This window comes from Cimex lectularius, unplaced genomic scaffold, assembly GCF_000648675.2.
Source record: "Cimex lectularius strain Harlan isolate CLEC.00 unplaced genomic scaffold, Clec_2.1 scaffold86, whole genome shotgun sequence".
NCBI classification, from domain to species: Eukaryota; Metazoa; Arthropoda; class Insecta; order Hemiptera; family Cimicidae; genus Cimex; species Cimex lectularius.
In genome coordinates this window covers 118,102-239,997 of record NW_019392763.1, presented here as the reverse complement: position 1 = coordinate 239,997, position 121,896 = coordinate 118,102, and the positions used below count along the sequence as shown (strand labels likewise).

Below are 121,896 nucleotides of genomic sequence, written 5' to 3'. Positions count from 1 at the left end.
ATTTTATCATTATTGGTATATTTAAAATAAACAATATTAAAATAAAAATTTAGTTACAAAGATTCGATACAATTTATTTTTTGTACAGTTTTACTCTCTCACGTAAATATTATTTATACAACTCAAGTTTTATTTTATATATGTGTACACATAGATTTGTATGTGAAAACTTTTAGATGTAGTATGCCTGATTTTTAAGTAAAGTCCGGTATTGTAATTATAAATTAATTATCGAAAATTATTTGAATTATTTGAAACAAGTATGTAACAATTTATGTTTTTTTTCAATATTTTTGTAAGTTGATAAATGTAAGCTTTTTTTACTTATTCACAAAATAATGGTTGCAAATTAGTGAGGGCTATGCAACGCATACTCCGAGTAAAATTATTCGCTTCGAGTAATGCGTCCATGGAAATATGTGAATTTACAGCCAATTATTTACTTTAATCACATATAAATCAGTCGGGAATTAGCGTTGAGGGCCGTTTGACTTAATGACTAAATTCGTATACAATGGTAGCACAGTTCACAGTACCATTAATGTTCAGGGTTACGTCGACCTAGGGATGAAATGCTGGTTGGCTAGGAGCGGACGGTTGAGCATCCAGTGTAGGGCGGGTTCCGGCGGTGGCAGTCTTCCGTTTTGATGGATGAGGGCCATTCTGTGTGCTAGATCGACCCCGGGTTTACCGGCCCCGGCTCCGCTCAAATCCAACGCTTCCTCCTCCTTTTTCACGGCGAGCTTCGCCTTTTTGGCCGGCCCTTTATCATCTTCGACGTTTTTCCTCTTGGAGACGTCGATTTCCTGGATGGCTTTCAAAGCCGGTACGGGTCTTTTCACCGTGGTCTTTTCTTTCGTTTTCACCGCGACTTCTACTTTTTTCATATCCGACGCTCTCATAAACTCGATCGAGACGTCGGGCGTCACGTCCCTTCTCTTTTTGGCGATTTCGGGACCCGGATTCTCCTGAGTGATCTCACAAGCGTTTTGGGCATTTCTCAGCTCGTCCAGTTTCCGTTTCAGCATGCACATCTCCTTGCTGAGTTTGGCCACGTCGGATTCTTTCACTTCTTTTTTCTCTTCGGATTTCGGACTTTTCGGCGTGATCGCGTTCTTCGGGGCCGGTTGGTCGTTGGGCGTCGGCGGTTTCTGTTGCGGTGGGAATCTGTTGTTCAACCAATTCGCCAATCTGGATTCTTGAGGTTTCCCCGCCGGTTGAGCTTGACTGACGACCGGCGAGTTGGGAACGGATGGTTGTCGGTTGTTTTGATTTTTATACAACTGTTGAATCCTCTGGTCCAACGTCGGGCCCGTTTTGCTTATAACGCCTCCCGGCATGAAAGTACTCTTTCTCACAGGCGGCTTAGGGAAAGTAGGTAACCTGTGTGTCGTATTTACGCTATTCTGGGATGGCACGGTGTTTTCCTTGGGCTTGATTTCCGGGACTATTGTCAAACCTCCGCCTCCGTTCACCCGCCTTATGTTGGGCGGGGTTGCCGTTGATTTCCTGTGAGGGTCCGGTTGTTGAGGCGATCGGGATCCGTTCTGAGCGACGGGAGGTTGTGTCGTTATGGTCAGACTCCCGTTTGTCGTTTTGACGGTCACCTCGGGCCTTTCCGGATTGACGGAGTAACCGTTCTGGGACGAAGACGGCGAGTTATTCCCCGACGGGGCTACTTTAGGCTTCGGCAGGGCAGTGGGAAGAGAAGAGGGATCCACTCTCGGATTTCCCTTCGAAAGGCTTATTTTGAGAGGTGGGACAGTCGGTTCTGGGGTTTTCTGAGCTAAGGGTTTGTATTGAGTAGAATGTTGTAATGGACTAGAATTACTCGATCTCACCGCGTCGTTGACTGGGAACGCGAAAGGATCCGATTTCTCCGAAGGCTTCGGTTTTATATATTGCTCATTCCTATGGTTCTTTTTCAACAGTTCCGGTCGTTGCCAAGGTAGAATTTTCTTCCCAGAGTTCAAACGGTTGTTCTTAGCCAATTCAGACGCTATGTTGTTAACGGAAAACTTTGGATTAAGTTTTCCGTTGAGAATTTTCTTGTTGTAGTGTTCCGTTCCGGGGCGAGGCGTATTCGGAGCTTTTGCATAGCAAAACGGCTTCGGAAATGTGAATTCCGGTTCGGGTTCTTTTTGCTCTTCAGGCGGTTTCGGTTTATCGAGGCTAGGCTGCTTCTCGTCAACACGGCAATTTCCAAGAGACAAAAGAACGCTGACCGAGAGTTCGTCTTGCTTCGACAACGGCCTCGTTGTGACCAACCCGTTCGGAAGTGTATTTTCTAAACAATTTTTCTTCTCTTCGGGCTTGGCCGGTGTTGACTCTTTAGAAACGACTTCCGTCTCATCTCGCTTTGGTTCTCCGTTGACTTTCAAAGGAGGCAGTTCATCATTAGTCGGTTGCACTTTCGGCTCGGGCTTTACCTCGGGAATAGGTTTGTCCTGGAATTTTTCTCCCGGCGGTTCTTTCTCTTCAGCCACGGTCGGAGTGGTACCGTTTTCTTTCGATTTGGGTGTTTCAACGTCAGAAACTGTCGATTCCTCTGCAGCCACCGGTGTCGTGACTTTTTCGTCTTTTGCCTTCTCGTCTAACGGTGGTAAAATTTGTTTATGAACGAAATCAGGCATTCGGTAATAAAAACGCATAGGGCCATTCTAAAAAAAAAGAAGAAATATATTTGAAAAACTAGAACAAATGGTCATATTATTATTTATTATTATTTTTTTAACTTACCCTTTTCCATGTGTATATGTAAGCTATATCCATCAAAGAGTAAGTGTCAGGCAATGACTCTCTTCTGTACATAATTTCCACCTGTATGAAAATAAATCTATTTAGAATACAATTACGTAAAAGTAAACTTTACAGGTTGTACATCCAGCCTTGGCTTACATTTTAAGCTTTTCGGGAGGGAATGAGGCGGTGTTGCCGATCCAACCCGTCCTCTTTAAGAACATTGCATGGATTAGTGACAAACTAGTTGCCGGCAGTTGCCCCCTGCCAAACGGGAAGGTCACACTTTCACAACCTCGAATATTCGATCCCTTTTCTAACAATAAGGGACCATTTTTTAAACAACGATACTAACACGTTCTAATTGGCACTCCGGCCGGTGTGAACAAGTATAAATTACAGGTACTAATTTATTCAGCCATCCTCCCTTTCATAAATCAGCCGGGTGACAGGCCGGAGGAGCAGTTTTAAAAAAATAGAAACTCAGGTGACTTAACCTTGAAATAAAGTCATGATCTTTTGTTTAAACGGAGGTCGCTGACCATTTATGTTAATAGCGACAGGTCGTTATAATACCTTGTTTATTCAACGGCATTGCATTTGAATAAATGAAATTGGCCGACGCGTTTTATGTAGAGGGGAAAAGGTTTGGCCGACTCAAAAGGGGATTTTCGGATGCCATAACGGTACCAGGTCTTAAGATTTTAAAAAGGACCCTTTGTCAGGAAGCCGTCATAAAAGGAGTGGCACAAGACGGGAAAAGTACCTTAATAACCTCACTACTGAATTGCAAAACGTTACAAAACATTCCAGCCGATTTTTCGACCCAAGTTTCACTCTTGTCGGGATTACAAGCGTTCATCAAGCAACTAATACACTTTAATTACGAGGAGATTCAATAAAAACTGAACTCCGCCTTCGTCGGAAAGGGAGTTATTAGGCCTTACAAGTAGCCCGAGGCGGTTTGGCACCCTAAGTTAAAGGGGTGGAGCGGTTGAAGGGTAAGCGAATGGTTAAGCCATTCTCCAAGAGTGACTCACAAAATTCAATTGGAACATTTCTGCCTAGCTCTGAACTATTTGAGCCTATGAGGTTACCAGCATAATCGTGAAATATACTTCCATATTTATTTAAGTCCTCCCAACATTTTTATTTTACTTGTATAAATAATGTTAACCAACGTTGCCTCAGGATATAAAAAATTTAGAAAATTTGCAAAAGCTTAGCATGAGTTTGGGATTGGTGAAGGGTTTTTCCTTTCAACGTTTCATCCCGTGTGTTGGCAACGTTTTTTTGGCGCCAATCTAGAATCTCCATCTTGGAATCTTCTTTCTCCAACATGGCTCTTCACCCCACCACTGCATCTTTTATCGATTATTATATTTGGCAAACATTTTTTTTTAAATTTATTTGTTACCTATACAGGACTCCTATACAAATATGTACACATGATTGATATATCATACAGCACAACACTAGCACTAATGCCAGCACTGCACCGGTAGAACACATGCTTTGGGTAGGTGTTAAGAAGGTCCCGAGCTCACCGTCAGTTGAGGTGAAGTGGCGGGTTGTGGCATAAAATTCACAACTGGTACCGGACTATCAAAACATTCAATATCAAGTAGGCATAAATTTGACTTTTCGAATGTTGAAATAATTGACAAAGCGTCTCAATTACCCAAAGAAAAAAAGAGGTTATATTTGCCAAACATCAAATTTTTCAATCTAGTTTATAATTTTAACCCTTACTTGAAAAAGGTTGCTTTAGAGGTTTGCCATCTTAAGAAATTTGGTTTAAGGTTAGCAGGAAATCTCGTGAGTTTAGGGCCGGCGCAGTGTTGTCCTGCTCTGATTCTGCCCGGGTATTGGCAACACCGACTAATTTGGCGCCAACCTAACAGGATTTCCCGCTATCCTTTTAACCAAATTGCTAATGTTCGTCTTGCTCAAAGACAACATTGGGCCTTAAAGGGTTAAATAATTAGTCCTAAATTGAATATTAAATTTCTAAACTATGGGATTAAATACTTAAAAATTACAATTTAACAAGGGAAAAGCACAGTGGATGTACAAAAGTGAGATACAGACGAGAAATACTTACGTTACAATTCGGCGGAAGTCCGTACTTCTGTCGGATGAATTTCTTCAGGTGGGCCATTTTGAATCCTGCAGGGCACTGAAGGTAGCGTTTCGTCCCACGGGCAACCTCCTGGAAAGGACAGAACGTCACAATTTCCCATGGAATGTTAAAAAAAAAAAATAAGAAAAATGTGAAATTTCCTAGGTACCTTTTCAGGATTGGGCTTTGGACTGTTGTTGTTATTGTTTGACCACTCTTCTCGCTCTAGCTCTCTAAAACAATAGAAAAAAATTAAATAAAAATTTAAATTCTAAGCGAATTATAATTTTTACTTAAACAGAATTTCTCAGAGACAATGGATTAACTTGAAACAAGCGAACTTCAGCCAACATACTGATCTGAAGATAAGCCTTACCCGGGTACTTTTACCGGGTACTGACGTGCTTGTTTAAATAAAACAACAGGTTAAAAAGACAGAATATATTTAACAAAAATATTCAGGAACTGGCAGGCTCTTTACTCAACATCGCAGACGTTCAAGTATGAAACCACAGGCTTAATTCATGAAATATTAAGATTTATAATGAAGATGATGATATGGTGACCAGTGAATCGTCTGGTTTAATTTTAACTATTGTTTAAACGATTCGAATTGATTTGAATTTCAATGAGACAACCTTTAAAGTTGGGGAGACAAAATCTCGATTCTGTCGTTGTTCGCCTGCAGTTTAATAAAAGTCATAACTGCTGAGAAGCAAAGTCATAAATTGAACTTTCACATTGGCTTTACGCCTGCGGAGAATTTTCCACAGTATCCGGGAAAATGGTGACGATATAAAATAAAAATATGAATCTAGCCTCATTTTAACTAATCGAATTCGTTTTGAATTGAAAATTTAAAAAGGACAAAAACATCTAGAAATTTTTTAAAGGATAATGTGATCTTTTACATAAAGTGCAAACGAGAAATAAGATCATGAATGTAGAAATATTTCAAGATCGATATAGATTTTCGATGCATGTACTTACAATAAATTATGTATCATGTTTAAATATACAAAAATAATATTATATATTAGGTAAATGTGCTATAGTTTGGAGTTTTCTCACTGAACTACTCAAGGAAAAGTAGCTCCAAACTTGAACTGAGGCTACCGACCTGGGGGTTTTCCATGGTTCACCTTAAACCAACAAACCACCGAATTTCTATAATTTCATCGATTTACTGCGAATCTTGGTAAAATCAGACATCAAAAAGTCTCCATTCTCGAATACCCTAGTAATATAATCCTCGACTATCATTTTGGTTTTAGACGTCAACATTCCACAGATTAAAGTCGAATCTTAATATGATTCTTAACACTGCAGACTGAATGGGCATCAGAAGATGATTGGTATAAAACAACCATTTGCAGATTCTTCAAATAAGCATCCAACTAACTAAACATCCCTAACCATCAGAAGATGATTGGTATAAAACAACCATGTCCAGATTCTTCAAAGAAGCATCCAACTAACTAACCATCCCTAACCATCAGAAGATGATTGGTATAAAACAACCATGTCCAGATTCTTCAAAGAAGCATCCAACTAACTAACCATCCCTAACCATTAGAAGACGATTGGTATAAAACAACCATTTGCAGATTCTTCAAAGAAGCATCCAACTAACTAACCATCCCTAACCATCAGAAAATGACTGGTATAAAACAACCATGTGCAGATTCTTCAAAGAAGCAGAAGAGAACAACCCACCTACTAACAATCTATGTCGGCACATTTGCTCGAGGATGTACAACCATAGAAGAAATTCGACCACTGAAACCGAACGTACTAATCAAGTTCCTTAATGAACAAGGACTCACTGCTATAAATGCAAAACTGGGGATACAATAGTGAGTGCACTAGATTACACACCCAGACGTTATATCTGTATCTTCCACTGTTCAACAGAGCTATGGGCATCATCGTATCTTACGTTCAGAAGGAATGCTTCTCGAGTCTTCCTCCGTGTCGAACAGGTGAGTCTGTTCTGGGAACTCAAAGGCATCTCACCCTCTACACACTTCAGACCTGAAATCACAATTTCTTAGATCCATCGTCCCGTTCTGTTTCCAACCGCACGATCCATTATGCTCTCTTTATTAAAAGAAGTTGCATGATCCAGCTTCAAAAAATTTCACACTTACGTCCAATAATCTGATTATCCCCACTTCCCAATAATCCTTCTCGATGTGTAAAAAGACCTATATAAAAAAATCATACACCCCTGAAATGGTCAACCCTAGGACTGGTAAGCACTACTTTTCTTATTTGCCCGACACTATCCGTCATTAGTGATATTTTAGACAAGGACGAAGAATTTCTTCTTAATTCCCGAGAGAAGGCGAAAATAAATAGACCAAAACGATCTAGTACGACCAGACTACATCACCCTGCACAATCCTTGATTTCCTCTTGAAATCTAAGGTTATGATTAAGGTTAAAATGAGTCGGCATCTTTACGACACCGTGCAACCGCGACCAGTACTATTCTATTGTACCATTATTGTTTCGGACTTTTCGTTAAGTTTTTGTTTTAAATCAGATCCCAAAGCTTTGTTAGTGTTCATATGTGTATCCTTCAGGCTGATGCTTTCGGAACCTTCCAGTCAGCAGTACTACTACGGAAGTGCACTTCGGTCTTTCAAGCAGAAATGCATGCCAAGAACGCTTGTGCCCTAGAAAATCTTAAAAGAGGTTACACTGGCAAAATAAAAAAATCCGAAGGTATGATAGCCAAATAGGTATTGAAGCATTAGCATGTAAAAAAGTCTCATTAAAATTAGTCAAAGTTGAATGTATCCAACACGTCCAAAACCTGGTAAAAACAACAATTTGATGATATCTTGGGTGCCAGGCACAAAGGTAACGAAAAAGCAGACACTGGCCAGAGGAGGATCTGCAAGACCATACATAGGCCCCGAACCAATACTTGGGATAACAACAAGATATCTAGAATCCTCCTTCGCAGAATGGATCCAAATAAAACAAAAGGAGACGTGGATAAACTCTAGCGGCCCTAGACACAGCAAAGTTATGATGAAACAACCCTCACCAAGACTGGCAAACTCACTGCTGCAATTCGAGAGGGCTAGACTCAGACGAGTGGATAGGACTTTAACTCAGTCACTGGCATCTGAGAAAACATCAACACAACATGGGCATATAGAACGATGATCTCATTTGCAGATTGCAACGAGGAGGAGGAAACAACCACCCATATCATCTTCGAATGCAATGGCTCAATGGAGATTTAACCTAACACTGAGAAAAAACCTAGGGGTTGAAATTGTAGCAGCGACAGTCAATGACCTAATACTTCTGAATTAGGGAACTAGGAAGTATAATAAGCCAGAAGGTTGCAGTGCCTGGGGAGCACAAATCCTTCCTAGTATTCTCATCACCCACTACGAGTCTAGTCCTTATAAGCCCTAGGTCAACTATTCTTTTAGTTTCATGGACTTTTTGGCATGCCTCTGTTCTGGAAAACAAGCTCCCTTTGAAGAGAGGACTTATTTTAAATCCTTTGTTTGGATGGATCTACGTTTTCGGCATGAGAAAATCTATCAAAAACAACGTTAGGTAGTAAACCAGGCAAACATCTGAGCGAGTTGCATAACCACTAGTGATACCTTCATATATCCACCTCCATCATCTTTACAATTATATTTTTTTCTTGGAAGCCAGACGATGTCCTTCTTTGTCGTACTTAAGTACATGAAAATGGACATTGTAAGCATTTTAGGCTTTCAAATTTAGCAGGTACTTCATAGGATGGTTGTGCTTGTTTCGTAATATTATCAATATTCCTGTAGAAGATTGTAGAAAGTATTATCCTGGAATTTGAATATATAAAAGCCTTATTATATATCGAGGGGGTATGATTCAAAGGCAAGTGCATCGGGTGTTACATCCCCTTGGACGGAACCCAGGCGAATAGTAACTCAATTGTGCCCTCGTGTTATTGGGCCTAGGGGCCATTAGACGGTCGAGTGTTTATGGAAGGGTCCCGTAGCTCATTATATTCGGTTAGTGGGTGGGGTGAGAGGGTGAGCCCAGATGTTCCTTCGGTTTTTACCATTCACCCATTTAACATCACAATACAATTACATTAGGCTCCCATCTTCCTCGCCGATACTCATCAGTCATCGCCGAGCTTATAATTTTTGCCTTGAAGTCCCGGCTCACCTGCACAAGCCCGCGGTAGAACGTCGAAGAGAGGGTGAACGTGGGGGAAAACAATAAAGTCGGCCGAAAGACAAGTTGAATAAATAATATGTTGGGAACGGAGCAGCTGATACGTGGAACAGCTGGGAGAGGGGGCAACAATGCCAACGAAACTTCCCTCTTCGAACTTCTTTCATTCCTTTCTTAAGAAGTTAGATTTCAATATAGACTGCTTTCCGTTTCATTCAATTAACACAGCCTGTGAAAATTATCCGAGAAGCGCAGCTGTAGCCGTCACAACTCGACTATTTCTATAAATAATTAACCGTTACAAGATATATATATAGGTATATCATTGGAAGGTTCGCAGTTATAACACCTTTTTAGAGGAATACATGCGTAGAATAATTGTAATTTGGTCTGACTAGTCTCGCTGTTTTGACCTGTAAGAACAAACGTCGCAAAACGACAAAACCACCATCACCTCGCAGTTCCATATTAAAGACATGGGAATTCCTCCAGTTAGCATTTCCTGGAAGATTTTCGTTTCTTTTATGAAGTACAGAATTCAGGGGTATGGAATCAAGGCCTACACTGCTCAAGAATGACTTTTCTAGGTACCACCTTTTCAGGCCAATATGGTATTGGGTAGGGATGTGAAGTTCTAGTTGAAACCTTATTCCAATGAACTTTGCTTGAAAAAAGAACTGTGCTGAGCTGTCTTCTTTTCAGTCCCTCGCACTAGGGTTCACTCCAATCATGCGCGAGCGCGAATCAAAACCTTGGGCTTTAGGTACAATACCCCACCCCTCTCGACGGAGCGGGGACCTGCATGATGCATTACATTTTTGCACATGACAAACAGTTCGCAGTTTGTCTTTTAGTCCATTTGTTGTACTTAGTACGTTAGTTTAGAACAGCAGTTTACTTCCTTTTCGGACTTGGGGAAATGGTACTTAATCGAAAGACCTGGCCTATAGAATAACCTGCCTATAACCGGTTATATAGAAGAATAACCTGCCGCAGCACCACAGTTCACGAGTTCAATAAAAAGAACTGTCCCAAAGGAACGACTTTGCTCGTCTCTAGTCTTGGGAGTGATAAGTTTGACCTCCACTTCCCCGTTCTGACTCCTGGTAATCGAGAAGGATTCCTCATTCCACAGGAAATTATGTTCTTGGGTTAGAGCACGAATGCTGTTTCCTTTTTCCTTCCCCTAGCATGGGACATTCAACCTTCACATCTCTTATGTCTACCATATCCTCGATTCTAGTACAAATAACCTTTCGCCTAAGTCGAGGTGCAGCATGATTCTAAATGGCTACATGATCTTTGGATATCAGGAGACCTCCGGCAAAGTAATGAGAAGAAGTTCCAGGGTTACGGGCACTATCCGGATGACTGAATAATACCAGAATTTCTCGTGGGACTTTTCCCCAACTTTTAATAACAAACAAAAATGTAAAAAGTAGAACTCCTTTCAAGCCCTCCTAACTCTTCCCTTACAAAGCCCTCAGCTTAAACCCCATCTTAAGCTGAAGTAACGCAAAGATAACTAAAGTAACAAACTTTGCTTCAGTCCAGTTAGAGAAGGAATAAAACACCTTAAAATTACTCAGGGACAAACTCAACTATATGAAAAAAAATACATTTGGGATCTAAAAGCAGGTCTCAGAGAGAAAAAGCCAGATTAAAGACCAGGGTAAGCAAAAAAGAGAAAAATCCCTGAAAACTACACACAGACAAATACATAAAATAAACCTTAATATATTGTAAAGTAATTGTAATTCTGCTCTGCCATCTCTGCTGATAAACTGATGAGGGATGGTATACAAATCTCGCAGAGCTGCCCGTCTTATGGCCTTAACGTGAAATCTCGCAAAATATATGAACGTAATTCGACCTGCACGGTCTCGCTATATACTTTTATTTGAAATATACAAATCAAGATGGAAGGTTTAGTTAAAAACCATCTCTGTTCAGAACCATCCATATGTGAATAGCTTGACCTTTCGTTCGTCTTTTTGGTAGCTTCTGGCGTATGGCAAATGATCGGGGACGTTCAAGCAACATTTAACACGAGAATACAACTCGAGCTACGATCAGAGGCCATCAGTATCTTCAAAAAGGACGAACCTGGAGGAAGGTTGCCCCAATGGCTACTGTTGGTTTTTAGCTTGAAATGCCCAGATAAACCGAAAAATAACAAAGCTCGGAAGAAAATATCAACGTGGAACAAAATCTTTGATCTGCGAACGTATGAAGACTACCTTCGGTCTGTCAGGTGCATTTCGCCTTCTGCATTGGGTCTGTGTGATTTCTGTGAAGTCAAGTCTCTTAATAAGGTTGTGTGAAATGGGTGTGTCGAAGGTAACATTTTTTGTGTTTGGTGGATTAAAACGTCTTGATTTTTAGCCTTTTTTTTGTTTTGAATTTGTTTAATGTGTCTAGAGTCTATTATTTTTTTGGTCTGTCGCTTCACCAAGTCCGAGAACTGCCTCGATAAACATAAACAACGCCCGGAATAAAATATCAACGTAGAACAAAAACTGATAAGAAGGGTGAGAAGAATGGATGTCGGACCGGACCCATAGGTGCGTGTTTGTTGTGGCAGGTAGATCCTATTAGAGGCATTGTCAAGGTTAGACAATGAAGCTGCATTAGTGACCAACAATGCCATTCCGACCACTTGTGTACCCAACAAGGATGAACCACGGACTTCTGCCTGCATCCTTCTTTATAACTGTTTTTACCCTCGCCTATTTTGTTCCTCCAACCGGTAAAACGAATTAGAGAATTTTATAGGGTCTGATTGGTTATTCCAAGCCAGTCCGGGGCACAATAAAATCCCGGCACGTGAGAAACGAAATAAAACAAGGAAGGTTTTAAATTTATTGGATTAACATAACACAAAAGCGATTCCACCACTAGATCCCAACAAATAAGCTAAAATAGATTTTTAGAACACGTCCATGATGGTAGAACTTAGTTGAAATGGTACTATAACGTGAAGGTGGTGAAACGCCATGTGGCTCGACTAAACAAAGACAGATGGGCGAGTACCTCTCTCGGGAATCCTTCAAATGAGAAAGGAGGGCGCCAAAAAATGATATGCCAACTAAGGAGGGATTTCGTACTTAGCAAAGCAGAGATTATCGCTTCCATTATCGCATGGGTTTTTTCACACTTCATTCGACTCGAAGGGAAAATAACATTTAATGACTTTTTGAACATGTCCCGATATTAATATAGACATGTGGTCTGATTTGTTTCATCGATGAAATCGCTCGTCCGTAGGCTGAGTTATGCAAATGCAAATCAGCCGGGAAAATCCTATGATGTTCGTTTTCTAATTAAAACTTTTATTTTCAGCATGAAACGATAATACTGTGAGATATGGATTTTGAAAATTTTCTCCTGGAAATCTGCGGTGTGATGTACCCGCTATCAGGTCCGCCTATCCTCGCTGTTTTGACACGTCAGTCGCATCACGATATTAAATCCATTCTGTATATCTTGACTTCGACCTTTTAGTAGCTTCTGGCGCGTATGGAATGAGGGTCAAAGACTACAGTTCTATCAGGACATGGCGAAATATCGAAACCCCGAGAAGTCAAAACTAGCGGGACTTGACGCACCAGGATGATCGGATAAGACAGGAAAATAACTGATTTGTATTTCAGTAATAATAAACTTAATCACTGCTTAAAAAAATAATATTTTCGCGAAAATATAAAATGTTAAATCATCATATTTAAACTGCACTTAGTAGTCCAAAGTCCTCGACGAGCTTGTACTTCACCTAGTATACAATGAAATATATACAGTAACAACATTAAATCTATTGTTCGCCCTTTTATCAGCTTATGTCGTATGGAATGAAGGCCAAAGAATATGGCGAAATGTCGAAACCCTGAGAGGTCAAAACTAGCGAGACTTAGCGCACCAGGATAATTGGCTAAGGTAGAAAAATTACTGATTTGTATTATTGAATTAATAAACTTAATAATTGCTTTAAAAATGTTTTCGTGAAAATATCAAATATTAAGTCATCATAAACTTGACTTAGCAATCCACAGTCCTCAAAGCTTGCATTTTCCTCTGGCATACAATTAAATACATACAGTATTCAAAAGGGCAATGAAACATACACGTGATTATACGTAAACGGTTAAAATGATAAGGAAATGCGGAAATATAAAGCGAGTAGTTGAAGGAAGCGAGGGGCACAGGTTAGCAGGCCCGCATGAAATTGGAGTGAGAGGGAAAGAGAGATAAGTGCTCCGGGAGAAGGGGCTTCGCTCTTGTCCGGCCACGTACAACGTGAACCATAAAACCATACGCAATTTGTACAATTAACACTTAAAAACAACAGACAAACTTAAGAAAAAACAAAACGATGGGCTTTTATTGATAAAAGAATTTAGCTGCGTATGTGGGGCATAGATACAATACCATTGTATGTTTTGAAGACAACCCGAATCTTTATCAATATCGTAGTGAAAGCTGGTTGATCGCATAAAAAACCAACATTTCCGAGATTTTAGTCCTGTATATGTGATACGTATGACCTCATTTTGACGGAATTTTCCAGGTGATAAAACCACGTCAAATTCACATCTAGTAACAGACTAGTGTGTGAATCGTCAGCTTTCTACGTTTAGGATGCCATCAAAGATCAAGAAAAAAAAATAAATAAACCGAAGAATAACTAAAGAAGTAAATTTTATGACATTGTGAACAATGAGGAAATGACCTGTAGCTTTATCATGGAATGGAATGCGAAATTATGGCAAACCTAATATTAAACATATATTTATTTAGAAATCGTGAGATGCGGTCTGGTGTGATGTAGGTTTCAGAAAAACATTTTCTTTATCGTGCCAACGTTTCGATCTTTATTGAGATCATCTTCAGGGCCTGGGATTTACAAACCTTGTTTACATATTACAATTACATTTTCGATGTGGAAAAGTGAATTTATACAATGCAAAATATTTTTTTTAATATATTCAATCAAGGTATTTCTACTCACTCAAAGTGTTTGTCTTCTGTGTAATGGTGTCATTCTTGCGTGTCGTGTCGAGAGTGCCAGTGAGATTTTGCTATTTTGTGTTTATATACGTTGGATTTTGAAGGGGTGGGGAAGGATATCGGTATAGACAATCCAAAATGTAATTGTAATATGTAAACAATATTTGTAAATCCCAGGCCCTGAAGATGATCTCAATAAAGATCGAAACGTTGGCACGATAAAGAAAATGTTTTTCTGAAATCTACATCACAACAGACCGCATCTCACGATTTCTAAATAATATCGATTAACGGTCACTAATTACCACACATTAAACATATACACAGGTATAAAAGACACCAGCAACAACTAACTTACAGACCACTTTACATAATAAAACATCACATTCGCTGCAGAAATCGAATAAACTTCTTAAATGTAGTTATTACAATAACCGACATACAAAAGGGCGACATTTACAGTAAACAGCAAACCTCACAAGAGCTCAAACCATTATACAGAATCACACAATGCCACATCAAAAACACGTTGGGCATACAAAATAATACTACCAACCAAAAATGGTTAAAATTTACACGCAATAAATAAACCAATAAAAAATAGAAAAACGAAGAGACATCTGAAAAACAGAGATTATAGACATAGAGAAGAGAGAGTACAAACTGATCAATGTAAGAAATTGAGTATACAAAAGCAAGACAACAAAAATAGTAAAGCATATATAAACATCGGCAAAACCAAGTAAACATATATAACAAAAACAATTACTTGCTAATGAGTAGAAAAAAAGCATTGGAAAGATAAGATAATAAGACAAAAACATAAAAGTCACAGGGACAAAGGAGAAAAATATCCTCAACAATACAGACAAGAAAAAAACAAAAGACAAACAAAACAGAAACAAAATAAGACGAACAGAATATTAATTCCCTACATTCCAATGTATTCATATCTGTAAAACCAGGCTTTCCGAGCAAAATCAACAAGACCCCGGCAATCGGAGCCGTTCAGAAGGTCTATGAGCTCTTCCTTCGTCAGAAAACCCTTACCCACATACAGATACCTCAATTCGTTCAGGACCGAGCATCTAGCGAGAAAATAAAATGCATCCTCACGATCACCTGTGTTGCATAGACAGTACACTGCAGTGGCAGGAGTACTCCCAACCCAAATTCAGGAACAACTCCCCACGAATTTTAAACCACCAGCGGAAAAAAGAGAACGGGACATCGTTTGCTGGAGCAGACAAAACATTGCAAGGAGTTAGGGAATGATTCAACTCCTTGTAGAGTTGGAATCTATTTGAGTCCACGGCACGAGAAATACAACTCTCTCGATGACGAGCCCCCATAATATGAAGAAGATTGGAAAACATTTCAGACCACGCTGCAAAATTATCCAAAGAGAACCGAGCCACATTATACCTCTCCGCAAGAGAATTCAACGATATGCTACCCTTAAGAACTTCAAGTGATGAAATTTTTGCCAGGCGAGAATCAAGAGCTTGAAGCGATTTCAAAATAAACTTAAAATGTAACCTTAAAGAATAAACAAACAACAGTTCTATGCCAGTCTCAATATACAACATATAATTAGGAGTTGATGATGGCAGGGCAAACAACTTACGAACAAAAAAACTGTGAACTTTTTCTATCTCTTCATATTCGTGATAGCCCCAAACTTGACCTGCATAGCAAAGAATTGCTCGACAAACGGCTGTGAAAACTTGATATTTCCTTTTTGTTGATACAAGGTCTTTTGTTTTTTTAATTTTGTTCTGTTAGTCTTAATACATATAATTTCTAGTCTGTGGGCTTCAAAATGCGAATTCTGTTGGCCTGTGGGGGACCCTTTGTAAGTTAGAATCCTTTTGTTCTTTGAAGTGTCATTTTTATTATGTTCAAAGTTTACCGCAATTCAACCTTGTAATTTCAAAATCCTGTAAATAATTGTAATCTCTCAAGTTGATATTTTAAATTCTCCTTTTCTTATAATTATATAATTTTGCATATTCTTGGGATAGTAATGCACTCCGAACTCTGGCTGACGGTTTTAATACCATGCCATAATAATACTGTGTTTTTTATTTTTAACTCTAAATTTTTTTCATTTTGTAAATAAAATAAGTATATCTATCTATCTAATACAGACAAGATTAAAGTTACTTCATGTCTACAAGGATAAAAAATGGATCTTGAAAAGCTAGGACCATAAACGCAACAACACAGACAGTTGGCACATTGTATAATGCTTGGCAATCTATGCCGACAAAACAATTATTATTGATTTATAATTGACTAACAGCAACAATATTGACTACCTGCTTAATAGGACCAAGTTAATTAAAAAAAATAAAAAAATAAATCTTCCGCTAATAAAGCCTTTGGGAAAAAGTTCCCTTCCAGTTTTATGTTAAGTTTAGTTTACAAGTTAGATAGACGGTATCTGTCTCAAACTTTAAATAACCTGAAGGTTTTTAATAACAGTGCGGCTCGCGTAACTACAGGATGGACATGTGTAGGATGACAATCGTCTTACAATTAACCTTTCCAACCTGATTATTTTCACTACAATGGGCGTGTAACGTTAATCGCTGGTTTTAATTTTATCTGTAGTTTATTTAGAAATCGTGAGATGCAGTCTGGTGTGATGTAGGTTTCAGAAAAACATTTTCTTTATCGTGCCAACGTTTCGATCTTTATTGAGATCATCTTCAGGGCCTGGGATTTACAAACATTAACAAATACCAGACCGCATCTCACGGTTTCTGAATAATTATCGACTAACGGTCACTACTCAACACACATTCGCAAGAAATAACACACTGACCAACCACTGAAGATGGAAAAATGCCGAAAGATGTTAAAGACAAGTTACCAGGAAAATAATTTATTATTCCTGTCTCTCGTTCAGTTCAGGCTTTTGTACTATTCCGTCTCTATTCTGTATTTATCAAAAATGTAATAGAGTAAAAAATAGCAAGGAAGGAACATGCTTTACTCATTTCTCTGGATGTGGCAGGAGCTTTTTCACATTTTCTTTTATCGTGCCAACGTTTCGATCTTTATTGAGATCATCTTCAGGGCTCAAAGTGTTTGACTTCTGTGTAATTGTGCCATTCTTGCGTGTCGTGTCGAGAGTGCCCCCTGACTGTAGTAATTTTTTTTTTATACGACACAAACTGATTTTTAACCCCGAGTTAAGTAAAGCTTCTTTTCAGTCATCATTTATTGACGATCGTAGGCGTTTTGATGGAAGTTGATATAATTTATCAAAACTTGCCCATCTCTTTGCAACATTTAGTGTTTATCGACCAAAATATTCTGTATATATAGGCCTTATATAGCAACATCCCTTAAAAAACACACATACATAAAATAATAGATATTTTAATGTACATAATGTCCAAGAAGGCCTAAAATTATATAAAATCCTAATTTTTATTTACAAATGTGGCTTAATTAACTAAAAAAGTCAAGAAGTTAAAATGTAAAAAAAGCCCTTCTGTTTTTGATGCTAAACAAAATGCAACCATAGATTCTTTAAAAAACAAGACATTTTTCTTTTGGTTTCGATAAAACGCGATTATTTTTGACTCGTCGATAAAAAGGACCGTCCAGAGACGTCTCGGACGTCTGAACAGCAGGGGGTCCACCGTGTGACTGAAGACAGAGTGGTGTAAAGTGTGCCCATGGCAACCAACATGACGCTCGGCTAGATCGATACAAACCCTCTGCTCCCTCAGGTGGTGTCCTCCCGTCCTTCTCTCTCCTTCAATTTACGATATTAACTTCGCCCTTGGAGTTTTCCCTATTTCAAATTGTAAATTCGGATTGAAATTGAATCCTCGGCGAAGGGGATGTGGAAGCTTTTGCTTAAGGGGATATGCTTGATTTTGTCTATTTTGGAGCCTGATAGGTAAATCAGGTAAGGTACAGTTCAGATTACTTCCAACTATTTTTGGTTTATTACTTTACACTGTATGGTTATTGATGGTGAAGACATTTTTGCCATGCTCAATAGTTACTATTTTTGCGGGTTTTTTTGTCGTGTCAAAAGAAATGTGAGATTGTAGGTCTGTATTTGGTCTATGGCATAGAGGTTTCAGCTTCTCGCCATTTTCAGTAGTTTGTCAGGAATATAGTGGGACTAGCACAAACCTCAAAAGGTTTCATAGTCTCTAGTACACTTGCCATTATTTAGATAGTCAAATTTTCGCAAGCTCGTCCTAGTAGTCGTTATCGATAGTTTTGGTCGGCTTATATTCGTCGTTTCTGTCTGTCATATGAGCTTCAGCTTCTTGCCACATTCAGTAGTTTGTCAGGGATATAAACAGGGGTACTGCCACAGATCCCAAAAGGTTTCTGCAAATTTTCTGAGCCTTCTGTCAAATTCAAATTTATCGTAGGCCTGACATTTATTTAGTTTGTAATTTTTTCCAGGCTTTCCTTCCAGTTGTCGTTTTTGACAGTTTTATGTAGTCCTATTTTCGAGTTTTTTGCGTGTCGGATGAGTTTCGGCTTCCAGCTACACTCAGTGGTTTGTTGTTTATAAGCTGGGTGAAGTACCGGCACAGACCTCGAAAGATTTCTTGCTTTCTATCAATTTTCATCTAGCCTTAATATCAAATTATGAAGTTTTAGGAACGTATCATTTATTTAAATAGTCAATATTTCATTCCAGGCTTTCCTCTTGTCGTTTTCGATCATTTTGGTAGGCCTGTCTTCGACGTTTTTTTTATCGCTTTGTCAGAGATATGAGCAGAGTGAAATTCCAGCAGAGGCCTCAAAGTTTTCTTATTTTCTACTAATTTTCATCTAGCATTTACCCCAAATTATAATGTTACGGAGGCGTATGATTTGTTTGGATTGTCATTTTTTCCTAAGATTTTTCTTAATTGTTTAATCATTTCCGATCAGCTGGGCATCGATGTTTTTGCGTTTGGATATCTCAGTGGTTGGTCAGGGTTATAAACAGGGTGAGAGCCGACCAAACCACGTATCTTCTTAAATCAAGTATATTTTGGGAACGTATCATTTATTTAATGGTCAATTTTTTCCAAGCTTTCTCTTCTTGTTACTTTGATCGGCTTATCTTCAACATTTGGCCAGTGATACGCTTTCGGTTCATGGTTATCTTGAATTTATTTAGAAATCGTGAGGTGCGGTCTGGTGTGATGTAGGTTTCAGAAAAACATTTTCTTTATCGTGCCAACGTTTCGATCTTTATTGAGATCATCTTCAGGGCATGGGATTTACAAACATCGTTTACATATAACAATTACATTTTGGATGTGGAAAAGTGAATTTATACAATATATTTTGCACTTTTCCAAAATGTAATTGTTATATGTAAACGATTGTAAATCCCAGGCCCTGAAGATGATCTCAATAAAGATCGAAACGTTGGCACGATAAAGAAAATGTTTTTCTGAAACCTACATCACACCAGACCGCATCTCACGATTTCTAAATAAATATCGATTAACGGTCACTAATCACCACTCACACACACACACGTTATCTTGAGTGGATGGTCAGGGCGAGACGCCGACACCGAGCCCCAAAAATTCTCAGTTTTTAACTAGCCTTTAGTTCAAATTATAAATCTTGATTGTAAACTTTTATCAATCTTCCTATGGAGTCTGTTAGTTTCTTATCATTTTGGTCTGTTTCGTTCTTTCCTTTTTGTACTGTTTCATGTTCCCAGGTATGTGCGTATTTGTCCACTTGATGTTATTTGTATATCTAAGTTTAATTACGGTTTTAAATTCAGAAAATGGATCGTTTGTAATGTTGAAAATGGGTAGAGAGGCAGAAAAATCGCCCAGAATCAATCGAACAGCCGAAACGTGTCTGGCATAGCTAGTGACGTATTATTTTTTAGGTTTTATTGGAAAACTATAAAATGCAAAGAGGGAAAAAGTTTTTCCACTTATATATAGAACTTATTCAACTACTTACAATGAAAAGAAAAGCCTTCAAAGCCAGAAAACGTCAACATCAATAATCTATATATTTATTCTAGACAAAAGTCATTGTATAAACATCCCTTGGCCATTAGTCAAATTATTTTAAAGACAGATAAATTCAAAATTTAATAAAAACAATAAAACTGGTGGGGGTCTCGGGGTATCGACGTTTGAGGGGGCGAGGGTGAGTATGATGAGGGTTAGTATGCCATGGGGGTGAGGTCGGGAGTGTTAATACTAGCAATTAGACCAGACGCCACAAGTGGGGAGAAGCATCTAACATTGTATCAACCGCAGACTTTCATCATCAAACCGACCCACGGTCAAACGGCATGTTAAGTTTCGCATGGTTAGGTGAAAAAGGTCGATGAACATTTGCGGTCTTGGACGTGGAGTTTTGTTCTCACCAGAAGGATATTAAAGATTAAATTAAACCAGAAACCTATTGAAGGCAAATTCACAGCGAGGGCAGGCGGACCAAACGTTCTATATATGTAGCGGTTTTATAAGTACGGATAAAAATTTAATACCGGCCAAAACATGATTCTGCTAGTTGTATTGAATTGCGTTACTGTGAGTTTTAAAGCCAAAAAACTAACCGCCAGCCCAAGGGGATTTTAAGAGCAGTGCAATTGTAATTCCATGCTATTTCATAATTCCGCAGCTTTCCAGGGAACAGAGGCACTACAATTCCGAAGCCACCCCTTATCCTCCTCCAATATTTATCAGCCTTTCTCAGCCGCATTTGAATATTCCAGGCTGTAAATATTATTAAGTAGCAGGTGAATCTACGACATTTGAAACAGCTGAGAAACACCATTACCACTGACTCATCATCATCATCTTACGTTATAAAAAATACGAACACTCTGGATCAAGGCTTGATCTTGAAGGAGAAGAAAGCAAATTTCGTTGCTAATACCAAACTTTCGACCTTTAAGGTCATCATCAGGACAAAACAACCTTAAATATGTCTACAGATTGACATATTTACGTTATTTTTTATTTTAATTTTTACAGGCGATCTCAAATTTCCTTGAAGACCGATTCAGAACCGACGTTGCCAAGCACTGTAACGACAAGAGTCCTCGGCAATAACTTAAATATGTCAATATGTAGACATATTTAAGGTTGGTTTGCCTTGATGATGACCTTAAAGGTGATGAATTCATCAATGATGAATAGGTCGAAAGCATGGCATTTGCAACTAAATTTCTGTTCTTCTTCTTAAAGGCTATACCTTGATCCATACTGTAAGTGAAAAAGTGGTCGTTACTCCTAATACGGAAGTTATTTCTGAATTAGTAAAGACATCAAAACCTAAAAATGGGTCATATTGTTCTACCCAATAATTATATCTCTTTTAGATATGTGACAAGTTTTTGTTTTCGATTCTTATTTTTCTCACATACAATGACACAAAATCTAAATCTTATTGACCCACGATGAAAGAAGAGAAATAACATTCGACTGTTAACAAATAAATGAATACGAATCTTCTTCGATTAAAATTATGGAAATTTAATGAAAGGAAATCGAGCAAGATTATCTAGATGTGACCAGATAATTGAGAAAAATAAAACAAAATATATTAATCAATTTTAGGGCGAACATACCGCCCACCAAACTTAGAATAATATTCTGCACCTGGAAAGTGACATCCCGATAAGAAGCGAGAGATCATTTTAGGCCAAACGATGCAAAATATGAAGCAAAACTTTAGGAAACGTGAAGATATTACATGAATCACATGCACAAACTAAAGTAAGCAAAAGGAGAGAAATTATATATATATATATATATAAAACCGACATGAGATTGTTTTGATCAAGGCAGCTATGGATCCTTCGACTGCATAAAGTAGTATATCCGTCTAAGTAAATGTGTCTATTAACATTTATTTGTTGGATTAAGGTCGATGCTTAATTATCATTACAATTCTTTTGATCAAGACAGCACTGGGTCCTTACATTATCAAGACAGCATTGGGTCCTTACATTATCAAGAAAGCATTGGGTCCTTACATTATCAAGACAGCATTGGGTTCTTACATTGTATAACATACCATTCCCTTGTACGTAAATGAATTTATTAGCATGTATGTGGGATTAAAAAGTCGATACTTAATTATGATACATAGGGAGCGAGTAGGCGAGCCAACCGATATAAATCGTATCGATCAGGTTAGCGTTGGGTTCCTACATCTTATATAGTTAGTAAAACGATGATTCCAATGTTAGTAAATGAATTTATTAGCATGATATTACGGAATCATTAGTTTAAGGCTTCCATCCAATGTGTTGAATATGTAGCTCGATCTTCTCCGATCATCTTGATCTACCTGTTCTCGTCGCTTTTATTTTTCAGATATCAAGAAAAAAACTCGAGGAGAATACGCAAGACAAGATGGCATTTATATATAAGGATTTTTGAACAATGTTGGCTATTTAATAAATTCACTATTTTTCGTGATCCGCTCGGCCAATTAATATCTTTCAATTTATTAAGGTTTTTAGTTTTTCTGAAAAATGGCAAAAAGGAGAGAAAATGCAAAAAGGTGGGGTTGAGATGGGAAGTTAGTGCCCGAGAGGATCGAAGACACGATAGCTCAAGTGGTAGAGGAGCGGCGTATCAAGCTTCTGACAACACCCTTGGTTCTGCCAACAGAGATTTTTTCTTTAATTATTCAGGATGTTGAAATTTTATCTGGGTCGGTGTTTTCTGTCAGATCTGTTTCAGCTTTTTGCCATCTTCACTGGAGACTTTATTTATATAAAAAGGGCACAATTGGAAAAAATAACGCACAGAACAACCACCGAAGATTATAATTATATATATATAAATAGTCATTTCGAGATGGTGAGTTGCGGTCTGGTGTGAAGTAGGTTTAGAAAAATAATTTTCTTCATCGTGCCAACGTTTCGATCTTTATTGAGATCATCTTCAGAGCTCGAAGTGACACAAAATATAAAACAATGGATTTTTTAAAAATCCATTCAGTCCCTTTTCAATCAGTTCTTTTTTTTTTAAACCCATAAACCATAAATAATACTATATTACAAATTATTATTCACTAGTTTCGTGGTCCGCTTGACTATGTCATATCTTACGATTAATTAAGGTTTTTAGTTGAGATAAAAAAGTTAATGGCACGAGCGGGTTTCGAACCCATGAAAAATGGCAAAAAGGAGGGAAAATTCAAAAGGTGGGGTTGAGATGGGAAGTTGGTATCCGAGTGGATGGAGGTAACGATAGCTCAAGTGGTAGAGTAGTAGAGAAGCGTATCAAGCCGAAGGTCGTGGGTTCGATTCCCGCTCGTGACACTGACTTTTTTATCTCAACTAAAAGCCTTAATTAATTGAAAGCTATTTAATATTGATGATCAAATATTTTAGTGTACGAAACGATTTGACGGCGAGTTTTGACCTTTTAAATTATAATATTACCTTATAAGTGATCGTGTTGGTCGTCGAAAACTTGTTTGTACTGTTTTTTGAATATATTACGAACTAGATTATTTATTTTTAAGATTAAAAAAAAACTTACTCATCGTAAAATTCCAAAGAAAGGCTGATGAGATCGTCAGGCGAATAGATAAGCCTGTCGAGCCCGACGCCGCGGCTTTCTGGGTCAAGGTGTTCGTCTGAAAAAGCAAACAGTTACGAAACATTTCTCTACCTGGTATACAAATTCATTAATGAAAGTTAACGAGCTTAAAAGGACTTAACGTGCAAGTCCGAAGAGAGGGACTCAAGGGTTTACAGACGATTCAAGCGAAGAAGAACCAGCCCGAAGAAGACGGCTTGATTTACATTTTAAGGCTGTGTAGTCGCCTTGAATTACACAGAGCTTTGACATCAAGATACTATTTCACATGTAAGCATTTCAACGAGGCTTTATTAGCTTCCGTATCTAATTCAGCTTTTATTTCCCCCCTTTTATGTCCCTTGAGTCTCCTCGTATTTCGAAAATTATTTTATATAGTCTGCTTTCACCCAACTTAAAGTTTAAGCCCCGAAACTGTTTTGTAAGGGAAAAAACTGCTTTATTTACCTCTATATGGATGATTTTTGTAGAAATCTCTTCGCCTTTGCATCTCGTTTCTGAACAAACCAGGAACGAGTTTGTACACGATATCCTGCAATGTTTTATCCAATCTGAAAAAAAATTTAGATTTAAAAAAAAATCCAAATCAATCCGTGCATCTTCGTACATTTCATACGAGATTCCAGTTTTTAATTAATGTAAAATCTAATATTCTTCGGTAGCATTGGGTCAAGTAATGGAGAGAGAGAGGCCCTCACGAAAACCGTCGCCTCGTTAGTCCTAACCCTCTTGAGGAGTGGAAAAAATAAATGTAAAATGTCGTTATCACAGCGTGAGCTGAGAGATGAAAACGAAGCATTACTCATAGGACAAGTCCCGAAGCTCAAAGCATCGAAAAACATTTCTTCCCAGCTCATTTCAAACTTGTGGCTTAATTTACTTAAGATTTTTTTTAATAATAACATATTCGCAAATAATGACAAACATAAAACAACTTCAATCTTCACTAAAAAAATTTCTAATGATGACCCTAGATCATTACAGATTCCATCACCAACAATTCGTAGATTGTTTAGATGAGTGAAAGCGTCGGATTGCTGGGAAATGAAATAACCGATGGTCTAGATACATAAACATCTAAAATAACAAATCACCTTCCAAACTGTCCAGTGCCTTCAGAAATGGGACTCAAATTCAGAAATGGGACTCAAATCGGCGGATTGGATAAGGTAGGATTGACCAGACTTTTCTCCATCCTTACATGAAGAATCAAGAACATCTTTAAACTGACAAGATAAAGGATGAATTAATCGTCAAGTTTGTTCCTGTGATGGCCGTTCGTCTCAAGCAGTCCATCATCGGCATGACTATGAACGACTATGTACAGACCGGAAGTCTAAACCCAAAATAATTTTCCTGACCTTTATTTTATAAGCGACAACCATACTGGAAGAAGGAAGAATCGCTCAACTATTTAACATCGACATTTTTGGACGGCAAACCTTTAACTTAACCTAACGACCAAAACAAATTGTATCTAACCAAAAAATTAAAAATCCAAGTTAAAAAAACACACATACGCCTCTCTCACTCATTAACAATGTCCTTTACACTCATTTACTACCACTTTTATTCTATATCTCGGTCTAGCATTATTCTCATTCTTTCTCACACTAAAATATCATAATGCCTTACTTAATACGCATACTTAGCTCATTAACACACTCAATGATTCACTCACTCTAGAAGTAATTTTGCTCTCTCTCTCTCTCTCTCTCTCTCTCTTTCTCCCTTCCTTCCCCTCTCACTCCCTTATCAATCTTCCGATATTATTCAATATTTCTACACCTCCAACAATTGGAGTCATTCATCTCTTCATCGTCAGTCATTCTCTCTTTTCTTATTACTCTCTCTCTATCCTACCTCTCTCTCCCTCTCTTCTCCTCTCTCTCTCTCTATCCTACTTCCATCTCCCTCTCTCTCTCTCTCTCTCTCTCTCTCTCTCTCTTTATATCTATCTTGCGATATGATTCAATATTTCTACCCCTCTAACTATTAGACTCACTCACTCTCTCTCCCCCTATTTTTCTTTCTTTCTCCCCTATTTTATTTTATCTCCCTCTCTGTTTCTTTCTCTCTCTCTCACTTCTTCTTTCCCTCTTTTTCTCTATTCTACCTCTCTCTCTCTTTATATCTATCTTCCGAAATCATTCAATATTTCTACTCCTCTAACTATTCGACTCACTCACTCTCTCTCTCCCTCTTTTCCTTTCACTCTCCCCTATTTTATTTTCTTTCCTCTCATTTTCTTTCTTTCTTTCTCTCTCTCTCTCTCTCTTTTCTTCTCTCTCTCTCTTTCTCTCTCTCTCTCTCTCTCTCTCTCTCTCCCTCTCTCTCTCTTTATATCTATTTTCCGCTATCATTCAATATTTCTACCCCTCTAACCATTAGACTCACTCACTCACCCCCTCTTTTTCTTTCTCTCCCCCCTACTTTTTCTCTCCCTCTCTTTTCCTTTATCTCTCTCTCTTACACTCTCTCTTTTCTTCTATCTCTCTTTCTCTCTATCCTATCTCTCCCTCCCTTCCCTTTTGTTTTTTCTCACTCTCCCCTACTCCATTTTCTCACCCTCTCTTTTTCTTTCTTTCTCTCTCACTCCTCGATCCCTCTCTTTTCTTCTTTCCCACCTTATTCTCTCTCTATCTCTATCTCTATCTTCCTCTCTTCCCCTCTCATTCTCTCTATCTATCCATCTCCCGATATCATTCAATGTTATATGTCAATATGATTATATTATTCCCCTATTAGACTCATTCACTCACTTTCTCTCCCTCTCTTTTTCTTTCTTTCTGTCTTTCTTCCTCTTCCTTTCTCTTTCTCTCTCTCTAAACGCTATTCTAAACCAATAATAATAACTTTTTTAATTTGAATACGACCGCAATAAAATATTTCTTTAAAGTATGTACTTACCTTAAGCTTAAATGTAATTTCGTGTTGTGCACCTGTACTTCACAAATAGGGCAGATGCTTTTCCTTTCCAACTGTCGGAAAATGCAGCTTCGGCAAACTGTAAAAGGGTAAAATAATTTTAAGTCCTCTTAAGTTTATAAAAGTGTATTAATTTTGATTCATTTTATATTGAATACAAATCTATGGGGGTTATGATTAAGTTCCGAATTTTTGAAAAGAACGGATGACTCAAAATTCTTAAAATTCTGCCGAGTTCCTTCGCTTCACTCTTCCCAGTAAAGTTGAAAAGCCCCAAGGTGATGGTTTTTTACTACTTTTAACTATTAAGAGTAAATAAACAGTTATGGGGTTAAATAAAGACAAAATTTCTATTAGCTCAAAACTTTTTTTAATTGAAATTATTTTTTCAAATAAAATTTTCGTTAGTATGTAAATTAATGCTCAATGGAATTAGTTATGATTCCTAGAATCCTAGTTTATTTAGTATATAATTATGAAAATTGGTAAATGGGCCACTTAGGAGATTAGATTATTACATTTCGGTGAAGAGATGAAGTAGAAATGTTGTTTGGGGTTGATATCATTTGTTAGGAGAACAAAGATCTGCCACGGACTTAGCACGAGAGGTGAGATAAGTGGTACATCGGGCTTATCTGACATAACTGGCACGCCATCCCGAATCAAGTCGAAAAGGGGAGGGGGGAAGTCCCTTGAAATACGGCCCGTGCTCGGAGGAAATGCGACTTTAAAGTCTACGGCCGTACATCCCGGAAAGAGACGGACGGGGGAGAAGGTGATTATGCTATGTATCAACTCGACGCGCACTTCCCCATTATGCACCGTCGGCCGTTTAAATTGCGATTCACCCGTCGTAAAAGGCAATTGTCGTAATTGTTAATAATTGTTGGTTTTCAACCGTAGCTGGCGATCAAAGGTTGACTGAATTTAAATTAACCAAAATAACTTGATCGATTGGCATAAATAAACGAAAAACTAATTTACGCATTAAACATAAATTAATTAAGGTAACTACAACTCCCCAATCATTTTTTTAAATTAAATCAATAGAAAATTATTACACCTCTATGAAATTAATTAAAATGATCAATAGTCATCTCTCCGAATTCCAGTGGTTTTATTGATTATATGATCCCCTAAATAAGCTTCAATGTATTGGAATAAACCTGGCTTAAAATGTCAGGGAAGTTTTTGTTTATACGATGAAAGAACATAAGAACATTCGGTTGTTAACGAATAAAAAATATAGGTTCGATTAAAATTATGTACATTTAATGGAAGCCAACAGGACTAGACAGCATAAATAAACAGTAGATGGCAAGAAAGATGATCGGACAGGATGATCAACATGTAATACGTGCAGGAGTACGGACAAAAATATTAAGAAAAATAAAACAAAATTAAGCTAAGCGATTCCGGCGCGAACATACCGCCCACCAAAAATTATAATAATTTTCTGCACCTGGAAAGGGACATCCCGATAAGAAGCGCGAGATTATTTTAGGTCAAAAGATCATTGTAGACATATTTAAGGTGGTTTGTCTTGATGATGACCTTAAAATAGGTTGAAAGCTTGGCACTAGCAACCAAATTCGCTTTCTTCTTCTTCAAGACCATACCTTGATCCAGACTGTTCGTAAGTGAAAAAGTGGTCAGTGTTCTTCATGAAACGCGCAGATATTACAAGAATCACATACACAAACTAAAGTAACAAAAAGGAGCGAGATTAAACAAAACCGAAATGACAATTGTTTTGGTCAAGAGAGCTATGAATCTTGTAGCATCCCCGTCTAAGTAAATGTATCTATTAGCATGAATTTGTTGGATTAAGGTCGATGCTTAATTATCATGACAATTGTTTTGATCAAGACAGCATTGGGTCCTTACATTAGCAAGACACCATTGGGTCCTTACATTATCAAGATAGCATTGGGTCCTTACATGATCAAGACAGCATTGGGTCCTTACATTATCAAGATAGCATTGGGTCCTTAATTTATCAAGACAGCATTGGGTCCTTACATTATCAAGAAAGCATTGGGTCCTTACATTATCAAGACAGCATTGGGTCCTTACATTATATAACATAGCATTCCTGTGTACGTAAATATATTTATTAGCGTGTATGTGGGATTAAAAAGTCGATACTTGATTATGATATATAGGGAGGGAATAGTTGGGCCATCCGTTATAAAAATCGTATCTATCAAGTTAGCGTTGGGTTCCTCCATTCTATAACGTAGGATCTGCCTATGAGTGAATGAATTTATCAGCATGATATGTAGGGAGCTACCCTACGTATATATAGGGAACTACGTAGAAATCTCCTGGGAGTAAATGTATTTATTAGCATGTGAGATTAAAACTCCGAAGCTTAATTATAATATAAAGGGAACGTGTAGGAGAGCAAACCTTTATGAGAATTATTTCGAACAAGACAACTTTGGGCCCTTCCATTGTATAAGGTATGATTCACCCATGAATAAATGTATTTATTAATTATTGCATTAGTTTTGATGCTTAATTACTCCATCAACCTTCACTTAAATTAGTTTATATACTTTGTAAGTTGAAAAAGGATGTATTATTAATTGATATTTTAGATTGTGTGAAGGTCAAAGAAGAACGTGTCAAGTTCGATGTGTCCTATAGTGGATCTATACAGGGAGCTTGTAGGCATACCAACTTATATCATTATGCTTTGCGCAACATTGATAATTTCCTGTTTTTCTAACTTTGAAAAACCTTTATATTTAGTGGTCTATTGACACCGGAGTCAGAGGTTTATTATCGTGTCCCGCAAAATAAAGTTCGATGTGTCCTATAGTGGATAAGTACAGGGAGCGTATAGGCGTCCCAAATGATATGATAATCCTTTAAGCAACATAACGAGTTTCCTGATTTTTCCTTACTTGTTCCAATCCTAGAAATGGATGTATGATTTTAAACGGTCCATGGTTAAGTATGTAGTATAGGGAGCGAGTAGGTGTCAACCACATTACAAGAAATGTTTTGACCAATATGGTTTCTTTTCTCTTTTTGTTCAGAAATAGAAATTTTTTATTGCATACAGTTTAATTTTGTCTTGTTTTAGTGAATATATTCTAAACGTGTTTTTCTCAAATTATACGAATCTGGGTGGTCGCAGATGTCAAAAGATCCTTCCAAACTTGTATAAAACTATTCCCCCTAGTAAAGAGTAAAATCGAAAACTGCGAATTAAAAGTTGTTGTATTTCTAAGCTTAGCTTAGTCTGAGCTTAACGAAGTCAGAAAGGCTTCATGATATTTTCTTCTATCCACAGCCGGAGTAAGTTCAGAAACTTTCGTGCAATACGTTTTAAAGCGTTTAAAAATTGGAATATTTACGAGCATCGAAGATGGTCGTTTCATAATAAATAAAAGGGATATTCACGATCTTTGTGTTAACCCTGTTAACTCTGTTAGGTCGAGAAAAATGTTGACGTAGACTTGCAAGAATCGGCTAGTTAACATTGCTCGATCTAACAGGCCAGGGGGTTAGATGTTAGGTCGAAAATGTAATCACGCTGCTATCCGTTAGGGCGCAAGTAACCAACATGGCAGCCATGAATTTAACAGCTGTTTTTTGTTCACACTATTTTTATTCTTAAATACGCATTAATTAAATCAGAACAATGCATTTCTTTTGTTAATTTCTGACCTGACCTCATACTCTCATTCATAATTGATACATCCACCTAACCTATAAAGTTTTAAGCTGTTAGAGGTTAGGATACAAGTTAGATACGCCGGAAGCGTATCATTTGTTAGTACTTTTTCAGTGCATAGCATTTTGAATGAAAGAGTTGATTAATTTTCCTTTTTTATTAACTTCTGGCATCTTACAATTTAATACAAACACAAAACCATAACAAACAACAAGCCTTCAAGAACTGTTATAGTTTTATTTTTGGTTCTACTAGAGCAGCATTGCGGAAAAATTAACATTTGACATGGTAAGAGAAGGGGTCGTCCACGATCTTACTGGACATTTCTCTATTCGAATTAACACGAGTTAACATCTTACAAACATCGTGAATACCCCTACTAAATGAACCGATATTTAATAAAAATAATTATATTGGATTAGTATAGTCTTAAACTTTGCAGGCTACTTTGTAAAAAAAGATGGAATAAATCCTTTTCTAAATTAATTCCCCTGATCCGGAATTAGAAAGATACTGGCCGTGAGATCCACATTAACCACGGTTAACTCGGGAGCCGCAGGTACCTGTCAAGACCGGTGGCACGTGGGCAACTCCCCTCTCTGCTATCCCAAACTAAAAAGAAACAAAAGGGAGAACTGTGGACCAGTCCGACCTTTCGAGTCATCAGCAGTTCATTTGATTCTGACGTGAAGACCGGAATGGTCAGAAGTGTTTTGTTCAATCTTAGTTCTATAACAATAGCGCTGGTATATTCACTGCCAAATTGAACAGTAAGGGTTAGGTTTTTTGCCGAGATTGACCATACTGCATAAAAACAAGAAAGCATTTATCAGACATGCGACGGCGAGGATTGACAATCTGTGAAAGCGAATTATTGAAATCCGGAACGAAAGCCCGGCTTTTACGATTGGCCATACTCTCTAAAGATTATGGATTAAGATTATATAAATATGTATAAAATATGAATACTGACTCACACGTCACACCCGATCCGACGTTGTTCAGACATGAATCTTTAACGAGGATTTATTTTATATTTTAACAATTTATCTAGTTTGTGCGGGGTAAAAGAGGTTTAAGTCGGGTGAAAAGTAACGCAAGCAGAGAAAGCTCGATGTGCCCTATATTAGATCTAATTGGGAGCGAGTGGGCGTACAGCCGCCCGATATGAAAATCGTTTTGATCATGATTGCGTTGGGGCCTTCTTTTCTATAAGTTATGATTCCATTATGAGTAAATGTACTTATTAGCATAAATACTATTTTAGAGGGTCGATGCTTAATTACATCACCTATAATTAGATGATATTTTGGAAAGGGAGCGACTGATATTAGTAGTTTGATCATCAGGTTAGGGCCTTCCATTGTTTACTATAAGGAATGAGTCTTACGTCAGTAAATATATTTATTAGCGTGAATGTATGGAAACTAGAGAATCAATGTTTAATTACTTCTTCGACCATAATTAATATAATATTAATAATTGATATTTAGATTGTGTGGAAGTCAGAAATCAATGTCGTGTCTCCCACGCAGAAAAAGTTTGTTGTGTCCCACAGTAGATCTTTATAGGGAGCTAATAGGCGTACCAACCTAAATGAGAAAATTTCAACGTTTTCTCCCTGTTATCTTTCTTTCTAAAGATTAGCTTCTCCTATTGGATAGAGTGGCATTTTACTTGAACGGGTTACGCTTTGTGTAGGAACCGAAGAAACATCGCACAATATATAGGATAAAGGTCTGAAAAGTCGTGCTAAACCAAACTGCTGTTCGCAAGCAATTAACATAGGATGGATCTACATAGGCAGCTAGTAGGTGTTCCAACCAATATTAGAAATGTTTTGATCATGAGATTTTGAGTATGAGGTAAATGTACTTATTAACATGAATATGTGGTACTTGAGGGAACTTAATTACTATGTATATCGAACTTTACTAAGTTGTACAATTTGTTGAGCAATGTCATATAGCACTGAGGTTCTTTACCGTGCGCACCTGGCACATAGGCCTTATCACACATTTAGACTCACCTCCGCGCGCGGAAAATCTGCTTTTTCCGAGAGGTTCGGTGTAGAAGCCCACAAATCCACAGACTAATCGGTAGACATGCTGACTTCTCCCGCTTGCCCCTTCCGAGGGGGTGGGTTAACTTTGTGCACTTAACCAGTGCCGCACGTAATGGGAACCGACGAAAGGGGCCGAAATGCATCAGCAAAGTATCCCAACTCCCTAGATAGAGAAGACAATTCTATCTCCCTGGGTGTAGCGGCTCCGCTAGCGACGAAACCTCCGGATCCGCTCAGGCCGCAGTTTCGGTTTAAGTGGAATCTCTAACCACCCCCTAGAGGAGTACCATGCCTACGGTAAAGGCAACCAGAAGGTCAGTCACCGACAAACACCCGCCCCCGTCCACCATTCCTCACGCATTCGAGGGACCCCGGCAGTATAGTCATAGCTCCTCGTTGGCTATACGTTCTCGACAATCCGATCCGTCTGATTTCCACGAGGTCGGGAGGTAATTCGGAGGTCATGCGCAAGTACTACGGCCCACGCCCACAAATGAGACACAGCCTCTTCTAGGTACCCGCCAAGGGACTCACCACTAAGCCACTGCGAGTCCTTACCCATGCAGCTGGGCTTGAACTTGCCCCGCAGTGTAGATGGTTATGAACCCTCCTCCGTCCGTATACATATTCGAAATATAAATTTAGACAGGATCTTGTACCCTAACCCACTCGTGCATCTGTACACCCGCCGTTCGCGGCGAGCTCTCAAGCCAGCAACTCCCAAAACGCATCTCGAGGGACTAGGTAGGCGTAGTCTCAGCGTCCTCGCACGCTATACGCTTTCTTGGTTCTGTCGTCCAAATGCAAGCAGATGCTGCTTAACGCTACCATGCGCGCCAGGAAACACAAATCAGCTTGTGCTTTAGAGGGTTCGTCAGCTCTCAAGGCTACACCATTATTTTGTGCTTGGAAAGCCACCTTTCATCCAAGGGTTGGGAAGGGTCTACTGGAGTCTCCTAGGAGCACCCACTACGTAGTCCCAGGATTTGGATTGAGAAAAAGGTTAATTTTTCGGGATGCGCTTGCTCTCTCACACATCCCACCTGCTAGCTCGACTTTACACATTAAACACTCGACGGAAAAGATTTACCCTTCTTCTGATACATCTCATTGAGATCCTCCAAAAGGATCCCGTCGAGCTAGATTCGAGTCGGTACCCAAAGCATCATATTTTCAGGATACGCCCGTTCAGCTCCAAAGATCGTCTGCCCAGACTCGGTTGACTCTCCGCCCTCTATATTTGGTAGATAGTGGGTGTACTTGTCTTAAGTTATATATTTTATGTGGTGATTAGTGACCGTTAATCGATAATTATTCAGAAATCGTGAGATGCGGTCTGGTGTGATGTAGGTATCAGAAAAACATTTTCTTTATAGTGCCAACGTTTCGATCTTTGTTGAGCCCTGAAGATGATCTCAGTAAAGATTGAAACGTTGGCACGATAAAGAAAATGTTTTTCTGATACCTACATCACACCAGACCGCATCTCACGATTTCTGAATAGTTATATATTTTGTCTAGGTAATGGTAGAATATCACGTGGGATAAAGTGCCATATTAAGAAAGCAAATTCTATGGATGCTACTGGATCTATTCAAGGAGCGAGTAGGCGGGCATGTGACATTGTGTGTAGCGTTAGATTGCCAATCGTGGGTGAGTTAATGTATCCTGGTCATCATGATGTCCATATTCTCGTTAAAGTCTTCCGGGTTTCTCCTTTCGCCTTCTGGATTTTTTAAGTTTTCATAAGGTTTTCACAATAATTTATCTTCTTTCGGTTGTACAACAGGCCGAAAAGTATTTTCGGATCGGAGACCGATTCAAAAGGGGATTTTATTAACCTCAAGGTGGGTTCGGGGCGGAGCCGGGGTGGTCATAAAAAAGGGGATTTTCTCAGAATTGACTTCTGAGCCGAAGTGAAGAGGGTCGCCATTAAGCTGAGAACATGATTAAACCACATTAGAGCCCTTTGAACATTAAAACCATACTGTACAAATTTAAAACGGTGAAATTTAAAAAAAATCTTTTATGTATCATGGTGATCCTTGTTCTAAAAATTACCAACACCTAGAATTTTAAAAATTCATAGAAATTCCATCAAGACATTTTTGAAATTTTTAAGAAGAAATATACAAATGCTAAGTAAAGGATCGTTGGAAGCATACGTATGTAAGAGGTCCTCGTACGACCACTCCAGGAACAATAAAAGGACGATAAAACGTGGATTTTATATCCTGGAAGGGCGATTGTCGTTGAGGGAAGGGGGGCCTCGTAATCCTCGGGGAAATTTGTCACGAAGGAGTCGTTACTGTTACTAGGCCCTTCCGGAGATAATTGACCTTACTAATGAGCTCTTTCGGTTCCCACAGTTCATCCTCGGCGCTTGACTGGACCCGAAGGAAAAATTATTGCAAGGATTTTGTTTTACAGATTATTACGGTATAAGTTCGATTTAATCGTAAAATCAAGGGTTTATTGTTGATAAGTGAGAAAAATTGATGTTTTCAGATCTCAGTTGAAAAGTTGGTCAGATTATGATGTCTTTGTTTCTTAAATCCTCATTAACGAAATAAAGAATATAAGACAAAATCTCTGTGCAGTTCAAAAAAGGACTTAACCAAATTGTAGCTCAGAGAAGCTCGAAAAGGATTTTCCAACCAAACGTGAAATAAAGAATGCAAAAAGAAGTTTTTATAATGCAGATGAAAAATATCCAACAAAAAGAGAAACAAAAAATGCTCTGTGAGGTTGCCAAATTGGCTGAAGAGGAGCACAAAGGAGCCTAAAAAAGCCTTTCCAATTAAATCTGAAATAAAGAGTGTAAGAAAAAACTTTGCAATTGAATAAAGAACGGTTTTAACTTTGCCAAAAACAACCAACAGAAAGAGAAACATAAAAAGCTCTGTTAAGTTCAGTCAACATTTTGTATATTTTCCTGCAAAATTGCCTGAGGAGGGCTTAAAAACGCTTTTTCAAAGAATAGTGAAAATAAAGAAAAAGCTCTGTCAAGTTGAATGAGTGAAAGGTTTTTTATCATTTCCCGCCAAATTAGCTGAGGGGGGCACAGAGGAGCTCGAAAAGGCCTTTCCAAACAAATTTAAAATGAAGGGTGAAAAAAGAAGTTTTTATAATGCAGATGAAAAATATCCAACAAAAAAAAAATCTCCGTGAACTTGCCAAATTGGCTGAAGAGGAGCGCAAAGGAGCCCAAAAAGTCTTTACAATTAAACGTGAAATAAAAAATTTAAAAAAAAATGTTTTTATAAACCAGATTAAAAATATCCAATAAAAAGAGAAACAAAAATAACAGCTCTGGAAGTTCAGGAATGTTTTTTTTTACATTTTCCTAATCCAGATTAAAAATATCCAACAAAAAGAAAAAGAAAAAAAGTTCAGCAAATTTTTTTAACCTTTTCCTGCCAAATGTGACTGATTGAGGAGCTCAGAGGAGCTCCAAAGACCTTTCCAAAGAATAGTGAAAAAAAAGTCTGTCAAGTTTAATAAAGGTTTTGCATCTTTCCTGCCAAATTGCTCCTGGGAGCTCAGAAGAGCTTAAAAAGGCATTTTCAATCAAATGTGAAATAAAGAATGTAAGAAAAAAAACTCTGCGCAGCGCAATAAAGGACAGTTTTAACAATCCCTGCCAAATTGGAGCTCAGAGATGCTCGAAAAGGACTTTCTAATCAAACGTAAAATAAAGAATGCAAGAAGAAGTTCTTACAATCCAGATGAAAAATATCCATCAAAAAGAAAAAAAAAGTTCAGCAAATTTGTACCGTCTGTCAAGTTTAATAAAGGTTTTGCATCTCTCCTGCCAAATTGGCCCCTCATTTTCACAGATCCTACAAAAAGTACTCGGTATCGAAAGAAAATAGTCGATACTTTACTCTTATCGATTGGTATCGCTTTGTTGTCACTAACAGGCCAAAACAGCGCGGATAGGTGGACCGATTTAATTAAGCCCAGAGGACAGAATATAAGCTCACTCGGAATCAACATCAAATAATACAACTTTAATTGGTGGTTGGTAGGAATCGAACCAACGACCGATTAAGACTTTTGTAGACAGTTGAATGTTGACAACGGAGATATAGAACAATTTTAAAACTAGTAAAAAATATAGTTAACCAGTTGAAAGCCACAATAATGAGGGACATTTTTGTTGTATTTTGGTTTTGTCAGATCCCATTTCATTTATGACGTCGTGAGGGGTAGAGAGCATCGGCGTTTTCTTGGTTGACTGGTACTTTCGGTGGGTTAAGATGTAAATTTTTCGTTTAGAAGATGGGAGAACACAATTTAAGTAATTGAGTGTTTTTAACATCGTTGATAAATTCAATTAATTAAGGTTTTTAGTTGAGATGAAAAAGTTAGTGTCACGAGCGGGATTCGAACCCACGACCTTCGGCTTGATACGCCGCTGCTCTACCACTTGAGCTGTCGTGACTTCGATCCACTCGAGCACTTCCCATCTCAACCCCACCTTTTTGAATATTCCCTCCTTTTTGCCATTTTTCAACTTTTTTATCTCAACTAAAAACCTTAATTAATTGAATGATATTAATTGGTCAAGCGGACCACGAAAACTAGAGAATCGTTGATAACGTCAAAAGGAAAAATATAAAATCAGCACCCAAGCAACTGGACGCTTCCACTCGTTAAGACTGAATTCAGCGTAAGTTCCAGATTGTTACTCCTTGAAGGTCGGTTTTTTTCGTCCTTAAGGATAACCATAGAAAAATAGAGAAGCTTTACAGTTTTTTAAAAGGAATTTCAAAGTTTAAATGGAAAATCAGGTAAATCACAGTAAGAAATGTTATTTTTAGAAATTCACTGACGATCCAGGTAAGGAGAAAGTGTTCAGGATTGGAGAGAGGATGATCCAGATGAAATACAAGTAAGAATCCTTTTCATCGCAATTTGCTCCAGTCGGTTTTTTTCCTCATCATCTCAATTACGTAATTCTTCAAAGGCAGAGATAGCGTGTGAAGTGATACGTCGTCCGTTATAGAATCCGTCTCGTAATTGGAAAATGGTCTTTTACGACTCGGAACAATTCCCTCTCCCGTCATCATCCACGAGGGCGGAGGGTTGCGTGATGTGAAACCTATAAATGTACCTAGCCCAATTAACAGGGCGTCGAATGGAATTAACGCCTTTTAATCCGATCGTTTAAGCGTTCGAGGGAGTCGTTTATTGTTGCGGTTTGAACGTTCAGGAGGGTCTTTATCGGTTCAACCCCCCCCCCCGGGCAGACGATTCGACGAATCCTTTTCATAGCGATCATAGCAAATTAGCACGCTCGATATATATACACTGGAAAACGCCAAGCCCCCCCCCCCCCAATTTACACATCAAACATGACTATTACTGACGTTGAAAACTACTTCTTGGAAAGGAAATAAGCACAAAGAAAACATCCTGCGTTGATCCTTGGATTGTTTACAAACACGGATCACACAGACTGTTCCTCTTTTCCTTTTAAAAACACTACGTCGTTCCTTTGCAAATATTAAATTTAAATCCAAAAAAAAAACTTCCTCGGCTTTTCTCTTAATCAAAGAAAACATTTTTGTTTCAGTAAACAGTATTTCATTAACAACCTAACAAGGCGGCCATAATAATAAACTATAATTAACACATTAATTAACTGTAACTGATTCAGGCAAGTTTGCACAATAGTATAAATTATTAATCCTGATAATGAAAATCGGTTTTCAGGAGAAAGAACGAAAAGCATTTCGGATTAATTAACTGATTAGTCAAATATATGTTTACATGATTTATTATTATGGTTTAAATATCTACCAGTACTACCAGAAAATAAGAACTAACGAAGATTTTTGTAAAAAATCTTTGTATTATACTAGAAACATTTGCATTATCGAATGAATGGCCATCGGAACACAAATCAGGAGGGAAAGTGTGAGTTTGTGAAGATGCTAGAGAGACATAAAAAAGTGGCGGTGTGCAAAATGAGGGTGTGAAAGAAACCACTGTGAGTGTGTATGTGTGTGTGAGAGAGAGAGAGAAGAGAGATTAACAAAGAATGGGAAAATGAATGTAATTTAATTTAAAAATCTCTCAAACTTTCGTCACGAACGACCTTTCTTATCATGAACGTNAGAAGCCATGTCTAAATCCAACTAGCAAAAAAGTAGAGGAGAGGAGAGAAGAGAGAGAGAGAGAGAGAGAGAGAGAGAGAGAGAGAGAGAGAGAGAGAGGGCGTGCCATTGATAGGGTGAGATAAGTAGGGAGTGATAGAGTCGATGTAAGTGTATAACAGATCGTGGGTAATTTAGAAAGAGAGTGAGTGTGTGGGAGCTAAAAAAAACATAAAATGTTTGCCTGTGAGATAAATGAGCGTGTAACAGATAGAATAAGGCGAGAATAAACAGGGATATAGGGAGACAAAGAGAACTTGGTAGAAAGAAGGAAGAAACCTTGACCAAATCCAATTACCAAAAAGTAAACTCTTTGTTGGTTTTTAAAACATCTTTTCATCTCTTTGGGTTGCTTCCTTTCACCGTATCTCTTATTGGACTGATATTATGTATATGTATATTTAACGTGTGTGACGTTAAGTGACCGTTAATTGAAGATTATTTGGAGATCGTGAGATGCGGTCTGGCGTGACGTAGGTTTAGAATAGTAAATAAAGAAAATGTTTTTCTAAACCATGTCACACCAAACAGCATTTCAGGATCTCCAAATAATCAAGTATATTTAACGATAGATAAAAGCCCACAAAAAGAGGGAGCGAGGGAGGGAGAGAGAGAGAGAGAGAGAGAGAGAGAAAGAGAGAGAGAGAAAGGTTGGGAGGGACAAAGAGAGGGTGAGAGAGTGAGATGGAAAGAGGGAGAGAGTGTAAGAGAGTCAATATGTGAAAGCAAAAAATACGTAAATTGTTTGGCAGTGTGATAAATGAGCGTGTGACACAAAATAAGGGCAGAATAAATAGAAGATATAGGAAGACAGAGTACCTAATAAAAAGAAGGAATGAAACCATGTCCTAATCCAATTAACAAAAAAGTAAACTAATTATTGTTGGTTTTTGAAACACCTTTTCATCTTGTTAGGGTGTTTCCTCCTGCAGATAAAAGCACTAAAAAAAAGAGGAGAGAAGAGGGAGAGGAGTGGAGAGGAGTGGAGAGGAGAGAGAGAGAGAGAGAGAGAGAGAGAGAGAGAGAGAGAGAGAGAGAGAGAGAGAGAGAGAGAGAGAGAGAGAGTGAGAGAGACGCAAAGTGGATAAAGGTATAGATAGATAGATGGAATAAAGAGAAAGGAAGAAACATGGAGATAGAGTTAAAGAGAGAAAGATTGAAAGTTAGAATCATAGAGGGTTAGATTTATAAAGAATAAAAAGGTAAAAAGATAGAATGAGGTATAGAAAGTTAGTAAGATAGAATAATAAAGAGATGAAAAATTAGTAAGATGGATAAGTAGAAAGATAAAAAAAAAGAAAGATCGAAACATGAAAAAGTAGAAAGGTACTGAAATGTAGGTAAGAAGACAGCAAGTTAGCGAGGTAAAAAGGTAATAAAATAGAGATAGATAGATAGATAGATAGATAGATAGATAGATAGATAGATAGATAGATAGATAGATAGATAGATAGAGAGAGAGAGAGAGAGAGAAAGAGAGAGTGAGAAAGGGAGGGGGAGGGAGATAGAAAGTGTAGAATAGCAAAAAAAGAAAAAAAATTTAAAATACGTCACAGCAGATCACATCTCACAATCTCCAGATAATCATATTTATTTAACGATCAGATAAAAAGCCACGAACAAAAAGAGGAGAGGAGTGAGTGAGTGAGAGTGAGAAAACGAGAGAGAGAGAGATCAAAAACTGAACAAAATTCTACAGCAAGATGCTGTGAAAGTCACGTAAACTGGTCTATCTTGAACTGGTATTAAAATGCAATTTGATGACAAACTAAAACGAAGCGATATCAAGCTTCCAGATCACTCGTTAATACACGCTGTCAAACAGGTCAAGGTCAAATGTCATTAAACGACGAGAAGTAATTAAAATCCTAGAGGCAAAAGGGCGAGCTCGGAAGGAGGACAGGGGCCAAAGGGAAAAGAGCGAGACGGAGCGGTAGCGAGTGAGAGAGAAAGTACACCGTCGGAGGGGGTTTTTGATGAGAGGGGAGTCGAATAAAGAGGGATAGGGGAACGAGAAAGAGCGAGACCGGAGGGAGAAAGAGAGTAGATGAGAAAGCAATGCACCAGCCGGCAACGCCGCAGTATTGTTCAGCTTCCATTCAAGTCTCTACCCTCCTCGTTCACGCGCCGCCGGCTACTATCAACCTTCTCGCCGACTCACAACCCATACCACCTCGTGGTTTCCTATCAATCACCATCGACGTTCCTCCGAATCTGTTTTTGTTCAGATAGACTTAGGAAAATGACCCGGGGGTGTAAATCCGGTTAAAATGAACCAGACGTGTAAGGCTTATGAGGGGGACATCATAAGTATGTTTATATTCAGTAGCTCTTATAATTCAGCATAATAAGGACATTTCTAGGGTAAAATGATATTAGGGATGGCCGTACTAGGTAAAAAATGACGAGTTACAAGGGATCCTTCTAAAATCAATCCTTATGGGGAAGGAATGTTAAGATGTTCTTCCTATAAAGAACAAGAAAACGTTCAAGTGCTAAAATCTTAGGCAAACTCCCATGCTCCACCTCAAGTTGAATTCTTGAAGACTAGTTATCTATTAAAGAACTAATAGTAGGTCAGTCTATAAATAGCTCCCAAAAAGGGTCAAATAAGTCTGATGGAATTGCGATCTCTTTAGGCCAGCGAGGTGATGAAATTTCAGTCTTTTTAGATCTTTTGTCAGACTGACAGAACAAAATATAAATTGGCGAAAGCCTGAGAAAAAATTATACAACCACCATAACTTTATTATTGACACCAAGGCTAGATTAAAAATGGCAGAAATTAAGGGACTTTACAATATATAAACGAAATTAAAACACATTGTTGCCACCATTTTGCGAAAGTTTTTGTCTTGTTTCAGCTGTACCGATTACAAAATGCGTACACCAGTGTAATCCGGTAAACCGTGCAAATATTAGATCAGTCAATGACGCACTAAAACTTATCACCGACGGTTTCTCATCCCATTAAAAATGATTCAAAACACACAACCTTCCGTCATAATAACGTGATTCGTCATAAAATCAAAACGGCATAACGCCAGGTTACATTTCTCATCCGCGAGTAATTGCGTAAAGAAGAGAGTTCATCAACCGGGTATCCACTGGACTGGGACGGATCGAAAGGGTCCAAAAACGCACCGAAGGGAAATAAAAGTGACATGTGATCATATGAAATTAATTGATGGAATCTGAAATAATGGAACTCCCGTATTTAACAGGATCTAATACTGTTGATCTTTTGTCGGTCTTCCTGTTTGTTCAGATAAGAGCAAATTATTCGTACGTTATTAAACGTAGTTTGGTAGTTTATGATGACCTGTATATCCTAGCTTTTTCTGTCAGATGATCTTCGCCATTTTTACTGAAAGGTTGGTCTGATTGCCTTTTATACAACAAACAGCAGGCAGAAACAGGTCAGATGTGCAGACCCCCCAGATCGTAAACCAACCTGCAGGTCCATCACCCCGCAGGCATCGCAAAGCATTTCCCTGTTAAAAACGGATACGGCGATGGTTATGTATGCTAAATCCTCAATGAAAATTCCTTAAGAAAACGGGAACGCGGTTTCTCCCTTTTCCCTCGGCCCCGGCGCTCACCGGCACCGGCTAATTGGCACAGGAAGTCTTGGTTTGTTCCGGTATTCCCACAATCGCGTTGCACTTTTCACCTGCACCGCTATTTCGCCTTATTCCTCTCGCTAAGTAAAACCCATTTTGACACCGCCTGCAGGTGGGTTTTTATTTATGCGGACCGAACTCGGTTTTCCAATGGCACCTGTTTCCACGATGGCTTCTCGACAATTGTACTGCAGTTTAAAAAAAAATCATTCTTCAGAAAAGGAAAGGCAAGTTTTAACCCTCTTAGTGAAACCGTAGCAGCAGAAGAATCCTTTTTTCATGAAAAGCAATTCCAGCATTCCATTCTTTTATAATATCATAGCAAATCATCTAAAGTCTAAAATCTGGTTCTCTGGGTCTGTTCTAGCTGATCATCTCTAAATTAAAGAAAAAATTAAACTTTTCTAACAAACAGCATTTAAAAAAAAAAGAAAAAAAACCAAATGCATGCGGTGGGGCGATAGGCAGGGAATCAGGCGTATCCAGACGAGATGAAAACTTCTTCCACAAGCATTTCAACCAACACTAATATAAGTTAATATAAGCCCACTGGTTTGGTTTTTAAGGAAAATAATAGACAGGTCATAAAAGTATACAAATACCAGATAATCCCTTGGGGGTGAGACTACCAGAAATCAGACGTATCTAGGAGAGGTAAAAATTTCCTCCACCAAATTACACCAAAAATAATCTTAAGTCTATCAATAGTTGTACTGTATAAATCGTGCTTTGTTACTAAAAGTCCACTGCTAAGTTGTCATATTGCGTTAATAAGTGTCAGATGTCGGGTGTTCCACAGTGCTGACATTTCAGACCTATTCTCTTAATATTTTTCAACACAAAGGACGATCTGAAATCTGGCTGTCGATCTTAAGATATCTCGTTTGTGTGAGTGCGTCATCTTACAAAATGATTAGATGATTTCTCGACATGGTGGCAAATAAATTAATAGTTAATCATTTAGGGAGAGTTAGAGAATCAAATCCTGATTCCACGATATTTGAAAATATGGCAAAAAGAGGGATAATTCGGGTGAAGGTTGAGATGGAGTTGGTGTCCGAGGGTATCGAAGTCACGAAAGCTCAAGCGGTTAGAGCAGGTTTCCAGCTTTAATTTTTCCAAAAAACTACTATCTAATTGGAATAATTAATAGTTTATGTTGAAAAATGCAGTTTTTAAATTTTCAAAAAGAAAGTCTCCAGTAACTCCTTGTTTTAATTCCAGCATACAGGGGAAACAAGTAGAAGAGGTCTTCTCAAGATGAGACCTGTAACTTCCGACACGTAACATAAAAAATTCAATTCAATCTATAGATATAACACAAATTAATTCCAGCTTTAGATAATATACTTGTTAATTACCTTCTTCTCTATTTTCACCGGTCTCAATTCTTGTTTTCTGTGTTATCGCGGTCCTACTAATATATTCTACATAAGGAATGGTAACCTGAGAGTGCTTCAAGGAGCAGACTAGGCCCCACTATTGTTTCACCTGTTAACCACCTACTTTACTGCCTCGCCAGACCACCTATCTTTATCTACGCTGTTTTATATTAGGTGAAATATTTTTAGAGCAAGCCAGTGGGGTTTATTAACAAGTTTGAGATGAATTATTTTAAATCATCGCGTATAATCTTCAGCAAGATGTACTAAGATTCATTCTTCGCTTATGTCGGAAGGGAAATTTGGACATTGAGGATAACACGAGAGTTTTAGCTATTGAACTTCGCAACTGTCACATCCTGCAGCATGTTTTGTAATTAAAGGGATTAAAACCAGCTGTACACCAATCTCGACTGCTAACAACCAATTACGCCCTTTTTATGTAAGGTGCAAGATATGGCATTGGATTCTCGAGCCTTTATAAGATTTTTCCAAATATAAACCGATTTTGCCTCTAAATAAATTTTTTAAATTTGATATAGAGCGTATAGATCAATTGTATGTTCTGCCTGGTGTGGGGCTGCCAGCAATTTGAAATAGTGGGAAAAGTACAGGGGCTGTGCGACGCTGAAAGATTTTTGCTTTCCAGGGTTTTCACACACAAAACTTTACACTCAAAACGGTATCTTCCAAGGCAAGGCAGCTAATCTAAATAAACGGGCCTATTTTCAATCCTTTTATCCAATATAAACCAGAGAGACAACTGCTTATAACGTGCTCACTCAACTGAGAATTTTACCATATTCGAGACTTCAGACATTCCCGGTGTTTGAGCTTAAATGTAAATACTTTTCAAGGCTTAAAATCTTTCGAACTTCCGTGTAAAGCATCGCTCAGATTTGAATTCAGCTTTGTTGTAAACAAACTTTCTGGCCGAATCTTGGGCGAATTGGGAATCTTAAATCTTAGCTCTTTCCAACAAATATAGTCTGAACTGTTGGGTTCACGGGTGTTCATGGAATTACAGGTGTTTATCGGTTTGTATTATAGGAAATAATAAATAAACAATAAAAAGTTATCTTCTGATGAAAAAATAAATATTTTTATTCGAAACATTTCCGGCCAAAAATGATGATTGCTACTCGTTTCTCCATGAATTGATAAGCAGGTTTGATTAGAGAAAGAACCGTTATAAATACATGATTAGGGCGAAGTATTACAATTTTAATTTTTTTCAATTGAATATCAATAAATTTTTTTATCAAACTGTTAACGTAGAAAATGAGAAACAACTGTAAAAAAATAAGTCTTGGGCTTGAGATACAGTCAATGAAATTTTTATTTTGTTATCATTTAATATGTTGCAGGGTAATGATTTTTTTAATCCGTTGGGTTGTTTATTTAAAAGTCATCCAATTAATTAAGATTTTAAGTTGAGATAAAAAAGTCAGTGTCACGAGCGGGATTCGAACCCACGACCTTCGGCTTGATACGCCGCTGCTCTACCACTTGAGCTATCGTGACTTCCATCCCCCTCGGGCTCTAACTTCCAATCTCAACCGCACCTTTTGAATTGTCGTTTGCCATTACGCCATTTTTGCCATTCAAATGTCGTGTAATCTATTTGATTCTCGGCGAGAAGTGAAATGGCCACGGAGAGCTTTAGTGAAGCATACTTCGTTTTAATTCATTAAGTTCACTATTTTTCGTGGTCCGCTTGACCAATTAATTTCATTCAATTAAGGTTTTAAGTTGAGATAAAAGAACCCGAGGGGATCGGAGTCACGATAGCTCAAGTGGTAGAGTAGCGGCGTATCAAGCCGAATGTCGTGGGTTCGAATCCCGTTCGTGACACAGACTTTTTATCTCAACTTAAAACCTTAATAGAATGAAATTAATTGGTCAAGCGGACCGAGAAAAATAGTGAATTTATTTCAAAGAATATACTGAATTTAATCCAAGAACCATCTGCCAAGAAGTTTGGTACAAATTAACATAAATTTTTCCATTTTAATATTGCCCTCTATCCTAACAAACACGGACAGGCTATGTAGGATTGTTTTTTGTGTGCGTGTAAAACCAAATTTGCATAAACGGGCCGGGCCAGTATGGTTTTTTTTGTATAATACGATTGTGATAGGAATGGAAATCAAGTTATTTGTTGTTTAACGCCGGTGGTTCTCGACCCCCTCCGCAACTGTTTCAACTCGGCTTCCTCTCCACCCCACGAACAATAACGTATCAATTTCGAAATTCCTCACTGACCCGGGCAATCGCAACGGTGCCCTTTCCCCTTCTAGTATCATTTCGACCGGAGGAATTTCGCAAGAAACAGTTCTTGAGGAGGGTAAAACGGACTTTCCCAGATTGATCCGAGGGTGCTCCTGGGACGCAATTTCCTCAAAAAGCGCCGGTCCGCTAATATCAGAGCTTCCTATTCGATTCATAATTAGATTTCTTGACGAAAAGTTAATTCGTGCTTAATGAACTCAAGGGGAAATCATTACAACTACAGAAATACAGAAAACACCACACGTTCATTTATTCTAACGTATTGACTGATAGGATTTTAGACAGCCAAAAGGTATTAGTATTCTAAACAGATTCTATCCAACCGAAGACTGAGTGAAGCAATAAATCAAGTAAACAGTTATGGGCTGAACGTTTACACCAGAACGATAAACTTGCCACTGGTGGGTAGCCCAGGACAAGTTTACCCTCGTAAGTCTTCAATATTAACTTATTTTAATTTTCCTGATTGATTTTTACGATTTAAAATACATGTGTATTTATATAGATTTCACACTATAATCCACCTGTCTTAGTTGTTTTGATTGGTTTTTCAACTTCAGTGGTGTGTGCATAAAAGGACAAAACTATCGAAATTTAGGCGTACCACTGAGGTTGTCGTCTCGTCTGACAGCAATAGCAATAGCAATAATAATAATAATAATAATCATAGGGCTGAAATGACCAAGCTGACGGATGCCCCACCTCCCCAAAAAAACCATCATTATTGGCAAAAATAACATTACATAATAACATATAAATTTACAACGAAAAAATAATATTTTGGTGCATCACTGCCTGCTGTCAAAAAGTAAAGTTTGTACTAGACAGCAGGAGTTTTTGGAAATCATCAGAGAAATAAACAGAATACATTTCGTAAAATAAAATGAAAAACAAATAAATAAACAAACATAATACAGAATAAACATGTACGAAAAAAACAACAACCTAGGTTATCAAAGTAAATCTTGGTGTTAAAATATCTCAATATAATTTAAAAGTTTTGAAATTATAAAATTTTGCCTTTTTTGCAGTTTTTGAAATTTTGAATAATGATCATTGGAGGGAGAAAAACAGAAGTGCCATAATTAATAAAAATTAAAATCCATTATATTTCGATGTCTGATTGACCAAATAACTTCTTTCAATTAAGTAATCTTTCTGTAAGGTATTGGTTGAAATGAAAAAGTTGAAAAATGGCAAAAAGGAGGGAAAATGAATGGAATCGAAAGGTAGGTTGAGAGGGGAGTTGGTGTCCGAGCGGATCGAAGGCATGATAGCTCAAGTGGTATAGAAGCGGCGTATTGAGCCGAAGGTCGTGGGTTCGAATCCCGCTCGTGACACTAGCTTTTTCATTTCAACTAAGACCTTACATAAAGATTAAAAAATTATAATATTGCATAGTCTTTACCTTGAAAAAATATAAGTTAGCCAATGAATTTTGTCTTGTGTTACATTCACTGATGCACAGTGGGTTCGGCTACTCGTGTTACAAATTTTGCCAGTGGATTCTACATTCAAAATGGAACCAAAAAGTCTTTAACTTTTGTCCGAATCTCAAAAGTTTTGTTGTTATTCCCCTTTTCCTGAGTTTTTAAGATTTCACAACCTTGCTTCAAATAAACAACGATAATTCCAAAACTGAAAGGCTTTGGCCAAATCCGTCGATACCGTTGAAAACTTGGTAAATTTCCGATAAGATTTGATATTAAACTTGTAAACGTTTATGAAATATGCTTTTTAGTAGCCAGAACATTGAAAAATAAATGTTTTTTGTAAGTTGAAAAGCTTACTATGCTGATTCTAAACAACTATTTTCAAACCTAGAGGCCACAAATTTGAGAAAACGTACTCCATTTAATATGCTTTTTAGTGATATAACTGCTTTTTTAAGTACTTTTCACAAAATGAAGAAATTGATAAAGGAAAGGAAAAACCGTGATTGACGGATTGGTAAGGTGGAGAGATGAAAAAATAAATAAAATAAAAATAAACAAACAGAATTTATTAAACTTTTTTAATTTGGGTTCGAAACCGAAATAGTGGCCGTATTTTCGACGAAGAAAACTGGCTCGTCTGTCTATTGCGGAGGGTGAAGAGCATTTCGAGTCAAAATTAAAAACGTTCAATAAATGCATTCAAAATTTCCTAAAGTTTTATTTTATTTTATTGTATTAATCCACGACATATTTTTCTTTTCCCTCATCAAATCCTTCATTATAAAAAAATAATTAAAAAAGCAATTACACCACTAAAAAGGATATTAAACGGAGTATATTTTTTGAAATTTACTGGTCTCTAGGTTTGAAAATAGTAGTTTAGAATCACCATAGTAAGCTTTTCCACTTCGAAAAACAATATTTTTCCAGGTTCTGGCTACTAAAACGCTTATTTCACCAACATTTACAACTTCAGTACTGATCACATCTTATTATAAATTTAACCTAGTTTTCAATGGTATCAATGGATTTGTCCAAAACCTTTCTGTTTTGAAATGATCATTGTTTATTTGAAGAAACGTCGTGAAATCTTAAAAAATTAGAAAAGGTGAAATAAATACGAAACTGTTGAAATTCGGACCATGGTTCATTAGGATTTTTTGGTTCCTTTTTGGATGTAGAATCTACTGGCAAGGTTTGTAACACGGGTAGCCGAACACTCGAACACACGTTCGAATCGCGCTCGAGACACTGATTTTTTATCTCAACTAAAACCTTAATTATTCAAGAAATGAGTTTATAGTTACAACCAGAGTCTTGGTGTAGCATTTATTAGCCCCCCTCCCCCAGGAATACCATATGCTATTATGGATCTTGGAAGAGAAAAATATATTGTTCTTAAGAGAAAGTCGCTTGAAATTCTAAAGTTACCAAAGAGCTTTCTCGGCGGGAGACCAAAGAATCAATAGGTAAAATTAAATCTCAAATTTGAGTCCAATGTCTCACTAAGATATCTAACACTGCAAGCAAAAGGAATAGGCAAGCGAGAATACTCATAATTTCATCACAAGTATGAAAAGCTAGCAAGAATATAAATATTGTCGTGAGATTTTTTCCTAGACGTCTGCGGGATGATGAACCTTCTACTTTAGTAAATTCACTACTTTCGTGGTCCGCTTGACCAATTAATATCTTACAATTAATTAAGGTTTTCAGTTGAGATAAAAAAGTCAATGACACGAGCGGGATTCGAACCCACGATCTTCGGCTTGATACGCCGCTGCTCTACCAAAGATGGAAAATTCAAAAGGTGTGGTTGAGATGGGAAGTTGGTGTCCGAGTGGATCGAGGTCACGATAGCTCAAGTGGTAGAGCAGCGGCGTATCAAGCCGAATATCGTGGGTTCGAATCCCACTCGTGCCATTGACTTTTTTATCTCAACTGAAAACCTTAATTAATTGTCTTCTACTTTAGTTTTTTCCGACCATATTCGTTCACCTATCTTCGTTGTTTTATGACAAGGTTTGTCAACAACTTCAGTGGTGAGTGCTGCATAAAAGGACACAACTACCAAAATGACTAACAGGCGAACCGCGCAGGTAATCGTAACGTCTGAGAGACTAAAATGGCGAGAATATAAATGTGTCCTGAGATGTTTTCCTAGATGTCTGCCTCATTTCCTTAGTTATATCCGATCACCTTGGTCCTTGGTTCGTCTATTCTCGCTCTATGGGAGAAGCGTTTTGGTCTTTCCAAGGACCCAACTAACAAACCAACCCACAGGTTGGGTTAACGTGACGTTTGGCATACCAAAGTAGCGAGAATGGAAAAATCAAGATGACCAGTAGGATTGAGGAAGATTTAGCTTTGGTTCAACTTTGGTTTCCAAATCATCTTCAGGGTAACCATTGAGATTAAAGTGACATCTGACTGACCAATGCAGCGAGAATAGAAAGACCAGGATGCCCAGAAACGTCCGAACTAGGACAGTAATTTTTCTACGAAACAGGCTATGGATGGTTTTGTCAATTTGCTGACATCAATGATCGTATTCATCCAGACAATTGGCATATCAGAAGTTTTATGCTTCATCACGATTATATGATTTAGAACAAGTGATCATTGCTTTGGCTATGCTTATTATTTAAAAGGTAAATGGAACATTGGTCAAATAAAACGGATTCAAGTAACAAATTAATCCACAGGTAAACCTACTAAGCATGACTGCTTGACAGACTAAAGCAGCGAGCATTGAACAACCAGGATGACCATAAACAATCAAAATATTGCACACCAATGCAGAATGATTTGATTAGGCAAATGACACGTTTGTCAAATAAAAGTGAAGTAACCAATGAGATTGACGTGACGTTAACATTTCTTGTTCAAACCCGCATGGGGTTTGGTGCCATCAACACGGAAGGCGATATGCTATTTACTAATTATTTCTCATTAAGAGAAAAAAGTCCAGTTACAGGTTCCTCACCACGCAGATAACGGAGAAATCTCGCAACTTGCTATTTGCTCGTTTCCGATCAAGCCTGTCACATCGGTGAGTTTGTACTGTAATAAGGGCCACAACTGACAAAATAACAGATAAACCACTGGAGCGATACGGAAAGGCGTCAGAATAAAACAGACCAGGATACTCGGAAAATACAGCATTTTATTTATGGGATGAATCCATTTCGACATCATTTCTCTACTTCAGACACGTCTTATTTTGATTGCCAGTATTGCATTTGGTATAAAATGGACAGACAAATAACACAGACTAACCAGTGAATATGGCAGGATCAGGATGAATGGAAACGACCGAAGTTTTTTTGTTTCTTCGTCAAATTCGCAAGGGGTCTCAACATAGAAATCAATATACAACATACGTAACAAGTCGTAGGTGTAAAGTTCACTAATTATTCAACGACAGAAAAATACATCAGTGTTATAAGTTACATTTTGGCCGTTTCTAAGCAATCGTCTGCCTGTCAAATGAGTGGTAATCTTGTTTAAACAAAAAGGACAACTGACAAAATAGAACACAGATCAACCACCGAAGATGGCGTAATGCCGAAACGTCTGACAGGCCAAAGTGTAAATTTTTGTTTCTTCAATATGAAAATGTACAAAATTGACAAACCACGCGGAAACACCGAGCAAAAAAATTATAGGTACGCCGGTTAAGGTAAGGAATCTTTGGCCTAAGTCCCTTCCAGCAGTGAATCAGCAAGAAAAACAGCGAGACCAAACACACTTCTCATCCTGCACATATCAACCTTGTCAAATTTATTCTTTCCATTAGAATTTCACTCTTGAGCTTTGAACCAGTTGAACCATAAAATATTTTCTATAGCGTAACTGTAGTTATTAGTAAATTTTATAATGTGAAAATTTGCTCTTTAAGCTAGCTTTTTTTTACAAGCCAAGTTAAACTTGTTAACGCGAAGAAATCCTCCATAGAATTGTTGGCTTTTTTTACGGACCCACCGAATTCCGTAGATGTTAATCTGTCGGAACTGGTTTTCTACCGAGGGACCCTACAGGCGTTACTCCAAAAAATCAGTCAACAATACAATAATATCATCCCCTCTCCCACTTCGGCATTGATGGCGTGCTTCACCTTGGCACATATAGTCTCAATGGTCAGGGCCGATGAATAATGCATGAACCGAGAATGAAACCGAGTTATGGCTTAATAAATTTATGCGGTCCACAGGTGACACCGGGAGGAGAGATAGGTTCATTCTGGATCTTTCGGACGTGACCCTTAGCCGGGGGCGAACAGGAGTCGACTTCTTTATCTTCGTCGACCATATTTATACATATATCTTTTTCGTTTCGGACACTAAAGGGGGAAAGAAAAAAAGTTTAACCGAGTAATCATGAAATTCGGTATTGTTCGGGTACGCTGAACTATCGAACGGTTATGGGTTTTAAAACCTAAAAAAGTAATAACTTTTTTAAACACAGCAATGAACTACTTTTGGTAATTTCAGCTGCTTTTATTGTTTCCCCATGATTTGAGTCGGGATGTTAAAAGTCAACAGAATGTGTGTTGATTAGTGACCGTTAATCGATATTTATTTAGAAACCGTGAGATGCGGTCTGGTGTGATGTAGGTTTCAGAAAAACATTTTCTTTATCGTGCCAACGTTTCGATCTTTATTGAGATCATCTTCAGGGCCTGGGATTAACAAAAACAGTTACAGTTCAAATTTAACAAATACATGTAGGATGTGGAAAAAAAAGTGAATTTATACAATGCAAAATATATTTTTTATATCAATCAAAGTATTTACACTCACTCAAACTTTGAGGCCCTGAAGATGATCTCAATAAAGATCGAAACGTTGGCACGATAAAGAAAATGTTTTTCTGAAACCTACATCACACCAGACCGTATCTGACGATTTCTAAATAATAAAAAAAAAAAAATAAATTAAAAAAAAAAAAAAAAAAAAAAAAAAAAAAAAAAAACAGAATTTGAAATTACCGACACAGATCTTCCAGGATTCTAGGGACCCAAAGTTTAATTAGGAGGAAGAAGCTTTTCTAAAACCTATGAAACGGCACAATTAACAAAATAACACACAGACCAACCACTTCTAAATGGATATAAGCCGAAAGAGAGTTAGGCAATTCAGATTAATCGTGAACTAAACTACATAGTTACTATAGTTTTGCTGATGTTCCTAAAGAGCAAGTGGAACACATGGGAAAAGGAACACGACTGACAAAATAGGCCATAGGCGGACCACTGAGGCAGCCGTCAAGTCTGACAGACCAACGCAGCGAGAATAGAAAGACAAGAAACGACCTAACTACTATACTAAGGCGAACAGGTTCTAGGTGTTCTATAAATCGATAAAAGGACACGATTGACAAAATAACGAACAGACCAACCACTTAAATGAAATGAAGTAGAAACAGCGATAGTCAAACCAAATTACATATTCTATAATTGATATTTCTACTTGACTATCTTTTGGTGTACCCTGATGTGACTACTTAAAAACCAACTAAATTGAGAAAACAGCACATTCCTCTAAAACCGGCTGTCGAAACGCGCCTGACAGACCAAAAATAGAGAAGTTAGTCAAACCAAAATGATTGGAAACCTAACTGTACATTCTACGAGTTATGATATTATTCTAGACGATCATTTTGGTCTGTCCTGATGTGACTACTAAAAAAGGGACTTAACTGATAAAATAACACAGAGGAATCTCTAAAACAACCGTATAATAAAAATACTCGGACGACCAGAAAGGTCCTAACTAGTATGGATGTTCTGATAGCTTGTTTCATAAACCGATAAAAGGACACGTTTGGAAAAATAACTTACAGACCAACTACTGAAAAATGGATTGAAGCCGAAATAGCGAGGTTAATCAAGCCAAAATGATCAGTAATCAAACTATACATTCTACAATTAATGGCATTGTACTGGACGATCATTTTGGTATGTTCTGGTGGTATGTGGCTACTTAAAACGGAACAACTGACAAAATTGAACACAAACCACCTACTTAAAAATGGATTGAAGCCGAAACAGCGAGGTTACTCAAGCCAAAATGATCAAAAACCAAACTATACATTCTATAAGTAATGACATTATTCTAGACGATCATTTTGGTCTATCTTGATGTGACTACTAAAAAAGGGACTTAGCTGATAAAATAACACACAGGAACCACTGAAACGGCCGTATAATGGAAAGACTAGAAGAAGACCGGAGGAACGATTTAACTACTATGGATGGTTCTGATAGCCTGCTTCATAAACCGATAAAAGGACACGTTTGACAAAATAACTCACAGACCAACTACTGAAAAATGGATTGATGCCGAAATAGCGAGGTTAATCAAACCAACATGACCAGAAATCAAACTATACATTCTACAATTAATGGAATTGTTCTGGACGATCATGGAGTTTACTGGGTTTCCCTTATGTGGTTTACTTAAAACGGCAATTACTGACAAAAAAGCATACAGGCAAAATACTGAAATTGGCTTTTGAAACGCTCCCGACAGACCAAAATCAGAGAAGTTAGGCGAACCAAAATGATCGGAAACCAAACTATATATTCTACAAGTAATGAAATTATTCTAGACGATCATTTTACTACATAAAAAGAGACTTAACTCACAAACTTGCATACAGGCAAAACACTGAAACTTGATGCCAAAACAAGCCGTATATACCAAAAAGAGAAATTAGGCAAACCAAACTATTCATACAATTAATGGCATTGTACTTGACGATCATTTTGGTATGTTCTGGTGTAGTTTCTTAAAACGGGACTGACAAAACATCACACAGGCAAATCGCTGAACTTTGATGCCAAAACATGACAATTGGTCTGTCCATAAATAGAGAATTTCGGCAAGCCAAAATGATCCCATATCAAACTACGTGATCTACAATTTATCTCTTTCTTCTTTAAGATGATTATGACCTGTCTTCGTGTCGATACAGAAAAAGGATATAACTGAGAAAATATCGAACAGGCAAACCAGTGAAACAGAACAACACAGCGAGCTCAGCCGGACCAAAATTTTAGACACACACCGAAATAAGATCTGTACACAATTAAATATAATTAAACCCTTTTCTAATACGATATTTAACGACTACTTAATTCTTTATAGTTTGTACTCTACTGATCATTATTGACAAATGGTCGACCACAAGCAGGCTAAGATTATTCAGAAATCATGAGATGCGGTCTGGTGTGATGTAGGTTTCAGAAAAACATTTTCTTTATCGTGTTAACGTTTCGATTTTGTGTTTCTGGCACTCACAACACGACACGCAAGAATGGCACACTTACGCAGAAAACACTTTGAGCCCTGAACACGATCTCAATAAAGATCGAAACGTTGGCACGATAAAGAAAATGTTTTTCTGAAACCTACATCACACCAGACCGCATCTCAGGATTTTTGAATAATAATAAATGTCAAGCTTGTCATCCAAGATTAAAAACAAAAAAAAAAACAGCGGGTTAAGACGGACCATGATTACGAAAACGACACAAGTCCAGACGCCTCAAGAAATCCCACAATCTAATTGTTATTGCATATCCCCCGTCTATTTTTCCAGTATATCGTAGATTTTATTATATTATCTTTAAGGTTAAGTTATCTAAATCTGTTTTATTATCTATAATTTTCTGATAATTATTCAGAAATCGTGAGATGCGGTCTGGTGTGATGTAGGTTTCAGAATAACATTTTCTTTATCGTGCCAACGTTTCGATCTTTATTGAGATCATCTTCAGGGCAAATCACCACACAAAGCGGATAAGAATCACCATTAATATAAATGTCTGATCATTTCTTATTTTTACATATTAACAATTTTGTTTTTAAATGATGAAAGGAATTGCGCTTCTATTTTACAAAAACTCAATTCTTCCACTAGATTTTCTTTTCATATCTGACCCTTAGCTTTGAATGTGGTAGAACGGTTTGTACGCCGAGTCTCTCCTTAATTATGACCACTTTTTAAACATTAATAGGACAATTAAGAAGTCTGTAAGATTGAACGTGACTTTCGCCCCAGAGTTCAATTTTCTGAAGATTTTGCTCTCAGGCCAGTGCCAGGAGACCGACTGGATACCACTGGTACGTAATATGAAAGTTCCGGTACCACCAGGTAATATTAATGAGCCCCTGTGCGGTCAGGATGACAGCTGACGTCGTTCTGCGGCTCGAGTTACCGCACTGTCCCATCTGGGCTGTGTACGCCCTGTACATCCGTGAGGCTAGGGGTCTATCGGCCTTTATGATAAGCGGTTATCTATCTTGTATTTTATAATCGTCATGAGTCATCAAGTCTAGCCGGGAGCGAACGAACCGACCGCACACTTTTTTCCCTTCTATAAATACTCCCACTATATCCGTCTTGGGAGTTCGGGCTAACATTTGGGCTATAGCAGCCCCGTTGGTATTCAGGGTGGGGTTTTTACGACGATCTGGTCCAAAATGTCCTTTTTTTGCAGTATGATTGTTTCGAGCCGTGAAATGGGCTAACACGAATGACATTAAAGTCTGACGTCATATAGATATAATCTCCGCTTATCAACAACGTCAGGGGCCTGCGGTTGGAAAAGCAGAAATAAACACGAGAACAAATAACTCCCATATAGACATACGTTAATGTACAACAATATTACATTAAAATTTTTGTAAATTACAACAAAAATAATCAGTCAGTTTTTAATCATTCAATATTCTTTCATAGTTAAACATTTTCTTCATATAGTACACAGAATTCAGTAAAAATCATCAGTGTATTAACTTTGATCAAAGCGCACAAATTTAATTCCAGTCATGAAGACACGATGAATATTCATTTACGAGGCCTTTCTTCCAAGTTTTCTAATTATTGTCGTATAATTCAGTCAAAAAATATTCAACGATCGAGATTAATATTATCGTAGGGTAGGCAAATACGCGAAATATAGCATTTCTTAGAACATTACGCAATCTAAAGCGCAATCGCAAAACAATTTCAACATTTATCTTATCTTGAACAAAATTACAATTTGAGAACGCTAAAAAAAGCGTTCGAGAATTTTAAATCAAGATACTAGATAATAAATTTTGCTTGATAGATACCATTGAATTTTCTATACATATTTGAACATTTATGATCACAGTATTTTTTCGTCACACGGTCACAGCACTAACACTAATACCGACGCGACACCCGAAGGACATATGCCATAAAAAGTCAGCCATTGTTGGCACTCAGTGTGAAGGATTAAGGGTTAAGGTTATGTGTAGAGGGCTCGAGCAGTAATGTTAGGATGTATCGAGATGTTGGTGTGGAACATTTGGAATTGGGAACGGATCAATTTGTTTAAAAAGAATGTTGAGGTACTTGTGGATGGTGAAGTTAGAGGTGATTGGAAGGTTTGGATGCGCTGGATGTTGGATGGTTTAGCACAGTTCCACTCCATGTCCAAATTGGTCGCAGTAAAGTCTTGTACAAGGTTGGTTTAGTGTCGACGGTCAAGACGTATTTCGGTCCTAAAAGTTTTCATAGTTGTCCAAATCCTCTTTTAAGTGGTGTCTCTTATGTCTTTTGTGCAAGTAATCCGTTGCCTATTGTCAATAGACAAGATCCAAAATATTTTATTTGAATGGAAATTGGTATCGTTTTGTTGTTGGTACAGTCGGGAGTGTTTTTTCAATATAAAGGTGCATTGGGTACAATTTTCTTCGTTCAGTCTTTTCTTACACATTTTGCACCAGTATTCGATAAGATCAAGACATTGTTGGATTTTGGAGATAGCTTGGATAGGATTCAAGCAAGAAGACAAAATTGCTGTATCGTTCGCGTAGGTTGTGATGATGGTATTGGGGTGAGCAGGTCAGCAGTATATATGATGTAAAAGACGGGACCAAGAATGCTCCCTTGCGGGATCCCGGCTTGTATCGGTATGATTTCTGAGAACTCGTTGCCGCCTTTCACTCTGAAGCACCGGTCGGATTTCAGGATAAGATAACAAAGAGTGGGGTAACCATTAAACGTTTATAGCCTGAGGACTGTTCAGATTTAGTGAAAATAAATTAATTGCCGGTGCGAACGCGCCAATATTTTTCATTTCAAAAAGCTCCTTCCCTCTTTTATCGTCCCCGACGATTTACCTTCATCTCAAAGGACATTTTGTTACCCCATAAAATATTTCCGTCGGAATTCTCTTCAACACTATCAAATCTTTATTTGAATCGCAACTGGCCGAAATGAGATTAATTGGGGCCTTTGTCCCCAAGTGATTTCACATCAGATAAAACGGGGGAAAACTTTTATCCGGCTCGCAATGGAAATTTTCTAACAGTGAGTCATCCGGGTTAGAGAAAAATAAATAAATTCACTTACACGAATGCAGGCATTCGGCGATTGTCGTCGCGTCCACGAAATATCCATGGCAAAGGACGCAAACCAGATGCGGGTTGACGTCCGTAAGCTTTGTTCTACTGCCCTCCATTCTGAAACAAACAACAAAACATTTGAAATAATACTTATAAATAAAAAATAGCTTCTTTTGATACAAAACTATCATTAAAGCGAAAAACAAATCAGAAAAATAATATCCGTCATTTCGGATTGTACAACTTTCATCGACAGATAGATAGTACAATAACTTCATGGGAACATTGCAACCTGACCGTGTACAATCCTTCCGGTCCGCCCAATCTCGCGAGTTTTGCTGTACTTTATTAGTTAGTACAAATGAGGATCGACCGTCAAAAACGAAATGGACAATGGTTGGGTTAATCACTTTCAAAGCTACCCTGCTCCTTAAAAATGCTTTCTGTTCATTTCCCTCCCTCTATACACCTATAGTTTCAATCATTTGCTACCATTAATGTATATATATGTGTGTAATGCTATCTTTATACGTGAGGTAATTAGTGACCGTTAGTCAATAATTATTCAGAAATCGTGAGATGCGGTCTGGTGTGATGTAGTTTTCAGAAAAGCATTTTCTTTATCGTGCCAACGTTTCGATCTTTATTGAGATCATCTTCAAGGCCTGGGATTTACAAACATTGTTTACATTTAAAAAATACATTTAGGATGTGGAAACGTTGGCACGATAAAGAAAATGTTTTCCTGAAACCTGCATCACACCAGACCGCATCTCACGATTACTGAATAACTATTTTGATATATGTATATAACAAATGATTATATATGTCATGTTTCATTGTCTTTCTGCCTCTGTCTGTCCTGTAGGTCTCTGTCTTTCTCTTGTTTCTCTTTCTCTCCCGCTGTCACTCTCTCTCTCTCTCTCTCTGCCTTTTGATTCATACATTTATTCTCTATTTTTATCAAATCTGTCAATGTCTCTATCTGTGTCACTATCTCTCTCTCTCTCTCACTCTCTCTCGCTCTCTCTCTCTCTCTCTCTCTCTCTCTCTCTCTCTCCCCCTTCATTTACTTACTATTTTTATATAGCTTTATTTCATGGTCAACACTTCAACTTTCTTTCTTTCTCTCCCCTCTCTCTCTCACTCTCTCTCTCTCTCTCTCTCTCTCTTCTCTCTTTCTCTCTCTCTCACTCGTTGTTGTTTCACTTAATTCACTCTCTCTCTCTCTTTCTTTACTGTTTTTCTTTCTTCTATCTATGATCCATGTTTTACTCTCTCTTTCTTTTCTATCAATCAATGTATATATGTGCGTTTGTCTTTCTCCCCGTTTCTTTGTCAAATCTGCCTCTCAGGCATTATATTCAATGTATGAAAATTGCATACAGTTGGTTGGTTTATCGGGTTTGCCAAGCTTTTCGAATGGGGCCGTCGTTGTATTAACTTAAAGGAATAAATAAAATTCAATCATTTTTATATATTTAGAAATCGTGAGATGCGGTCTGGTGTGATGTAGGTTTCAGAAAAACATTTTCTATATCGTGCCAACGTTTCGATCTTTATTGAGATCATCNCAATCTGATATCCCAATGTATGTATATATATGCATTTCATATATTTTATATTTATGGTTGTTGTATTACATGTAATATTTTGTATGAAGCATGTAGAATAAATATAATTTAAAAAAACCAGTCAATAGTAGGTTTAGATAATATTTAGTTTATTTTCGGAAACGAGATAGTACATTGGATTTTTCGCGAACGCATCTCTTCTGGGTCCGTATATCCTCGCTGTCCCATATCAGAGGGATGAACTGCACTGTTATACATAGCCTCTTGGGTCATTGTATAAAATAGAGTTTTTCTGTATTCTCGTTTTCTTCGGTCTTAGGAATACGTGTATATAAATAGTTGCAAGGCTAAAATTAAATTGGATGACTCAGCAATGTAAAATTTAACCATCTTTATCTGAAACTGCTTAAATGCTTGGTAGAGAATTTCATCAATTTTCTATACATGCTCGTAAGTTTGATGGTAGTATGTAATCAATCTTAACTTAAGTAGCTTTAAGACGATTACTTAAGCTTTTTGCATATTCATTTTAACCGTATTAATATTTTTAATTTTTATTATGGTTTTTAATATGGAAATATTCAATGTATGAAAATTGCATGTATGGTTTATCGGGTTTGCCGAGGCTTTTCGAATGGGGGCATCGTCGTAAAGTCGCTAACCGAAAGTTAACCCGGTGAAAATGGGGTTTATTTAAGCACTTTACCCGTCCAAGTGAAGACAAGCGATTAAAGGAAGAAGGTAAATGTTCTTGGGATGTGGGACAGGACGAGAGGTGGATGAGCAGGCGGGGGCTCGCCGGTTCCGCTCAGCCGTGAAACTAAGTCAAGCCGTGTCACCCTCCTTGGAATAAACTTCGCTGAATTATTTATCAACTACTAGGCCTAAAATAGAACACTTTACACGGTCGCTCCTGAAGAAAATTTACCTCAGGGGGTTGCCTTTTGATAAATATTAAATTTTCACTCGTATACAAACGGTGAACTTGTGTTATAGAAGATTTTTATCCAATTTGAAGTAAATGAAATTTAAAGTAAAGTTCACTAGTTTCGTGATCCGCTGGCCAATTAATATCTTTCAATTAATTAAGGTTTTTAGTTGAGATAAAAAAGTCAGTGTCACGAGCGGGATTCGAACACTCGATCTTCGGCTAAATGCGCCGCTACTCTACCACTTGAGCTATCGTGACTTCGATCCACTCGGACACCAACTCCCCATTTCAACCTACAACCTTTCGAATTTTCCCTTTTTCTGCCATTTTTCAAATGTCGTGTAATCAGGATTCGATTCTCGGTGACATATGATGTGGCTAGCTCAAGTGATTAGAGCAACCGCGTATTTGGCGAAAGGTCGTGAGTTCGAATCCCGCTCGTGACACTTTTTTCATTTCAACCAAAACCTTACATAAAAACTCGGAATTTAAAAAATGGCAAAAAGGAGGGAAAATTCAAAAGGTGAGGTTGAGATGGAAAGTTGTGTCCGAGTGGATCGAGGTCATGATAGCTCAAGTGGTAGAGCAGCAGCGTATCTAGCCGAAGATCGTGGGTTCGAATCCCGCTCGTGACACTGACTTTTTTATTTCAACTAAGAACTTTAAAGTAAAGGTTCGTCACCGCATTTTAACAGTGTTATTTCTAGAAGTTCATTTTTGATCATTTTCGTCTGCCTATCTTTGCTGGTTTGCTCAGACAGGCGCGTTTCGGCGTTCCGCGAGTTTCTGTGGTAAGCCTGAGTTGCCTTACACTGTTTATATCCCTAACCCATCACTTAAAATATGAACATCGAATCGCGTCTGACTGACCGACATAACAGAAAACGACGATGCTTGTCGTTTATCAGACCTCTAGACATGCTTTAACTTTATTAACTCCAAAAGCTGATCAAATTTCTGATCATTTTGGTCTGCCAATCCTCGTTGGGTCTATAGACTCGTTTCAGAGTTTGAAGGTCTTCTGCGGTCGACCTATGGCCAAATATCAAAATGCATCATATAGTCAAAAATAGTCAGAAACGAGAGAGCTACTGATTCATTGTTAAGTCAACCAATTTCACCTTTAGATATTTTTTGGTCTGCATATTCTCGCTGTTTTGATCGTCAGACACGGTTTGGTGTTACACATCCTACAGTGCAAAAGCTGTATCAGAGCCTCGCCCTGTTTATATCCTTGAACCATTTCTGTAGATGTAATACTGAAACGCCTCTGACTGACCAAAATAATCGGAAACGAGGAAACTACAGGTATATCAGCACACAAGACATGATTTAACCTTTATATCTTGAAAATATGGTTATGGGTCCTTTCAGATTTTTGGTCTGTCAGGCGCGTTTCTGTGTTTCGTCATAAATTTTTGATGTCTGAGTCGATGCCATGTGTATCCTTCAATGATCTTATTCACCTACAAAAATCGACCGATTTAACTTCTTGTTTGGCGTTTCCCGATTATTTTGTTCTCGCTGTTTTGATCTGTCAGACGTATTAAATGCCATCTTCTGTGGTGAGTACGTGCCATTGTGCTTTATCCTGCTTACATCCTCAAACCACAAAATATGGCGACCTCTGACAGTCTAAAACTGCGATGATATGCCCACTTCTCTAGGATTGAGGATACAAAGTTCATTGTGTCCTATCTTAAAATAAGATTGAAATACTTCACTCAAAAACATTAGCATTTTAACAAAAACGTTTATCTTTCTCATTATGAGCTTTTTTTTTTAAATCAACAGCGTTCGTGCGATCTGAAATGCGATATATTCCGCCATAAAATAAAAGAGGTAATTAAAAAACAACAAACTGTCTCCCACGGGTAAATAAATTTGTGGACGTTAGCACTGTTTCCTGAGGTGGAAGATGGGGTATTTACTGTAGGAATGGTAATCCGGAGGTAAACAGGGGCGCCGATCGATATATAGAGCCGGTGGAGGGATCGTGATAAATGAAGATTACCCTCAAAGTGTCAACACACCCTGAAAGGGGTAAACCATATCCCTCGATCCATTTTTCCCAAAAAAAGAAAAAAATCAAATTATACGAGATAGTTTCAGGCAAGGTTTTCCGAGGAAATTAACAGTTGAGGAAGAAAGCCGAATAGGGAGGTGGCGCCGCAGGATCCCTTCTTAATTTACAGGAAAGGTTTTTCCATTTACTTAACCTAATGTAACTCCTGAAGAGGAGGGAGTTGTAATCTAATAGAGAAGACGGAATGGGACGCCTTAATCACCTTTATATATAGGAAGACCATCTCTGTTTATCGTCTCACAGAACGACCTTTAGTTTGAAAAATGAAAGCTCATACTCTATTTCTACGTCCAACCTTGTAAGTCTACTAATTTACAATGGTGTTTGTCCTTAGATCTACTTCATGGGTTTTTTATTACCTCCTGAATGCATAAAACCCGTTAAAAATCTCGAAATTCCAAGTTTTACATGGCCAATTTTATATTTAAACACCAACCTCTTTATTACAAAACGTTAAGATTTTAAAAGATCGTTAAGATCTGTATCACAGTGTTTTTGTTTTATTACGTAGAAAAGCGATCTTCTCGATTCCATCAAGTGACATAGTAACCGGAGACGAACACGTATATCCATCTCCCCGTTCTCCACGGATTAGACCGATTGTCGGATGAGAATATTGGAAATGGAAGCGGGATGAAGAAATCAAATGGTAATTTACCCTGGGCTCATACGCGGCCAAAATGCGTTCGGCATACCAATACGTAACGGTTTATCGAATTCCTACTTTTCCCCTCTCGATCTGGCCTTATTTCCCAGAAGAAATCGCCTTATGCATACATCATTACTTCTTTTGATTTAAAAGACTTGGCTGCGTATTTCCAGGGTTGGAATAGAAGCACAAAGGCCTTGGTGCGTCGGGATTCTTATCTAAACTTGTTTATGCTAAGAGGTTTTCTGTTTTCCTTGTGCCCACGAAACAAGCCAGGTATTGAAAAGTCAATTTTGTGTGTATATCCTTTCCTGGCGCCACGATAAGCTGGGGATGACACGAAAAAAGTACAATTTCAAATTTCGAATTTCCCTTGGAATGCAAGAAGGAAGAAGGACCCAGGAAGATCATCAATGGATTTCGATGAGGTTCTACAATAAATTCCAACTGGAAGACGACGAAGGTGAAAAAAGCTCAAGACTGCTTTTGGATCAAATTCGCCGACCAACCCGATAATAGGGTAGAATCACTTCGCAAACTTTATAAAAAGTCCATATGATATGAGGTACCATAAGGTCATGTGATGAAAAGTGAGTTTCTGGTCAAATGATCGGGTATTGATATTCGTGATGTAAAAATCAAGGTCGAACGGTTTCCCGGTTTCAACAGGATAGTACGAAAAATATCCTATGTTCCTGATGGATGTTCTATGAACTCCGTGTCTTTGGAAAGGCTAATGGATACTAATGAGGTTCTGCAGGAAAGTGTATAATCATAACCTGCCTGAAAGACACTGTTAGTTGTCATCTAGGTGAAAAAAGCTGAAGACTGCTCTCGGATCGACTTAAGCCCGAGCAATCCGCTAAGAGGTAGAAACAATTCGCGATCCTTATAAAAAGCCGATGTGACTAAGAGGTGCCTTAAGATGATCATATGTGATAAAAAGTGGGTTTCTTCTTAGGGCCTAATCCTTGTGATCATTGGCTAAATCGAGATCGAACGACATTCCATTCTTTCAATAGCATAGGGTCAAAATTATCCATGTTATTTTTTTTCCTTTACGAGGATTCGCAACAGCAGAGGTTATATCAACCCTCGGGGTGCCTGTGTTTTTGAAAAAAAAGCCCATTTGTAAGTATGTCGGATTCGAATGCAGGGCCGCTGGATTCGAACCCGGGACCTTTACCTTATAGTGTTGAGCGCCGTGTCAACGCCTAAATCGTTGCGGCCACCGACGCACCCTACATATAAGAAAAAATCATTAATCAAGAGACTGTATCAGGTGGCTCTTCCATGACTTTTATTATGTCCTTGGAAAGTATTCCGGGTTTCTACTGAAAACTGAATTATCATAAACAGCCAAAAGTACTGGCGTACATTCCAGGGAGAGTGTACTATCGAAAAACACTATCTGTTGCTAACTACAAGACATGGTGGAGGCCGAAAGAGCGGTACATTTATTCACAAATGGATCTACTCTATAGGAGTTCAGAAATTCCACAACTTTAAAAAAGCTCACGTGAGAGATTTTACCAAAAATGAACGCAAGGTTTGATGAACAGTGGTTTGTGGTCCGATCACAATACTGGTGGACTATGGCAAAATCGAGGTTGAACGGTTTTCCGTTGTTTGAATAGCACAGTGTGAAAAATATTCGTTTTATTGTTCTTTTGGACTTAAGAAAAAGCTATACGTCAAGACATCTCACAACTATATGACCTCGGGAGGCTAAAATCCCAAGAAGAGTATCAATGGTCATTGATGAGGTTCTACAGAAAACTGTATAATCAAAACATCCACAAGTACTGGCGTACTTTTCAGGGAGTATTATCAAAAGACTCCATTTGTCGCTATCTAGAAAAACACGGTGAAGTTGAAAAAGTGTCGTAGGCCTTTTTCACAAATGAACATACCCTAGCGGAGTTTAGAAACATCCTAAAATCTTTGAAAAGGCTCATTTAATATGAGATTGTAAGATGTGTGGTGAAAAGTGCGCTAAGCCAGGAACACACTTACCCGATGCTACGCCATGCAACGCTACCCGACGCCTTGCCACGTTTTGGTGGGGTGTGCACATCTATCCGACGCAAGTACACATCGCGTACGGACCACAGAGTTTATCACAATAATCACTATAACAATCGCAACGCGTCTTTTGTTCTTAATGCATTATTTTAAGCAAAACCTTGTAATAAATTTTTATGTTGAACCGGCACACGGGCACTACTGGGTCTGTCTTCACTCGCTGGTTTTTTTGTTTGAGTTATTCAAACACGTTTCGGCATTACGCCATCTTCAGTGAAAAACTGCGAAATAAATTAATGTAAAAAGCTCAGTTAAGTGTAATAAAGCCCGCAAAGAAATTAATTACTGCCATACAAGAGGGCTTATACAGTAACATAATTAATATGTTAGTAATGAAGTCGCCTAAACTTGCAAGTCAATCTTAAATTGAAAGATGGTGCTTTGGACACTGGTTGATTTGAATAAAGTAAGAATATATTGCTATAAGGCTTTCATTTTTTGATAGTAGCTTCCTTTATGATGGGATGATGGGGTTTGGTCTGCGAGTTTAGTTTTTCACTGAAGATGGCGTAATGCCGAAACGCGTTTGAATAACTCAAACAAAAAAACCAGCGAGGGAAGACAGACCCAGTAGTGCCCGTGTGCCGGTTCAACATGAGTTCGCCAACTCGCAGACCAAACCCCATCATCTACAATAAATTGTTAGTTAAATTCATTAGATCAAAAAATCTTATTCCGGTATTTTCTACCAAACCATTAAAATTAATTTTTTAAATAAAAACTAACTAATTTTTAATCACAGTTAATTTGGTTTAGATTAAAATAAGTATGTTGTAATTAATATAAAGACAATAATACATATAGTTTGAATAAAAATATGAGTGTCCGGTTCTTTTGTCTTCGACTGTACTCGATGCGACCCGACGAAAATCTGTACAGTGGGGATCGCATAGCATCGGGTAGTTGTGCACGGGGGTAATGGAACCTTATGGAAAATCGGAGTTTTGATTTGCGTCGGGTAGCATCGGGTAGCGTCGCATGGCGTAGCATCTGGTGTGTTTTTGGCTTAAAGCCGAGAACACACCCGATGCAACGCCATGCGACGCTATCCGATGCTACCCGACGCCTTGCCATGTTTTGGTAGGGTGTGCTCTTCTGCCCGACGCAAGCACACGCCGGTTCAGTCACACAGCGTGTATCACAATAATGAGTATCACGCTAGCAACGCGACGAAAATCTGGACAGTGGGGATTGCAGAGCGTCGGGTAGGTTAGCGTGGCATAGCATCGAGTAGATGTGCACGGGGGTAATGCAACCTTATGGAAAATCGGAGTTTGGATTTGCGTCGGGTAGCATCGGGTAAGTGTGTTTCTGGCTTAAGTCTATGAAATTCTGATACCCTTGGGCAGTGGCTACTGGTCAATCGGCTTTTCCGGTTTCTGCAAGGGGGTGTGTTTAACTACGAAGGAATTATTCACGATGAGTTGGTTCTTGGTAGATCCTCTGAACTTTGACCCCTACTGACAACAGTAGACTTATTGCTTATTAAGACATAGGTTATTCCTTGTTTCGAAAGCCCCAAGGAGTGGTTACCCCAGAGTAGGGACAAACATTTAATTTCGAAATACTGGAATATATATAGAGAATAGAGGTTAATACTAAAATAAAACAACTCGTCAAAACAGAGTTTGTTGACAACGAGGTTAAAAACTTGTACATTCATCATCGATCACCCAGGTCCATTCTCGCTGATTTTGTCAGACTAATTTATCCTTTTCGCCGTTTTCAGTGGATGATATGTGTTTTATTATGAATCGTGACCGTTCTATTGAGTAACAGACCCGACAGGCGATCACGTGTCGCAGACTTCACCATAATATTTAAGTTTTTATAGGTAATTTAAGTTTTGTAGTTCGGTTTTTTCGATAATTTTGTTCTGTCAGACGTTTTCACCCTTTTAGTGTGGTAGTGCGCCTCACCCTGCTTATAACTCTGATCAACTAACACTGGCGATATACAGAAATGTGCCTAACATAAACTGATAACAGGCGGACTTGATGATTTCGGAATTCAAATAAAAAAGTCTTGGGAATAAAACTTAGTAATAAGCACAAGGAAATTGAGGTAAACAAGCAATTCACCGCGTTTTAATGGGGTGGAAATAATTCCTCGGCGTAACTTTAAAGGGTATCCGTATTTTCTGCCTTCCCTTTGCCTGAATAGATGCACCGTAAACGACTTTGCCCTAGGGACTGCGATCGGCCGAGGGTGGGTAAGCGAGGCAATTTACTTTTCCAAGGTAACAACCAAGGCTATCCTCAAGTATCCTTTGTAAAATACGCGTCGGAGTGGGTAGGAGGAAGTACGACGGCGAGGGGGCGGCCAGGGGGACGGAAATGGTTGGTGGGCCCTAACCCCCCTTTTGTTAACACCGACACACTTTCAAATTGAATACACAAGGCTTCTTCTTATAGGAGGAAGAGAGAAAAGGGGAACACGCGACCCATTCTGTAAAACCAGTTTCACGATGTTGCAGTATTTCCGATGACAAAAGTAGTTTGGGCTGGGGGTATTTTTGGATTTACGGCTTTCACCGGCGCCCGCTGAGTCGTCATTGCCGACAAATATCGGGTTATTTATTTCTGAATTTTAAGTGAATGTATTAATTTAAATGATTAAAAACTTTCAAACAAAAACAAAACCATAAATTCATCAAATAGTAAGTTCCATTACAAAGGTGTCGATGATATGAACCTTACAAATTAGATTTGTGAAAATTTTCGTTGTTAGATTTGTTTCTAAATTCCAAAAAAGCCAGATGGAGAAAGCCAAGTTGAATATAGCTAAAAGGACTTATTTAAAAAATGGAGCGAGCTTTGTAGTTGAGGCCTCTTTCAGACGAAGCGATTTTGTTGATTAACTAAGTTGCCCGGTTGACTCTCAACTAGCTTTCTGCCGTGTAAACTCTTCTTTGCTGGTTTCACACCAGGCAACTTGCGGAATCAACCTCTCTTCCCGGGAGGTCAGTACGATATTAAAACCCGAGGAAGCAGGAGCACTTCTTGTGCTTGCTCTTCTGCAAAAACAAAAACAAAAAACCCAGTAAAGATAAGTGTGGGTTTATCCGTTGTAATAAAATTGGGAAACGGGCGCTTTCTCACAAATACTGTTATACGACTTTCCTCCAGCTTCGCTTCATTTAATTTTTAATAATCCTCACACCTCATGTCCTATATCGCGGGACTAATATGAATTTCTTCAATGAACTGCTCCAAATTGAAACTTACAATTGTAATGTTTTCCATGGTGAACACAGTTGACTCGACTAGGCGACACAGGTGAAGAACGAATGCCGAGCATTGCCTTTTGTGTTGAGTCAACCAGTGGGATGAGAACGTGAGGGGCACCCGCCTGGCCCGGTTTAACTTCTTAAGGTGGCCATTCACGATCACTCCAAATGGAACCGCGCCAAGCCGTACAGCTCCATTCGGAGTGCCTGAAATTTGAGGGGGCATTCACGACCGCTCCACAGCCAGTCGCTCCGAACGTCAACCAGTGAATTACCTTCTCAAAATGGATGACGATCTCTTGTGCTACTCTTCTGTTTATTTACATATTAAAAGCAAATAATCGAAGAGGAAATGGTGTAACAAGTAGCTCCTGAACAGAAGCCGAATACCCACATCAATTTGATGAAAGATCTTTCCCTTGAACCCGCTGATTGGAGGAACTAGTTAAGGATGGATGAAACGTCTTATTTATTCATTATAGTGTTCTATTGACCAAATTACTTCTTTCAATTATTTAATATTTTTTGTAAGGTTTTGGTTGAAATGAAAAAGCTAGTGCCACGAGCGGGATCTGAATCCATGGCCTTCGGCTAAATACGCCGCTGCTCTACCACTTGAGCTATCGTGACTTCGATCCTCTCCGACACCAAAAAATGGCAAAAAGAGAGAAAATTCGAAAGGTTGTAGGTTGAGATGGGGAGTTGGTGCCCGAGTGGATCGAACTATCGAAGTCAGGATAGCTCAAGTGGTTAGCGCAGCGGCGTATTTAGCCGAATGTCGTGGATTCGAATCCCCTCGTGACACTATTTTTTCATTTCAACCAAAACCTTACAAAAAAAAGATTAACGTCTTATTTATATTTACTCCAGCTTGTTACCCCCTTGATTAGAAAACAAAAGACAGTCATGAGAGAAATCATCACTACATGAAAGGTTGGCAACCACATTACGATTTCTCGCTACAGGGATGAACTACAAAGAACTTAAGTTCTCTACTACGATTTCTGATCATTGTTAGGGGTTATCAATACCGCATCTCTCATTGCATTTGTATCCTTTGTTTTGAAAACGTCGACCAACTGGTTGAGGATCGAATTTCTTTTATTTCTATCGTGGTAATATAATCATTGTCCACCACTTTCATAAACATGGTAAACTTTCATACAATTCAATCACCTCAACAATAAAATCTCGATTGGATGTCATTACCAATAAAGAATAAACGTTTTTGACTTTTTGAGAATGTACGACGGAGATGTTTGCTCAGTGACAGAAAGAGGGAGACTGCGCTAAAAAAACGCGTGTTTCCCATTCACGACTAAGCCAGCGCTCCAAAATTCCACCGTTCACGCCAGGTTTTCCCATTCACGAACGCGCCTTGCCGTCGTCGCGCCGTAGATATTTGGAGTGGCGCGATGGAGTTTGGACCGGTCGAATATTCGGCACAGCCCGGCACGCCAGTTCAGTTTTGCCATTGATGTGGTTTTTGGAACGGCGTCGCTCCGTTTGGACTGCTAGGAGCGATCGTGAATGGCCACCTTTATAGGTTTAATAAGTTCCATTTTCCCGTTGTAAAAAAGGCATGTAATTCTTGTTAGTATGAATGGCAAAAAGGAACATTATACAAGCCATACTCCGTCTAACTCTAACCTAAAATTTTTGGGTGTAGGCATGGCATAAGATGAGCTTTCCAATCTTTTCGTCAAACAAGCTCATATATATTGTACAACATGAGTTAAGATCAAGGAGCAACCAAGTCTCAGTTAACTCATGCTTCATACGCGTTCCCGTGTTTTTGTTAATCCAAGCTCCTTAAAACAGCTCGAACCAGCCATAACATATATTGCTTCCTGCGTATATTGAATTCTTCTACCCTGACAACCAACTCGTTAGCGTTATTCCAATTAAACAGGGAAGTCTGATTTCTTGTTTTTGTTTACTTTATACTTATCTGACCAGTAGATAATACTAATTATTGAATAATGATTCCGGGGCATTCCGAAGTTATCCGAAAACCCTTAGACCGAAAGAAAACAAAGCCATAAACATCGAAGAAAAGAGTCGTTAATTGTTTCGGCTTGACGGTTATTTATTCTGATGGTTACACACGATAGAAACGTCTGTTTTGAGCCGGCACCTTATGATCATGGCGAGAAACCGAAACTCACCTGACCGTGAAGGCAGATGAATATAACTGAAGAAGTTACTGATAAAACTAATCACTATGAAAATGCATTTTGTTGTGGAATGATAAGTGATGAACGAGTTTGGCTGACTCCTTTGGTCCGCCTATTCTCGCTTGGTATGTCTAAAACGCTTTCCATATATTTTGTCATTTTTTTGTTTGTAAAACGTTACGGGGCCTATATTTTATTTACTTCTTTCAATTAATTATTCTTTTTATGTAAGGTCTTGATTGAGATGAAAAAGTTAGTGTCACGAGTGGGATTCGAACCCACGACGTTCGGCTGTCGTGACTTCAAGTGGTTGGAGCAGCGGCGTATTGAGCCGAAGGTCGTGGGTTCGAATACCGCTCGTGACACTAAATTTTTCATTTCATCTAAGACCTTCCTTAAAGATTAAAAAACTTCACTATTTTTCGTGGTCCGCTTGACCAATTAATATCATTCAATTAATTAAGGTTTTAAGTTGAGATAAAAAAGTTAGTGTCACGAGCGGGATTCGAACCCATGACCTTCGGCTTGATACACCGTTACTCTACCACTTGAGCTATCGTCACCACTTAGTGACCGAGTGGATCGAAGTCACGAAGGGGCGTATTGAGCCGAAGGTCGTGGGTTCGAATCCCGCTCGTGACACTAACTTTTTCATTTCAACTAAGACCTTACATAAAGATTAAAAAATTATAATTTTGCATAGTCTTTACATTGAAAAAATATAAGTTAGCCAATGAATTGTGTCTTGTGTTATATTCACTGATGTACAGTATGTTTGGCTACTCGTGTTACAAACTTTGCCAGTGGATTCTAGATTCAATTCAAGCATTTAGTCCGCTATTGTCGGCTTCGTTGATAGAATTGGAATGAAAATTTAAATAATAGTATAATAAAACAAATAGAAATAATAAAATAAAAGACGGTGGCTCTGGCCTATGAGCTGATGCCAAAAAAAAAAGAAAAAAGTTCGTTCTCCTATCTAACCTTGCTTATAGCAAAGTTACACCGGTAAAGTTTGCATCTTTCTGTGTTTACATCAGCGCAGCCAATTCTTTAATTTTTGGGACTAAAATGTATCAGTAGTTTTGCACTATAACCGATTCATTAATTTTTGTAGCTGTCGAGTTAGCGTAGTTTTTGCGTCTATTGGCTGTTAGCACTTCCAAATCGGAATTTGAAAGAGGCGGGAAGCCGTACAACTTACAAGCTTCAACCTACAACCTTTCGAATTTTCCTTCTTTTTTGCCATTTTTCAAATGTCGTGTAATTAGTGTTCGATTCTCAGCGAATAATGAGTGGGGAGTTGGTGTCCTAGTGGATCGAAGTCATGATAACTCAAATTGTTAGGGCAGCGGCTTATTGAGCCGAAGATCGTCATTGCCATTTGGTCAATTGGACCACGAATTCTAATGGATGAATTCCAAATGTCGTAGAGTAGAGGCGTATCAAGCCGAAGGTCGTGGGTTCGAATCCCGCTCGTGACACTGACTTTTTATCTCAACTTAAAACCTTAATTAATTGAATTTGTTAAAAAGTTCACACGTTCATCTTCATCTTCCTCCAGACATTCACTCTGCTATGTGGCAAATATCTCTTCGCTTAATGTTACCTGATTTAAAACCTGTGTATTCATGTATTAAGATATTTATGGGTTTATATCTCTTTATGGTATTAAAGCGGACAAGGAAACGATCAAATACAGTTTCATTACCCCTCAGGCAACAAGAAATCGCACGAAATTTAAATTCACCGAGTTGCTGTTTCCTTATTCTTCCGTATCGTACAAACAACCCAGCTCATGTTTTTTATTGGTTTCGGTAATTTCCTCGTTATTACTTTAATGACGACCCGGAATAAGGTGAACTCCAGGCTTAAGAGGTTTAATCTTGAAGTTCACCTTGGGCTACATTGCAAGTCGGAATACATTGTGATGGATCATTGATACAAATAAAACATATGTTCCGTTATTTCTGGAATCTTTTCGCAGTCTTTGGCCCTTGTTGACAACTTCATCCACTCCCTTTTTTTTCAATCACGAATATCTTTGGATAAGTTTCAAATATTCGCGTGCGCGGCGCAATTAAACGATCAAATCTATTATTACAAATCGAACAAACTGACTTGATTTAAATTATATCAAACAGTTTTTGTAATAATTTGTTTGACGATAGTGGGTGGTATCAGATTCTTTCTGCAAGTCCACCCTCGGACTAATCCAATCCGTCTTCCTCTTTTTTCGTTCCTAGCCTCCGCCTAAATCTCAGCCTAGTCTGACGTTATTTACGTTATGCAGGGACGGAATGAGGGCTGAACAACCCTCCTTTTAGCACCTCGTAAACACCCCAGCATCAACCACCCTCGCCTCCGATTGCCGCTGATACTTAGTTTTCCTTTCGTCATCTTCCTGGATAGATCTACTTACACTAACCAACTTGTCCGAGTGATATGATTTACAATTATTATGACATTAGTAAATAATAATCTGGACGAGATTGAGAGGTGAACATTTACATCTGGTGTACGTCATTCTTCTGCGCAATTCATATAATTGGTTCTCTAATAATAAACCTAGTCTGATTATTCTCACTTGTTTGGTCTGCAAAACGCATTTCGGCTATTAATATTTAAGTCGTTAAATTAAAATTCTAATTGTGAAAAATTTTCTCGATGTCTGTTAAGTGATGAAATAGGTTGATTGCTACACATCATTTTTGGTCTACCAATTTTCGCTGTTTTGGTCTTTTTGCCATGTTCAATAGTTCTGAATGTTATTTTGTAAATCGCGTTCTTAGATTGTAAAACCAGGCCGGGCCTGATCGGGGACGAAATGTGACCCGATCATATCGCAGACCTCGCCGCTATGTTTCACAATTCAATTATTGTGTCAGTCGTATCCGTTTATAAATTTGTGAAATGGGTTAAGGTAAAAGCGAACTTTCATTCATAGAAAATACATTCACACAAGTACGATTTGTTTGATCGTTTCCAACTGTAATGGTCTATCCTGTTATCTGGTTTTGTTGTATGGTACACTTTCCTCGTTTCCCCACCATTCAAGGTGGGTTTGTTATATAAAAAGGACACGACTGATGTAAAAATACACAGACAGACCATTAAAGATGGCGAAAAGTCAGCTGATGGACCAAAACATTAAGGATTAGCACACCAAAAATGGACAGAATTGAACATCTAAAACAGACTTGCTCCACAGTAAATAAAATTCATTTATATTTATTGGTCTAATTGACCAAATTACTTCTTTCAATTAATTATTCTTTTTATAACGCCTTGGTTGAGATGAAAAAGCTAGTGTCACCAGCGGGATCTAAAACCTAAATTAATTGAATGTTATTAACTGGTCAAGCGGACCACGAAAAATAGTGAATTTTTAACAAATGGTGGAATGATTCTGATCACAATTAGAAAATTCTTCGTTTCGGTATCTGGGTATTCAGCCGAAATAATGTATGAGGTGATGAAAAATGTGACCAGATCATCATAACTTGGTTATATCCTACAAAGCAAGTGGTTTTATGTAAAGAAAACGACAAAATAAACGCACGGACCAAACTGGTGAAATTCCGAATGGCGTCAGAGTGACTAACAGCGAAGATGGACAGACCAGATGACCGGAAAATAACGAACTACAGATTATAAGAATATAACGATAAACAGTTAATTCATCAGTAAAAAGTAGGCTGTCATAAAGGGATCCAGGACAATCATAAAATCGTTTTGGAATCTATCACCCGGATAGAAAGAAGAAGTGAGATATTAAAAGATGTCCGATGCCTTCGGTCATGCCCATAAAAGGCAACTAAAACGTTTCTTATATAAAAAGGGCACTAACGAAATAGGACACTGACCTGCCATTGGCAAAACACCGAAATGCATCTGATAAACCAACACATCGAAGATGGACAGACCAGGACGACCGGAAACTCCCAAATTTATTAAAAAGTTACGGAATCGCTTACAAGAAAATACATATAATGTGTGAACTCTTCAGCAAAATGTGGAGTATAAATGATCAAGGCACATCATAAGTTCAGACTACCACAATCACTATTTATGCCGTATGGAAGGAAATAAGACATATAAAAGGTCCGATGGATTCGGTCATGCCCATAAAAGCCACGTAGAACGTTCGTTATATAAAAGGGACGCAAGTGACAAAATTAGACCTGACCTCTGATGAAATGCCGAATGTCGTCTGATCGAGGATGGACAGTCCAAGAAGACCGGAAACAACCCAATTAAAAACTTAGATACGAAATGGCATATTTTATACAAGACAAGCAGTGAACACCCAAAAAAGCAGAATGGTTCAGACAGTTTGCTGTCATAAATGATCTGGGCACATCAGAAGTTCAGATTACCACAATTACCAACTATGCCGGATGGAAAGAAGACATGACGGTTAAATATGTCCGATGGCTTCGGTCACGACCATAAAAGTCACGTGAGACTTTTTTTCCAGGGTTCGCTACAGCAGAGGTCATACCAGAAGTTCAGATATTACCACTCATACCACGAAGCAAGTTCACATACTCTTGGGGTGCCGGGCCGGTGTTTTTGAAAGTTATAATAAAAAATACTATTAGGCACTACTACCAATTGCTTCGGTCATGTTCTTAAAAGGCACGTTTTCTACTACACAACTGACAAAATATGGCACAGACCAACCTCTGGCGAAATGCCGAAAGGCGTCTGACGGAGAGGCAGTGAGGACACATCAGGCTGACTAAACTTCAAAATGATAAAATCTAGAAATTGGTATGGATAAAAGGTAAACCAGCAAAAATGTGGAATGATCAGTTTCTACCATCAATGATCAAGGATGATAATCAGAATTATTAGTCAGTATACTTCGTTTCGGAATCAACGTATTGAGCCGGAAAAAAAGAAATCAGGTGGTTAAAAATTACTTATGCAATAAAAGGGACACAACCGACAAAATAACACACAGACCAACTTCTATGAATAGTAAACCAAGATGACCGCAAGCGGCCAAACGAAAAAGTTTTGTTTGGTCTTCTACTGCATGGGGACAAAATTGATCTTTTTTTGATAGCCTTTTTAAAATAATTTATTTATTGGCCCAAAGCGTAAAGATGACAATACCGTTCACAGTTGAAAGAAAAGAGATTTTTTTAAAATTTTATCAAGGATTGAGTGCGAATCTAAAGCTTTTCTTTTAAACCAAAATGTCTTAAAAGTCCCTGTCGAAATGGCACAATTTAATTAGGAAGTTTTGAATATAAGGGCTTTTGAACAAAAGGAAGGATTTGCATTAGACCAGTAATTGTAATTCAAGGAACGACCTGGTAGCGGTGTCTAATTTCCAGCATGCCGTCCACCCCAATCTGGTATTCATGGGAGGGCGGAAGGGGCGGCAACCCCTGACCGCCGCAGTTTTTGACGCAAAACAAGAAAAATAGGGTCCGAAGACGTTATTTCCCAGGAGATTTACCCAAGGCGTCTTCAGATGCAAATTCACGACCATTTTATTTGTAAATATTGCGGGGCGTCGGATTTTGAAGTCGTTACAAATGAAGGATTCGAAGTGGGCAAAAGGGAGGAAAAGGCCACCGAGAGGGTGGAAATTGGGGTGGGCGGTCATTCATTAATCTGCGGCGAACGTAAAAGAGATCCCACGATTATAAGAGCTCTGTAATTACAAGATTTACTTGCTTGGGGGTAGATTTGTTCAAGTTTCATGTTGTTTTATACACATACTATATTCAAACACACTAATTTAGGTAATAAAAAACATGAAAACACATGGGATAAATCTATAGCGTATCAAATATAAAAATACGATGTCCTGCCTAGTCCTCTTTCTTCAGCGGTAAAGTTTTTAATTAATCTCCATTAATTTTCCATACCTGAACGTAAGTTTAAGAGAAATTACGCATTTCAATATCACCTCAGGGTCACATCCATTCCAACCATGCCATACTGAAAACTGTTCGGGGTGCTTTTCATTTTTCTTTTCCTCCAATGTTTAAACAGCAAAAGGCAAAATGATAATTTACTTTTGTCACCCATGCCACACGGACCGACAACAGCAACGAGAACTGACATAACTGGGAGAAAACTGAAGGTATTAGAAATGATAAATGATGGAGTGAGTGTGGTGTTCAATCCTTTTAAAAAAGATGGTTCCCACTCACAGTAAGTTGTTTTGCAACGATCCGGAATTCGAGCCCTTTAGCTCATAATCAGGTTGAAGTACTTCTACAACCACGTCTTTCGACTTGAATTGCCAAAGTGAACCCGCTGATACCTCCGCCAACGCGATGTTCCAATTAGTTATAATTTCCGCGTTTCGCACGTTCAAATTAAGCGCCATTAAAAAAATCAGCTGCTAATTAGAACGTCACGTTGGCGGAGGTATCAGCGGGTTCACTTTGGCAATTCATGTCGAGAGACGTGGTTGTAGAAGTCCTTCAACCTGATGATGAGTAAAGGGCTCGAAATCCAGATCGTTGCAAAACAACTTACTGTGAGTGGGAACTATCTTTTTAAAAAGGACTGAAGGTATTTGTACGCATGCCATATAGTGAGTATTATGTAACATATCTGGCATAATACAACGTAGACAAGCCACTATGGAAACGCGACGAAACAAGAGGGAATGGTCAGATCTGTAACGACTGAACTGCAGGTTCATCAGGTCTGCCTATCTTCGATGTTTTAGCCTGTCTGACATTTTCCAAAATTCCATCATGCCATATGGTGAGTATTATGTAACTTGGGATACAACGGGCATAATAATACGCAACATACCACTTGAGAATGCCTAAACGCGACCAAACAAGAGGGATGGTCGGATCTATTTGTAACGTTCGAATTGCAGGTTCATCAGGACTAATGCTTAACATGTTTGAAAACCTCGTAACAACACCAGAAAAAAACAAAAAACCAACAACGCACAAATATTAACTAACAACGGAAATAACCGCCACCAAGACTGAACAATGAGCACGACGACCACGCCCCCTAACGCAACGCCCCCAGCGACAAGCTACAGACGAAATATTATATGAACCTAACTCAGACAAAATGATAGACAGGTTTTCACTGAAGATGGCGCAAACACGTTTGACTAACTCAAACAAAAAACCCGCGAGTGAAGACAAACCCAGTAGTGCCCGTGTGCCGGCTCAACATGAGTTCACCAACTCACAGACCAAACACTATTATCATCTTAGGGTTTGAGTCAGAAGTTTGGTCCTTTCCGAAATTCTGGTCCACCCATCTTCGCTGTTTTGGCCTGCCAGACAACTTTCCGCAATTCTTTATTTTATATTAATCCATTTATGTTTAATAGTCTAATAGACAATAGTTATTTCAATTAATTATTCTTTTTATGTAAGGTCTTGGTTGAGATGAAAAAGCTAGTGTCATGAGCGGGATTCGAACCCACGACCTTCGGCTAAATACGCCGCTGCTCTAAACTACTTGATCTATCGTGACTTCGATCTACTCGGACACCAATTCTCCATCTCAACCTACAACCTCTCGCATTTTGCATCTTTCTGCCATTTTTCAAACATCGTGTAATCAGGATTCGATTCTCAGCGACTTTATTTTACATGGTGAGTATTATATAAATAGGAAAAAAACACTAGAGAAATGACGAAACGTGTCAGACCAAACTAGCGAGGATAGGCGGACCGTGCATAACGACCAAATTACAACATCAAGCCCGCATATTATTCTCGCAGACCGTTTTTGAGATTATTTAAGTAAAATCGCTCTTATTATGCAGCCTAAAGTAATACACAAACCATAAGCAATATGATTTTTGGTCGTCTCCGCCTCATCGGGCTTCGTATTGTTATTTCTTTGACCAATGCATAAAGTAAGGTCAGGAAAAAAAAATCATTGCCAGGGCGATGATCATTCACTGCCCATAAACTAGGTTTCTATGCTGCTGGTGTTTTTAAATTAATGTGAAAGGTACTTAAAAAAAGCAAGTTATCGTAAAGAAGCGATAAACCCGACTATCAGTCTAGTCTTTGGAGGACGTATCTATCGTAGAGTTCACCGAATGATTTGATTATTGATCGCTTGAAGAAAATATCCTTCTTGACGTGGCATCGAAAGGCTTTTAAGATGGAAAAATCCCTCCTTCTATGTGAAACGTCTTGAATACTAAAACCTCCCGACGGTCGTTTCCCCAATTCGCCCTTCACGACGAGTCCAAGCCGCAAATTACATGGAAAATGTTTGCAATTGTATCTTCCTGTGGTTGAGCGCTCCCGCCCGGGACACCTGAACGCTAGACGGAAGCCCTCATGAAAATATACACCTGCTGTTGGAGCCCTACACCGGAACATGCTAAGTCTTCATGAAAAGATCTTATAATTCGTGGTTCGTTATATATTTATATATAGTAAAGTAATGGCGGATTTTAAGTTATGTAATGTACTTAACGTTCTTATTTATTGTGCTTTGTATAGATAGATACGATTTTCCAATTACTGTGTATTTCCATTTACTGCAATTCTTGTTATTCATTTTAAATTTTGATTCAATTTGAGATAACTGACGTTTCAGTTATAGACGTATTTCGCTTTTAAGCAGATTAATTGGCGCGCACAATGGAGGTTCATAGCCTGGCTAGGTGGAATTGAGGAACCGGTATCACCAGATTTCTATGAAGGATATAGTTTTTCACAAACTTCAGGGCGTGTCGAAAATAATTTTGTTTGGCATTGCCTCTATCTATTTGGTATTTATTGCTGAGCACCTGTACACATGTGTACTGTATAGATGTCGGAGGTGGTATCGACGATAATAATCCGATTATCGGTCTTAATGGCCCGATAAGTCAACTAATCGTGCTTAGTTTATCTGTCAGGATAAACTTAAGCAACAGCTCAAACTAAAAACCCAACATACTGGGAGGTCAGTCGACGCCGTTTAGTACAGCACTACCGGAACTGGAAGGTTAAGGTTAGAAGAAATCGGTCTATTATGGCTGAGTACCAATTGTCTGTTGCAATCTCACTTATTGTTTTAAAGCTCTTAGTTAAACCTAAAAGGGCCGAATTACACCCTAGCGAAGCCTCATGGACTACGATTATCCAAGCTTAAGCCCATGCAATGCAACTACGTGCACATGAGTTAATACAGAAAAATATGAAAGGTGCACTGGCTCAGACAGCCAGGCAATATAGTCACTAAAAGCGTATGCTTTCAACTCCATGGCTGGGAGTGCCTAAACTGCCTAATGACTCTGGGAAAGCAAAACAAGATTACATTTAAGTGGGGTGACATGAAGACAGAAGGAAATGAATAGGTTGACCGACCAGCCAAAAAAAGGGCAACCCTCTCACACATGCGACCAGAACCAAAACTAAGTACTCCAAAGTGTATGCTTGAGTTGGAATTGTAAAACTGGATTGAGAGAAAAACTAAGAATGGACAATTGAGACAATACTCCAGGTATGAGGCAAGTTAAGAGATTTATGAACATCTCAAAACGAAAGGCGAAAAAAACTCCTCTCCTCAACAGGCAGGATTTGAGACAAATTAGAGGCCAATGCTCTCTTAACTATCATCTTAAGAAGATGAGCAAGGCTGAGAAGGAAACATGCCCCGGCTCTGCCAGGAGGAACCAGACACATCTGAACATATCCTTTACAAAAGTACAGGGTTACACCATTTATTGTTGCCACTCCGGTAGGACATTTTTCATACCCAAGGAGAACCATGAAGAGGTACTGAGGAAAGCGCTCTGTTTTATAAGGAATAGAGACTTACCAAGTTATGTCTTATAGCGGTTCCACAATAGTAAAAGGTGCAGTTGAGAAAGAATTGCATTCTGCGTCAAAACCCCCCCCCAAAAAAAAAAAAACCGAAAACAAGCGAAATGCTTTTTATTCACAAAGCTTCGTTAAAGGTTTACGTTTGTATCCTTGCCATGGTATTTTCTATCTCAGGAAGCCTCCTGCGTAGGCCTTCGTACTAACATGTTCCTCAGTTTCTTCTTCTTCCTGACTCTATGCTACTGCTACTCAGTCTTCAGAGGCCGCAGTGTCTATCAAGTAGTCGTACTATCATTTAATCCTTACACCTCCTAAGTACACCTACTTCTGCAATAATTAATAAACATGTCCTGGCATACATTCCCATTAAACCGTATTTTTAACCCATTGTTCGATGGGTCCACGTTTTTGATAATTTGGTATAGTGCAAAAGTGTTCAGTGCCCAATAGGTGTTTCCATTAAGCTTTCCTTGGTTGATTAATTTATGTGCTTCCTCCTTAACTTGCCCAAGTATGTTCTTTAGTTGGTAACTTCGAAAGTCAAAGCCTCTTTTTATAATGTAAAGAGACTTCTGAACTGCGCGAATATTTAAGCAGAGTCGTATCCAATCATTCCATACTACATACTGTTCTTTTTTTCAGGCCAGTTTCATTTCACTTCTCCTCGCTTTTACCAGCTACCAAAAGACAAAATCCTAACTTTATATCACCCGTGGCACAGTAACATTAACCGCAAGAATAACTGACAACTGGCAAAAAACTGAAGGTATGCATGCCATGCTACAAGGTCATCAGAGTCTCGGGATTTAAGGTGATAAAATGTACTTCCTTTAGATATGTGAAGTTTTGGTAATTATTGGGCACTTGGAAAAAATGGGATTTTACTGTGGAACTTTTGTTTCTTAAGCCTAATATCTAGGGTTGGGCTATCGCCTTCAGATTTTTTTTTTTTAATTTTCACGAACGTGGTTTTGATGTGGAAACTAACACCCATGGAAGAAACCTACTTCATAGGGGTTGATATCAGAGTTACGGTTGAACGCAAATCATATGCAAGAAAGGGTTGTCCCCGGAAAGCCCTCTTGGGGAACTAGGAAGGCGGAGGTTTTTAATTGCCCTCGGACCGCCTTGACGCATAAACCCGGCTCATTAAATTCAAATCCTTCGTGGGTCCTTCTTTCAGGACGATTTTCACTCTGTTTCGCGGCCATAATTAAACATTCCTCCTCGTGTTGATATTCGCGAGTTATAATCCTATGCATCAGAGGCGATACGTGAGATGATAAAGACCGAGGAGGCCGTGTTTGGCCGTCTCAATTAGCTCACTTCTCCTCAGCTAGAGAAGTACGTGGGTAGAATATTTAATAACGCCCCGGCTGCTGGTTGTGGCACCCATATCGACGGGCCTTTCACGAAATTCTACTTTAGTTATGGTGAAAGCCATCTTCACCCGAGACGTGAGGCCAGAAGGAACCCAGTCGTAATTTCCACGGATGTTTTCTACAGTTGTAAATCGTCTTGTTCGGATAAGGACAGCTCACGCTAAGCCAATTTACGACAACATAAAGGAAACGCAGCCGACCCAAGGAATTCTTATCTAATTAAAACAAATATTTATTCTCAATATTTAGCATATAGAAATGTGAGGTGAGTAGTGACCGTTAGTCGATAATTATTCAGAATTCGTGAGATCTCTCTCTCAACACGACACGCAAGAATGGCACATTTACACAGAAGACAAACACTTTGAGCCCTGAAGATGATCTCAATAAAGATCGAAACGTTGGCATGATAAAGAAAATGTTTTTCTTAAACCTACATCACAACAGACAGAATCTTACGATTTCTGAATAATTTAGCATATAAATTTCGTACAATAATAGACATAAACTAAAACCATCTGATAACTTCCTTCATCGAGATGCGTCAGTCACATTCTCCTAAATTGACTATCTATTATCTCAGGAATATGTTCCATATTTCTATTTTCTACCATACAAGGCGATATATTAGGGATAAACACACAAACCGTGCTAATCGTGTTAAGTGTGTTAACTTTTTGTAACATTACACGGTTTTCTTCCTCACACACTTTTTAGATTCTGCCTGGTTCTCTGCTATCTATGCCTTGATAAAATATTACTATATCTAAAAAATTTCTCTAGTTTTTTATTTTTCTTTAATGCCTATTTCGCCTATCTTGCATTGTAACACGCAACTGAATTATTTCAGGGCCAATTTAGCACAGACGATAGTAGCACAAGGGTCTGTTAACTGGTGTATAAGGGTGACATTTCATAAACTCTTTTAAGGATAGAAAGGATCAAAAAAGATAAAATTCAATTTCAAACAAAGATCCTTTTTTTAAATTTATCTTTGGTATTTAAAAAACCCGTAAATTCATCGTTAATTATTGTCCCCATTCACAGAAGTGTTCACACAAGGCGACATGTTTGGCCCAATTATCTTTAATTCCACGAGTGGGTTGGGATTAAAATAAATGTCACATATCTGTCAAACCTATCTTTTTCGGATGATGTACAAGTCCTCCATCAAACCCGATTAAACAACAAGAAATGATCACACAGCACACCATGGGATAAAGCATGCAACAAAATGCAACAAAACAAAGAGTTTTTTTTTTTTTTGGCGTTATGAACTATGCATATTAGCCATGTGACAATTCGTGTATGTGTGTTCAAATTTGGGAGGGGTTATTGTGAAAAAAGGGCCAGGGGCAATGGTGAGAATCGAACCCACGACCGCGGCGTGAGAGTCTCTCATGCTAACCACTCGGCTACCGCGGTCCCCAAAACAAAGAGTTGGATCCTGAAATGTCCTGAAAATATTTCATACAAAATTTTGCGATAGGCGAAAATGACCGATGATCGATGGGCTACAAGAACCACATAACGGATACCATTGGATGAAAAAAAGGAAAATAGGAAGACAACACCAAAAATGGAGACAAGGCCTGGACCTGTGGCACCCTTTGAAACGGGAGAAAACAAACTGAAGACACTACTGCGAGGGGCCTTCGTCAAAAGATGTACCCATGAAACGAAAGGAAGGAATAAGATCGTTTGATTAGGTAAGTAGATTAAAAAAAAACTGGTCAAAGATTTTACAGTATATGCCAAATCTTAAATAAAGCTAAGGAGAAAGAACTATTCTAATATAAAAAGTAAGCACTTATAAAGTTCTCTTACAAAATGGAGAATAATTGAGGAGCAACAGAATGAATACGTTAGGGAAATGAAAAGAGGAAGACAAGAGCAAAATTGGAGAGACAACCAGGACCATTTCTGAGGCACCCTTTAAGACAGAACGTCACAGAACAAAACTAACTGTACTCGACTGAGAAAGTCTTCGTCAAAAGAAGTACGAATGGCTCAAAAGAATACGAATGGACCAAGTTAGATCAAGTAAGCAATGGTCAAAAAAGTGGTCAAATATTTTACAAGGAAAGGAGAGGAGTACAAGATGGAGACAGGACAGGTTCTGAAGGACCCTTTGGAATTAACAAAACAAAGGTAATTGGAGTCAGCTGAGGCAGACCTTCGCCAGAAGATGCACGGCAGAATAGAATAATAATGAGCCAAGTTATATTGAGAAAAGGTTAAAAAAGTAGTCAAAGCAGGATTTTATGGAATATGCCAGAACAGAAAGGTATTAGAACAAACTATCCCAGAAACAGATCACATACAAAAATGGTGCTGGGCGGGCCACGAGAAGGAAGGAAGACCAGTGGGCAAAGAAAATCACGAATACCATAAGTTGTAAAAAGGAAAATTGAAAGACAATATCAAAAACACGAGAGCAAACTGGTCAATTTCTTCCCTTTGGAGCAAGAAAGCACAGAACAAAACCTCGACTGAGCAAGGTCTTAAATTAAAATTTAAAATAATTGGAAATAAATTATTATTACTATTATTATAATCTTGAACAAGAAAGCACCACATTTTCTTGAAAATTTATAAATCACCTACCAGAATACGTCAAAAAATGAACATCTTGAAAGGTCGTCACATATAGTTTCTCTTAATAGCACAATAACACATTTAACACGGTATGTAACTGGCGGCAGATATAACATATTTCTACGTTTAAATTGCATTTCCAAATCAATCTCTAGATTGTCAATTCAATGAGTACTTTTTGCATGCTCATGCTTGTTTTTTCAAGTGAAAGTGGGGCCTCGGTTTCTGTCCTCATTCTACGTTTCGTCTTTATTATTTTTTTCCTGTGATAAATGTTTGGTGATAATAAATTTTCATGTGCCGCGGTGAAATAGCTGATTATTATTTCAGCGAACACTTCTGGCTGATGATAACGGATAGGGACATTTTGGACTGTTGATATTGCACTTTTATTTTAAATTTTCTCCGTCCAAAAAATATGTAAATTATTCAAATTTTATTATTATATAATGAAAGAAAATGATTATTGCCAGAAATGAATTTTCGGCGTGGAATGCAGGCTTAACGTTCAAAATGGCCACATTTCATCTCTTTCATTTTTTTTGTACGTTTTCCCGGCGATTTAGGACTTCCGAAAAACGATACCACCGGGGGTGGAAAAAAAAGCGCGATAAGAATTATGTAGGAAAAAGGGAGCGGTGCCGAAATTGCAAAACCGTATTTTCCCCAGCATCCCTTTCTATCGATTCGGTGCAAGCTGTGCACCCTCGCCCCTTCTCGATAACAACGTTAACCCATTTAAAACGGCAGTCATAAAACAGAAAAGGAGTTACAACAAACCTTCGTGCGGTTCTACTTTAATATTAAAAATTATTTATAACAAATAGAAAATGAAATACGGAAAAAAAGACTCTTCAATAAATGGACGCTCAGGTTGACATTTTGAGGTTCGAGGAGTGGTTTTTTCATAACTCTTGACATACCTCAGGTTTCTATTCATCGTTTTAATATCCTTAAAAGAATTATGATAAAAGATATCCGACCACCATACAGAAAATAAAAGTTTCATTCAGTTTGTCAATAGTTTGTGGGAAATTTAAACAGTCACTAATCTTCTTTTTTACAAGGAACTTCAAACTGTAAGCTACACGATTGACTTACTGTTTCACGATGTTATTTATTATGCTTTAAGCATTTAGATCTTTACACTATTTATGGGGGAGAAACTTGCAAAAATAAAGAGAATAAGCGATAATTTGGTCTTACATTACGACCTTCAAGTCTTACTTAAAAGATTTCTTCTTTGAAAAAGAACAATAAAAATGTATTTCAAATATAAATAGATAAAGACAGATTCGATCTTGTCTGGATTTTTTACAAGGAACTTCAAACTGTAAGCTACATGATTGAAATGATTAGTTCTACTTTAATATTAAAAATTATTTATTAGCAGATAGCAAATAGGAAATAGAATACGGAAAAAAGACTCTTCAATAAATGGCCACTCAGGTAGACATTTTGAGGTTCGACGAGTGGTCTTTTTATCTCTTGACAATACCTCAAGCTTCTATTCATCGTTTTAATATCCTTGAAAAGATTATGATAAAAGATATTCGACCACCATACGGAAAATAAAAGTTTCATTCAGCTTGTCAATAGTTTGTGGGAAATGTAATCAGTCATTAATCTCCTTATTTACAATGAACTTTAAACTGTAACCTACACGATTGAAATTATTATTTTTCGATATTATTTATTATATTTTAAGTACTTTGTTCTTTACACTATCTATGGGGAGAAAAACGTGAATAAATTAGGAAAAAAGGGATAATTTGGTCTTAACTTACGACCTTCAATTCTTACCTAATAGATCTCATCTTTGAAAAAGAACAAGAAAAATGTATTTCAAACGTAAATATAAAGACAGATTCGATGTGTTCTGGATTTTTTACAAGAACTTCAAACTGTAAAAAAGACTTCAATAATTGGCCACTCAGGTATAAATTTTGAGGTTCGACGCGTGTTTTTCTTTTATCAGTTGACAAAACCTCAGGCTTCTATTCATCGTCTTAATATCCTAGAAAAGATTATGATAAAAGATATTCGACCACCATACAGAAAATAAAAGTTTCATTCAGCTTGTCAATAGTTTGTGGGAAATGTAAATAGTCATTAATTTCCTTATTTACAATGAGGAAAAAAGCGATAATTTGGTCTTAAATTGCGACATTGTATTTTTACATAATAGATCTCGTCTTTGAAAAAGAACAAGAAAAATTTATTTCAAATGTAAATAGATAAAGACAGATTCGATGTTGTCTGGATTTTTTTACAAGGTACTTCAAACTGTAAGCTACACGATTGAAATTTTCTACTTTAATATTAAAAATTATTTATAAACAAATAGGAAATAGAATACGGAAAAAGACTCTTCAAAAATGGCCGCTCAGTTAGACCTTCTGAGGGTCGACGAGTGTTTTTTTTATCACTTGACAATACCTCAGGCTTCTATTCAACATCTTAATATCCTTGAAAAGATTATGATAAAAGATATTCGACCACCTTACAGAAAATAAAAGTTTCATTCAGTTTGTCAATAGTTTGTGGGAAATGTAAACAGTCATTAATCTCCTTTTTTTACAAGGAACATCCAAACGCATACAAGTGAGGAATATCCAATCTACCTTTAAAAACTTAGCTGATGGCACTGCGGCAGTTATTCTCTTAAATATTATACAGGGTTTCTCGTGAAAAGACATCAATGCTTGACGAGGGTATTCTACATATTAAATTGAACTAAAAATTCCCTATTGTCCATTCTGATGGTCAATTGTATTCGATATATTTCACTTTTCGGGTTACTTCAACCTTCCCCAACTTTCTTTCTCTAAGTCCCCTGTATCTTATACAATGTTAGGCCTACTGTAAATTTGATTAGACCAACAAAAAGAAAATTAAAAACCTTATTAGATTCTTTCGTTTTTATTGTAACATTAAGCAAATAAAATCCTCAAGTAAAATATGTCAGGAGACGAAGTCAGACTTGAATTTTTCAAGATGGTAGAAATTTTGAAAAAGAAGCTTTTTGTTTTTTTATAATTTGTTGATTTTAGACGTAAAAATTCGTAAAATTAAATAGGTAATTTAACTAAGCCGGGCTCATTTGACTTGATCTCGACTAAGTAAGCAGGCAAGTTAAAAATAAAATATATAAATATTACCATTGCTAACCTTCCTCAACCTTATTAAAGAATTATTCGGGAAAAAATGGAACCTAAGGCTAAATTAGTAAGCGGCGTTTTTAACATACATTTTCCCTTTGAAATCAGGCCCTCGAAAAAGGGCAACAGAAGATAAGTTCGGTTATAAAAGAAATTGTGAAAAGATATTGGATCATTAGGAAGGAGTCGCCCCCTTCGCCGTCTCAAGTACCATCCCTCCTTTATTTCTTTTTCTTGTAGAAAGGGGTCCTTAATTGTACCACCGGCTTCCACTTCCTTTGTAATCGTTTGGACGTGACTTGTGAAGGCCGTGGCAAGAAATACGGTATCGTGTCCTTTTTTTATTTACGTTTCCGTAGACGTACAAAACTTGGATACTTAATTTTTGGTTAAACGTAGCATTTAACTAATATTCATTACAGAAAAATCTATAAATCCTCATCTCATCATTCATTTTTACCTTTTTTCAAAACATGATAATAATGATTATTATTTTTGAATATCCTTAGTAATTGTAATATTAATATTTATAATTTATTCACCGCTCTATTACCAGGTTGCCATGTTATGTTTGAAAGTCGATTGATAGCAATGAATTTCATCCTGATTCCATTAAAAACGATTAACACAATTAAGCCAAAATCTCGCCTTAAAAGAGCTTACGAATTAGCACACTATTTAGCAGACAGTGATAACGACTCTTCGGTTAGGTATACTGGCTGAGTTGTCAGGTTAACTTTTGGACGTCGATTGATGAAATTGAATTTTATCCTGCTTCCATTTAACTAACATAATTAGGTATAAATTTCGCTTTAAAAGAACTAAAAAAGTAACACACTACTTAGCAGACAGTGCTAACAACAACTGTTCTATGAATGAAACAGGCAGAAATGCACCTTTTGAAAATCGATTGATGAAAATAAATTTTATCCTGATTCCATTATAAATGTTAACACAATTAAGCCAAAATCTCGCCTTAAAAGAGCTTACGAAGTAGCGCTCTATTTAGCAGACGGTGGTAACAACTACTGTTCTAGTAGTTAAACAGGCAGAGTTGCCAGGTTAACTTTTGCAAACAATTAACGCATTTGAATTTTATCCTGTTATTATTTTATCCTGCTAACTAACACAACAAAGCCAAATTTTCAGATTGAAAGAGCTTACGAAGTACCGCACTGTTTAGCAAACAGTACTAACAACGATTGTTCTGATAGGTAAAACTGGCCGAGTTACCGGATTAACTTTTGGAAATCGATTGATAAAAGTGAATTTTATCCTGCCTCCATTGTAACTAAGTAACATAATTAAGTATAAATCTCGCCTTAAAAGAACTAAAAAAGTAGCACACTATTTAGCAGACAGTGCTAACAACAACTGTTCGATGAATTAAACAGGCAGAAATACACCTTTTGAAAATCGATTGATGACAATGAATTTTATTCTGCTTCCATTATAAACGATTAACACGATTAAGCCAAAATCTCAGCTTAAAAGAGCTTACGACGTAGCGCACTATTTAGCAGACAGTGCTAACGACTCGTCGGTTAGGTACACTGGCAGAGTTTCCAATTTTGCAAATCGATTGATGAAATTCAATTTTATCCTGCCTCCATTGTAACTAAAATAATTACGTATAAATCTTATTTACGTATTTAGCAGACAGTGCTAACAATAACTGTTCTATGAATTATACAGGCAGAAATGAACCTTTTGAAAATCGATTAATGAAAATGAATATTGTCCTGCTTCCATTATAAACGATTAACACAATTAAGCCAAAATCTCGCCTTAAAAGAGCTTACAAAGTAGCGCACTATTTAGCAGACAGAACAACGACTGTTCTAGTAGCTAAACAGGCAAAGTTGCCAGGTTAACTTTTGGAAATCAACTAATGCATTTGAATTTTATCCTGTTATTATTTTATCCTGCTAACTAACACAGTAAAGCCAAATTTTCAGATTGAAAGAGCTTACGAAGTACCGCACTGTTTAGCAAACAGTGCTAACAACGATTGTTCTGATAGGTAAAACTGGCCGAGTTACCGGATTAACTTTTGGAAGTCGATTGATAAAAGTGAATTTTATCCTGCTTCCATAGTACCTAATATAATTAAGCCCAAATTTCGCCTTTAACACTTACAGAGTAACACACTATTTAGCAGACCGTGCTAACAACGACTGTTCTGTTGCGTAAATTGGTAGAGATGCCAGGTTAACTTTTGCAAATCGATTGATGAAATTCAATTTTATCCTACTTCCATTGTACCCAACTAACATAATTAAGCCCAAATCTCGCCTTAATAACACTTACAGAGTAACAGACTATTTAGCAGACCGTGCTAAAAACGAGCGTTCTGTTGCGTAAATTGGTAGAGATGCCAGGTTAACTTTTGCAAATCGATTGATGAAATTCAATTTTATCCTACTTCCATTGTACCCAACTAACATAATTAAGCCCAAATCTCGCCTTAATAACACTTACAGAGTAACAGACTATTTAGCAGACCGTGCTAAAAACGAGCGTTCTGTTGCGTAAATTGGTAGAGATGCAGGTTAACTTTTCCAAATCGATTGATGAAATTCAATTTTAACCTGCTTTCATTGTAACAAACTATTATTATTAAGTAAGAAGTATCCCCTTAAAAGAGCTTACGAAGTAGCACAGTTTTTACAAAGCGTCGATGGTAGACTGTTCTATTAATTTAACAGGAACAATTGCTAGATTATCTTGGTTTGAATGTGTTTTTGTTATTTTCTTTACCCATTTGACTTGTCTCATTTTTTCTAATTTTTTGGTGTAGATGTATAAGAATTGATGAGTAAAAGAAAGCTTTCCTCAAAAAATTTACGTCATAGAAGACATGTCATCAGAGCCCAGTTGGCGTCTTGTTCATTCCAACCAGTTAACCTAAAGCCAGATTAGCACAGTTTGCAAAATCATCCGATTCTTTACGGTAAAAAAACGAACCAGGGTACCACATTGTATGTAGTTTCAAAACTCCATGATCACCTCGTTCGCAAATTGTTCAGATTTCAACGTTCAACGCCTTGTTTCTCCAGTAAATAAAGAAATCGGGTTAGAGGAGTGGAAAACCGTTAACCACGACGCGGATTGTACCGATAAAACGGAACCTTACGAGACGATTTCAAGGAGAGAGAGCAGTCCCATTCTATCCATGATGTTTCCTACCACCCTCGGGCACTGTAAGACCAACAGGAAGTGGTTTTTGTTAAAATAAAAGTGCATTACTGTAAATGTGTCACAAAAAGTATAAACTGACAATCCTTGTTTATAATAAAAAGACAACACAATAATATAATAAAAACAAACTTGTTAGATGAAGCTAGTTGTAAATATTTGCCTATCGTTGAAATTGAAAGTCGTCGAATTGGGTCTGTTCATTAGACTTAGGTTTAATTGACAGCGGTTTGATCGAAATTGATCATCTCTGACCAGTCCTTCGCCTGATGGTCTGTTGTCAGCCGCGTTTCCACATCACCATTGAGCCTAATCTAGATTTATAATGAATGCCGGCAGTCCCGCAGAGATGGCGGGACGGAACAAGATGAATTTGGATCAAACCTGTGACAACCATTCGACCACACCAATTTGAAATCATTTTGACTGTTCATTCCCAACCTAATAAAAAAAATTAAATTTTATGATCGAGTCGTAACGATAAAACGAACAAAAAATGAGCAAAACTCAACGAACTCGAGAACTTCCGGATTATAAAACTTCCATTTTGGTAAATTCCACCTCAGCTAGAATTTTAAAAACGCCCTAAGAACTCTGGCCAAAATTTGCCTACATTTCTTAAACACAGATGAATCTTGAAAAAGGCGTTTTTTTCCTTACGGTTAGTGACAGTCAGGTCCTGATGACAGTAGCCCTTCAGGTACTATTACCGGTATTATTGAGGATGTAATGATCCCCATAATTACGCTCATCACAAATACATTAATAATCTGTTAATTGCAATTTAATTAATAGTCATGACCCGGAGGTTGGCTGTCTTGATTATAATCTACACATTATACATGATATAATACAATGCCGGTGTACTTTTGAGAAAATATTTCTGTTTCGTTAATTGGAAATTGAAATTTTATGCTGTTAAGGAAATAAGTGTTTTATGGTCAATTATTATCTTTATGTTTGATTTTGGTAAAGGGTCAATGTTTGTAATGCTAAGAAACATGAGAAGGCAAAATTATATATTCAAAACTAAAGCTTACCAGGGCACTCTATCATACGTACTAAATCTCCAAAAACCAATATATTGAGGTAAATCGGGATAAACGAAACGGATAAATTTCAACAATTATCAGGCCGACAAAGAGTAGACTGGCTTAGACAAAGGAGAGGATTACCGTTCCAGACAATATTTCATCTTTACGTAATGAGAGGTCTAAAATAAAGGGGAAAGGAAGCGGAGGCGCTCGTTTTGAGCAGGTCGACGAGTAAACCGCAAAAGAGCCAGAACAGAAAATCAGATTATACAGTGAGACGAGCCAGTCTGACAATTCAGAAGTTGGATTTAATTAAAATGCTTCCCTAACAGTGTAAAATACTGGAGATAGCTATCGGTATAATGTGTGCATAATGAGCTTTCGGAGATGCAGCCTTAATTGAAGGGCAGATAGCAGTTAATTGGTGTAGTAGGAATTCGGTAAGTTTTTTTCCAATTTCTTGCTTATGCTAATTTCGAAGGGATTTACAAATTAAACGACTGTCGTTTTTATTTACGTAGCTCGGCCGTTTCCGATTCAGTTCATTCTGGTCTGCCAATCGCTGTTTAGGCCTATAAGGCGCATTTCGCAATTTTTCAGAGGAGTGTCTTTGTCAGCCCAACACCCAACTGTAGATCAAGTAACAACTTCATCACACAGCAGAATTCAAGAAGAAATGTTTACCTATAGCCATGCATTTTATTTGCCCCATAAACCAAACAAGTCACTGAAACCATCATGGACGACAATTAACGACGACATTAAAATACCAATTTGACTTTTTTTGTAGAAAACCTTGGCGAGATGTGCGTAAAGTAAATAGGACAACCCAGCGAGGAGGAAGTAACAGCCACCCGTATCATCTTTGAAAGCAACGTCTCAATGGAGACATAACCACGCATACAAAAAAACCTAGGGAATGAAATTGTAGCAGACAACGACCAAATAGTTCTGAGAAGAAGGAAGAGTCGACTGCACTGAACTGGGAAACTAGGAAGGTAAAATAAGCCAGAAGGCTGCACTGCCTGGGGAACAGAAACCCCTCTTCCTAGTATCGCCATCACCATGACAGCCCAGGTGCGCTCAAACCTCTGGACTCGCGTGTGGAAACATCAACTTACAGTGTAAGACGGAGGATCTGAGTATCCGGAGAAGAGGAATAGAGATGTCGCTTGGTTCCAAGGCACATATGACAGAAATGTAACGAAGAGGATGATAGACTAGACAGAGGGTTCCTCAGCAATACCAATAACAGAACATTTCTGCAATATTGCAAACTGCTACGAAAAAGGAGAAATTTAAAAACATACTTGGTATACAACACATACAGCGATTGCTAGCTATTCTGACAGCCAATCAGGTCAAAACAACGGCCTCATCTGAGGTAATAACACATACAGCATAGGAATGCGTGAATTTCCTGGGAAACATTGGAAAAAAGGGCAAACTGTCTCTTGTCGGTGTCCGAGAGCACACAGGGCAGAGAATCTGATAAACTGACAGGAGTGCTTAGCAACAGACCAGAACCATTCTACAATACTTCTCACTACTATCTAAAATAGGAGCTATTGCAGATGCATCATGTTAAAAATTTATAACTTTTGGAACACAATCTCATCTATGATTGAACGAAATTCAGGATTATTGCTGGTGGGCAACCAGGTTCTGTCAAGAATTTCCTTCTGAGAAGTCTCTTCTTCTAGACCTCCACGAGGACCTTCGATTTCACAGACTTAAGGTGTAACTGCAGAATTCGAGCCTACGTCGTCACATTCTTGAACTACTGTCTGTTAAGGACACTGGCCTACATGATATTATATAAAAAATTATGTATTTTAAATTCTGAAGGACTGTCGCTGGGTAGATACCTCCTTCCAATTGTGGTACGAATATTGTGGTTGTCAAAGCAAAGAAAAAAATCATTTGTAAGAAAAAAATGCCCAAAATGTCTACTGATTGGAAAAGATTTTGATTTTTTCAAAAATTTTAAGTTATTATACAGCAAACGCTAATATCTGGATAATCTAACAACCAGTTACGTAGGGTAGAATGCAATTTGTAAAACACTCTCGGCCAGGGCGGTAAATGCCATGGACCCGTTTGGGAGGCCAGGAAAAATCAATATGCCACACCGCACTCAAAATAAGAGTTTTTCCTGGGTGGGAATGTATTCTCTATTTGTTGGAAATTAATTTTACATTGTGCTTTTAAAAACCCGTCGTCTTAATTCACACAGTTCGGAAAATTTGATAAAATTTTAAAGAATGTGTGATAATGGACAATCAGTTTACATTTTTTGAAGTTCTCTGAGAATTGAAGAAATGACAACTTGCAATAATATCATTGCGACTGATTTCTTATACCCTGTATAAAAAGATAATTAAACTAATAAACAGCAAAGAACAGTTAAATGTTTATTTTCCAGGCTTTTGATAGGGTTAGTTAAGCCCAGAAAAACTTATACAACTTCTATCCACTCCTTATTACCTTACTCTGGGATCCTATTTAACTGATTCACTATTTCAGAGTGAAGTGCGTCAAGTATATCCGACCAATACAAGCAGGCAACACACAAGGGGGCATTCTCGCTCCTATACTTTATACCATTTATACTGCCCAGATTCATATACGCTCCAGCACCAACACGGATGATACTTCTAGCCCGAATCCGATCCATACTTCCATCATCGAATAACACCTTGAGCTTATTGACTAGAGCAAAAAGTCAAGGGCAAAGCTGAATGGAAAAAATGTACAGAGTGTACATTCGGTGGATCGAACTTTATGCCCCTTAGCGGAGGATCCTGCCGAGCCATTATCTCAGCCCCAGTCTATTTTGAATGAAATGTTAGATACCTATGGAAGACGTTCCTGAAGTCGCCTTTTTCGAAGATACTTGCTCCCGAAGCAGATGGTGAAAGCTCACTCATATGATTTATTCATTTTGGTCGCGTTGGAGAAAGGCATATGTGATCCTATGATTCTGACCTACTAGTTTTTTCCTTTATTTTGTTCTTTTTGCCTCCAGTGCTTCCTATTGTGATATTTCGTTCAGGCAGAAAAATAATTCTTATGATGGTGGGCGGTATGTTCTCTACCGCTTACTCCATACAAGAATTATAGCGCTGTTTGAACAAACTGAGCAGGGTTGTGGGATACCGCCAATCTAATAACCAACCATTCCAATCCTTAAAATTAAAAGTCAGACATGTCAAAGCTCCCAGCTACGTCACTAACATCACTATCCACAATGCCCTTAACAATCCTTTTGTCGGCCAACTGATCCAATCCCGCTTCCAAAAAATCCACACTAAGCTCTCGAACCATCCTGCCCAGAAGGACAGACATTTAAGCTAAAATTGCCACTGTCGCTAGCAATAACTGAAAAGATTAAATCTTGATCAATACAATTGATTAAGTCTGTGAATATCCGATATACTGTATCCAAATATATTATAGTAAATTGAGTCCTTAAGGAAGAAAACGACCTAGCTCTAGCTATTTAAAAAAAAGTCCTGAAAACGCCTCCAAATTTATTTTGCCGACCAACTTATACAATCGCACAAAGCACTCGATCCATCCTATTCCTACTGCTCTCCCAAAACTGCAGATATTTGCACCACAAAGGACAATTTTGCCAATTGTAAAAATCTTCAGGATGAATCGTTACAAATTTATTTTATATGATTTCCAGAATTTATGAGATTCAAATGTACAATTACAACATCAATCGGTTTCCTTTGTTGTATAATGTTTGTTCAAGGTATGTAAATGATGTTAACAGGTGGTTCGATCATCACAGGATCACTTACAAGGGTGATAAACGCAAACCAATAAGCCTTTTCTACCGATAAAAATACATGAAAATAACTATACTAATTAACATATAAGCTTTATAGAAAAGAAATTTGTAGGTCTTTTTGTCAAAATAGGTTCAAAGGATAGTATCCGATAATGAAGAAAAAATGTGAATTATTTATTTTAAGGCTAAATTATTCCCTTAATATGCATTTCGTAACGTGGATATTATGTGTTGTATGTTAAAGGGACAAAACTGATAAAATAACACGAGACAAACTAGCTAAACGCCCAAAGGCGACTAGCAGACAAAAGCTGCGAGGAAATATCTGTCGGAGTGGAAAACGACAAAACTGCAAATTCCAATGTGAACTTGTAACTACAATTATATTAATGCAGTTATAGATATTCAATAATACAATATAAAGTAAAAATAAATATTTGGATAATAGCAGAAATATTCTTAAATAGATAACCAAGCTTGTTTGGCCTTACGTATTTTCACTTTGCATAAGTTAAGCACAAACAATTACACAAACACAACTGTACTTGATATTCCTCCACCGACCTATACTCAAACTAATCTAGATTGGGGTCGATGGAGTACTTTTATAAATATTCCGCCATCGACCCCTAACACACATACGCTCGCAACGTTCGAGGGGCGATGATGATGTTATATTTCACCATCACCCCTCGCCATTCACGCTAATAAATACATGCACTCAGATAAAACATATACACACAACACATAAGACATATTATATACAATAAAAAAACCCAATTTCCCCTAAAAAGCGGAACAGAGGACTCTGAAACTCGCTGCAGTGATCGAGTACCATCTTCAGACTGGATGGCATGCCTACACGCTCCCTGTAGGGAGCCAAGGCATGGCATGTTTCCAGTATGTAGGACACATCGAGCAACCTTTCTCTGCATAACGGGCACCTGCGCGGGCTTTGGCCCAAGAGCAGGTGCCCGTGTGTCAACCGCGTACGGCCTATTCTTAATCGCATAAGGACGATTCCTTGTTTCCGGCTCAGGTTCTCGGGGGGCCATCTACGAATCGTGCTCTTGACGCGCAAAAGCCTCTCGGACGACCCGGCCCACTGACGCTGCCATCTTTCTTTTATCATGTTCTTTACTGCTAGCTTGGTATATTATAAGTATATTATATTAACTTAAATTAATTTGTCTTTGTGTATTGTCAAAATTTGATTTATGTTGATAGTTTAGGGCAGGGGTCGGCAACCTGCGGCCCTTTGCAACTTTTGCTGCCAAAGCCCAATATAATTTTATGAAAAATCATCAAACTTAGAGCGTGAGCGTGCCGAAATGTGGCCGGTGACAAAAATGCGCGCTAACAGAAGCATAGTGGGAAACCTATTTTACTGCGCAAGTTTAATCCCCACTCCCCATAATAATATTTATACTCGTATATGATATAAAAGCAGTATTTAAGTTACATTTGAATGTACGGCCCGCATTAAAAAATTTATTTTGAAAATGGCCCGCCGTCCGAAAAAGGTTGCCGACCCCTGGTTTAGGGTACACTAAAATTTCAGATTTTTTACTGGGTAATATTATTAATTTGTGAGTTCTTAGCTATTTTATAATTTATTGTTTTTAGATAGTAGACTGTAGTAGAAATGCCTCAAAATCGGGTTTTCGAACTCTAAATGCTGAGAAGATACTATTTTTTAAAATTCTTTGGGGAAAAAGAAATGTTTTCTACGTTACTTATTAATCCCATTAGATTTCGTGGTCCGAATGACCAAATAACATCGTTCAATTAATTAATCTCTATGTAAGGTATGAGATAAAAAAGTCAGTGACACAGGCGGGATTCGAACCCACGACCTTCGGCTAGATACGCCGCTGCTCTACCACCTGAGCTTCGTGACTTCGATCCACTCAGACACCAACTTCTCACCTCAACCCAACCTTGCGAATTTTTCCTCCTTTTTGCCATTTTTCAAATGTGTAATCTATTCGATTCTCCATTTTATCTCAACCAATACTTTACATAAAGATTAATTAATTGAAAGATGCCATTTGTTCAATCGGACCACGAATTCTAATGGATTTAATATGTAAAATGAAGTATATCTTCGCTAAAGCTCTCCGTGGCCATTTCAATTGTCGCCGAGAATTGAATGGCAAAATTCGTTTGAAACTTCGTTCATCTAAACGATTTTTTTTCTATTTGTGCAGCAAAAAACAATAATGAATACAAGGCCAGCAAAACAAGGCTTGGGAAAATACACATTTTAAACGAATGGTGCTAATTATTGGGGTGTTGTGCCAATCTAAAAGTTAAACAATTTCGTCGAACCTGAGTATAGGTCAAGTTCTGTGTAGTCTTCCTGCATTGAGCATTAGCAGGTATAGTTTCTTGGGACTTAGTTTTCATTTACATGTTTGCACAGTTGGCAAGTGCAAACTCGGACGGTTTCTTGGGGTTTTTACGGTCCTTGCCGAATCCCAGTGGAAAGACCCTAAATCCTCAAGTTTAAAACTGGGGTCGGCCAAGGGCGAAGGGGGAGGCCGTAGTAGGGAGCCCGAATGTCCCCGGCGGTGCTCTTCCGACCGGGGGAAGGGCCGGGATCCGTTTTCCTTTTATCGATTGTCTCCGTTCGCAGTGAAGTTGTTTACCTGAGGATTAGGCTGCGATTGTCGTTGCCCGGTGTCAAACCTACATCACGGCCGAGAAAGCAGAAAAGGGGTGCAGAGGACGTCATAAAAGTCTTCAACGCTCTTGACAAGCTTAATTGGTAAATAAGGATTAGATACACGGTAGAAAACAAACGACCAGGAGACTAACAAAAAATTTAGACAGATCGATAAGACACAGTAAGAACATAGTCCATTTTTATGGCAAATATGCCCCATAATTTAATACAACTTGCATCACACCAAAAGCTACGACACACATGCTGATGATTTGTCTAATAATTCTCACCCTCTCTCAGATTTTATTGGAAGCTTGATGAACTAAGCTATCATTTTATTTAAAAACCTTAATTTTTGGAACATTTTCGACGCCTTTCCTGTCATATCATTAGCATTTTTCTGTATAAAATATACAGGGTTATACACTTGCTCATACGACAAATCCGTCAGGCGCTTCTACACATCAAACACAACAAAAAAGTGGTCCGATTCTCAACCCTTTCGCTGTTATTGAACATTTTATGTTTTCTTCAATTATCTACGGCTTTCGTCAAAAATCTACTTTTACCTGTTGAACGTTTTATTTTTGGAGAAATTCCACAAAAAACATTGAAAAGAGCGTTAAATTCCCTTTAAGAAAGCACCCTTCTATGAATTTCTATTCAATTTTTGGTTAAACAGCTCACAAAATCTTTCATAAACTGCTAAATTTAAAATTTGAAATAATAATTAAATTTGTAATCTCGTAATCATGAACAAAATTCATGGTAGAGTTTGGCAAATCTCATAACAATTTCTTGGTTTAATAAGCTTTCTAGCGGTATGCCCTTTTCTTTAATTTATTATCAAAATGCAGAAATTTTTCTTTGTTTTGTTTCAATTTTCTTATTTTTGTGCTTTTTTATATAAGTTACTTATATACCTTTAATTTAGTTTAAAAAAAATATGAAACAAAACACATAAAAAAGAAACAATAAACGTATGTGTTTTGTTTCATTTTTCTTTATTCTATGTGCTTTTTTATTAAGTTGTATGTTTTTTTTAATGTTTTTTATTAAGTTAAATTTATCTTAGTAAAAAGCACAAAAAGAAAGAAAAATGAAATAAAACACAAAGAGACAATAAACGTATGCGTTTTGGTTCATTTTTCTTTTTCTTTGGGTTTTTTATGAACTCAATGTCCCAACTTTATCTTAGTAAACAGCACAAAAAGAAAGAAAAATGAATAAAACACACAAAAAAAGAGACAATAAACGTATTTTGGGGCTGAAATGACCTAGATGTCGGAAGCCCCAATCAAAAAATAAATGAATAAATAAATAAACGTATCCGTTTTGGTTCATTTTTCTATCTCTCAGTGCTTTTTTATGAACTGAATGTCCCAAGTTTATCTTAGTAAAAAAGCGCAAAAAGAAAGAAATATGAAACAAAACACATAAAAAGAGACAATAAACGTAAATTTTTTTTCTTTTTGTGTTTTTTAATAAGTTAATGATGGGAAATAAATTTTGCCCAGGACAACGACGCAGAAGTTGTAATGAAATTTGCCAAGCGCTACCGTGAATTTTTCCAACGAGACTGCAACTTTAATTATGTTACTAATTTTAAATTTAGCAGTTGTTGAAAGATTTAGAGTTTTTAACCAAAAATTAAATTGAAAGTCATAGAATGGTTGCCGTCTTAAAATAATTAAAGCGCTACAGGTTAATTTGGTGACTTTATGACGAAAACCGTAGATGTAGTGACGTGTAGACGCACCAGACAAACTTTGTCGTACGAGTATATTTATATAGTATATATAAATGTTAATTATATATATTTAAATTCACATATATAAAATAATTTTTTGACCAATGAATCACTATAAAAAAACGCTGAGAATGAAATAGGAAAATTTTCCACAAATAAAGGCTTTTTAAAAGAAGTAGTTGATCGGTCCATCAAGCCACATAAAAAAGGTCATAATTACCTAAATCTATATAAAAAGTATTAACTGATTATCATGAGGATGAGATGTAAAACTTGTCTAAATTGAAAATTATCGCAAATTTTATTGTATTTTAAATTTTAAATCATGAGCCAGTGGCGATTAAAAGATGGTGGAAGAGTATTGTACCTTTCCACCTGACGAGAGAAAAGAATCCTTAACCAAAAAAAAAGTCTCAAAAATTACAGTCCCGTTAGAGAAATTGTGCAACGGAGTATCAAAAATAACGATGATTATAACGGTAGTGCGTCTCCCTGAGATGTCTTTATTCCCCACTCTTCGGTATTTTCGGAAAATTTATTTCAGATTGCATTTTCTTTCTGATGGACAATAGATTATCCAGGGATTCTATTAAATTGTAAGATTGTCCACTCCTCTCGGGTGGTAGTTAAGATTTCCAATCATTTTCGTCCGTCTGTCCTCGCTGTTATTTACATTTTTTAGTATTAACCAATCAATTGAATTTCAACCGGTTGTCCAGCAAATAGTTTAAATATTGATTATCCGTAACTGTCGATCAATAGAATTTAATAATTGTGAGATTTCTCCCTGTGGCATCCGGGGTGACTTGTGATTTGATCCTTACCGATCATTTTGGTCCGCCTATCCTCGCTGGGTCCGCATTTCTCCATCTTCAAAAGTGTGTTATTTGATCAGTTATGGTTAAATGAAGAAATAGGTTTGTCAGATCAAAACTGCGAAAATAATAATCAGACCAAAGTGATTGAAATCGGCCAAGGACCAAAATAATAAATTTTAATATTTCTTTTCAGGGCCAGAGGGTCATGTAAGTTAAAGTTATCACTAAAAAAAATTAAATATTGACCTATACAATTTAATAGGTGACTGTGAATATCCAATATTCCTTCAGTAAATACCACCACCTTGAATCCTTAAGGACAAAAACGATCTAGCTACAGCTATTGTTAAGATAGAAATTCCTAATGAACGCAGAAACCTATTAAGTAAGCCAATTATATGATGTACGTATTAATAATCAATCGGTATTAATCAATAATTAATCGATAAATTAATTAATTGACCCATTTCGACTATTTCAATGATCCGGAAACATCAAAGCTGCAACAGACGTAAGAATTAAATAAATGTCTGAACCGAACCTGAAGTTACAAACCGGTTGATCAATATAATTTATCGATTGAATAATTTTACTAATACTTCTTTGAGTCTTAAAAAAAGAAAAGTCCTACAATTAGTAACTTTTCCATACAATTTCTTCTTTTCACCGACCATTTGTCTGGTTTTTATAAAGCCAATCTCAAATTTATTGTCTTCGGTACCACCCGCATACCAACATAACTCAAACAATCTCCCTGGGGTTTTTAAAGACGAAAATGTACTAGCTAGAGCAGTTTCTGGCTTAAAGAATTCCAAATATATAAAAAATATAACTCTTGGCCTAACTCACAGGTGATGGCGTGAAGCCTAAACACCAAAATCCAGCGAGAATAGACGGACCGAGTAATGTGATCAGGGTCGATCAGTTCAACGTGTGTTGATTCACTCGCAGACCAACAAAGATCACTACAATTAATTAAGGTTTTTAGATGAGATAAAAAAGTCAGTGTCACGAGTGGGATTCGAACCCATGACCTTCGGCTTGATACGCCGCTACTCTACCACTTGAGATATCGTGACTTCGATCCACTCGGGCACTAACTTCTCATCTCAACCCCACATTTTGAATTTTCCCTCCTTTTTGCCATTTTTCACTTTTTTGACTTTTTTATCTCAACTAAAAACCTTAATTAATTGAATGATATTAATTGGTCAAGCGGACCACGAAAAATAGTGAATTTAAAGATCACTACCTTTAAAATTATTATTGGTGTCTACTACTAAGCATTGTTCTATCTGAATATGAATTTATAAGCTCAATGAAATATGTGCATAGTTCAGCCTATCACTTCTTGCAATCCACCGGCAATTCAAGATTTTTTAATTTACAATATATTACCAGCAGGCGCTGAGAATCACTCACCCCGGGTATTGGCAGTCTACTGGACATTCATGCCAATAAATACATTCACTCCCAACACACATGAAGTACATAAAACTATCAATACTATATACAATAAATTAACCCTGTTTCCTCCAACAATCGGATTCGTAGGTACTCGCTGCCGTGCTCACGCACGATTTTCAGATCGCATTCCTACACGCTTTCTATATAGAGCCAAGGAGTTTCACCTTTCAAGAAGGAACTACCGGCCACATACTAATATTGTTATCTAGGTGTACGTTAACTATTTAATTTTTGTAAATGGTAACCAAAAATATCATCACACCGTCCAAAGCCACGACCCACCTCCACAATGTTTCAATATTCACGAAAGAAATTAGCATATTATAAGATGGAGGCGCCATCCTAATTCTGAGACTTGTGTACACAGGGATTGGATTAATTGAGGATTTAATAAAGGGCGGAATGCAATATAGAGGGAGATGTCAGAGGATTACCAATGCCCCGAGGGAAAGGGAGAATGCCCCCGGTTCTCATCTCATTACACGGTCTTCTCCCTCGCAAGCTTTTTACATTCCGACCATTTCTGTCCTGTGTATGCTTTGATAATGGAAATGAATCGACTAGGTACATCAAGATATATACGTAGACGCGGATCTAACGATTTTGAACGAGGAATAATAATGGTTCGACAAAATTTAAGGAAAACTTCTAATCTTTCTGATAGGCTTAACAATTAATTTTTTTAATTTACAACTGTCTGCAAACATGATAAAAACAGATATGAAAAAAATCGATAAAAATCACAAGTTCATAATCAATCACATATCATCACATAAATAATATTTATTTATATTTGAAAAATCGATGTTGAAAACTTGTCAAATACAACTTGAGTTAATTGTATTATTTGTGGTAATGTTTTCACGTTTGAGGTTGGGAACTAATAACAAGGTCTGGGGTTTGCTAACCTGTCTACTATATCGAAAAGACTTTAAGGTTAGACCACGGCCTTCTAAATCCACTTCCTATTCTCCCGCGTTACAAATTTTATAATAAAGAAACACTGACATGTTCGAAAAATACGAGTTTTCTACGTTAGAGATAGTACAATTTACGCAAACTTCAAACAAACAACTCACACAAACTAATTGTATTAGGTGGTGAGTTTTACGTTAAAACTTCTGAAGTAATAACACGGTCTGGGTTAACCTTACTCCGTAAATTATTTGAAGGTAATGCTTTGGTTTATTTCCTATGATCATACCGCCAGCCACGGCCTTCTAAATCTAATTCCTATTCTATTGCATCGCAAATTTTACAATAAAGAAACACTGTCATGTTAGTACGATTCACGCAAACTTTGCTAATTGTATTAAGTGTGTACTAGTAAAGTTTTATGACGCAAGTTCGGAAATAATAGCATGGTCTGGGTTAACCTTACATCGTAACTAAGGTTTTGCTTTGGTTTTCGACGACTATACTCGTCAGCCACAGCCTTCTAAACTTACTGCCTTTTCAACGACTCTTATGACCTTGAAAATTTGAAAATAAAGAAACAGCATATATATCGAAAGAACGTTTTCCGCTGCAGAGAGGCCGAATTACTACTTTCAGTCGTGTACATTTGATAGTAGCAGTACACAATATTTTATCGGGCATCGGATTCGGAAATCAGAGAAGAAACAAGTTAGACTATGAAAGAAAGGAACCAGAAATAAACAATAATAATAACACCAAGACATACGTAAATACCCGTAAATATGTAAATTACCAAATAACAATAATTACGTAACACGCCTAATAAATAAGTGACCGGGCGTCGGTGGCCGCAACGGTTTAGGTGTTGACACGCTGCTTACATTGTAAGGTAAAAGTCCCGGGTTCGAAACCGACGTACTTACAAATATCGTTGAGTGTAATATCGGCCTTCATGATAAATACTGAAATAAAGAGATCAGGGATGAAGCCTTGAAGGTGAAAAAAAAAACAATTCTTTTTCCGCTGTCGAGCTTTCGGCTGAATTTAACGCCTTCCTCAGGACTTTGAAAAAATTATTTAAAAAACTTGAAAATCAATCCTAGGAGTTATCCGGCCCCTTCTATTTGGACCACATGTCCATGAAATTCACCCGAAAGCTCGACAGCAGAAAAAGTAGTGTTTTTTTTCACCTAAAAGGCTTCATCCCTGATCTCTTTATTTCAGTACTTGCAATTTTTTTTTAAACACCGGCACCCTGAGGGTTGATATGACCTCTGCTATTGCGAACCTCGTTAAAAAAAAATTAAAAAATCAATCTTGATCAACCATGTCAATTAATTATAAGTAGCAGCTACTGTTTTGGAACTAATAGCCTACTCGACACCAGCTCATTTCGTAAACTCCTGAAGATTAGGGCTTTGGTTTACTTGATTGTTTATCATTGAAGTGTTCAAAAAATAATCAGAAAAGGAGAAAGAAAATATAGAGAATAATAAAATGACAGAAAGTAAATAGATACAGGCAGAAATCCCTTTTAAATAGATATTTTGAAAACATACGATAGTGAAGGCAACTAGTCAAGAGACATAGGACCTTCTGTTTTGGAATAGCTACACCACCAATGCCTGTGTTATTTCGTAAAGTCCTAAAGGTTAGGGCTTTGGTTTACATGATTGTTAATAATTAAATTCACTATTTTCGTGGACCCTTGACCAATTAATATCATTCAATTAATTAAGGTTTTTAGTTGAGATAAAAAAGTCAGTGTCACGAGCGGGATTCGAACCCACGACCTTCGGCTAGATAGACCGCTACTCTACCAATTGAGCTATCGTGACTTCGATCCACTCGGACACTTAACTTCCCATCTCAACCCCACCTTTTCAATTTTCCCTCCTTTTTGCCATTTTTCAAATGTCGTGTATTCTATTTGATTCTCAGCGACAAATCAAATGGCCACGGAGAGCTTTAGTGAAGTATACTTCATTTTAATTCATTAAATTCACTATTTTTCGTGGTCCGCTTGACCAATTAATATCATTCAATTAATTAAGGTTTTTTAGTAGAGATAAAAAAGACAGTTGTTAATTGACGGGCTCAAAAATAATCAGAAAGAAAGAAAATATATAGAGAGTAACATAAAGATAGAAAGTAAATAGATGCAGGTTGAAATGACTTTTAAATTTATGCATTTGCCTGCATTTTGAAAACCTATGACAGTCAAGGAAATAAGTCAGGAGATATAGCAGCTACTGTTTTCAATAGAATACTTTACACTACCAATGTCTGCAAATGAGTTATTTCGTAAACTCCTAAAGGTTAAGGCTTTGGTTTACATGACTGTTTATAATTGAAGTGTTCAAAAAATAATCAGAAAGAAAGAAAATATATAGAGCATAATATAAACTATTCAAAGTAAATATACAGGTAGAAATCACTTTTAAATTTATGCAATTGCCTGCATTTTGAAAACCTATGGCAGTCAAGGAAATAAGTCAGGAGATATAGCAGCTACTGTTTTCAATAGCATACTCTACACTACCAACTTATGCAAGTGTGTTATTTCGTAACTCCTAAAGGTTAGGGCTGTCGTTTTAATCTCTGGTTAATTGCTATAATTGAAATGTCAAAAAAAAAAAAATGATAGAAAATAAATAGAGAATAATATAAAAAATGGAAAGTAAATACATGCAGACAGAAATCCCTTTTTGTAAATAGGTATATTTGCCTGCATTTTGAAACCTATGAATTACCCTCTTGAATATGTCAGGATATAACAGGTACTGTTTTGGAACTAACAGCATTCTCTACCCCAGCAATGTGTGTAAGTGTGCTATTTCGTAAACTGCTAACGGTTAGGGCGTTGGTTTACTTATCACTTGTTCATGGTTTAATTGAAATGTTTAAAAAATAATCAGAAAGTAAGAAAGAAAATACAGAGATATGGATAGAAAACCCTTTTGAACAGATATATGCATACATGAACGACTATTAAAAACTTCCTGAATACTTTTAAGTATTTAGATAGTAATTTCGAAAGGTCGTTCATGTTATCACACTTAATAGCCCTAATTGCCACTGGAATGAGGTGTAGAAAGACTGGCTGATGTAATTTTGTATTTGACACTTTAGCAGCTTGTGTTCGAATCCTGGCGTCGTCCTTGGAATTTTATTTGAGAAATGCATTTATCACATACAACATTAAATCATCCCGTGTAGAAATGTGTGGTGATTAGTGACCGTTAATCGATATTTATTTAGAAATCTTGAGATGCGGTCTGGTGTGATGTAGGTTTCAGAAAAATATTTTCTTTATCGTGCCAATGATTTTGCATTGTATAAATTCACTTTTCCACATCCAAAATGTAATTGTAATATGTAAACAATGTTTGTAAATCCCAGGCCCTGAAGATGATCTCTAATAAAGATCGAAACGTTGGCACGATAAAGAAAATGTTTTTCTGAAACCTACATCACACCAGACCGCATCTCACGATTTCTAAATAAAAATTAAATCATCCTTTCATCTCCTTCCCGGTGATAGTGGGAAATAAGCCCATTCTGCAATAAACATCTTTAAAACTTTTATAAACAGTAAATTTGGCCGATTTGAGAGTTAGGATGAAACTTTTATATTGGATTAACTGCTTAAGACAACAACATATCAACAGCGAGCCGGCTAATAGGGGGAATTACATCTCGGTGGAATTAGAAAAGAGGGCTCAAGGGGGTCGAAATTTAGTGCCGTAATTAAGAAGTAACTTTCCACGGGGTTGAGAGTTCTCAAACTGGCGCGAAAGGAAATCCTTAAGCCGCGCGTTTTTCTTTTGTCCCTCGGTTAAATAGTCTTGTAATTAAGGATGAAGAGTTTTCTCGGGTTGGGAGATGCTTCCTGTTAAATTAGAAGACGGACCGGTCCACCATGGCTTACTCATTTGTATAAACGGCGGCCCAATTGCCTGGAGAAACACTTTGCTTAAATTAAAATGCAAATAAACTGATTCCACCTGTACGTTTCTAACTGTGAAAACACCTACTATCATCCAGCATAAACAGAAGGCAAAATATGACAAAAAAAGCATATTGACCACGGGTGATCATGGTAAAATTTAAGTACATTATTAGATTTCCTTTTTTTTCACCTACGAACACTGGACCAAGGCAAAATCGTGAAGAAGCAAGCAAGCAAGCTTCTTAATTTTTTTTTTTTAACGAGGGTTCGCAACAGCAGAGGTTATATCAACCCTCGGGGTGCCGGTGTTTTTAAAAAAAAGCCCATGTGTAAGTATTTCGAATGCAGGGCCGCTGGATTCGAACCCGGGACCATTACCTTACAGTGATGAGCGCCGTGTCAACGCCTAAACCGTTGCGGCCACCGATGCCCCTGAAGGCAAGTTTAGTTGCTACTGCCAAGCTTTCGACCTATTTTAAAGTCATCATCAGGGCAAAACAATCTTAAATATGTCTACAGATTGACATATTTAAGTTTTTTTTTTTACAGACAAACGAAAATTTCCTTGAAGACCAACTCGGTCCCAACATTGCCGAGGACTGTGTCACAGTAGACATATTTCAGGTTGTTTTGCCCTGATGATGACCTTAAAATAGGTCGGAAGCTTGGCAGTAGCATCTTTCTACATGACCATACCTATATTTTCTTTCCCGAATTCTTCTGAATTTATTGAATTTTATGTTTTTTTAAGTTTAAACGTACTTAATTGGATGGCCAAAGTACGAACAAAACTTTTAATTTTCATTTAATTTAAGATAATTACCCTCGCACCAACAATAGAAGACTTCCTCCTTCTGCAAAAGACTGCAATGATCTAAATTCTAAACTCTAAAAATTTAGATAAAGGTTTTTAGGTCGTCAGCTAGCTGTGCAAAGATGTTACCAAGGACCGGTTTAACACATCATGCGGACATATTAATGACGCAACTGTTCAGAAATCCATTCAGTTCGGCCAAAGACATTTCGTTACGAAAACTATTCATCATTCATTCGATGTATTTTCAGTGAAAAATGTTAACTGATAGTTGCCTAACATTCTGGTCTGCTTATCCTCGTTGATTTTAATCGTCAAACCCGGCTGAATCAGCAAAAATCGACGAGGGTAGGCAGACTAGGATGATTAACCATCAAACAATAGGTGCATGACCCTGCAGAGCTCACAAAATTAAATATTTGTTTATCGTTAATGGAAGAAAGTTGACCTAAGGTTGAAACAAAATTCTAATAAACAAATCTATAATAATAGATGCCGATCTGAACATTTTCGAATGAATTTTTTCAACCATTGTCCGAATCGAAGGGGGCGATATTTTGCCTCCGGTGATAAAATTATGCAAATCAAACCCAATTTCAACCCCAGTCCATTTAAAAAATAAATAAAAAATAACGGGTCGGTTAGTCGGTGTATTTTTAACCTGGCCGTAGGGTTTTGAGAAGAGAAGCCCTTTTTTCAAGTGCTTCGACGGACCAAAAAAAAAAAAGCTACGAGGGTCTACTCCGAGGGTGGCTGACTTGACGCCATTTGACGTGGCCTTTCGCCCCCAAGCGTTTGTTTTCACCCTCGGAAGAGATAAGGACTTTGCGACGTGCCCGAATCTATTTGAGCGAGGAAAAGTACGTGTGAAACTCCAACGATCGTTTCAAATTTGAAAAAATAACGCAAAGTTAACAAATTCATAATGGGATATAATTAAACAAAGGTAAAACTAAGAAGATAAAGAAAGATAAAAAGATAAACTTTGTACTATTCAAAATTATGCCAACTTAGTCTCACTCTCAACACGACACGCAAGAATGGCACAATTACACAGAAGACAAACACTTTGAGTGAGTAGCAATACTTTGATTGATTAAAAAAAAAATATTTTGTATTGTATAAATTCACTTTTCCACATCCTAAATCTATTTGTTAAATGAAAACAATGTTTGTAAATCCCAGGCCCTGAAGATGATCTCAATAAAGATCGAAACATTGGCACGATAAAGAAAATGTTTTTCTGAAACCTACATCACACCAGACCGCATCTCACGATTTCTAAATAATTTTTACATTAATTTATTTCGCATTTTGTCGAGAAGGGCTTTTCAAGCTCTTCTGAGATACTCAATGGCTTGAAAAAATGCTTTGTTAGAAAGTTAACTGAGCTTTTTACATTAATTTATTTCACGTTTTGATATGAAGGATTGATTTTTCGGGCTCTTCTGAGGATTAAAAAATTGCTTCTATTACCTTAACTGTGCTTTTTATTTCTTTTATTTCTTATTTTCGTGCTCTTTTGAGCTGCCCTTTAGATAAAGAAAGCTGCCAAATTCGCTGAACTGGAACTACTACCAACCCGGATTTTTTTACCTTAACTTTAAATTAAAATAAAACATAAAGTTCCTTGTTTGTTTCGGATCCGTGCTTAATTGGACTTAATTGAGCTTTTTACAGTCATTTATTTCATATTTTACAGGTATTCTGAGCTCCTCCAGGGATTAAAAAACTTCTTTATAGAACTTAACTGAGCTTTCTGCATTATTTTATTTCACATTTTGTTAGGAAGCTACTTCGAGCTTTCCTGAGCCTCTCCTGGGCTTAAAAACTGCTTTACTGAACTTAACTGAGCTTTTTGCGTTAATTTGTTGGCAAGCTATTTTCGAGCTCTTTTGAGCTCCTCTTTAGCTAAACAAAACTGCCAAATTGGCTGAACTGGACGTACTAGCAACGAGCAATTTTTTTTACCTTAACTTTAAATGAAAAGTGAAAACTGAAAGTTCCTTGTTTGTTTGGGATTCGTGCTTAACTGGACTCAATAGAGCTTTTTTAAATTAATTTATTTCACGTTTTGATGTGAATGATTTTTCGAGCTCTTCCACGGCTTAACTGCTTTACTGAACTTAACTGCGGTTTTTGAATTATTTTATTTTACATTTTGTTGAGAACCTATTTTCCAGATGTTCTGAGCTCCTCCATGGATTAAAAAACTGCTTTATTAGAGTTAACTGAGATTTTTACATTCATTTACTTCACATTTTGTTGTGAAGGACTTTTCGAGCTCTTCCGAACCACTCCAAAGCTTGAAAAACCGCTTTATTGAAGTAAATGAGCTTTTTACACTCGTTTATTCATATTTTATTAGGAAGCTATTTTCGAGATTTTTTTGTCTTCCTCTTAGAATAAAAACTGCCAAATTGGCTGAACTAGCTAATAGGAACTAGAAACTTCTTTCGTTTCAACTTTAAATAATGTTTAAATTAAAAGTTAAAACAAAAAGTTCTTAAGTTTGTTTCGAAGGACTTTCCGTACTATTCTAAGCTCCTTATAGTGAAAAACTATGCCAAATTGTCTAGTGCTGACAGAAACTGAAGAAAGCCTTATCAACAAAATGTGAAATTACAAAAAAAAAAAATGAAAAGGTAAAAGCCCAGTGAAGTCAAAGCTCTTCTGAGCATCAGCCAAATAAATCCAAAAATTATTGCCTCATAAAGCCGTCATAAAGCCAAATCATTTTTAACTAAAAATATTTCTATGATAGACCAGGACTTCGGTCTTCAAGAACATTTTTTTAGGTAACCATCCACTCTGATCGAGCAAGCAACCAAAATTATAAAATAACAAGAAACAGAAAAACATAAAATTAATCGTACAGTTAGCCAAGTAACGACTGGGGCAAGCTGGGAAATCATTGCCGTAGAAGTCCGATGTGACCTAAACAGAAAGTGAAAAATAAAAGATAAAAAAGAAAAAGGGATAGATCGATAAACAAATAGAGAGACATATCGAAGATAGAGGGGGGAAGAGTGAAAAATTGAAAGGGAAAAAGAATGATAGAGATAGAAAGGGTGAGAAAGAGAAGGCAGAAAGAAAGAAATAAAGAAAGAGAAAGACAGAGCGTTAGAGAGATAAAGCGAAAGAGAAGGATAGAGATACAGAGGGAGAGTTATCAGCGACAAGGAAAAGGGGGAAGAAGAGTAGATTGCAGTAGGTTAGAACGAAAGAGCAAGGAGGGAGAAATACAAAAAGAAAGAAAAAGAGAAAAAAGAGAGAGTGATGGAAAGAGAGAGAGCGTGAGAAAGAGAAAGAGAAAGAGAAAGAGAAAGAGAGAGAGAGAGAGAGAGAGAGAGAGAGAGAGAGAGACAGAGAGACAGACAGACAGAGATAGAGAGGGAGAGTTAGCAGCGACAAGGAAAAAGGGGTAGAAGAGTAGATTGCTGTAGGTTAGAACGAAAGAGCAAGGGGGGAGAAATAAAGAAAGAGAGAGAAAGAGAAAAAAGAGAGAGAGTGATGGAAAGAGAGAGAGAGAGGGTGAGAAAGAGAGAGAGAGTGAGAGAGAGAGTGAGAGAGAGAGAGAGTGAGAGAGAGAGTGAGAGAGAGAGTGAGAGTGAGTGAGAGTGAGAGAGAGATGGGTTAAATAAATTAAATTTAAAAAACGCAGTGAAGTCCAATAAAAATGTATTCTTTCATCAAATAATTTATGGATTCGTGCTTTATTTGACTTCACTGAGCTATTTTAACCATCTTTTATTTCACATTTTGCTTTCCTATGAGTAGCTCCGAAGAGCTGTGAAGAAGAAGAAAAAAGGCCTTCCTGACAAAATACGAAATAAATTAATGTAAAAAGCTTAAGTTAATTGTAGCACGAATTCCAAATAAAACAAACAACGAAAAAAGAAGAAAACGGTGAGTTCTTATTTTGTATTCTTTCATAAAATAAATGAAGGAACTTGTACTGTTTTTAACGAAGCCTCCCTATGATTATTTGATGTCTAAACAACATAATTTACATGTCCTTTGTTTATCCCTTGTACATATTTGAGTAAATAGAAAATGACGCCAACTGTACGTTGACCTACTGCAGGTAGAACTGAATGCTACACGACCTCATTTTGGTCAGGTTATTGTTGTATGCGTTCATATTCCTGGTTATTTATCATGTCAATTTCACCCGGATAATTCGGTTAATCGGCGGACCTAATTCGCACAAGACGATCGGGTCGTATCAAGGACTTCCAGATCATTTTAACAGTACAGGCGGATAATAGAAGTTTGTTCCGCTTCTTAGTACTTTTAATCCCGTTTTGTAGGATTAACGAACGTAGGATAAAAGTGTGTTGGTCACGCTCGTCTCACACGTATGAAAAACAAACGGAACATTAAAAAAAAATAAAAAAATAAAAAGAGAGAGCCTGGTGTGCAGAACAGATGCACGTGGTAGATTCCGTCCTTCTGTAATAAGACGAGGCTCAGGAGCCCCAACCCAATTACGGCCCTTGTAAAGTATCCAACCCCTAAATCAACCCCGTATATCCTAGAGATAATGAAACGCTTGGTATATAATGTACTATAGGGCCCGAGGGGGTGGGTGCTCCATGTAATATTTATGTGCACCCCTCCCTTCCAGGCCTCTTTCCCATCGTAACCGCATTATTGACGAATCGGAACCCTTTGGGGTCCGCGTCGCTTCGTCTGCCCCTCGAAAATATATCCTTTACTTTCCCCGCCGTCCCATTAAAGGTTCCATATTGATCCCATGCGGCGATAATACGTTGTTTGCCTAATGGGTCGACAGGATTGCCGGTGGGACGGAGAAATTTCTGACCCCACAACGCACAGATATCGACGTGTTCGACCGGCTGTGAGATGTAAACGGAATGCATCAGATGCTTATTACAATAACACCAGCGATCATTGGCGGACCACTGACGGCCGATTTAAGGCCGTATAGCAAACCGCAAAAACCTATAACTTCTACTTTTCAAAAGTTAAATTATATCACTATAAATTGTAACTTATTTCATTAATGATGATTCAAATTATGATGTGCACTATACTCAGTGTCAAAACAACCAGCAGATTGTACAATTACATGGGACACATATTGGCTCAAAAATTCACTGTGTGTCAAACGTGTGTGACCTATTCTACGTTCCTTCTACGAATCTTCAGGTTATTCAGGCTCCTGAGAGCCACCATACCGACCTCTTGGATGGGTTTCATCCAATGCAACCATTTTTTTTTCAAACATGTCTTGGAATAAGTCTGGGTTGTTTGTTTTGTTATGGTATTATGCAGTATTTTTAATGTAATAAATAGTGCAATTTCCGTTCTGGGTAGTTGTCTGTGCGTTAACTTATCAATTTTGTATGTTGAAGATGTGGAGAAGCTGAAAGAAAACAGATAAAAATAAAGAGGATAGGTGGACCAAATTGATCGGAAGCGGCCCAATGATAATCAACCCATTGCGTTTTAAAGTTTTGAACCTCACATGAGGCTATGAATATGTATAACTTTACGACAAATTCATATTTATTAAGCCAGAAAAGAGTGAAGGAAAACAAAAATCCAATCGGAGATCTGCCAATCTATTTTAAATCCCTCGAATCCGATCCGAACGTCATTCGCCCTGGGCGAAACAGGTTGTTCGGGCGAAATTGAGCCCTAATGAATATAATTACAGACTTTATAACAGTTTGCGTTTTGCGTGGACGGCAGAAAATTGGAGGTGTCACTGAGAGGACCGGCGGTTTTCTTACAACGCTCGTAATATACGGTACGACATCAGCTGGCAATTAAAATGTTCCACCCTGGATCAACCCGTTTAAAAATAAGTTCTGATCCTTTTCAAACGGTTACGTATAGACATTGTCCGTTCTCACTAATGCCTATCACCAACGGACGGGCCGAAGCCTCCACCCCCCTTCAATTAATCTCACCCCGGAAGCCGACATTGAGTCGAAACACGTCTGAAAACACGCAAACCGGGGTACAACTGTCAAATCTTACACGAACAAAAGGTTAGTTAAAGGTCATGATTTTTGTAAAGTAACATGGTCCTGATGAACTACTAACGGCAATGGCATCAAGATTCTGGCAGAAACCGAACGATAACGTAAACACTATCTATGTTGTTGAGATGTGCGAGGTGAAAACTATTATCCGATCATCAGTTTGTCTGTCAGATGGCTTAACTTCTTCAGTGATAACATAGGATACTTTTTCCAGGCCCAGGTCCAAGTCGAATAGGGGAGAGGGACAAGAGCTAACCATTGTTGAACACCCCACCGATTAGAAACCAAATGGTACTAAACACCAAGAAATGTACAATAGGAATACTTTTACCTACTACCCCAACCTAAAATCTTCCTTACAGATACTTTGAAGTCATCAGTGTCCCTTCACTATCGCATAGATGCATGGGTAACAAAAAGTACCTTAAGACCCATCCTCTACATATACCGCAGACATTCCTCTTCTTCCTGAAACTAGCCTAATCACCCAGGCGGACATCGCCATCCTTTGCTCTCATAAAGATCTCTCATCTCAACCAGAAGCCAGAGAACACACGTCCGAACCTGAGCTGTGGTTCAAACTGTGGACTGACAAACATTTGAACATGTCACTTTCACTCATCGGAGAATAACCACAGCTCCCATCTCTTACAATAATATCCCTCTTCCATCATCAAATATAGTCCGCTACGTTTGGATATACGGAACTCTCACATACGACTCAAAAGATAAGAACTAATCAGAAGTTTCAGACTAATTAAGATTCCAGGACAAACGATCAAATCTCCTTGGTGTTCAACGACGTTCCAACCTCCAACGTATCCAATCCCTATAATCAAAAATCCTTCGAACCATCAAAGCTTCTTTCTACTTATCCAATCTTACCATTCACAATCATTTAACATCCAATATGCACTTGAAGTAGCGGACTTTCGCAACAGGAAGTTTCACAAACAATTACCAAGATACACTGATCGGACTATTGAAGCATCGTTGGTATCGAAACCTCCTAAGGAACAGTGAAAGTGATTAACGCTAATATATAGGAGTGACAACTAATGAGTAGTTTTATGTATATTTTTGTGTTCATTTTACTTTGTTTATGCTCTAAGATGTTACCAAATTTACTTAAGAGCTGCGATTTCAAAAGGTGTAAAAAAAAGTAAGAGTAGACTATAAGAGCAAGAAGAAAAAGTACGTGGTTAGGAAGGAGCATATTATGGAAAAACTTATTATGAGTATGTGCGTATTATCTTCCTCGAAACTTCCGAAAAATTGATAGACCTAATAAAACTGTCGAAATTGTTTATTCAAATTCAAATTTTTCAAAACGAAAGAGTCCCGCAGGATGAGTATACCCGGAAAAATGGGTTTTTCGGAGTTATATGACATGATAAACAATGTTGCATGTAGGCTGAACCTAACCGAACATGGGCGATGCTTTTAAGTGTAATTAACTTTTGGGGATGGTTAGATAGATCGAATTTGAACAGATATTAAGTTTTATTTTAAGCTGTATGGTCGTGTAACAGAAAAGACCTGGGTTATCATATCACAAATATTATATTTGGAACTTCGTCTGCCAACAAGGTCAAATGTATGTTCTCGAAAGGACGGAATAGATAAACGAAGCACGTGTAGTTAGATGAAAACAGAGGACGTAAACACGAACCCGCCAGGCCCTTTCGGTCCCCAAACTGTACCCTGTACACTCTCAGTAATCCCCGTTTTTAAAAGTCCGGCGTCCTTTGTGATTTTTTTCTCACTGCAGGGGTCGGAATAGTCATGAAGGGTGCCGGTAAATTGGGCATGAGTGGGGATTTACAATGGCTTTATACGTTATTCCCAGACCGTACCAGGCCCCCGACTTACCCCAAACAGGTAGAGAAAGAGCCCTTTATAACTACGGGGAAAAAGAGAGGGCGACCGGGAGAGGACGAAGAGAGAAAAAGCTTTTTTCCCTTCTTTTTTTTCCTCTTTGTGGAGGACATAGCTGGGGGAGAGGAAGCCCGTGGAGTCCGCTTAGTATCAGGAGAACAGAGCCGGGATAGGAGCTCGCCGCCATTGCAACCCGACCGCCAACCCACTTCAAAAGCCAGACACTCTCCCTCGTCCTTTACACTTTACAATTTACATTCAACAAGAAAATCCAAACTTAAAAACAATTTATAATCCAAGCCCAATATAAACATAATAAATAATAAAATTTGAATGCCCGAAAAAAATTGTAACATCGCCTAAAAAAATCAGAAAATTTATTTAACACGAAAAATTGATTCTATCAGAATTGGACTTTATTTCATCCAGATTTTCATTGATCAAATCTAGAAAAATTCCACGGATCAATTGGAAAAACTGTAGCTAAATTTGTTGTTTTCCCAAGTATAGTTGCTTTTGGCACAAGAATTTTTCAAAAAAAAAAAATTAAAGTAAAGCCGGACTTAATAATATATAAGCAAAAAATATGGTGAAAATACATCCTAATCACATGTCATACATGATATGAAATAACATCTTAAACTTTTGTTAGATTTGTTGTTTTCAAGAATAGTTGCAACTTTTGGCATGAGAATTAAAAAAAGACAAGTAAAGCCGGTCTTAATAAGCCAAAAAAATATGATTAAAAACATATCATACATTATATGTATATAGGCCTCCATTTTGTAATATCTTCAGTGGGAAGACCTTTTCTCTAATAAAAGATTTATTTTTATAAATCAATCTGTAAGACCAGAAATATACCAGAATTTTCAAAACATTTACCTTTATTCACTTCTGAGGACTTGGCACTGAAAAAAAACGAAACGCATGCAAATTTCCCTCTGCGAACTCGTCGCATTTTCAATACCACTCGATTTTCTTTCTACGACATTTAATTAAAGTTTTTTTATGTTTTACTAACTAGAATTTTGAACTGTTTTAAAAAATGTTGGCCATAGTGTTTTCTTGTATAGTTTGAAAATGTTTTTATGTTGATTTCAATAGAAATGACAGTAAAAGTAAGAAACTGCACTGCCCATAAAAAAACAGACCGCTTGGTTTTTGCAGGAAAAACTTGTCAACTTGAGAAAATGCGTATTTTCTCAGCATTTTAAGTCACAGACCTGCGCCTGTCATTTTTTTTTTAATTTAATGCTGAAAATGTGCAAATTAACGTTTTCCCGAATTTTTGAATTTTACTGTTAAATGGCTGAAACTAGGAAAACATTGAAAAAAAGCAATCAGCGTAAAATTTTCTATAAAAAAATGAGTGAGAAAACCTGCATTTTTTTTGGGGGGGGGAGTGTAAACATAATGAAAAAAATCCAGTTATACTTATGTATTTTAAAAATGTATATACTGTTGATGGGTGTAAATTTCCTAAACGTACAAATAAATGTTTTAATGTGTAATTATTTTACTTTTTTAAAAACCACAAGGAATTTTTTTTTATAAAAACAAAAAAAAAATAGTAAAAAGAATTGAATCTCGATGTAATTAGCGAACAGCATTTAACATAATTTTTGAAAATGAGGGTGATGTTATGATGGTGATGATGAGGGTCATTAAAACGAAAAACGTAAGCATACAACGTATGACCATCATCAGGACTGTATTGATATATATTAGTTTTTTGTTATGTAGTAATGTCTCTAGCCCGATGGTAATTAAAATAAAAGTAAAAGTAATAAAATAGTAATTACTGTATGAGGTGAATGCGCCCCTGGTTGAGCGTCGTTCGGCTCCTGCGGTCCTGGTAGCCCGTCCTGCTGAAACTCACCTTTTTTCCCCTGGAGACTTCCCCTCCCGCGTGTAAGGACCCGCGCGCCTAGAAGGACGTGAAACGCCGGGTAAAAGGCTCGTTCGCCATCCCCCACGGAGGACAGAGCGTGCACATAATACAACGGGGAGGGAAGGCCAGCTGTTCCCAGCCGGATCGATCCCACGCGCAATTACACCGAAATTACAGTTTTTCGCCGGCCGGCGTCGGGTCCGTGCGTGTCTCACGATATTACAACCATCATATATTCATAAAACTATAAAATATTTACCTGGTCGAGAAATGCTATTATGGCATTTACACGTTGGACGGGTGGTGGGGATGGGCCCACTCTTGGCAGCTGCTCTATTCTCCTAAATGGTAATCCAAACGGGAATAGAAACTATTTATCCGTCGTCGCTGGGAGAGGAAAAAAACCGCCTCGTTGGCACTGACACTCGGCGTTACTGCACTTATTCCACGTGGGCACTGCACTGCACAACACTCGATTTTCAAAACAACCAATGGGAAAAGTAATAAAACGAAGCACAGAGAGACGGTACTTCACCTCGGAAGCAGATTCACGACTGGCGGCTTGGCCCTACTCGGTTTCCCCCCGGCGTTTCACCCCCCACCAGAGGATTTTTGCCCGATGAGGACTCGGCCGCTCCCCTCTTCGTGACGGCGGGCCAATGCGCGCCCTCCTCGCTCCCTGCTTCTACGATCATCCCCTCCTCGTTCAACCGCTCACCGGCGGGCACTTAATTTTTTACTCTTCAACAACTTTCAACTCAATTTTAACCGACGGCTTTATGCCGATTTTCCCTTCAATACCATCCAGAACTAAAGAACTATTGAAATCTCTGGATAAATTGTTCTTTCATCTTGTTATTGCAAGCAAGACAAGACCCGAAAGACTTCCTTATCCACAGACACTTATTCCTTAGATCATACATTGCCTACGAACTATTCAATCTAAGCAAAAAACGAAGTATCTCTCAGTGGACAGCTTAATTTTTATACAAACACCACACCACAAACCTGAGATTTGTTTTCTAAACACTCCAACTCGAAATCTGATAGCAAAATGGCGTTGACAAAATCTGGAGCTTTCGTCTAATTACACAATGCCTAAACAAACGAGGTTGAGCCAAGATGAACCCGGAGCTTTAACTTAAACTGTTGCTATTGACCAGATTTTCCCTCGTATCTCTTAATACTTTCACTGTCACAAAGCATTCAAAATGGTTTTAAATCTGTTGTTTAGAAAGTTGAGCAGGCGTTCTGAACGAGGCATGGATGTAGCCTTGTTACTTAACATGGCGTTGGGTCTGAAATGCACTTGGGACCGGACGACACGTGCGTTGGTTTAACAGGTAGAAGACTTGTCGGATCATACCATGTTAATTAATAATTTATGCCTACTAAGACTTACTATCAAAACAGTTGTTCAATGACCCTAATATCCACAGGAGCTTTATAAACCATTGCTCATTTCATGTGGTAAAATTCGACAATATGGACGTAAGATCTTCGCGGTCTCTTTTCGAGTTATTGCAACGACGACACGGCCGAAACGCCTTTATTTTCTACAAGCTTTCGCTCATTAATATTCTCATTTGTGTGGTGTTTAGTGACCGTTACTTAATGATTATTTGTAGGACGTGAGTTGCGGTCCGGTGTGACGTAGGTTTTAGAAAAATATTTTCTTTATCGTGCCAACGTTTCGATCTTTATTCAGATCATCTTCAGGGTTCAAAGTGTTTAAACAACAAAACAAGCACTTTGAGCTCTGAAGATGATCTGAATAAAGATCGAAACGTTGGCACGATTAAAAATTAACGTTTATCCTGCTAAGAAAAAGATGGGGGCGTTCACGATCTTACTGGACATTTCTCTACTCGAGTTAACACATCTTACAAATGTGTGAAGATTAATGACCGTTAGTCGATGATTATTCAGAAATCGTGAGATGCGGTCTGGTGTGATGTAGGTTTCAGAAAAACATTTTCTTTATCGTGCCAACGTTTCGATCTTTATTCAGATCATCTTCAGGGCCTGGGATTTATAAACATTGTTTAAATTTAACAAATACAATTATTTTTACACTTACAAAATTATAAACATGAAACAGCAATATCTCACTGGCACTCTCAACACGACACGCAAGAATGGCAACAATTACGCAGAAAACAAACGCTTTGAGTGAGTAGAAATACTTTGATTGAATGTAAAAAAATATATTTTGCATTGTATAAATTCACTTTTTTCCACATCCTACATGTATTTGTTAAATTTAAACAATGTTTATAAATCCCAGGCCCTGAAGATGATCTCAATAAAGATCGAAACATTGGCCCGATAAAGAAAATGTTTTTCTAAAACCTACGACACACCCCACATCTCACGACCTGCAAATAATCAATAAGCATACACATTGTCTATGACCTATTAAGTTTAAGCAAAAAACGAAGTATCCCTCAGAGAACAGCTTCGTTTTTATAGAAAAGCCTCATGTAAAACTCAACTGTGATTTATTTCCAAAACGCTCCAACTCGAAATCTCATACCTAAAATGGCGTTGAGAAAATTCTAACTTTTATAATGGTGTGCCATACCTAAACGAACGTCGGGTATTGAGTCAAGATGAACCTGTTTAATTAGCTTTAAACTAGACGGATTTGTCCTCATAACACCCAATACTTTCACTGTCATTCAAAATGCTTTTAAAAGCTGTTATTTAAAAAGTTAGCAGGAATTCTGAACCTTGTTACTTAACGATGTTTTCTTAAATTTCGAAATCGTGAGCTGAGGTCTGGTGTGATGTAGGTTACAGAAAAACATTTTCTTTATCGTGCCAACGTTTCGATCTTTATTGAGATCATCTTCAGGGCCTGGGATTTANTAATCTTCACACATTTGTAAGATGTGTTAACTCGAGTAGAGAAATGTCCAGTAAGATCGTGAACGCCCCCATCTTTTTCTTAGCAGGATAAACGTTAATTTTTCCGCAATGCTGCGCGTGGCGATTGGTAGATCCAAAAATAAAGCTGTAACAGTCCTTGAAGGCTTGTTGTTGTTTGTTCCGGTTTTCTTTTGTGTTAAATTGTGAGATGCCAGATGTTAATAAAAAAGGAAAATTAATCTACTCTTTCATTCAAAATGCTATGTATGCACTCAAAAAGTTCTAACAAATGACGTGCTTCTATTCGTGCCGGCATACCTAACTTGTATCTTAACCTCTAATAGCTTACAACTTTATAGGATATGTTGATGTATCCATTATGAAAGAGAGTATAAGGTCAGGTCAGAAATTGACAAAAGAAATGTATTGGTCTGATTTAATTAATGGTTATTTAAGATTAAAAACACGTATGAACAAAAAACAGTTGTTCAATTCATCGCGGTCTCTTCTTGAGGTTATAGCCAAAGCCCAAACGCCATTCTTTTCCCCAAGCTCTCGCACATTAGGTCGGATTTTACAAACTAAATAAATGTTACCCTGAGTTTTATTTACAATTCCCTCTTGAGATCGATCAAACTCGAAATCTGATACCTAAAATGGCGTTAAGTGTTTTTTTTTAAATAATGTTATACCTTAACAATTGAGTCAAGAAAGACTTGTAATTATTCAGAAATCCTGAGATGCGGTCTGGTGTGATGTAGGTTTCAGAAAAACATTTTCTTTATCGTGCCAATGTTTCGATCTTTATTGAGATCATCTTCAGGGCCTGGGGTTTACAAACATTGTTTACATATAATAATTACATTTTGGATGTGGAAAAGTGAATTTATACAATGCAAAATATATTTTTTTTATATATTCAAGACCGCATCTCACGATTTCTAAATAAAAAAAATCATAATTTTCTGAAAGAATAGACTTTCTTTCTGTTCCTTTTGTTTTTTTTGTTTCATTGGCTCTNGATGAGGTCTGGTGTGATGTAGGTTACAGAAAAACATTTTCTTTATCGTGCCAACGTTTCGATCTTTATTGAGATCATCTTCAGGGCCTGGGATTTACAAACATTGTACAATAATTTTTATATATATACGAAATCTCATGTAATTCGAGTGCATATTATTTGCTTATATTAGGTAAAAAAATCGATCAATCGATATATAATTATTTTCAATTACAAGCACAAGAAAGGCAGAAAACGATATTAAAAAAATTAGGATGGCAGAAATAAAATAAAAAGGTTGGGACTTAATGACATACAATTTAGACTTTAACACAGGTTGAAAGTAGGAACTTTCCGCTTTTCAACAGATGTAATATCGAGGGTAAATTGGATAATAATAAATTTTTCCTATTATCTTCCTATGATTTTTGACAGACGCGTTTCCGCATTTTGCTATCTTCAGTGTTGAGTATGGGTAATTTTCGTTGAGTGAAGTTTTAGTCACGAGTTGGTGGATGGTGGAAGCTGTGTCATCTATTATTGATTGTTGGATTA

General features: G+C 37.6%; 1 protein-coding gene across 1 annotated transcript; it reads right to left on the bottom strand.

Moving 5' to 3' along the window:
• Positions 1–316: 316 nt before the first annotated feature.
• On the bottom strand, positions 317–118,040 carry LOC106670190 (polycomb group protein Psc-like). The gene is made up of 9 exons (XM_014400296.2): positions 117,730–118,040; positions 57,614–57,723; positions 26,554–26,650; positions 24,091–24,194; positions 23,584–23,680; positions 5,031–5,094; positions 4,844–4,951; positions 2,740–2,820; positions 317–2,660 (listed from the first exon to the last, which is right to left on the bottom strand). Exons 2-9 carry the CDS (start codon positions 57,720–57,722, stop codon positions 552–554), a joined length of 2,769 nt encoding a protein of 922 aa, XP_014255782.1. The 5' UTR covers position 57,723; positions 117,730–118,040; the 3' UTR covers positions 317–551.
• Between the last annotated feature and the right edge of the window lie 3,856 nt (positions 118,041–121,896).

Coding starts and splice junctions, on each gene's coding strand:
- LOC106670190 (XM_014400296.2), bottom strand. CDS start 57,722: ATGGAGGGCAGTAGAACAAAGCTTACGGACGTCAACCCGCATCTGGTT. Junction 5,095..23,583: donor TCTTTGGAATTTTACGATGA/GTAAGTTTTTTT, acceptor CTATTGTTTTAG/AGAGCTAGAGCGAGAAGAGT. Junction 2,661..2,739: donor ACATATACACATGGAAAAGG/GTAAGTTAAAAA, acceptor CTTTTTTTTTAG/AATGGCCCTATGCGTTTTTA.